The 144,179-nt window shown below is 47.1% G+C and overlaps 1 protein-coding gene across 12 annotated transcripts; it reads left to right on the top strand.

Annotated features, from left to right (window-relative positions):
- Positions 1–62,508: 62,508 nt before the first annotated feature.
- FRMD6 (FERM domain containing 6) lies at positions 62,509–137,728 on the top strand. Of its 12 annotated transcripts, none has more exons than XM_037901322.2 (17): positions 62,510–62,660; positions 63,099–63,157; positions 65,808–65,895; positions 94,493–94,601; positions 96,004–96,253; positions 98,075–98,165; positions 103,598–103,677; positions 105,830–105,906; positions 108,607–108,793; positions 117,860–118,015; positions 121,071–121,136; positions 122,064–122,132; positions 125,061–125,235; positions 128,130–128,465; positions 129,510–129,641; positions 132,688–132,779; positions 133,905–137,728. In XM_037901322.2, exons 5-17 carry the CDS (start codon positions 96,155–96,157, stop codon positions 134,175–134,177), a joined length of 1,833 nt encoding a protein of 610 aa, XP_037757250.1. In that variant the 5' UTR covers positions 62,510–62,660; positions 63,099–63,157; positions 65,808–65,895; positions 94,493–94,601; positions 96,004–96,154; the 3' UTR covers positions 134,178–137,728. The 12 variants fall into 12 exon arrangements, with proteins under 12 accessions (XP_043405775.1, XP_037757250.1, XP_037757246.1 ...); XM_037901318.2 differs by having other exon boundaries at positions 63,099–63,229; XM_037901325.2 differs by lacking the exon at positions 65,808–65,895.
- Positions 137,729–144,179: the final 6,451 nt, after the last annotated feature.

Here is a 144,179-nt window from a genome sequence, read left to right as displayed (position 1 = left end):
AATTTAACTTATTTTATACTAAAGTCATTTCAAAACAGAAATCTGAAACTTTTCATTTCAAAGGCGTCAAAATGGAATTTTGAAAAGGATTTTTTCAAGTCAGGAAATTCAACAAAACCAACCTTTTCCCATGAACAATTTCAATAAATCTGCATTTAATGGCAACCAAATTTATATTCTCATCGAAAACAGATATCAAATTAGATTGACAGGCTCTATTTTCCATAAATGCAGGGTGATTTGCATTAATTACATTACCTTCCTTTAATTCTTTATTAATCTTCCCATTCACCTCTGGCCACACTAACCTGTGAGTTTGTATGTGTGTGTGTGGGGGGGGGGGAAGGGTGAGAAAACCTGGATTTGTGCTGGAAATGGCTCTAGTTGATGATCACTTTAGATAAGCTGTTGCCAGCGGGGGAGTGGGGTGGGAGGAAGTTTTGTTTCATGGTCTCTGTGTGTATATAATGTCTTCTGCAGTTTCCACGATATGCTATGCATCCGATGAAGTGAGCTGTAGCTCACGAAAGCTCATGCTCAAATAAACTGGTTAGTCTCTAAGGTGCCACAAGTACTCCTTTTCTTTTTACTAACCTGTGCTTTCCCAAAGCCATGTCTGAGTGTATGTTGTGGGCATGGAAGGATACCATCTCCACTGGCCATGTCTCCTTTGCTTTTTGACCATGACCACTCTCTTGGAGCTAGGTGTGGGTTGAGCGATGGTGCTGGGCACTGTGTGTGTGAAGTAGGACTAGCATGACAGCTCTTGTATTTCCATGTCAATTGTGCATTTCTCTGCTACATTGTACAATGTGCTAGTGAGGCCATAAGAATGATTCATTCTGCTCATAACCCAGTATCCACCACACATGGCAGGTATTTTGAATGAATTTCTGTAGGAAAAGAGAGACGAAATTATTGTATGATCTCTACATGTATTACACTGGATTTGAGGGTGAGGTTGTGCTACATTCATAACTATAGAGTCCTGACTTTGACTCTTACAAATTAGAGATATGAATTACCAATCTTAAAGCTGGCTACAAAATACACCGAAACAGAATAGCATCTGATAAGAGCCTAGGCTATTCAGTAGCAATTGAAAGAAAAACTGTCAGATTAAACTGATACCCAGTTTCATTTACAATCAGTTTCACTTTCAGGGTCTTAGCACTGCTATTTTTGGGTTGCAGACACTGCCGGGAAACTCTTTTCACTGGAATTGTTTTACAAGTAGCAAACATTTCGAGTGTTCTTAAATTCTCTAAGAGCTTATTCTTGTAAAACCTACATTTAGGACCAAATATGAGTTGGTAGTGTTCCTTTAACAGGATATATAATATCTAATTCAGAATTCTCCAGCTCATCTCAAGAGAAAAGTCCAAATTCCATTGGCATTTGCTGGATAAATTCTAGTTCCTTAAAGGGGCATGGTTAACTTAAACAGACAAAAGTGTGATTTAAAAAATCTACTATTGTTACAAGTGACACCCACTCACTATAACTAAGAGATCAAGGGGAAGTGTTTCCTTTTTTCTGAATAAAGGGGTTTCTTATCCTTCGCAAATGATCTTTTTGTGCATGTGGCCACAATCCCTGTTGGTTCTGGTTCACAGTTTACCCATGTATCATCCATTAGGCCCCAATCCTGCAAATTGTTCTGTGGCCACACCATGAAGTTCGTCACTCCCCCCAGGAAACTGTAAAAAGATCACAGAGATGCATTCAGGGGAACTAGAACAGGTGTTATAGCTCAGACTATGAACTCATGTTTATTAAAATTGACTAGCTCTCAAGTTTATTTATCTGGATTTATACAGCTGATGGTGTCCTTTTTAATACTAAAATAGCCTGGTCATTAAGGCCCTACTTGAATTGTGGGATGATTGTCAAATAATGGTGGCTAAACTGCAAACACAAAATGGAAAATTTTGGAAAAGTAATAATGGACATTGATTAATTGTGGTAATTTGGAAAAGCCAGAAAAGACCTATTTGTTTAAGAAAAATTTGATGGAACAATGTAAACAGTCAAATATTACGTTGTGCCTGCTAATATTTTTTTTTGATAACCAGACATTTTGATGCAATTATATTACAGTCATTAATGTGTGGGGTTGACAGCAGGCCCCTGGCCGCCGGCTGCCCCGGGCTGACAGTGGAACCCCCGCCATGTGCAGGGCTGACAGTGGGAACCCCCGCCACCCCAGGATCACAGCAGGAGCCACACGGCTGACAAAATTGCAGCAGAAGCCTAATATTGTGGGAGCCACAATATTGCCAATGAAATAGGGCCTTACTTATCATGCAGTCATCGGAATCAGCAACATTGGTGAGCAAAATTGGCTCCTATAAACTAAATATAAAGGGTGAGTGAAAGAGGTCAGCAGTAAGGATTGGCTCTTTGGTGTAAATGGGTGTAGCTCTCTTGAAAAGCGTCTCGGATTTACACCACTGAAGATCTGAGCCTAAGAATTAAAATAAGTAACACAAAGGGCAGCATGCAGTTTTCAGACAATCTCCTGCTTTGGAGTTTTCACCGCATGTTTGCAGTAGCAGCTGCATGGTTAATGAGGTCACAACCGGGGCACATCAGACAGAAATATCAGCAATAACAGCACTCCAGCTTGCAATCAGGGTGAGGAGACCAAAGTCAGGATGGGCTTTGAAGCTGAAGTGCAGGGGCCATGTCACAATGCCTCTCATGAACGTGACTTTAAATAGAAAATAAAATAATTGGCTGTTTTCCGCTATTCACCTCGGAGCCAGTAGCAAGAGGCCACGCTAGAGCGATCAAAGACTCCGAGGGAGACTTGAGGAGAGACCAAACACAGCACGTTGTCTGGGGCTGAACAAACTTGTGGAACGCAGCCGGTGGGAGCTGGCTGTCACTTGGCTTTATTTCCTTACTCCAGCAAATAAGGTCTGCCTTCAGAGTGATGAAAATGTCTCACTATTTACACCTTAGCAACTGGCCTATCCATGACTGTGTTAGAGAAACATCTCAGATATAACACTGGGACTCTGCTCTCTCTTTCAGTCCCCGCTGTCTCTCCTGTGCTTTCCCCCTCTGTTTCCTTTGAACAGTCAGTTTGCATGATACTGGCTAACTTCCCGCTGCTGCTGCCCGGGTGTGCTAGGGCGGAGTGAAGGATGCAGGGAAGACTTATCCAGACCTTGTTGAGCTTGGATAATAGACGATATTTTACTAACAAAAAAATACCGCCTGAGTTACTCAACCTCAGAGAAGAATAAGTGTGTGAAGGGGGTCCTAAAAGCAGCTCTATGATGCTCTGAGGGTGAGGAAGGATGGAAGCAGCTGGCTTTCTTTACCTTGGTGCAGTGAACTGGAAAGTAGGACATGAGTCAACAGAAGATCTCTCTGAGGAGCAGGCTCAGAATGCAGGAAGGAGACACAGGTTGGGGTTTTCAAAGCTGCCTATGACAGTCAGGTGTCCAACTCCAAGGAACGTCAGTGGGAGATGCGTTCCTCTCTCCCTCAGGCCTCTTAACGAATCTCAGCCTTCATGGAATGAGGGCACAGCCCTGCAACTTACCTGAAAATCCGAGGGGTGGGGAGAGCGTGCATGGCTTGCAGTGGCCTAGAAGTTTGTGGAATACTTTGGATGAGACCTTTACCTCAGACCAGAGTAGCAGCCGTGTTAGTCTGTATTTGCAAAAAGAAAAGGAGGACTTGTGGCACCTTAGAGACTAACAAATTTATTTGAGCAGAAGCTTTCGTGAGCTACAGCATGCATCCGATGAAGTGAGCTGTACCTCACAAAAGCTTATGCTCAAATAAATTTGTTGGTATCTAAGGTGCCACAAGTCCTCCTTTTCTTTTTACCTCAGACCAGTGCCCAAAGGCAGTTCTCTAGGAGACACAGCGTAGATGATTTGGACCAATAGCAGGAGGAGAAGGTTCTAATCCAGTTCGCTTCACACAAGTTTAAATCTAATGGTGACTCGGGAAAAGTGAGGAACAGAGGAGATACTGGCATAGCATCTGACCGACTCTGCTCATCATGGCAGACAAGGTGGGGGTGAGGTAATATATTGGATTGGACTGAGAAGGACAAGCTTTCGAGCCACACAAGAGCTCAGTGTGGCTCGAAAGCTTTTCCCTCTCACCAGCAGGAGTTGGTCCAATACAAGATATTACCTCATCCCCCTGGTCTCTCTAATATCCAGGGACCGTTACAGCTACAACCACTCTGCTCATCATGGCAGATACATTCTGATTTGGGGTTTCTCACAGTTACTTGCCTGTAGAATTCCTCCTCCTGAGCCGGGGAGAGAACATGCTGACCCAGGGTATGGCCACAGTGTGTCCGCTTTAGATAGACACCACAAATTCCAGTACCAAGCTATTAGAGTTGCTGAAGGCTTCATACCTCTGTCTGCCTTCAGGGCTGTGATGTTGTCTTTGTACCAGAGAAGATTGTGCAAGAATCCTGGGATTTGCAGATCTTCAAAAGGAATGTACACTGCTCACCTGTGCTTCCCCTGAGCAACCTGCCCTACCATTGCAAAATTCCAAATCTCACTTTGAAGGGCTGCTATTTTTCCGACTGCGGCTAGGCCTAAAGCAGCAACATTGTTTAATGTGTAACGGTGTCCAGGTATGTATTCTCCCTGTGCACATGTAGGGAAGCCTTGATCTCTAGCATGAGATTTTGATATGTTCAGCTGCGTCAAGCTTTGGCTAACGACTAAAAGATGTGCTGGATTGCCTGTGTTCATGCCACGTATGGTATATCGATCAGTGTGCAAAAAATAGGGGGAAAGTCATGTCGCTTGATCATTTTAGGACTATACAAAGTCTCTAGTACCCATATATGACAAGGTACCCAAGTCTTCGAAACATCCGCACATGAGAAATAGGAAGGCATATTTGATCATCTCATGTATTCCGGTGTTCCAGGGTATGCTTAGTTTCGGTATCCTGTGATCTAAGTAATATGGAGGAATTGCAAAGTTTTCAAAAACAACAAAGGGTCCAATCCTCCACTGACCTCAACGGTGTAGGATCAGGCCCTATGTGACTTCGGAGTGTAAGTCTTATTGAAAGTCAGTGGGACGTAGGAGGCTATGGCCCAGATTTTTAAAAGTAGGTGGGTACTGCTCCTCTCAGCATTGTAAGGCCTAAGGCCCAGATCCTCAAAAGTACTTAGGTGCCTAACTCCAATTGGAAGCCAGGGGAGTTAGGCACCTACATAATTTTGAGGATCTGGGTCTTTGGCACTTTTAAAAATAGTACCCAAAAGAATTCATGACTTTCTCAAACTCAGTCATTCCATGTTACACCTACTACTCAGGCTCTTAGAAAGGAATTTTACAAAGCAGAATTATATATATTTAACCCTCCCCCACCCCAAGCAGAGACTAGCCACCCTAATCAATGTAAATAATCAAACAGAATTTTTCAGTCATGTCTTAGTTCTAGAATATGGCTGATTGCACGTCACTGGCCCATGTACTGAAATAAAAACCACTCCAAAGTTACTGTAACTGGCCCAATTCATGCTGAGAAATACAGATAACTTGTTATTAAAAGGGCAGCCTCCCTGCACCCCCGCTGTGCCTTGGTAATTCAGTACATTCTGCATGGCGTTTTTTTCCAGTGTGCCTCAACCGAGAAATGGGTTAGCCACATTTAGGGGTGAAAGGGTCTGATGGAATGAAGGTCACCCTGGTGCACCCCCTTTCCATCAGGTCTGGTGCTGCAGGTGAGCCCGTGCCTCACTTCCCTTCACCCAAGTTATGAACAAGTCCAGACTGACCTTCCATAAACCCACGCTCAGTCAGGTACATCTAGGGCCATTCATCATTTCAGGCTTAGTCCCGCTGGCTCCTTCAGGAGACCTTCTTGTCCTGCACCTGAAAACAGTCTCTAGTCTGGGCAGCCTTCCCCATTCCTTTTAGGGGTTATCCCTTTTCAACCCCTCCTTAAGCCAGAATCCCCAGCCCTCCTCTGCGAACTGGGGCTGTATTCATTAGTGACACTGTCTCTTTACCCAGGAGCTGAGTTCTGGGTTAGCCAGCTCTGGGCCCTTTAGCCAGCTCTGGGGCTTCTCCCCTAGCTGGCTCCTTTTCCTTAATTACCCTTTAGGCTGCTCGGCAGCCCACCCTTTCCCTCCTAGTGTCTGTCCTGCTATAACAGAGGAGGCAGCCTTTATGCTGGTCCCCAATTGATTGGGGGAGTGGGGAGCCTTGCCCCATCCTCTCTTCAAGGCTCCTGGCCCTTAAAGATATAGCAACAGGGTTATTCTCCCACACACCACTCATTCCTGGGACAGCTTCCTCTCTGTCCATATCTCCCTTTGGTCCTTCTATATAGAGATATTGGACCTTTCAAACTCTTAAAGGGCCATCCACATTTCGGGGTGGGCTGACCGCTAGGTCCCATTACCCTTAAGGGGCAGACGAGCCTGTAGGCATTTCGTTCTCCTGACCCAGTCAGCCTCAGGACCCCGTCAGTTGCTGCACGGTACCAATCAGCGCAGACTTTGGCGGTGGTTTCTCTGTGGTGTGGACCGCTGTGGCCTGATCCCAAGAACTCATTTCCTGTGGGCAGCCCAGAGCCATCAGATGATCATGGCCCAGTCACGTGACTTGCTCATTTAACGAGGAAAGGGTGAACGGGTCGCTTCCGCTGTACAGCAGCACACGGCTTTTGGGAAGCCCTGCGTGTGCCGCATTTCAATAGCTGGGTTGAGCGAGGCAGAAGCAGCTCAAATGACTGGTATAAATTCGGTATAAGCGAAGTTCACCCCCGCGCAGAGGTGGGTTTTCTGTGTGCTGCTGCATGGGACTTGTGGTGGTTCTCGTGCACACAACTGGGATGGCTGGTAGGTAGGGGCCAACTCCTCAGAAAGAAGCTGCTACTTGAGGAGTATTATCACCTTATGTTGGACTTGCAGCCCAATGCAAATGAGAAGGCCTAATATTTTTATGTAGCAGCTTTATATTCAATAGATTCATAAATAGGAATATTTTAATTTTACAAAGGGTCTGGTCCTGCTCCACCAAAGACAAGTGGAGTTTTGCTATTGACTTGAGTGGCAGATGGATCAGGACTGATATGATGAAGGTGTTTTCAGGTGAAGTCCCGCAGGTTAATTTCTAACACAGAACAGTGAGGCTGGTGGAGTATTTGGTGCTAAGAACTAGAGATGGACATAAATCTGAACAGCTGAACTCAGGCGGAAGTTACTATCTCAATCTGAATGTGATTGCTCGTTCTTTGTGATGCTTAAATTCCCAAGTGATGTGCCTCTCAGAGAGACTGTAGATAGGCAGATAATCAGCTGAATGTCAAGTCAGAAGACAGTTACTCTGGTGCTTTGGGGACATTTGGATCTGAGTCCAAATCAGGATCCTAACTTGGTGATTGTGCACAGCTCAAACCAGAACCAAACTCTGCCTGTGTAACTGGGTTTGTCTCTATTTGAAAAATATGGACTCCCATATGGGAATCAAATTTAGATTAATTCCCAGCCATACTTAGCATCATCGTATACTGGGGCTTTGCTAGGGAAGAGTTTGGATAAAGACCTCCAATAAAATGATTAATGATTCATTAATGATCTGGAGGATGGCGTGGATTGCACCCTCAGCAAGTTTGCAGATGACACTAAACTGGAGGAATGGTAGATACGCGGAGGGTAGGGATAGGATAGAGAGGGACCTAGACAAATTGGAGGACTGGGCCAAAAGAAATCTGATGAGGTTCAACAAGGACAAGTGCAGAGTCCTGCACTTAGGACGGAAGAATCCCATGCACCGCTACAGCCTAGGGACCGAATGGCTCGGCAGCAGTTCTGCAGAAAAGGACCTACGGGTTACAGTGGATGAGAAGCTGGATATGAGTCAACAGTGGGCCCTTGTTGCCAAGAAGGCTAACGGCATTTTGGGATGTATATGTAGGGGCATTGCCATCAGATCGAGGGACGTGATCATTCCTTTCTATTCGACATTGGTGAGGCCTCATCTGGAGTACTGTGTCCAGTTTGGGCCCCACACTACAAGAAGGATGTGGAAAAATTGGAAAGGGTTCAGCGGAGGGCAACGAAAATGATTAGGGGCCTGGAGCACATGACTTATGAGGAAAGGCTGAGGGAACTGGGATTGTTTAGTCTGCAGAAGAGAAGAATGAGGTTGATAGCTGCTTTCAACTACCTGAAAGGGGGTTCCAAAGAGGATGGAGCTCGGCTGTTCTCAGTGGTAGCAGAACAAGGAGTAATGGTCTCAAGTTGCAGTGGGGGAGGTCTAGGTTGGATGTTAGGAAAAAAAAATTCACTAGGAGGGTGGCGAAGCACTGGAATGCGTTACCTAGGGAGGTGGTGGAATCTCCTTCCTTAGAGGTTTTCAAGGTCAGGCTTGACAAAGCCTTGGCTGGGATGATTTAGTTGGGGATTGGTCCTGCTCTGAGCAGGGGGTTGGACTAGATGACCTCCTGAGGTCCCTTCCAACCCTGAGATTCTATGATTCTAGAAGAACAGTACTTTGATGCTCCTGCTCTCCAGCGGTGAACTGGCTTGTTACACAATGGAGAAAAGCCAGCCAAAAGACCGGGGACAGTTTCATTTACCCACTTTGTTATTTTAGTGAGTTGCTGTCGAGATTTATGGAATGAGGCCTCAAACCAGTCTCCATATATTTGGTTCCAGTCACATGACCTGGGTCAGCATTCTCAAGGCTCATGCCAGGAGTCAATAGCCACTGACTCCATGTGCTACTGTTACGCACACAATTAACAGTGGGTGCAAACTATATAGACATCAAAGTACCTGAGTGTTGGACACGGAAATGTGCAATGGGTGGTGGCTGTGTCCACAATTAACTGCAGGGTGCGCCATTTTGTGCATGGACAAAGGGGAACCACTAGGGGTGGTGTGAAAAGGCCACAATGTTTGCAGAGGAGGGTGCTGAAGTTCATGGATCTGCTTCAACTTATGCCAGGTACAGCAGGCCTTAGTGATCACTCTGCTGGCCAGGGAGCAGCAGAGTGCATCTTGCTCTGACTCCGCTCCTTCCGGCCCCATCACGCTCTCTCGCCCCACCCGAGCTGGACTTGACATGCCCTCTGCACTGGGAAAGGGGCCAGGCCAGAATTCTCACAAACTAGGGGAATCCCCCATTGTCGCTTTAGAACCGATTCAAGGTGGCTTTGTGCTGCTCCACCAGAGTAGAGCAACCTTGGCAGGGCCCAGTGTTTGGTCAGTGCCATACAATGTACATATTCTGTAAGGCTTATGAAAACAAGTCCCTAGTACGTTCATACTGCTTCCAACGCAGTTGGACCTATGGCTTGGCATTTCAGGGCACCATTCTGACGGAAATCGATAGGCAGCAGGTTTAAAACAAACATAAGGCAGTACTTCTTCACATAATGCACCATCCACCTGTGGAACTCGTTGACGGGGGATACTGTGAAGGCCAAAACTGAAAGCGGGTTCAAAAAAGAATTATTAGATACATTCATGGAAGATAGAACCCTTAACGGCTATTAGCAAGATGGTCAGGGATGCCACCCTATGCTCTGGGTGTCCCAAAACCTCCAACTGCCGGAAGCTGGGACTGGACGACAGGGGATGGATCACGCAATAATTGCCCTGTTCTGTTCATTCCCTTTGAAGCGGCTGGTACCTGCCACTGTTGGAAGACAGGATACTGGGCTAGATGGATCATTGGTCTGACCCGGTATGGCCGCTCTTATGTTTTTAACAAGTGCTTTTTGCTGGTAGGACAGGAACTTCTCACTGGGGCTTGGTCATGCATGATGGCCGGACACTAGGGAGGTCATCCTGTCGTTGCTCAGGGGTAGAAGGTAATGACATCATCGACTTGGCTCCCCCTCTGCCTCATTTTCTCCAGGGGATGGGTCTAAAGCTCTCATAGCTGGGGCAGAAACTACTGAGCCCTGTGTTTCTAAAAATACCCCCTGGACTGTTCTGTGGTGCAGATCACTGAGAAGCAAGATTATACAGGCCGTGCAGGTTAAAATGAGCTGCTGGCTGTATGCCCTGTCCCCCACGCCCTGCGTATCACAGCAGGGCTGGTTATGCCAGAGTAGTTAATGTTGTATCAATGTCTCCACGTTAATCCCCGACATTGAAGAGTTTATAACTTGGCCATAAAAAATTCACTCTGGGCTATGCTTTTTATACATCTCTAATTCAAAAAAATGGCTTTTTTTAATACCCAAAGCTCTCAAACTACAGTGTATCAGCCCAGAATGGGGATCTAGTGCCTTTGGAGAACTCATTTAGAAAAGCAGCTTCTGTAGATCCATAATAGTAACTTCTTCTGCATAAAATTCATAAGGACTTTCAGTCCGGGGATGAGAGCACGTGAGTCATCGTCATCGACCCAGCAGTGGCTCTTCATCTGCACTGCGCCAATAATCTTCTTACTCTATTCAAATACTAATTGATATGCTAAGCTGCTAAACGCTCCTTGAAATTATTGTGAGCCGTGGTATCAAGAAGAACCCAGCCATCCCTATGGCCCCACACTGCACTCACTATGTGAAATTCAGGACCCACTCTTTAGTCATAGAAACACATAGTTTCACTAGACTAACACACATCAGTCCTTTGGAGACTAAATTGTTGTGTGCCGCAAGCAGAGAACCGGAGGGACCGAGGCGCCCCAGTCCCCGAGGTCTCGCCAATGGCAGGGAATGAGACTGTTTTGTTGTACTACTGGGAAACTGGGGAACCAAATGCTTAGACGCAATAGCAAAAACTAAGAACATTTGCCAAGCAGGGGCATCTAAAGGCTATGGATGCTGATACAAAGGGTGGGTGACAGAAGTGGGGGTGAGCTGGTAAGAGCCCAGGAAGCTGGTGTTTTCTCTCTGCATGGCTCCTGGAAAAGGTTTCCTAAAGAGGAGAATATTTACTGCTGGGGCTCCAGTAAGTACAGATGGTCTTGTAGTGGGATGAACATGTAGGTGGCATCAAGCCATGTAGGTTCTGTCACTGATGTGCTGTGCGACTTTGTCAAATCACAGAACCTTCCCGTCCTTCACTTATATTCTGTATGGAAAACAAGGATAATAGGTCAGATTTTGGCCCTGTTCTGATAAGTTGGGTATTCCTCCGGTCTGGCATAGAGCTAGTTAGTGCTGGCTCCAGTTCACTCCTCCGGGCAGCTCCTGGGTTGAGGGGCGTGTCCAAAATCCGGCTGTGCGCCAACAATCCCTGTCTGGTGTCGCAGACTTTTGCGGGCCATTTCTAGCTGAACAAGTCAGAGCAACCATCAGATGTCTCTACTTTGTGCCAAGGGATGAACTGGCTTCAGAGTCAGGGTGGTGGAAAGCCACGCTCGTCTCCCACTGCACGCCCCAGTAACTGCACCAGACCTAGAGATCTGGAGATAATGCTACTTTGTAAAGCAAAAGTCTATAGATGAAAACTTCTGTGTAAGCACAAAGTACTATTATTAATTACCCCGGGGGGTAATGCAACCTCCCTGTAATCACTGGGGACCTAAAGAAGAAAGCCAGTGATCCAGAAATGTATGTTTAGCAATCTGCACGTAAGGTATAAATCAGGGGAACAGTGGTTTATGGAAATGAATCCAATCTCCTGCCAAATGTGGTAACAGCAGAGAACAAAACAAGGTCATTAGAACCACTGACAACAGCCCCTGGTGTCTTTGTCATCCATTATAGCTCCTAGCATTTGCTGGGTTTGTTTATGCTACTGTCCCTTCTCATATCAAGGGGTGAAATTAATCAAAAGTCCCTCCTAGCAGCCTAAGCTCAAATGATTTAAGGTGAGTTCTGTTTAATAGATCTTGATTTGGCCCAACATCCTAGAACTGTAGTGAACAAACAGCGCATGGAAAAAAACGTGTACTATAGACAAAGCCCCCCCGCTGTGAATCACACCTGCCAGGAGCAAGGTGTCAGACAAATTACAAAGGGCCCGAAAAGCAGAGCTGGTGCCTGAGCTGGCAAAGAGACTGCATCAGTGTACTGAAATGATTTCGGCCTAAGGCTCAGCCTAGTAGATGAGCTACAGACAAAGGGCGTGGGGCTGGAAAGCCGGGCTGCTCCCAAACTGCATGCGTGTGAACATGCCAAAGTCTCCTGGTGGGACTGAGGGGATTAAACAGACACAGTGAAACACTGAGGCTGGGACTTTCAAAGGAGCCAAGGGAAGTTAGCCACCAAATCCCACTGCATTTCAATGGGAGCTGGGCACCTAACTTCCTTTGATAATCCTGGATCCTTTGAAATCAATGAGAGACCTCTCATTAACTTCAGTGGGCACAGGACCTAGTCCTAAAACATGACAATCCTGAATTAGCATCATCATAACCTCTTCTAAGGCAACATTCCTAAGTCTGGACTGGTGGTGGAGAAACTCCTAGAGACATTTCTAACTTCATCAGGTTCAGTTCTTGGATCCCAATAAGACAGGACCCACACATGTCACTGGTTTTTAAGCAGAACTCTCTGTGGATTTCAGTAAGAGGTTCTTCTTGAAAACGAATGGCCCAGAAATTGCCAGGTGGTTCTCTCTGCATTCCTTTTAGTTTTCAGAGTAGCAGCCATGTTAGTCTGTATCCGCAAAAAGAACAGGAGAACTTGTGGCACCTTAGAGACTAACCAATTTATTTGAGCATAAGCTTTCGTGAGCTACAGCCCACTTCATGGGATGCATGTAGTGTATCCAAAAAGCAAAGAGTTTCCGGTGACCTGCCACTGGCTTTTTCCATGAGCCCCCGTTTGCCCTTCACCATCTGCAGTCAGCACAGACAGGCATCAACAACATTTCCCATTATAGATGAGCAAGAAATGAAAGATTAAAGGATGCCTGACTCAGGAGATGTTTGTCTTCCCTTCAAAGGCTGCTGGATCCAAACACAAGGACATACCTTGTGGAAAACATGATGTATGGAAAACATCACATTAAATAACCCGCTCCATGAAGGGTTGTATCTGTGACATGAGGAAATGTAAGCACCGCGTCCAAGAGGAGGATTGTGGCCCTCCCTAGGGTTTAATCACAGGAGAGCAAAGTGCTTCTCAGAGTTGGCTTAGAATGATTATCCATGTTTTAGAGAAGGGAAAACCGAGGCACAAAGCCATTAAGAGCGTTGGCCAAGCCAGGAGCAGGGGTCACGAGAAGAACCTAGGTCTTCTGATGCCCAGTCCCCTGCTCTAAGAGCACTTCATTATAGGGCAGCTGAGGTTTTTCCCCCATGACCCCCTGCTAGTGTGTTATATGCCCCTTCCCCCGGTCCCGTGCCCAGTCTGCTGAGGTTGTGAGTCTGTTACAGCCCTCGCTGCAGATGCTGGGTCTTTAGCTCAGGCCCTAGAGCCATGCTTTCAGCTCTGGAGGTCCCCAGGGGGCTGGCCAAGATGGCAGTCATCATGCTAACAGGACCCAGATGACAGTGGCTGATTACGGCGGTAGTGTAAATAGGGAGGGACTCCGCTGCAGGGAACGGGGCAGCCCGGGAAGCGAGAGGAGCAGAAAAGCCACGTGGTCTGGATGCGCTCCCCCTTGCTGCATGCTGGCATTTGCAGGCCTTTCAGGGAGGCGTGAAGGATGTTCATGGAACCGGCTCTCAACGGCCCTTCCATCGCTCACCCCAGCAGCTTGTCGAAATTGGCCCTGACCATCCCAGTGCAGTGAAATGCGCCCTCAGCCCCAGGTAGGAGCAAAGTGCCCTGTGGTGGGTAGCCAGCGGCGGCAGCTGGGAAGGGATGAAAGGGATGGGTTGTCCACTGCTATCAAGCTGGGTTAGGAAGGCTGGTCGAAGGAGGGCTGGTTTTCACTCTACTTTAAAACAAATCCCCCCCCCACCTCCCCCCGCGGCATGTTTCCACTCCCAGCTGTTTGGTGCAGCTCCCTGGATCTCTGCCAAGCTCTCCTTGCTCGCCCCCAGCCTCTCTTTTATCCTGTTTTCTGTCTGGATGAAGCTGCTCACACCACCTCCTCCCCAAGAAGCAGGACACACGCTCGGTGTTGCTGAGCTGAACTTCAAGCTGCCCTGAAGCTGCTTCTCTGTCCCGGCCCGACGGGGGAAATTCTTTCCTGGCTGCTGACGTCTGAAGCCTTGGAGAGAGCCAGAGAGCTCGCACTTCAGATCGTTTGGAAGAGCTTCTTATCTGCGTGCAGTGAAGTCCGCAGGGCGGGAAGAGTCCGTACATCCACGAAGCACAGTGCCCTGCCACCGACGCATTCTGGGGTCCTGGGAAAGTCAGCTAAGCCCAATGTTTTCAGCAGTGCCCCCCCGTTGAGTGTGCCCTCAGCGATCAGGATGACAGACCTCACTGCTTCCCTTTCCGAGTGCGAGGTGCACTTCTTCCATTAACTTTGCTGATTAACGAGCGGAGGACAGCATGGCTAGACGCAGCCACTGAGGAGATAACTCCAGGGCCAGGACTAGGGGAATGTGCAGAGCACTTCCGCCCTATGCGGCATAGCAAACAGTACCACGAAGCCCCTCCCCTCCTCCCCCCCACTACACACACACCCCATGTGCAAATGGCTCGTACCATCCTGATGTGCTAACACTTCCCAGCCCCTCTGAGTTCCCTTTGCGCTCCAGGGAGTGCGCCGGGCCCAGGCCCTGGAGAATCAAGCTGCTGGTGTTTATCCCACAGTGACAAGGCACGTTTTAATCTGTTGTTTCAACCACACGGTTCAAATCCTTCTCTTACTGCATCAGTGCAACGCCACGGAGGTGAGCTCGGCCCTGTCTGACCACACAACGCACAGTTAATTCATTCAGAGGGGAACATTGTGATCGTCTGGTCTGATCCGCTCTGTTGCAGCTGGACTTGCTAGCCCTTGTGCTCCAAATGCAGTTCACCAACAGGGAGCTGGAGCACAGGCTCACGCCTTTCTTTCGGCAAATGGCTTTGTTCTGCGATCGGATTGTAAAAACGGAAGAAGGCCTGTGTCTCTATTTCTCGCCTTCCTGAAATCAGAGGGAATGGATTCAGAGGAGGAAAAAAGCCTGGAGACCTGTCTGCATGAGACTGACCTGACAACACATCTCAGCCCTAATGAGAATGCAAAAATGCAGCCTGAATTCTCTTCCCGCCCCCCCCCTCCCCCCCCCAGCCTGCATGAAGGGCTGCAGTAAGGCACCTCTCCTAGTGACTTTAGGAATGTGAGACTCCTGCAGATGTTTGGAGCAAGGAGCCAGCTGCCTCCCACATTCCATACATTGGCTCCTCGCTGGGAACATCTGGGCTACCTTTGACTCTTCACACCTCTCCTGCCCCCTCCCCACAAATCATCTTCGCTCTTTGATTTCAGTATCTTTCCGAACACACTCGAAGCCGATGCGTCACTATCACAGGGTGTGCGTTAATTCATCACGCTGGCTTTAGTTCCCCACATTCCCCTTGGATGACCTGCAGTCACCTGCACCTTTCATGTAAAGAGACCTGGGTTTGAGAGCTTGGGGACTGACTCCCTTTGGTTTACAGTTAGTGCATTCTCAACCTCCCTGAATAAAACCTTCCAGTGGATGTCGGGTTGTTCTCTTTCTCAGCCTCTGGGCCAGATCCAGCCCTGCTGTGATAAATGCAACTCCTTTTAAATCAACGGTCTCACACCTGCATTTACCAGGGCAGAACTTGATCCAACACTTGTATCTCTGAAGGGTGGGATTTTCCAAAGTGCTTAAGGAATTGAAGAGCACAAGTCCCATTGGATGTGCTCCTAAATCCCCTAGGTGCTTGAAAAAGTATCACCCAAAATTAATAGCCTTCTTTAGATCAATGGGAGGATTTTTTTCAGATACTGTTTCAAGGTCTCGGTACTTTGGAGGATCAGTCCTTGATCTCCCTTGTTTAGTTGTGGGTACCATGCATTCAGGTTATCTGGTCCCTAGCTGTGCTCACATGGCTCTAGGGAAGCTAAAAATGTGTGTGCTGATGCATGCATAGAGTTAAGGCTTGGAGTTCACCAGATAATAACCCGCTGGCCCCATTCTCCCATAGGCAGGCTGGGGAAAGTCTGTGCAGTTCAGGTCTAGGGGGGCCCTGTGCCTCTCTCCTGCAGAAGTGACAGGGGTCTATTCCCTCGGGCAAGGGGTCTTGTCAGAGATAAGTGGGCTTCACTCGAACACTTGGCCTGCTGGCTCCACTCAGCCCCTGGAAAGCCTGTCTCCTGCAGGAGCAATGCGGCCAGTGCCCTCTCAGACCAGGCTTCCCCAGGAACCTCCTAAGGGCAGGCAAGAAAGCCCCATCAGTCACTACAGCCTGCCCTGTCTTCAGTAATTCACAAGCTTTACTCCTTGGGTTTAGCAGAGGAACAATTAAGCAGAGACAAGCTGTCTCCATGCCTTGCCCCTGGCTATATCCCCTCCTCCCTGGCCATGCCTCTGGCACACCTCCCGTGCAGGGGATGCCTCTGGATGAGGTGGCTCTCTGCCATGCGAGGAAGCCCCTGAACCCAGCAATGTCCCCTTCCCCCATAGCCAGATCTGCTGGTTTAACCACTCCTTCACACTGCTGGGTACCGTCCACGCGCAAGAGGGTGATGCACAATCAGCCACTGTCGTCGTCCACATGCACAGTTAGTTTGTTAAATGTAGGTAGAATTTATACAGGCTCGACGCAAGAAGCCACTTCAGGCTGGCCCGCATCCAGCCTGCCGAACTCACCCGATCTCTCCCAATGAAAACCTACCCTGAGGGACCTACCTATCTTTGTTAGAGACTTGAACCGTGTATCAATTCAAGAAGGATGAAGATAAATGGGATAGGGTTCAGAGAAGAGCCATGAGAATGAGTGAAGGATTAGAAAGCCTGCCTTATAGTGATAGACTCAGGGAGTTTGATCTATTAGCTTAACAAAGAGAAGTTCAGGGCTGACTTGATCACAGTCTGTATCTACCTACAGGGGGAACAAATATTTAATAATGGGCTCTTCAAACTAGCAGAGGAAGGTCTAACACCATCCGGTGGCTGGAAGCTGAAGCTAGAAAAATTCAGACTGTAAATAAGGCATACTTTTTTAACAGTGGGAGTAATTAACTGTTAACACAATTTACCAAGGATCCTGGTGGAGTCTGCATCAATGACAATTTTAAAATCAAGATTGGGTGTTTTTCTAAGAGCTCTGATCAAGGAGTTATTTGGCAGGTCTCTGGCCTGTGTCATACAGGAGGTCAGACCGGCTGATCACAATGGGCCTGTCTGGCCTTAGGATCAGTGAATCAACCACTCAGCAGCTCTACTAGACTTTAGGGCCCAGAACCTCAAACCTATTTAGGTCCTAACGTCCGCTGATTTCAGTGGACGTTAGGAGCTTAAATACCTTTAGGATCTAGGCCATATAAGGTCCCAGGTTCCATTAGTTAGCCTGAGAGCATTGCCTGCTCCATCCGTCGTTCAGGGCGCTTTCACTAGAAGCAGGGACCCTTACAATGGTTTGTCTGTAAACATGGATGACGATGCTTTGGCAGCAAAAGGAGGATTATCGTTGTCTGCTTTACGAGATCTTAGTTCCCTAGAAATACCCAGCGCAGTGGCAATGTCCTTTAAGGAAGGGTTGTACCTAGGGAGTGCAAGAACAATGAGACCCCTCTAGGAGAAAGGAGGGAAGCTTTGTTTAATGATGAATTTAAGAAATAAGGCAAACTGGTTCCAGAAAACATGTACAACATCCTCCTTATTCAGCTGCTGGGTCTCCCGGCTGACCTTTAATCTAACCTGGATGATCGTTACTGCAAGATTTTTCTGAGTGTAACAGAAGATATGTCTCTTTGGATGCAGATTAAAGCTGCGTATTTTGTGGAGGGAGTCAATTTCAGTGCCTCCCAGTTATGCAAACAGATCAGTATCGTAAAGATCCACTCATGATGCGGCATGGTAAAAATCAAAGGGCACAGGCAGAAGGCAGGGTTTCAATATGCAGCATTAAATGGCCTCTGTAAATTCGGCCACCACACCTTGGGCTCTGATTTTGGTAGAGTGAGATTGAGACTGGCTCACACTTGGATGTAGGGTTGCCAAATGTCTAATCGCACAAACCCAGACACCCTTGCCCTGTCCCCTGCCCTGCTCCTTCCCTGAGGCCCCTCCCCTTCCCCAAGACCCCGCCCTGCTCACTCCATCCCCCCTCCCTCTGTTGCTTGCTCTCCCCCACCCTCACTCACTTTTACTGGGCTGGGGCAGAGGGTTGGGGTGCGGGCACTGGGCTGGGGCCGAGGGGTATAGAGTGTGGGAGTGGGCTCCGAGCTGAGCCTGGGGCAGGGGGTGCAGGGTGTAGGAGGGGGTGCAGGGTGCAATCTTTGGGAGGGAGTCTGGGTGCTGGAGGGGGCTCCGGGCTGGGGCAGAGGCAGGGGGTTGGGGTGCGGGAGTGGGTATGGGGAGCAGGCTTCAGCCAGGAGGCGCTTACCTTGGGCAGCGTCCGGTCAGCGGCGCAGCAGGGCTAAGGCAGACTCCCTGCCTGCCCTGGCCCAGCGCTGCTCCCAGAAGCTGCCGGCACATCCCTGCGGCCCCTGTGGGGGGCAGGGGGCAGACCACACTCTGCCAGCCCCCTGCCTCCTCCCCCCAGGGCCTCAGGGATGTGCCAGCCGCAGCGCAGGGCCAGGGCAGGCAGGGAGCCTGCCTTAGCCCCATGGGGCTTTTAGAGCCTAAAATCTCCCAGTTTGGCTTCAGTAGCCTCCAGGAGATATGGCCTGATTCTGGGAGACTCCCGGAGAAACCGGGAGGGTTGGCAACCCTACTTGGATGGGAGATCTCCAAAGAAAGTCGCAAGCTCCGCATGGTAGTGATTCACTTGGTGTCATTCTGAGTAAGAACTGAAGCAATGCGTAGCATTAGGGCCCTTAGGAGATATCTGTCCAGGTACCTAAATTGTCCCCCTTGCAAACGTCAATTGATGTATCCTCACCAGACCCTCCATGAGTCCAGGAAGGTCCTGAGGCACAGAGATCTTAAGTAACTTGCCTAAGGTCAGACAGGAAACACGTAGCAGAGCTGGGAATTGAACCAGGGTCTCTTGAGTCCTGGTCCAGTGCATTTAATCACATGGATTTCTAGGAGAAACTCTCTGAGAGGGACAGGATGCTCCAATGGTTAGGCCAGTAGTTCAGAGACCGGGGTTCAATGCCTTGTGCTGGCACAGACTTCCTGTGGGACCTTGGGCAAGTCACTTCGGACCAGCTTTTTAATGGTATTTAGGTGCCCCACTCCCACTGAAATCACTGACTAAAGTATCTTTAAAAATCTGGCCCTTAACCTCTCTGTGCAACAGCTCCCTTGCTGTCCTGGGGGGATAATAGCACGGCCCTGCCTCACAAGGATGTTGTGGGGATAGATACAGTGCTGATGCGGCCCTGAAAGTATCTAAGATAAGCCATAGAGTTTTCTTTGGCTTGGCCTGCTCCTCTGTGTTTCCCCATGGGACAGGTTGATTTGGTCCAAGACTATTAAAAATCCTGTAACGCTTTTCAACAGAGATGTGGTAAGTGCATTCTGCTGCCCTAAATACTCCCTGTGTTTTCAGTGAGACATGTTCTTCTAGATCGCCTGTGCTAAGCTGCAGTTCTGTCAGTTGCCGTATTCCACTCCAGAGGTGGCTGCATTACACTAGCAGTTGAAGTCATGCTTGTACATCTTACATGCAGTATGTGAAACTTTAGAGATACTGTGGGAGGAAAGGTGCAATCTCACTATAAGATATGATTATTGGTTATGATATTACTAATAATAAATCACACCAGCCTGGGTTAGACCTGAGGGCTCTTTCAGCCAGCACAAGTACAGTGTAGGCATTTCTTCACGAGAAGGTACAAATTGTATTCTCCTGGATTTTTAGTTTGCCTTTTTTTTTTTTTTTTTAAAGTAAGGCCTCTGAAGAAATCTGGCTCTAGGGAAGTGCTGTGTAAACAAGAGCCAATGCAGAGCTGGAGCCACTGATGTGGAAAACAAGAAACACCTGGAATTTCTCCTTGCATCTCTGGCCACATTCACAGACTTGAGGCTCTTTGTTCTCTCAATGATTATTTTTTTGCAGACTCATTGGAAACGAATGCCCAGAGCTGCTAGCGAGGGATTGTGGTTGGAATTAGACCCAGGGGACCGGGTTGGGGGAGGCTCGAAAGCAGGCTGGTTCTAAAGGTTTTCACTTCTAATCAGTCAGGCTTCGCTTTAGCCACCACAATCAGTCCCTACATCCATTCTGGATCTGACAAGAGATGAAAGTTGTGCTTTACTAAACTCTTTAAAATTTAGTAAATGGACATATCGATAAGCTATTCCTCCCTCCAGTTTTGTCTGGTTTGATGGAGACGTTTGATTTTCATCACCTTCTACTAAACACACATCATGTTCCACTTTGCATTGTCCACAAAAGTCACTAAAGCAGAAATAGGCATGGTGAGATATAGAGATTTCCACTCTTGCTGGCCTCTGGTAGGACACTCAGTTGAGGGCTTGGATTGTGGTTCCTTGCCTCTCTTAACTGTGAGGACATCAAGCCTGATTGTGGCATTGTTATTTTTCCAGCCATGTTGTCATGGAGTGAGGAGGGACCTGGCTATAAGTCTCATTCTCTCTTGCTGTATCTGATGTCTAGCCACAAGCTCTCACTTCGAGCAGGGCAGATGTCGCTCTGCATGGAGAATATTACAATCACACTAGGGGAAAGGCAGGCCTGAAACGAATGCCTTTCTAACCCGCAGAAGGGAAAAAGAAAGGGAATCTAAAATGCCCCTTATGGATAAGCCCGACAGAAGGATGAAAGCCATGAGGTGCTCTAAAAATTACGCTTAAATGCCATGGAATTTCACAGAAAATGAGATTCTTTACAATAGAGATTCTATTGAATTTTTAAACCAACAGTGCAGGTTAGAGACTCCACCTTACTCTTAACAAAGCAAATGTGCGTGCATACACACACATGTGCTTAGTGTTCAAACTCCCTCTCCCACTGCCCTGCAGTTTGCCTTTTTTCATTAACTTGAATCACACTCAAACATAAAATATAGTATCCATTTTTTCTGGAGCTTTGCTTGTTCCTAGACTTCCTGTAGAACCTCCTTTCCCCGCTCCTAGTTTTCTCAGCCTTAGAGAGAGGCTCGGCCAACTCCCAACCCCACTCTACCCCTGATTTATAGATGTAGGTTGGACCTAGTAGGGCTCACCTGGTCTGATGAGTCAGCAGAAGTAGCTCTGCATCTCTCTGCAGAAGACTGGAATGCTGTCACACCAGCTGAATAGCAAAAGTCAGCTCTGTTGTGGAATTCTAAAGGTTGGTTTTAATATGCCATCATTCTGTATTGATTTCCATAGGACTTTTCCATATGGAGCTCACCTAATGACCTACAAATCAAACTAGCCCAACTAACGGACCCAGATTCAAGGTTGCAGGTATTTTTTTTTATTGATTTTATTCTTCTCCACGTTTCCTTACCTAGAATTTGTCTACCGAATGATGGCAAGAATTGCTTTTGTGTATCCGGGGTTTTAGATAACATCTGGCCCTCTGGAAGAAATCGTTTTCACTGTGGAAATCCTAAAGGCCTTTTGCTTTAAATTCCTTTCTAAGTGTGATGGCAATAGACCAGACATTGCCTAGTGACTCCGTAAGAAGGCTCAGCTGCCCAAGCCATGTAGCAGGAATACGAGGCCCAGACAGTAAAATTCTGAGGATGATGCCGTTCTGTGTGGTCTGCTCACGTTGCACCCCAATTTGGCATGTGACAATGTGGCTGGAATCACTTGCTCCAGCCTTTTCAAGACATAATTAACTCAATCCCTCATGGAGTGCATTTCTGTGAACATCAGATTAACTTCCGATCTAGACAGATGCCTTCCCGTGATTTCCTGGTATGCTCATCTGTCCTCTCAGATAGCAAATACCTGATGCATTGATTAGTAATGCAGGATTGAACTCTGCAAAAGCAATAGGAAAGCTAATTGTATGTAATATATTAAATGTGCATACGCTGTCAGAGCTGGGCTCCCTAAATTACTACCCAGGTTTCATGTACAGAATGAAGAAGAAAATGAATATTGCTTAGTTAGCTCAGCTCACGCTGTATAACCCCATTATAATCCCAATATATCACCAGCGTGGTTGGTTTGTAAAGCAAAATCCGAGACACCGCAGCAGAACTGTTCAGAAATATACCTTTATAAAGGTGGGCACCGAAAACAATCAAGACCTGAAAGGCTTAAGGGGCTGCATTCAATTCGTTGTACGAGAAGGATGACATGCTTCCCCAGAAAGGAAGTCGCGTGAGCTTAGTGTAGAACTTTTGACTTCTTTTTGATCAATAAAAGAATGAACAATTCTTATTTTAAGCTGGCCCCTTTCAAGTCAATGGGCGTTTTGGCGTTGACTTCAGTGGGTCCAGGATTTTCCCCCAGGTGCCAAGCTACCAATGGCAAGGCTTACTTGGGGATTGGACATTACTCCAAGGCCTGAACTTGCTTCCACTAAAGTCCATGGTAAAACTCCCCTTGACTTCAGTTGTTCTCAAATCACAGTTGTGGGCCACACTCCCACACCCTTACTCATGTCTGAGTGGCATGGTCACCTGCAAATGGTCCCGTTGACTTCAGTGGGACCACATGTGCAGTAAAGGGTCTATCCCAAGTGAGCAAGGGTATCGAAATACAGCCTCATGTGAGGTTGTCAGCTCCTTGGGTTAGCTTCATCCAGTTGTTGGGATAGTTGTCTTCTCATCAGAAAGTATATGTGTGGTATGTGAGTGGAGGGATGGGGGTGAAGATAGATGTGATGTCTATAGCAAATCTTCAGTGTAATCTTGACGAACCTGCTCAGATGTGCCATATTCACTCGATCTGTGCTATGCTGCTTTCATGGAAGTGAAAGTTTAGAAGAAACAACTCACCCCAAATAACAGGGGTAAGGTGGGGCCCTGGTCTCCCTCATTTTGTGGTGGAATGATCAGCTTTGCCAACCACACACAGGTCTTTGACACCAGCTGAGAATCTGGCTCACAGTCAGCCTAGCTCGATTAGAACCAACGTCAACTTATCCCAGTTGAGAAACCAGCCCGGAATTTTTATTCTATTTCGTACTTGCGTGAATTGACCTGCATAACAAACCATGCTATCTATGTCACAAATAAGACAAAAGTGTATGTACAGTAGGCTGTTGTCTGAATAGCCTGGAAAATGATTGATTGTTTCTAAGCTACCTCTTCAACCTCTGTGAGAGGCAGGCTTGCTCCTTCACTCCCTGAGCCAGTGGAGAAGACAGCATATTCCATCCATGGGGGATGGAGGGAATAGAGGTTTTTAAGGCCTGGCTTGACAAAGCCCTGGCTGGGATGATTGAGTTGGTGTTGGTCCTGCTTTGAGCAGGGGGTTGGACTAGATGACATCTTGAGGTCTCTTCCAACCCTAATCTTCTATGATTCTATAATCAGAGTGCCTTACATTGATCTTGACTGAGCCCCATCTCGCTGAATGCTTGGGACGATGTGGGGACCGTGTCCAGCCCTTGCTGGCTGGAGGTAGCTCTTAGCATGATGAAGTCTGAGGACGGCGTGGGAAAGTGGGTGAAATGGTGGGAGTCGCATCCCAGTGGCAGATCAGCGAGGTGCTGTACAGCGCAAGAAGCCAGTTGAATGGAGATTAGTTTGTAAAATGTAATTGAGAAACTTGGAACGTGCCTCACAAATGATCAATCGAAAGGGCTTCCTGGCCTCACTCAGTGCCAGGCTCACGTGAGAGCAGAGTGAAGGAAAACAGGGTTCTCCGTTGTTTGACCTCTAGCCATGTGGCAGCATTCTTCGGACTGAGATGGGTGGTGCCGTGTGAACAGAGAGTAACGTAACGTCCTGTAGGGTGTCTTTAACACATTCCCAACTGTCCACTCTGGGTGGACTCTTTTTTTTCTTCTTTTACTGCTAAAGTGCTGATTACTCTTTGGTGGTGAAAATTGTACAGGTTTACCTGCATGGGGGTGGGGAATCTCACCTTTCATTGCTTAAATTGGTATTTAACAAACTCAGCACGTACTTCGGAGTGACGAACTTTCAGTGTTTATTACCTGGAGGCCTTGTCAGTGTTAATTAGACGCTTGTTTGTCTGAAAACTCAGTGCTTTCATTAGGTCCTACCAACTCCACGTATTTCTCTTGCAAAGGCTGGTGCAAGCCATAGGGAGGGCACAGCCTGTGTGGCTGCACTAAATGCACGAGGGGAGGTTTACAGAAGAGCCTAAGGGAGTTGGGAGACCAATCCCACTCAAAGGCAGCACCTTCCCGCTAATGGTTTGCTCGTAATGGGACTGCTGCATTAGACACTTTTGAAAGGCCAGCCCCCAGGTGCGGTCCATATGACATTTAAAAGTCCTGCTTTCCCCAGACAACGTAGGGCCTGAAAGTCAGTGGGTCTCTTTCTACTGACTTGCTTGGGGATGGGGGTAGCTTTGTCGCGTTTGCATCAACCAGAACTTCCTCTTGAAACAAGTCTCCCCTTTACAACTCTGCTTCTTTTCCCCCTTCAGAAGCTACCCACTTAGCATCCTGCCTCTTCCACATGGCTGGAATTTGTGACACATTTAGACCAGTGCTGAGAAATGCAGTCAAGTTGGGAAAGAATCTTGCACGCGCCGTTGTATCTCTGGGAACAGAGAGTCACTTAAGTGCAGAATCAACAGAGACTTCTTTCTCCTGACTACATTCTGATCCATGCAAACATTCCTTCTCACAATGAAATCCCTCTCTGTCATTAGGAGATGAAGGGGGGGCTATTTCATATACTCACCCTTCTGCGGTCTTTTTTACACTCCCCTCCTTTCAGTACCGATGTCTGTCTCTTTTTCTCTCTCCCTTTCTGCATGTGTGATTACATGTATTACGGACAAAAAAACCTAAGTTAAAAGAACGTTAAGGCTGCAAAGTCAAGCACACAGAAATTAGAAAAGGCCAGAATTCACGTTGCTGGGCAGGGATATTTGCTGACAGCAGAGGGGTGAGGAGACTCAGGAATCTTGGGTTCCATTCCAGGTTTGTGCAGGGGGTGTGCTCTAGTGGTCACAGACTCTTCTGCCCCTATTCCCCCCCAAGCCCGACCCCTTTTGCCCTGTCCCCATCAGCCTATCCCTGTGCCAGTCCAGTCTTCCCCAGTTCTTGGCTCCATGCCCATCCAATTGCAACATCCCCCGTCCCACCCCTTCCCACCCAGGTGCCCGTCCCAGTCTTCCCTTCCATCCGCAGACCCCTTGTACCAATCCACCCCCTCTATTCCACCCCTTTCCAGTTCTTGTCCCTTGTTATTTCCGTCAGCCAGCTTCCTCCTCCCCCGCGCTGCCTGGACCCCAGCAGGGGAGCACCGGCGGCACCAGGGAGACAATCTACCAGCTCACAATTCCTGTGTCCAGCACAACAGCGCCCTGCAGCCGTTTGGAGGAGCAATTGCGGAGAAAGTCCCTGCTCAGCCCTGGGGCGGAGCATGCTCAGTACAGACAAAATCTTCAAGAATTTAGCTGCCAAACCCCAGCAAGTCTCTACTAAGTGTGGGCAAGCTGAATTTTTCAAAGGCTTACGAGTTGGCCACATTTGGGCGGTTTTTCACCGGGACGGCATAAGGCACATCCCTGATACCAAGGTGACCTTCCTGCCATGTTTCAAGGCCTTATTTCAAGGCACTAGAGCCTCGCCAAAAAAGGCTGTAAGAATTTTTTCAAGATGGGCAAAAGCAACATATCTTTTCCTAATCTTGCTCTTGAAAATGACTGACAATTTTTGCTGGAACTTTTCAAAAAAGGTCAGCCTGAGGCACACACCTGGCATGGAAAATTTCAGTCTCAACAGCTAAAATTTGGCTAACTTATAAGCAACTGAAAACAGGGTCTTATAATGGGAAGTGTCAGGCAATCTTAACTGTAGACCTTGTACCAGCTCCACCTGTAATATGTCTGCACACATAGATAAAGGATACTGCTGTAATTCTATACTGATATCTCTAGCTCATATTAGAGATATAAAATTAGAATCAGAGCTGTCTATTTTATGCCACTGTGTAAGCTGGTGTCAGTGCTTCTATTCTAAACCTTTGTTTTCCAGAGCTTTATATCTGGATCATAAAAATTGAGGAGAGAAACAAAGCACATAAAAGAAGTTAGCAGCTGCAGCTGCTTTTGCTTTGTTGTGCTTGTATAGCTCATAAACAACTTTGTTTTCCAAAGTGAAAATATTCAGGCCAGCAGCACATAACACAGACTCTTCCCTTTTGCCTTCGGGTGTTTGCTTTAGAACACAGTAGCTGGTGTCTTTCCAATAATAACAGCTCATCAAGATTTTTAGGATGCAAACTCAGTGTGACTGTGCAACAGCGATATTGACATCACAGCAACTCTGTGCCTTCTGCAAACCTGGGCTCTGATCCTGCAAGCTCAGCCATGCAGGCAGCCCCCTGCAACCATGAAGAGCCAGGGGCAGGGCAAGACCTTGGGCAAGACATCGTGCCATGATAGACTGTAGTGGATCCCAAGCTGCCATTCTGCTCTGGTTAGCGTATTGCACCCATCCCCGTGAAGTCCCAATGACTTCCAGAAGGACACTGAGTGACATGAGTAGCAACTACCCTGAACTTCTTTCTGTCCTTCCCTTCCTCGCTCCCTCCCTCCTTTCTTCCTGGAAAAATGGCATGTGGATTTTTTAAAAATACATCTTTAAATGTGTATTTTGGTGTGCTGTGCCCTGGGCTTACATTAGTGAAGGCAGGCGGGAAAAAATGCACGTGGCACTTGGAGTGGAAGGGGGTGAGGTTTGTGGCAGTCCCTGTGGGAATTTGTTCTACAGTCTGGAAGAAGCCCCCCCAAAACACTCCTCTCCCCCACAGACAAGTTTTGCCCTTGCAGCAGAAAGCTCCATTATGCCTGAGGAGTGGAGTTATTGACCACGACCTTCATCCTGGTGCTTTAGGTGATCTTTACCCCAGGCCCAGATCATTAAATGCCGTGGTGGGAAAGACCAAGGAAGAAACCCTGCTGTCATTGAAATCAGCGGCAATCAATCCTCCCCCGGACTGCAGCAGGGCCCAGATTTCACACCCGACTTCTTGTGTCTGATGTGATATTCGCTGGGAAGCCAGGGTAGAGAGCAGGTCGCATGTGCTCGCAGCAGCCCGTGTTGCTGAGGAGACGTGCTGCAATGTTCTGTGCTGATTGCAGTTGCCTCAGGGCTGACGGTTTCATGTCCAGGCAAATTGCATTGCTGGGGTGGAGAGTACCCCATGCAAATAGGAGCAGTTTAAAAACAAAATAGTATTTCCTTCTCTCTCTCTCTCTGCCCCTCCTACGAGGTGAGTAACCTTGCCATTCCACACCCCTTCTCTTCCTGGGTTTCCTACAGACTCTGCAATGAGGCATCCCACAGCCTAACCAGAGAACCGATGGTCAGTTTTCCATACTGCGCCCAGGAACTGAGCTCCTGGCTGAATGTTCTCTGCAGGCCCAAACTTTTGAGGGGAACGTACATTTTACATGGGGCCGAGTGTGCCGAGCGCGGGAGCAAGCCCTGCAAGCCGTGAGCGCTCTCCCTGCAGTACATACATCATCTGTAAGAAAGCAGAACCGAGCTTCACAGCTGAACCTTTTCTCTCAGCTCCTCCCCAGACCCAGCCATGTTTAAACCCTAATGAAGAAACGGTGTGGGGGATCCAGTTCTGCTGGGATCTGGGAGTCTCTTGCGTGAGGGAGATCTTGGTACAGGCCTTTTTTATTCCTTTGTTAAGGGGCTGGGTTTATTTCCCCAGCAGCACAGCCCTCTGCTAGAAAAGGGTCACGCATGGCGCTGCGGGGTTGTTCTTGCAGTTCATAGAGCTTGGATGTAATCAGCGGTCGTGGTCACCAGTGTGGTTAGATGTTCAGCTGTGTGTGTGTGTTCTCCCCGTGTGCTGCCCCAGCTCTGTGCAGACAGCCAGCACAGCAGACCTGGAGCGAACCGCCCAATGACCACAAGATCCGTTAAGGTAAGAAGGCGCCAGGCCAGGTTTATTGTCGACAAAGCATGGTAATAGCATCTGTCAGACTCTATGAGGATACTAAGACATGTATGCCTGTGACAATGGATGCAGCTCAGTGAATGGCGGGACTTTCCGTTCCCCTCTCAGCTGGACAAAGACACTCCCGTTGAGATACCTCTTTATACCCCATTACAAACAAGTTAGTACTGCCTCTGATATAGTCATTGCCCCCTGACATGGCTAGTTATCACCTTGTCCATGTTGGTTCAGTCAAAACATCTCTATTACATACTATCATCCTTATCTTTTAGGAGGGGTCAGTGTGTTCCTGCTATCCTTGGGGAATGTTTTTGTACCATCCTTGATATCGGGGTGTTCTGGTACCATTTGATACCGGGATGTGTTTGCGTGAGCACTCTGTGCCTAGCACTTCTTAGGCATGAGCATGTCTGCAGTATCAGCCCTGTTCTTGCCAAATTCCATAAGCAGGTCCTGCCTCATTCCAGGCCTCTGATACAAGGGCTTATGTCTCAGGCTCTCTTCCTGCTGCAGCTGTCCCTGACACTGGTCATTTCCTTTGGATTCAGCTGGGTCATGCCCCTGTGAATCACAACAAGCCATAGGTCCTGGACAGTATTCACCCCCTGTGGCTTGCTGATCCACAACAGGATTCTCCTCCCATTCCTCTGTCCTTAAATACTGCACAAGACAGACACCCCTGCTGTGGCTGGTGATGTGCTTCCAACAGCAATTGCTCCGGTCTGCCTGGAGTTACACTGGGGTAACTGCTACACCCCTGTGACTGGGCCAGCACTGAGCCCCTGCGGTTTAAACAGACCCATTTGGGATCATGCCTGTATGTACTGGAGATCCCGTTCTTGTTGCACTCCCTGGGTGTGACCCAACTCCATTGATTTCTACTTAGATGATTAGCCGTTTGAGGTAGGGACTGTGTGTAGACACACACGTACGGCGCCCAGCACAATGGAGCGTCTAGGTGGCACCAATACATCCTGCTGACAATGGTGATTTCACTGGGGTGCTTTGGGCCCCTCACACATAGCCCTAACCCATCCCTCTGCTTCTGATTGCTCTTTGCGCCCTGCCCCACATCTCTGCTCCAGCAACGCCCCCGTTAGATGACAAACTCTCTGCCGATGACGTTGTAAACTCAACTTTAGTTTGCAGGCTCCTTGGGGGCAGGGACCTCGTGTAACTAGCACAAAAACCTCCTTCCTTAGAGGTTTTTAAGGCCCAGCTTGACAAAGCCCTGGCTGGGATGGTTTAGTTGGGGTTGGTCCTGCTTTGAACAGGGGATTGGACTAGATGACCTCCTGAGGTCCCTTCCAACCCTGAGATTCTGTGAAAGTCCTGTGCACTCCTGACAGCGTGGTGTATGGTAAAGCAGTAGTAATGCCCTAGATCCTGCTTTCTTCCTGCCTCCCAGTTTTGTCTGCCTGACTTCGGGGGCCCTCTGAAGTGAATTTTCCCATTGATTTAAGTGGGAGCATGACTCAGGCGTCTGCTTCCCCCTCCAACCCTGCAACTCACCCACACACGCCAGTCTAACTAGCTAGCCTTGGGGAAGGTGAGTCAACCTATCGCTCCAACTCCCTCCTGCTTCACTTTAATTAGACAAGCGTGTGATGAACAGCCCTCCAGCTCCCAGAGCGGTTCCAACCCGCAGGCCCTGGGAAGAGTCATGAAGCTCCCTTTGCATTTGGAACCTCGCTGGGCTTCCTGATTCTTCCGTGCTGCTGTCACTTCTTGTGGGAACGATTCACAGCTGGTCCCTCCTGCTTTTCCCCAGCGGGGTGACCCAGCCCCATTCATGGGAGTGTTGCCGTCAGTGGGAGCACGCCTGGAGCTTAAGCTAGCTGTTGGGGAGGTGATCCTGCAAGCTTTTCCACGTGGCCGTGATGCTCTTAGCATTAAACCTTGACCAGAGCCCTTTCAAAACGCCAGCTGGGGGAGACCCAGTGATAGCAGGAGGGGAGCTCACTCTCTCTCTCTTGCAGTCCTCCTTCCCGTGTCTGGCCTTTGCCCTCTCCCCTCTGGCAGCAGGGCAGAGGCGTCTCACAGAGGCTGATGAGGTAGCTGCAGACACAGAGCGTCCGGGACGCATGCTGACAGATGCAGGGGGAAGTCGGCATGGCAGGGACAGAGTGGCAGGGGTCTCTTTGTTACATTTTTCCACAGGGCTTACTTGTAACATCCCTGCGTCAGCCGTCAGCGCCTGGCCTGATTTACCATCACTTCTCTGCAAGCCTGCGGATCTGTCCCCTTGCCGGGCCGTGCACAAGTCACACAAACGACATGTCGGCTGAAGCCCTTTCAGGGCGAGAGCCGACCGGCTGGCTGGGGCCTTTTGGTTACACCCCAAATTCTGGCCCCAGCACACAGTCCAAGCAGCCAGGTGGCATTACTCTGGGGACTGAGGGCTAGAAACCACTGCTCCCAGGCTGCGGCTGCTGCAGCCTCTGGGCTGGAAGAGCCTCCACATGGCTTCCCCTCTTCCCCTCTCAGAGCAATGACCAGGGGATCAGCCAGATCCCCATTGCACGGGTCTGCAGGGAGCTCTCGCTGGGTACAAACCCCAAAGCCTGTTTTCCCCTGCTTTTTGCACAGTGGAACTGCCCTGGCACAGTGTGTGTGTGTGTGTGGATGGATACAGATAGTAGAGTATGCATCTCTGTGTGTGTGTGTGTGTGTGTAGATAGGGTGGGGTGCGGTCATGCAGGGAATACAAAATCCTCCTCTACATGTTTTATTTATAGTGTGCATTTCTTGTGCCATATTCGGTTACATTTCTTTCTACCACCCGGCTCTACTCTGACATTGTGCCATGTGACACTTGCATTTAAAAGAAGACAGGCTGATTTCACCTTGGATATACCCATCTGCTACGCTGCTGCATTCTGCCTGCCAGGAACCTGGTGGCTCAAAGGAAACTGAACGCAAGGAACATGGATAGTACAAGCTGAGATCGCTGGGATTTGCTGAGTATCCCAGCAAAGTCTTTTTGAATAGTTCAGTAGAGATGAAGTATTAAGAGGAGGACCATTGTTTCCTAAAGCCACACGTGCAGATCCAGTTATAGCTTTGGGGCCAAATGCAGTATGGTCCTTGGGACAGAGACTGGGTTTCTCACTGCAAGTTTGTACAGCTCCTGGCACAAAAGGGGTGTGATCCCCGATTGAGCCCCTACATGCTCCTGGAACGCAGTTCTTATTATTTTCAAGGGGTATGTGCCTGACAAAGATGTGCATCTGATGGTTTCTCAATTCCTTTTATGCCTGAATGTGTGAAGAGTAGCAGGAAACTCAAGCTCGTCCTAGGATTTTCAAATGGCGTCTCTCCTAGCCAAGTCTGCTCAGGATAATTGGCTCCATCACATGACCCACAGTCACAGCTGCACAGTGTAGGGGCTGGAGAATGCCCCTGCACCCTGGAGCAGACCCCATTTGCCAGGACAGGCAGTGCGGTCTAGTGGAGCAGGCCTGAGAGTGGGAGCGAGGAAACCTGGGTTCTAGTCCTAGCACTGCCCGGCTGGGTGATCGTGGGCACGGCCCTTCCGAGTCTCAGGTACTCGTGTGGCCTCCATCGCTGTGGTAGCTGAGCCCCCGTGGGGCTATGTGGGAATCTGGCACCTACCGTGCATCTCACATGGCGGGGAGTGGGCCTGGAACCCACAGCAGCCCCTCTCCCTGCTGGGGGTGGAAGAAGCCTTGAGCCAGCAGGGAATGGGGGTAAGGAGCTGGGGGAGGGGCTCAGGCACAGCAGGTACCTGAGGCCTGCTCTGGCTCCTCGGCCCTCCTGCTGCTGGGGCACAGGACTCACGAGGAGAGGCTGAGGGAACTGGGATTGTTTCATGTGCCAGAAGAGAAGAGTGAGGGGGGATTTGATAGCAGCCTTCAACTACCTGAAGGGGGGTTCCAAAGAGGATGGAGCTCAGCGGTTCTCAGTGGTAGCAGATGACAGAACGAGGAGTAATGGTCTCAAGTTGCAGTGGGGGAGATTTAGGTTGGATATTAGGAAAAACTTTTTCACTAGGAGGGGGCTGAAGCACTGGAATGGGTTCCCTAGGGAGGTGGTGGAATCTCCTTCCTTAGAGGTTTTTAAGGCTGGGCTTGACAAAGCCCTGGCTGGGATGATTTAGTTGGGGTTGGTCCTGCTTTGAGCAGGGGGTTGGACTAGATACCTCCTGAGGTCCCTTCCAACCCTAATCTTCTAGGATTCTATGATTGTAAACCCAGACCTGTGGGACCTGTGCGTGTCAACTCAGTGATTCGAAACCTGCTCTTGAGCACACACACCTAGGCTTACAATTGCTGTACCTGGTCTAACTGCCATGCTAACACGTCCACACTGCACTACACAGACCATCTGACTCAGATGTGCAGCTTGAGCTGCGTCCACACTGCAAAATGACAGGGCTTGGGCCCGAGCCTCATCTCTGACCCACCTCCCAGCAGGGTCCCAGGGCCCAGATCCTGAGTGCTTGCAGACCCGAATCAGGCAGATCTGTGTGTGGACAGACGGGGTCTTGGGTTCCAACCTGAGTCAGAGCCTGGGCTTAGTGTGCAGCATAGACATACCCGCAATGACAATTACAGACGAGGCAAAGCTAGTCAAAGGCAGGTTGTCTTAATGTGTCAATTGTGGCAAGTTTTGACAAGATCAGATCCATAAATTGGTCATTGCAATAAGCAGTCATAACATAACTCTCCTTAGTTCATCGGGCACTAGATTTCATTGTGTTAAGGATTTGAGCCCCACTCAGTTAACAGCACTCGGAGCTGTCCATGTTTCCTTTCCATTGCAGTGACAGTTCTATGTAAGACTGCTTGTCTTTTCAAAATGCTTCCCACAGTGGCTCGCTCGGGATCTAGATTTGGATGTGAAATCTAAGTTAGCTTCAATCTGTCGTTCACTCCCCCCTGAGTACTGGAGCCCTGTCTCACAGCAGGCATGCGTTTAAAAGCCTACTGCATTAGCAAGGAATTCTACTTGCTTCTCTAACCCGGTGACAGAGTGCTCACAGCACCACCCTGATCGGGGACATGGCTGCAGGCTCAGCTGGAAGCCGTTCACCACTTCCCAGTGAGGGAGTCGAGCACCTGGTTAAGAATTGCCAGGCTAAGGTTATAACTGGGAGGAACAGGAAGGCTTCCCTGCTTTGCAGTGCCTCCTTGAGACGGAGCCACTCCACGTGTGAGGAAAGGGCTGTGTCTAAATGCCGATACGCTGCTCCTGGAGTAACATAATCAGCAAACCAAGAATGAAAACAGGGACTGGGAAAGAGGATTTGCCCCCACCCAGTGTTTTCTTCCTTGCCACAGAGGAGTGTTTGCACCATCGTTTTGGTCCCATGCAGGGTACATGGTAAAACTGGGGGAAGGAGGGTACAGCCCGAGGAAAAACCCAAAATAAGGTAGGAATTGAATGAGGGAATATATTTTTTCTGCCAGATTAAAAATCCTGGAGCCTTGCGCTAGCTCTGCTGGCACTAGAAAGCCTGAGCGTATTGCTCTCATGAGCCCTGTACTGTGTGTGTAGCTCTAGGTTAGAAGCAGCTCTGAATTATTTAATGACTTGACGCAAAGCCCATTGACAGCTGGATCCTTAGAGCCACCTTTTCAACCTGCTTCAAACCAGCCTCTAAATTCGCATGTGCAGAATAATTGGCATGGCCAACTGTTTGCATGTGCAGTTACCCAAATTGCATGCACAAACAGATCTTTGCATGTGCAAATCAAGTAGTTGGCAATCAGGCTCCTTGATTAGTGCAAACAAATGTTTGGTTTTTCAGTGTAAATGCAGATTTTCCAATCAGAGGCTGAGGTTATTCCAGGTGATATGTGGCTTTTACTCATTTTGTGCATAAAATAGCGCTAGTAGATTTGTTTAATCTGCGGGGGCTGCGGCGGGGGGAGGATTTGAGTCAGAATAAAGTTGCCACTGTCCAGGTTTTCCCCGGTTCGTCCCTCTTTTGAGTGGCTGTCGTGGGAAGTCTGTAAGGATGCTCTGTACACCCCAGTTTTATGGGCTCAGGATCATGCTTGACGTCCTGGCTTTCTGTACCTGAGATGTGGCAACCCTAAATTACAAACAGCTTTCTAACAAAAGACACAGATGGAGGAGACACTTAACTTGCTGGCGACTAAAAGTTTTGAATTAAAATTAAATCTCCCCCCAGATTAGAAATGGAGCCGGCAAACACAGAAACTCGGATTCCAGCTATATTATTAAGCAAACCAATCTCTAACAGACCACAGTTGAGCAAGACTTCAAATGCATTGAATTACTCACATAATTTAGATTTATTAGAATAGTTCCTGTGTGTCTAAAATTAAACATCAGAAAATAGGTTCTTAGTAATTAGTTAACCACACATAGAACAGTGAAACCACTATTTGCCTAGGCACTGACTCCGTGGGTGTTCCTGGGCTCACGCACCCGCTGAAAAAGCTAGGGAAAGCTCAGCACCCACGAGCCACAGTCATAGGCAGCATGTGACTCTTGCATTTGGGGAGGCTGGGCAGGCGCGCCGGAAGCTCCCTAGAAGCTCCCTAGAAGCCCTGTGACCCCCGCCCCTGCTCCGGCCCAAGGCCCCGCCTCTGCTCTGTCTTTTCCCGCCACTGCTCCGCCTCTTCCCCCAAGGTCCCCCACGCCCACTAAGATACCAATTATAGACCCACAGTCAATCACTGGAGTATAAAAGACGTGTATAAATATGCTGAAAATAGCCTCCCCCCAAAACTGGCAGAGCCCCCCTTCCCCAAACACACCTCTTCATAAGCACCCACCAGCAAAAACAAAAGTCAGCACCTGTGGGTAGTTGCCTTAGAAAAACCTAAGATAGATGGGAAGGTACAATGGGAAGATACAGACACACGCAATACAAATCATCTTATGCGACTGAATCTAACAAGTAAAAATTAGCTCCCCGGACTTTAGTGGAGTTTTGCCGCTAGCTCCAGTGGGCCCAGGACTTGATCCTTAGTGTTTAACTTCAATACATCAATCAGCTAACGTTTAATTAAAATTGTCTAATTAGGGTGGAAATTCAGCCAGGGCCGAGGGCTTCTACACGGGCTATGCACCACTCAAGCCTCACATGCAGGGCCCAGGAGGTGCATGGGAGCTCTGCCCGGGAGTGATTCTTTTTTCACTCCAAGGCCCGATCCTACAACTGGATCCATGCAGGCAGCCCTCTGGGCAGGCGTGGTGTCCCAGTGCCTTCAGTGCGTGAGCCGGGCCGATGGGCCTGATCCAAAGCCCACTGTAGCCAGTAGAAAGACTGAAAGGGCTTTGGGAATAGGCCGTGATGCCTCTCATGCAGCGCTCTGGGTATGCACCGGTGCTTTGCAGAGCTGAATATTACTGTATGACGACTGTGTATGCAAACATGGCCAGTGTGTTTCACAGCGCGAGGGCTCGGTCTGCTGGATTGCCTCTAATTGCACTTCTTGGCTGTTAATTAAATAGAACTGGATTCTTAAAATCTGTTTACTAAGGTCTAATATTTATTGACTCATCTAGAGATGGATCCTTGTACATAGCCATTCATATCCCAGCTAGTATATTCTAATAAGCAATTTGCATCTGATTTAACATTCGAACAGCTGCTTCGTTAAATCTAAATGCGATCCTTAGCAGAGCCCCTTCCTGTAAAGCCAGGGTGAAGTGCCGCACAGGCATGCTCGTTGCCAACAGTGGCAGTAGATGCCATGGGGAAAACTGCAGCTCTGGCAGCTTGCTCCCACGCAGAGCCTAGGACACAGCACTCACAAGCTTAATCTGCTCCAAGGCCACCTACTAGTTGTGGGATTCCTTGCGCTTCGGGCCAAGCTTCCTTCAGTCTGGGCTCTGACCTAGCATCTGAAGTCAATAGGATGCTTTCTGCTGACCCCAATGAGCTTTGGATTAGGCCTTTGGGGCATGCTGAGAGCGGTTTGCATGAGGCTTTTATGCTGGGGGATACGTCATAAATAGCATGCACATCAGTGCCCAAAGCAGGCCTGCTCAGTGCAGTCATCCCACCCTTCTTTCAGCCAGCGTGAGGGGCACTGCAGGTTTCTAAGCCCATCGCGGGGCCCTGCTTCAGAAAGCTGGAAGAAAAGAGAAAACAACGTGCCTGGAAAGGGAAGAATCCCCCTTGCACTCCTGTGAAAGCTACTTAGGTCTCAGCACGTTGAATTGTAGGACTGGAAGGGACCTTGAGAGGTCACCTAGTCCAGTCCCCTGCAGTCACGGCAGGACTAAGTATTAACTAGACCATCCCTGACAAGTGTTTGTCTAACCTGCTCTTAAAAATCCCCAGTGATGGAGATTCCACAACCTCCCTGGGCAACTTATCCCAGTGCTTAACCACTCTGATAGTTAGGAAATTTTTCCTAATGTCCAACCTAAACCGCCCATGCTGCAATTTGAGCCCATTGCTTCTTGTCCTATCCTAAGAGGTTAAGGAGAACAATTTTTCTCCCTCCTCCTTGTAACAACCTTTTGGGGAAGTAAGAGGATGTTGCACACCCAGTATTGCTCTCTGGAGAAGATGGGTGCCCCCCCACCCCTTCTTTTCCTACTTGCTAGCCAGAGCAAGGGGGGGCACCAGTGTTGTATTCAACTCCTAGTATAGACCGTCAGCAACTCACTACCCCTCCCTCCCCCCCGCCCCCGAGCAGGGAAGGAATGGGTGAAGGATTGTGCCAGAGAGGGGTTTCTCAGGGTCGCAGCACCTCCCAGTGTCACATCCGGGACATGGGTGATCTGGCCTAGTGGGTTCTAGTCTTCCAGATCCTTACACTGGGCCTGAGGGTACAGCTGATGCACTGCCCCTTGCTGTGAATTGCCTTGGCCATCCATCCCTTTCCTCTCATTCCTGTTGAGTAACATTCTAATTCTGTGATGTATTTATGTTGTTTTATGGGAGCTCAAATGGGGGACATAAATTCTCACGTGCTGCTTCCAACCGGCGGAGATTTACTGCCTGTGCCTGACCCCGTAAGATTGATGTTCTGCACAACGAGGATCCAGAGAAACGTCTCTCTTGATGGGAGTGTGTAAGAATGTAATTGGGCCTCATTAAACCCGCCTTCACTTGGGCATCTGTTTGTGTATGTGCAGCAGTGCCAGGTTTGAAACCAGCGTTAGTACCGCCAGGGGACAGAGAACAGAGCAATTCGCCCTTTTTAGATGGAGTATAGGAATTGAAACCTTGCTTTTCCCAGCTTTACACTAGCTTGAAAGTAGCACCAAGAACAGTTTACACAATCGCTTCCTTGAGTCGTGCTTCTATGCACAGGGAGAAATTCAGATCTTGGTGACATTAATGTAACTCCACTGACTTCAGTGGTGTGACTCTGGATTTCCAGCCAGTGTCAATGAGGTTAAAGTCTGCATTCTCCACCTGACTGCTCGGGGAGACAGGTAGGAAGCTGCTGCAGATTTTTATTGTTTCTGGAAGCTGCTGTATATTTTTAGTGTGTCTGGAAGTTCTGCGCAATCCATTGACCATAACTCTAGTACAGTGGATCCACATTCCGATGATAGCATTTACTGTTGTTCATGGACACTTGCTTGAGGGTAGAAAGAGGATTACGGTTCAGACTGATCAAGTGTCCATAGGTGATGAGTGGGTGACACTAGTGAAATGCTCTATGCTATTTCTTTCATCATCTTTTCTCAGGAAAGAAATACCACAAACGCTACAGTAAAGGCAATATAGTAAACATCCAGGGCCAAGTCCTCGACTGATGGAAGTGGATGTGGCTCCATCAATAGGGCTACACCAGCAGATGATCTGGTCCCAATTTCTGATGGCATCTGCCATGAGCTGGATTTTTCATGATCATTGACCAGCTAAATGTAGAAAACTCAAAAGAGTCAGGTTTCACTGACTTCCTTTAGTGGTAGTGTTCAAATCAGGCACTATCCTGCCTTCACTTCTTCTTATTATTGGTATTGCCCTAAAGCCCCAGTCATGGCTCATGGCCCATTGTGCAAGGTGCCGTACAAATACAAAGCAGAGAGACAGTCCCTGCCCAGAAGGTCTAAGCATTGTGTAATGATTGTTTCAAAGAAAGTTTAAGTCTCTTACAAATAGTCTCATAATCTGCACATTGACTGAAACAGCCTGGTTTTAGCAGTGATTGGGGATTGGTCGGCTCCCAAAGGTTCCCTTGTTCATTTATCCAGAGAGATAGATGACAAAAGATTGTCCTACCCACCTGTGACAAAGTAGAGACTTTGTTGGCTAAGAGTTAAGAGCCTTGGAACATCTTACCTTCTTTCTTCTTACGATAGTATGTAATGTACCTAGCGGCATCCCCTCTATCAGATGGTAACCTCATTGTGGCAGGGGCCCTTCTCTCCAGCAGCACTATATAAATATTATTTCTTCTGGAGTATTCCTCCCAAATGAACATAGAGTCTTAAATATTGGGGCTTCCTTGATCTTCAGGCTTCACTGGTCCATGAAGTATGCCTAATATAGACAAGGGCATCAATATATATGTACCATATATCAGCTGAGCTACATAGAAAATAATAACGCTTAAGGAGCAGATCCAAAGCCCATTGAAGACAATGGGAGTGTTTCCATTGACTTCAGTGACTCATAGACTCTAAGGTCAGAAGGGACCATCCCTGACCTCCTGCACATTGCAGGCTACAGATCCTCACACACCCACTCCTGTAATAGACCCCTAACCTCTGGCTGAGGTACTGAAGTCCTCAAATCATGATTTAAAGGCCTCAAGTTACAGAGAATCCACCATTTGTACTAGATTAAACCTGCAAATGACCCATGCCCCATGGGCTTTGATCTCACTGTACAGGCCTGATGTCACTGTACAGCACTTTTTGGTCAAAATCTGTTCCTGATGAGTGACTTTTCTATCGTGCACTGTCTCATTCCTGTCAGTTCAGAAGGGGAATGTGTGGGGCCAGGTAGTGTGAAGAAAAGGTCCTTGCTAATCACTAACACCCACTTCTGCAGGAGCACACTTGTCAGTTGTTGAGCCTGAGGGAACATCCAGAGAAGTAGCCTGTGTCAGGCATAGGGGGATCTATGTTCTTTCTCCCAGGACATGGAGAAAATTGTGCCTATTGTCAGGCAGTAAAGGCTTGATCCTGCCACATTGGAGACAATGGGAATTTGATCAGGATTCCCTAAATACCAGCACTGAAGAGGTTAAACTCTGGTGTACATGTGCTGGTGTAAATCAATGGCACCCCAGTGAGTGAGGGTCTGGCTGTGAATAGAGCCCCACTGGAACATCATATAAAAAAGTAGAGCGGTGAGCCAGCTGTGCTGTAGTTCAGGTTAGTGATCTCAAAGGACTGCCCAGAATCCTGGCAAACCCATGTGACATCTGCTGCTTGCTTGGCCTTGTTTAGATTGACAATGTTCGTATTGCTGTATCAATGACCCACTAGTGAACTGGTTGATACTTACACAATGAGTCATTGTTCTGGCGCAATTCCCCGCTCTCCAAACACATTTTTTCACCTACCTTTGGAATGTGGGACGACTGACCTTGCGAATCAAAACTCAAGCAGGAAAAGCGGGGCCGTCAGTGGCTTTACTGCGGAGAGGACAAACAGTGGGGGAGCATTTTTCCAGGCACTGTGTGACCAAATGATGATTTTAAAGTGGAAGGCCAGGGGCAGTTTAAGACAGTTGCTCATGGGCCTGCTGAAAAAGTTGCACGCGCACACACGCACACGCACACACACAGAGACAGAGCTTGTGTTTATATACAGTAGGCTAAATTCTGTCCTCATTTACACCCATGTAACTGACAGCAGCGTGTGTACACATTTAATTGCGGACACAAATTCCTAGCTCACTGAAAACTATGAAGATTAAAGGATGCTGTGTGTCCACAATTTGCTGTAACACTAAATCAACAAAGGATGTTGACATTGCTGCTATTCCTTACAGTCTTCAGCTGTGTACATAACGGCATTGAGCTGCTCACAAAAGGCATTACGTACTTACGGGTGCTTAGACTGATCAGCGAAACGAATCGCATCTGAAAGATGCTGTCTTGCCCTGGATTTCTGTTTGCGGAGTACAGTGACAGAGAATTATTAGAGGTGTTAACAAAACAAACTAGCTCTTACTCTTCATTATTGCGAAGCTGGTACAATAAGGACAGCCACTACTCTGCAGAAATAAATAACACTGCAGGATGCAACAAACAGTTTCCCAAGCCCCAGATCATTTTAATCATCCTTGCTCCCACTGAGCTATAGAAAACGGGCCTGGACTCATCCAGAAATCGCAGATTGGGCAGGTAAATAGAGAGATACAATGTGCAACTTTTTGGTTCCACTTTATAATTGAATCTGGCCATGGAATTAAAAACGCTGTGCACCCCAGAGGATTGTACTCAGTGCCTCAGGATAAAGAGACAGGGGAGAAAGGATACAAAGCAGGATGTAGCGTTCTAGGAGGACTTTTATTCAAGTTGTAATTCTACAAAATCAATCTAGTTTTGGGTTTTTTTGGAGTCAGTGGATATTAGCTACTAGCTTGAAGAAGTGTGAAGCAGGCACAGCCCTGGTGATGGATACAAGAGGGAACAAATTCACTTATAAGGAGCAAACACTTTGGGACTGAAGAGAAAGAAACAGAGGATGGACGGTCTCCTGATTAATGCATGGAACAGAAGTTAGGGGTCTATTACAGGAGTGTTAGGTGAGGTTCTGTAGTCTGTGATGTGCAGGAGGACAGACTAGATCAGAGGTTCTCAAACTGTGGGTTGGGACCCCAAAGTGGGCTGCGACCTCGTTTTAATGAGGTCGCCAGGGCTGGCTTAGTCTTGCTGGGGCCCAGGGCTGAAGCCAAAGCCCTGGGCAGCGAGGCTCAGGTTGGGCTTCGTCTTTGGTCCCCCCACCTGAGGCAGCAGGGCTCAGGCAGGCTCAGGCTTTGGTCCCCCCTCCTGGGGCCATGTAGTAATTTTTATTGTCAGAGGGGGTTCACGGTGCAAATGAAGTTTGAGAACTCCTGGACTAGATGATCATGATGGTCCTTAATGACCTTAAAGTCTCTGAGTTCACACCCTAGTTCTGCCACTCTCTTCCTGTGTGACCTTGGGCAAATCTTTTAACCTCTCTGTGCTTAGTTCCCCATCTGTAAATTGGGGATAATACTTTCTTGCTGCCTTTGGCTGTTTTGTCTATTTAGATTGTAAGATCTCTAGGACAGGGCCTGCCTCTCACTAAGTGTATGAACAGCAGCTGGCACAGTGGGGCCCTGATCAAGGTGGAGTCCTCTAGATTCCACTGTAACGCAGATGATGATGATGATAGTGAATAAATAGATCAAGTGTAGGTATTGTCTTTGTGTGCAACAAACTGCTCTGATCACATGGAATAAGATCATAGAAATACAGGGCTGGAAGGAAACTCGAGAGGTTATCGAGTCTAGCCCTCTGCGCTGAGGCAGGAACGGAAAGGTGTGAAAGAATCCCATGTACCCATGAACTCGAAGCATCATGCTCATGAATAAAATGTGGCCCACTACCTGTCACAGCTGGGTCATGGGCAGCCAGATGCCACAGTCATGAGACAGGAGTCCAGAGTTAGCTAGGTCGGAATACCAGGCGGTCAGAACCACAAGTCAGGACACAGAGTCAGGCCAGATCAGGATACCAGGGGGTCAGAGGCAGGAGACAAAATGGAGGTGGGAAATCCAGCCGGGGTAGCAGGAAGCACAAGGCACGCAGTCCAGAGCAGGGCACAGCCTAGTTGGTCAGACAGCTTCATGTTCCTGCTGCCGGCTTAAGTAGGGCCAGCGGGCCAATCAGCCGCTCTGGGACTCTGCCAATCAGACCTAAGGGGCGGAGCCTCACACTGGGGCTGGGCTTTGTGGGTCCCAGGTCAGCTGTTGCCAGTAGGCTGCCAGGTGTAGGGTTGGAGCACGTCTGCTCCCATGAACCTCGCAGGGTCGTGACAGAGTTGCTCGTTAATGTGAATTTCGATTGATGAGGCAGCACCATTGCCAAGACAGACCAGCTCACCGCAAGGAGAGTATTTGCACAAGCTTAAAAGTAAATACAGACTGAGGAGCATTCGATGGAGCTGGCATGACGGAGCGGAGAATGCTGGGTCACAAACAACCAATGTCAGATTCCCAAAGTCGACCAGATTCCAGGCAGGTGGAACTTACGTGGCCCAATACCTCAGAGCAACTGACAACGCTTAGGGACGTTCTGCCTCAGTAAATGCATCTTCTAGGATTAGCACTGGTTTAATTCCTCTTGGTGTGGGACAGCTCTAAGCATGGTCTCTGACCTATTGCCGTGGTGACGCCAACCAGAGAGGAAGTAGAGGCCTCATCTTCTAGGGCAGCAGAAGCTTTGGAATCAAGACTAGCAGAATCAGCAGACTGTTCTCTAAAGTGACTCTCTGGCCATGTGTTGTTAAACCACCCAGCCCATGGTAGTGGAGTGTGACTTTGTCCTAACTAACCTGTACCATGGCAAAGGGTGTTATTTCTGCACTCATGGATAGTAGGTAAAAGATGATGGTACCGTCTCATGTCACTTGTGAGTAGGGTGACCTGACAGCAAATGTGAAAAATCGGGACAGGGGGTGAGGGGTAATAGGAGCCTATATAAGAAGAAGACCCCAAAATTGGGACTGTCCATATAAAATCAGGACATCTGGTCGCCCTACTTGCTTTTCATGGTCAAAAACTATTTTTTTCTGATGCATTTCTTTGAAAAACACTCTGAAACAATGCTTCTGAACATTAGGGCCATGCATGAACACTCCACCTGCCCAGCTGAATCTAATACATGCTGTTGACCCCTGGGCCAAGCAGTTAGCCAATATCTGAGGCCTTAATGTATTTCTGTTAGGAGGAGAAACTGACTATACGAATCAAGTATTTCTTTGGTATAAGCCTGTTTTCTTTACAAAGAACCTATGCAAAATCCTGCTTCCCTGAACGCTGGAGGAACCCATAAAAATTCCAAACCTGCCTTTCCAGCCAGCTCTCTGCCCAAAAGAAACACTCTCTTCGCTCCCTCCCAAGGTCACATTTACCCGGCTTCTCTCATTGGCTGCTCGCTTTCTGGTTCCTTTCACACACCGTCCAACAGAGAACTGCGACCAAATCAGTGCTCTAAGCCTGCATGTGCAATCCGTCTCCAGGGAAACCTCGGAGGCCTCATAGCTCACCTACTACTCAGGCTTTGCCTTAGTGGTTGGGGCCTTGGGCAGTGGCTTTGGTTGTTTTAGCTATTATTAAACCACAGGGCATTTAATTTGCTCACTCATTTAGCCTAAATGAAAAGATGGTTAGCACACCCATCGGCTTCAGTGAGGTCTGTGACGGCCCATAAATCAGTTGAAATGAGAGGTGGCATTGCCTAATGGATGGAGCACTGAACTAGAACTCAGGAGGTCTGGCCTGCTCGGTGACCTTGGGCAAGTCACCTCTTTGCCTCAGTTTCCCCATCTGTACACATAAGGTTGATACTGACCTTTTGTGAGTGGGCTTTGAGACCTGCTGATGAAAAATGCCATGTAAGATCTCGGAATAATTATTTTATTTATTTTAAGTCACTTAAAAATGGCACTTAGAGTCCTAAATCATTTAGACCCAGATCCTCAAAGACCGTTAGATGCCTAACCCTGGGCCTTAGGCACTTCTGAAAATTGTATCCTTCCTATAGCTATTGATGGATAGATTAGAAAACATAGTAAGATTGCCCAAGCATTTTATCTATTTATTCTTGAAAAATCTATATTATAGGTAAGAAGGCAAGTTTTGCAACCAATTAAAGTGTCACTATAAGAAATACTTCCCCCCTACCCCTGCCCCCAAGTAAATATTACTGCATAGAGTAATGGGATTATTAGTACTCGAAGGCAGCAGTTTAGAAACCCCCTTAAACAGTAAAAACACAGTAGTAAGATCCTGGACTGGATGACAAAAGGCCCAGTCAGCATAAATTTCAGCTTCTCCATGTTGCTAACATTTTCAAGATCTCATAATTGGTGAGTTAGTCATGCTTGTGGTTTGAACCAAGGGCTCAGATGAGATGAAGTGAGATGGCAGCCAAGTTTAAAACATGCTGGAGACGTCATAAAACAGAAATTGGTGGCATTTCTGTATGGATCTGAAGTAAAACAACAAGACAGTGTGAAAAAGGACTAGGTTTCCGGGTAGAATCTGTTAGTAACATTTTGGGGTATGTCCCATTTTAGCACGGGCGTTTTGGTTATTTTAAAACTATATGGCAAGATTCTAATCTGGGTTACACGACTGTAAAACTGAATCACTCCAACTGGAGAAAGTCTATACTGACTTCAATAGTTACACCCATGTAAATCTGAGACCAAAATCTGACCTCAAGTGCCAGATTCCTTCCACCTGTACCTCCAATGAAGTCAATGCATTTACACCAGGGATGAACCAAACTTTGTGTTCATTTAATTCTGACTGTAGTTACAGCAGTGGAACTGATGTGGTTGAGGGTAGACATTTATCCCATTTGGGCAAACAAGGAGTCATTTGTTAATTTACGGTGAAGATTTGTCTTTAAATAGAATATTGTGTACCCGGATCAGAGTAGCAATCAGACACACTGCTTTTTAACTCTTTGATTCCTTGACGTTAACTTGATACTTCATGTGCCCTCTGTGGGGCGGGGGGGAGAGAGAGAGAGACCCCCACCCCGATGAAGAGTTTCTTTTGGAACTATGTAATTGCCAATGACAGAGGTAGAAACATGTAATTGATCCAGTGATGTGAACCAAAGTGAAGGCTCTGATCCTGCAGTCAGATCTGCTCATGCGGACAGACAGACCCTTCTGCTTATGCAAAATCCCACTGAAGTCACTGGAGCTCCGGGCGATTGACAGTCCTGCCCCCACATCCAATTGCAGGATTGGGGCCTACACGTGTTAGGTGTATCCAGATCTCGCCTCCCCCTGGACCCTCTGTTGTCAATGATGATGTCACTACAGTCATGCATATCAAGGAATGTCTAACGACTGAGACAGACAAACCACTCAGTACTAGGTCTGGTTGCCAACAATGCATTGCTCTCTCTGAAACAGCACCCAAATGGCTCATGACCACTGGTTTTATGTCCTGCCGCTTAGCTACTCCCTGTTGAAAATAGGTGTCTTTACAAAGCCCTGCACAAAGGAATAAACAGCTGTTGCTAAGAATAAAAATATTGACTCTCGTACTTTATATGATTGTCTTAAAACGCTGTGCTTACAGCAAAATCCTTGTGTATAAAGATCTGACAAAAGAGGATACCCTAGATCAATTTTATAAAGTAAGTGGGGCAATGGATCAGTAATTCCTGGGGGATAAATGCCTCCCCTGGCCCAGTTACTTGACTATACTGGTTCTACTCCCCGTTAACACAGCTCTTCTACCACTTCAGCACCAGAGGACGGAGTAAATCTGGTTGCATAAGCAAAGTCGAGCACTTTCTGTGCAAGACTCCTGATCGGTCCGAAGATGACCCGAATAAAATAGAATCTTTAGCCATCCCCAGAATCAAGCCCTCCACTGAACTGCATCAGGTAAAGCACTGGAAATGGCCTTCTGCCACAGCTTTAGACCTGAGATGGTGGTATTAGTATTTGGATTGCATTCGCTTTGAGAGGCTCCAGCCCTGGTGTACACCGCCTCCTCCTCCCCCGCCAAAAGATGTCTTCAGATCCCATGAGCTGCTACAGCAAATGCCACGCCCCCCCACCCTCCGCCCCGCTTTTGGCCAAAAGACTTCCAAGAATGGAACTAGACGACAAGAGCCATAAAGAGGGGTGGTTCTGAACGTTGTAATCAGACTCAAAATGCCTACTTTTTATTTCTCTTCTTCTGCCAACGGCACAGCGTGTAATGTAGCATGTTATAGGAGGCCAACAGCCAAAGGGAAACAGCTAGCTCAGGCAAGTGTCATCATGACATTGCAAAAATACATCCCCGGAATGGCCTCATGGCAGCCATCTTTCCTTGCCCTCTGTTCTAAACCTCCTGGCTGTCATGGCCAATAAAGACTTCCTTAACTATCTCATACTTGGGCAGGCAGAAATGGAATGGACACATAGGAGCCTGCAGGGTCGTCACATGGCAAACACCTTGACTTTCTGGCCTCCTAAATGACTGCCGGATAATTGATGCATTTTCAAACAAATCATTTGGTTTCCAGAAGGCTAACTTTTCTAAATACCTTCCATAGCCCTAAGACTTGAATTGGCTGAGCCATGTCAGACTCTGGCCTTCAGCCAGAAGAAATGTTGCCCGTCTCAACTGCAGAACTAAGACACCTTGTCCCTCCTCAGCTTGTCACACTTTTAGGCTCAGCAGGATGATAAAAATTCATTTTGAGCCCAAAGTAGAGCCATGGGAACTTGGGGGAACTTGCCTGGAAAGCAAGCTTGCTGTTTTGTTGTTGTTTTTTTCATCAAATAACTTGCCACCAAAGCCTGCAAGAACATGGAGAGCTTAAAGTCAACAGAGAAAAGTGTTATATTCTTAACATGTCTTATAGCCATTCCAGGAGAGGTTGTTGCTGCAGTGTTCTCATGCAATAGGATGTGGGGTCAAGGACCAAATAACTGACTGGTAGAGCTGGTTGAAAAATGCTAGTTGTAGGGGGTGGGGGGAGGGGGTTGTTTCTTTTTTGTCAGGAAGTTTACAAAAGATCTTTTTCTTCAAAATATCCTTTCAAAAATGTTTAGTTTTTTGAGAGAAAAACTAAAGAGAAAACTGGGGGCAAATCTTTTTCTTTTCAAAAACCAAAAACCAATGGGGGTGGGGTTATTTTTTTTTGGAGGGGGGGGTTCAGTACAAATGTTCAGTTTTAGAAAACCAAATGCCAACACTATTTTATCAGAAACCAAAACAAAACCAAAAAAAAAAATCCATTTTCGAACTACTGAAAACGGGTCAGCCTTTGCTTTTTGAAAATCACATATTTTTTTGGGTGCTTTTTTTAAATAGAAAAATCAGTCCATTGTGAAGGGAACAGAAGTCCGTGCATTGCCGTGAAATGTCATGCTTTCAAGAGCTGCATGAAAAGTTCTGGTCTACGGGTATTCACTCTATTACTCAAGGGGTTAACCTACGAAGGGAAGCGAGGGCAAGCCAAGTAACCCTTTAAATCTCTGGGTTGCCTTTTTCCCCCCATTGGTTTGATGCTAATTGAATTGGTCCCTGCCGGTTGCCCCCTTCTCAGGCAATGCTAGGCCTGTTAAGCAGGACGGAAGGATTCTGTGGGGACTCATGTTCAGACATTCTTTTTTTCCACTGTGTTCTAGCTTCTCCGGGTGAACTGTCATTTCTCACAGTCCATCATTGTCTGTCAGGACCCACATCAGCATGGAGAGAAACAACAGCTCCTCCTGATCCCCTGTAAGACGGGGAAACGTCCTAACACTGAGCCAGTCTTTCATGCAGATCATTTAGCTGACGATTTTTGCTTCTCTTCCTGCTCCCAGCAGATCCCAGAGAAGACTGCTATTTTGGTTACTTTCCTGAGCCCAGGTCAGAGCCAAAAAGTAAACAACCAGCATAAATATAGGGCCCAGGTCATTAGCGTGCATAAATCAATGTAGATCCATTGATTTCATTCCTTCAGTGGAACTGTGTCGACTGAGGCCAGCTAAGGCTCTGGCCCTAGATTTTAGGTCAGAAAATGTATTATTTAAAAATCCAGGGCCAGAGTCTCGTCCGGTGTAAACGATGTAGCTCCATTGAAATCTATGCTAACTTATCCCAGCTGAGAATCTGGCCCATGATACTTAGCCCAATAATGCCCTTTTCAAGTGCTTCCATTGTGCTTTGAGTTCTCTGAGCTCACTCTCTCTTTCCTCCACACTTCTGTTCCCCCCACTGGTGTCCAATACAAGTCACCACAATAATTCTCTTCAGAGCAGGGACTGTCTCTTTTATTCTGTGATTGTACCGCGCCTGGCACAACAGGGTCTTGACCCAGGCTCTTAATGCTACAAATATATCATACTAATCTATGAAAATATTAGGTTTCAGAGTAGCAGCTGTGTTAATCTGTATTCGCAAAAAGAAAAAGAGGACTTGTGGCACCTTAGAGACTAACCAATGCATTTGAGCATAAGCTTTCGTGAGCTACAGCTCACTTCATCAGATGCATTCCACTGAATGCATCCGATGAAGTGAGCTGTAGCTCACGAAAGCTTATGCTCAAATAAATTGGTTAGTCTCTAAGGTGCCACAAGTCCTCCTTTTCTTTTTATGAAAATATTATTGTTCCTTGATCTCTCCTCCCCCACCATCCTCTGTCCCCTGGAGCCTGAGCTAACGTGCACCAAACAAAATCCTCTTTCGAATGTACTCATTTCACTGTGAACGTTCCACGGGCTTTCAGTGGCTCCACTGAATCCCACAAGCAGAGCCGCAGGGAACGCTCCGCCTGGCCAGAAGTTGATTGACAGGCCGTCAGGTGTATTCTCTCTCTGTAGTGAGTTGGCATCTGTACAGAGCTTTGAACGGGTGAACTGCTGTGTAAATGCTAAGAACAATGATGATCGAGAGCCTAGCAGGTGGGTAGCATTGGCCTTGAAACCTGGTGCCCTGGCTAGCGGCTCCCGGAGTGTACCTCAGTTCTCACACTACAACAGGAACAGAGAGCAGCACAATGTGATGGCTCCAAAGCACTGAAAGTTTTATGGGGGGTGTAATTATAAGATATATAAATAAAACAAAACTCAGCAATGGCTACTGGGCATCTATGTTTGTGCGCAACCAGCATCTGGGAACCACACTGGGAACATACGGGTTGTTGTCACTCTCCATTGTCTGCTCCACATAAAGGTTTATGTGTCTGCTACTGCTCCCATGTAAGAGACTTAGGTGCCTAAATACCTCTGGGGATCTTAGCCTTGCTCTTTAGCTGAAATGCCGGAGCCTCATGCTTTTAACTCTGGAGGTCCTGGGTTCAAACCCTGGGGTCAGTCCAAGCGGGGTCAGCTACCTCTGCACAAGACATTGCCATCTTTGGTCCTATAATAAACTCTGTATTGTCAACGGGAAGGCCGGGCATTGGTGGCAGAGCTATGCTCCACCTGCTGGCCTTCCTTTAACCCCTGGGTATTGGAGTGTCTTATCCTCACCCTCCCTTTTGCTCTGCCATGCTGGCTGGGGCAGGCTGGATGGCCTGGTACTGAAGGTGCAGGGAAGGGAGATAGCAGTTAAAAGATCTGTGAATTCAAACTGAACTGCATGGGGCAAGCCTCTGTCTTGGCCGTTTCTAAGGGCTGGCACGATGGATGGACTCTTACACAGCAGTGTCTGGCAAAAGGCAAGTGCTCCACTAAAGGAACCAACCACTGCCATCTGCCAAAAAACAGGACCGGCACAAAACCCTGCTCATAAAATCGCCATATGCTCTATTTGTTGGAATGAAATATTTTCATGGAGCCGTCTTCCCCTACTGCCAGGCAGGTGGGGCTGTCACCCGTCTCTTCACTCACAATACATTCTCACTTACTTTACCATGACAGCACCGTTATCTTGGAGAGCTGGACGGGCAGCCTCCTCTGAGCTGGGGATATCGTCACGCTGGACACTCTGAGGACATGAACACTTGCACTCAGACCTAACACAAGACATCACCTCAAGTTATTCCCAATCTGGGAAGAGATGCCTGAATGTGCAGTTCTCAGGTGGCACCATGCAGGGCTTCCACCACACCTTTTAATTGGTCTATTGCTTTACTGTCTCTTTTTAACCCCAGCTGACTGTGTTCCCCCTCATTCCTAGTTTACTTCTTCTGGATCAAACAGAGTTATGCAGGAAATCACCCTGTACGCTTGATCCTGTCAAGGGAACTCAACAGCCAGTTTATAATCAGAACAGGAAAGGAATGGAAAGAAGTGAGCGGCGTGATCTTACTTTTCAGTTTAATAGGCTGTCTATCGTAGATCTACAAGGCGATGACTTGACTTCCACTCTTGTACGGATCCGAATGCTGGGCACTGAGGGAGAGACAGGAACAGATATTGAATGCAGTTGAAATGAAAATGTTAAGAAGAATGCTTGGCGTTATGAGGATAGCCCATGTTCGGAAGGAACACATTTAGGGAAGCTGCGAAGGTGGTACCAATTATAGAAAAGTTACGGGAGTCCAGGCTTAGATAGCTTGGCCATATGACCAGCCGACTGGAAGAGTATATAGGAAATATTGAAGCAGAAGGGAAGAGTTGGAAGACTCAAAAGTAGATGGATGTCAAACAAAAGGATTTGATTAGCTGTGGAGTTTCCAAGGAACTGCTTCAAGACAGACTGGAATGGAGAAGGACTTGAAGAGCCGACCCCGTATAGTAGATGGGACTAAGGCTAGAAGAAGAAAGGGAGATGCTGTCAGGCTGAGGCTATTGAGAGAGCAGAGTTTGAACCACCAGTAAGGCTGTTGGGTATGATCCTTTGTTACTCACCATCCAACAAGGCAAAGTAAACTGATGGGGAAAGCATGCTGCAGGCTTGTGGACCAGCCAGACTCCTATCCCCATCTTGAAGCATGAGGAACACGGGAGTTTCCAGACTGGATCAGAGGGTGACGAGAGGAGAGAGACTGTGTTTGGGGGGCAGGGGGGTTTCTGATGAGGTATTTTTGTACTGTATTGTGTTTTTTATCCCCAACTGGGTTGGGGGTCGCTGAAAAAGGAGAATGAGAGAACACAAAAAGAGAGAGAGAACAGGGATCGTCTTGGGGAAATTTCTGGGCGCCACGTTTCAGGAAAGATGTGGACAAATTGGAGAAAGTCCAAAGAAGAGCAACAAAAATGATTAAAGGTCTAGAAAACATGACCTAGGAGGGAAGATTGAAAAAATTGGGGTTTTTAAGCTGGAGAAGATAAGACTGAGAGGGGACATGATAAGTTTTCAAGTACATAAAAGGTTTGTTACAAGGAGGAGGGAGAAAAAATTTTCTCGTTAACCTCTGAGGATAGGAAAAGAAGCAATGGGCTTAAATTGCAGCAAGGTGGTTTAGGTTGGACATTAGGAAAAAACTTTATAACTGTCAGGGTGGTTAAGCACTGGAATAAATTGCCCAGGGAGGTTGTGGAATTTCCATCATTAGAGAGTTTTAAGAGGAGGTTAGACAAACACCTGTTCGGGATGGTCTAGATAATACTTAGTACTGCCATGAGCATAGGGGATGGGACTAGATGACCTCTCAAGGTCCCTTCCAGTCCTACGATTCTATGAAAGGTCTGATATCCTGTCTGACAAATGCTAACGCCAGCTGCCTCAGAGGATGGTGCAAGAAACTCCCTAGTGGGCGATTATGGAATAACCTGCCCATGTGGGTAGTTTCTTTTTAACTCCTATCAGTCAGTTACTGGTTTTTTCCATGAATGAAAGCACCAAGGTTTAAATTACCTATATCCCTGTTTCCTTTGAGTCTTTGCCTAAGAGCTCTGTGTAACTCGAAAGCTTGTCTCTTTCAACAACAGAAGTTGGTCCAACAGAAGATATTACCTCCCCTATCTTGTTTCCCTTTGCCTATTTGTTATTTGGTATGTGTGATTGTTCACCTAAGTCATATGCAAGGTCATACATCTAGGAACAAAGAATGTAGGTCATACTTACAGGATGGGGGTTTGTATCCTGGAAAGCAGTGACTCTGAAATGAACGTAGGGGTTGTGGTGGAAACTAAATGAACATAATCTGCCAGTACGATGCTATGGCAAAAAGGGCTAATGCAATCCTTGGGTGCATGAGCAGGAAAATATCGAACAGGAGTAGGGAGGTGGTATTATCTCTCTATATAGCACGGGTGAGTCCATAACTGGGTACTGTGTCCAGTTCTAGTGTCCACGCTTCAAAATGGATGTTGAAAAAATCAGAAAGGGTTCAAAAAAAGGGCAGTGAGAATGATTTGAGGTCTGGAAAACCTTTTTTACGTTAAAAATTTAAAGGAGCTCAATCTATTTAGCTTAATGAACAAAAGATTGAGAAACGCAGCTGGATCATGATCTAGAAGCACCTCCATAGGCAGAAGATTTTTGCTACTGGAGGGCTCTTTAATCTAGCAGACAAAAGCATAACAAGATCCAATGGCTGGAAGTTGAAGTCAGCAAAGTTCAAATTGGAAATAAGGTGCACGTCGTTAACTCTGCAGGCAATCAAATATTGGAACAAATTATCCAGGGACATGGTAAATTCTGCATCACATGGTGTGTTTAAATCAAGTCTGGATGTCTTTCTAAAAGAATGTTGTCATTCAACCAGAAACTATTGGGTTGGGTGCAGGAATTCTCGGGTGAAACCTCTGGCCTGTGTTGCACAGGAGATCAGACTAGATCACACTGAACCCTTCTGGCCTTGGAATCCCTGATGATCTACTAGGTGGTTTGCAAATGACCCAGAGGGGGAAATGTTTGCATAAAGGGCTCAGTAGACAATTTCAAATAATGATCAGAGATGTAAAAATTCAAGGGCTAGCTGATGTAGGTCAGTGTAGCTCTGACTTCAATAAGCTATGCCAATTTACACCAGCTGAGGATCTGGCCCAAAATGTTCATCAATGATTAACCAGTGGAAAAAAGGCTAAAATCATTGACTGAAATACTTGCCATTAATAGTGTGTCCTGGATGAGTAGGGCTGGATGAGTAGTGAGTGGCGAATGGTAGCACTGTGACTTTCAACTTATTTCAGCAGCATTCACTATCCAAATATGTTTAGTGCATTTCACCATGCAGCAGACAAAGACATCATTCTCTCCTTTATATTAGCAAGTATTCCAGGTCGCAATTACACAGCCACAGGCATAAAATTGATCTGACCTTTCTGCAAAGTAAGATAACTCTGAAATGTACAGGCATCAGATCTACCAGCTCTTGAAGATATTCACCAAGTCCTGTTGCTATTTACACTACCGAGTCTATCTTTGGAGTGAGGTGTAAAAACAATCATCCTATCTTCTTGGCTGTGTCCGCCCTCAAATATTGCACTTGTTTTCATGACGGTATTCACTAGTTCACTCATTTAACACACAACAGGAGGGCTAGTTCATGTTTGTTCCTAGCACAAACACCATCAGATCATGTGAATTTCAAATGCAATCCTGAACCCATTCCTCGGCTGGTGTCAACTGGTGTAGCTTCAGTGAAGTCAGGAGAGCTGAGCTCTGCCAGTTGACACCAGCTAAGGATCTGGCCTTGTATATATTTCAGTGCAAATCAAGAGTTCCTACTGCTCATTCTTGTGCTCAGGCCCCTAACCAACAGTCCCTTAAATATCTGCACATCAGAAGGCATAAAGGGCCAACATTTCCTTCGTTACACCAGTGCAACCTCACTGTCTTCACTGGGATTGGACTGGTGTGCATGACATGAGAATTTGACTCTCAGCTTTGAAATGGTTCTAAGTCCTAGGCAGCTGTAAATGATGGGCAGAACACACCATATCAACAGTAGCTGTTCAGTATTTTCATCTCGATTAAGGAGCTACAGACAAGATGTAAATTCCAATATACCAAGAGAAGTTGAGAATGGATCCTTAAATCTTTCTCAGTCTTTCAGACATTTCTTGTGAACTGAGGTTGGATCTTATTTCTTATCCTCTCATTCCAGTCTAACCTCGCTCTCCTCAGAAACTGTTTGGCTCAGCCCAGATCTTGTTGATTCATTTTGCTAACCCCTGTGTGTGTTAGATATTGGCTTCCCCAGCTAAGACAGGGCATTATTATGGTTCTGCAGTGTCTGGGGAACGCATCTCAGATGGGAGTGGACTATTGGAGCCAAACCAGAACCCGAATTCTCATTCGGCAAGAAGTTTACATTTACAACAGCAACGTAGACTTGTGTGCTCGTGCTGTGTGTTACATGGAGCACGCTAGGCCTCACTAAGGGGAATCCAGGCTCACTTTGCCAGCAGGCAGAGGGAAGGACAGTCCAGGATCCTGGAACTGTGTGTGGTTCTGCATTTCTGACATTCCTGCCTGAGTCTCTGATGGCTGCCTGCCACTGGCCTGGCAACGACAGCTGACACATCCAGCTATCATTGATCATCGCCGGGTGAAGTTAACAATTTAGCTTGAAGTCAACAACTCCAGCAATTTCAAACAAAGCCTAAAGGTTGAATCAGTTTAGGTGACAGTGGATCAGTTTCCCCTGTAACCTGAACCGACTTCTCTTTCAAGGCAGAACTTTGTTTTCAGCTCCTGCGCACAGTTGGGAAGTTTTTTCAACTCAGTGGAAGAAGCAGAATTGCAGCTGGAATGCTAGGCGGTAGGTACAGTGGGTTGGTTAAGTCCCATGTCTTCCATCTCAGGAGATCTGGGTCCAAATCTGATTAAGATCACAAGCCAAATGCATTTGGTGAGCTCAAACTGGTCATGCGTGGACATTTTTACTAACATCAAAAGACTACCCCATAATTTGCTGCAACTGACGGTCTGTCTGAGAGGCCTGGCTCAGCTAGAGATCACAACTTTTAATATTATTATTGTATTACCGTAGCCCTGGAGTCCAGGAGCCTGATGTGCTAGGTGCTGCACAAACACACACAAAAAGATGGTTGCAGCCTCCAGGACCTTACAATCTAACTCTAAGACAAGAGTCAACAGCCAGATCCAGGCAGACAGAGGGAGCACAAGGAAACAATGAGACAGCGTTGGTCAGCGTGATTGGCAGTGCTCTCCGCACATCAGTAACCTAATCCCTGTTAGCTTCATTGTAGGCATCACAGCAAAGGAGAGTTTTGAAGGTGGCTAATGAGGTAGCTCTGCAAATGTTTACGGGGAACTTCTCCCAAGCGTGCGGGACAGCATGGGAGCAAGCCCGAAGTTGCTCCTTTGAAAGTGTAACAAGAGGCTGATGGAAGCTGGCATTGTGGGCCGACTGGAGACAAGCACTGACAGACTGAAAGTGAACGTGAGATGATGGGCCGGGTGGGTATAGGCCGTGAAGGGCCTTGAAAGTGAAGACAAGCTGCTTTTGTTTGATGCACGAGAGAAGAGGGATGCGGCAGAGGAATTCAAAGAGGGGGAGACATGGCCAAAGCAACAGGCCAGGAAAATGATCTTTGCAGTAACACTCTGAAAGGAAATGAGTGAGGCCAGGGTGCATTTGTCAAGGCCAGAAAAAAGGATGTTGCAGTAATTGAGACGCGAGATCATGAGAGCTGGGACAAGAGTTTTAGCACTGTGGATGGGTAGGAAAGGCTTAGAGATCTTAAGCAGAAGATAAGAAAAAACTAAGGCTTTATTGAATAAGAAAATTGCACTGGTTTGATGTAAATTGGGTTTTAAACGGATTTAGTTAAACCGGCGCAAACCTGCATGTAAACAGTTTTATTTCAGTTTAGCTTAAATTGATTCCTAATTGACTTACATTAAATCGAAATAGGCCTGGTTAAGGCCAGAATAAGCGTGTCCACACAGGGGTTTGCAACAGTATATCAAAATCAGTTTAAAAACACATCTATAATTAAAATGGTGCAAAACTGTCACATGTGGACGAGCCTTAAGTTTCATTGGGCAGCTGTTTGAGCAAACTCACCCAGCTCCTCCCCATATTCACTAGAGTTTAACCTTTGCAATCATCCACCTCATTTTTTAATGAACGTTACGATTCACTCCATACTCCACTTCCCTGTGGAAGACAGTTTTTATCTCCCTAGGGCCACCCCTGTGATTGATTGCGGATGGAAGCTGTGGACTCTCCACAGCTTGCAAGATTGGACCCTTGAGGATGGAAGTCAGATTTCCAGCATGCAGTCAGTTTCTGCTAATGGACTGAACCAAAGTAGTAGGAACCAACAGCAAGAGAGATTCACTGACCCAGGCTTTTACACAGATGCAAAACTCAAAGACAGAAAACAACCTCTCTGTTGGATTTACCAGTAACTCTTTGGATCGCCATAGGTCAAAGTTGCAGACTAACATGACAGCAAACCAAAATGTAACATGGCTTGATAACTTTACAAGAGAAAATTCGAGTTGGTGGCATGGGGGATACAATCCTCAGGAATAAACCACTTACAGCCTAGCACAAATAGCTGATGCAGCCCCTAAAATGTCAATATAATTTAAGACTGTTTCCATAAATCTAAAATGTATGTTGCAAAGGTTTATGATTTGAGTCCCCCTCATACGTGCTTGTGTCTTTCTTTAAGCTGTATGGCATATAGCCGGAGCTTACTACCGGTTATTTTCAGCTCAGCCAGGTAATGAGGGAGGCTGGTGCTGATTCCGTGGCAAAATGAAGACCAATTCCACTAATGGATGGAATTTAGAATAACACAGCACTGCAGAAATAATGTGAGAGGCTAGCAGGGAAAGTCTACCAGGGAAAGGGCACAGATAGGTATTTTATATTCAGTGTCCTGTGTGGTTTGGTAACACATTTTGTTCCTTGAATGGCAAAATGAGTCTCTTATTTAATTTGAAAACTGCTGATACTACAAAATGTTAATAAAAATAATAATACCATGCACTTATAGAAAGGTTTTCGTGAGTAATCTTAAAGCACTTTACAAAAGAGGGCAGTGTCCTCATCCCTATTTTATAGATGGGAAATTGAGGCACCGACAAAGTGACTTGTCCAAGATCATTCATGAGGCTAGTGGCAGAGCCAGGAATAAAACCCAGGTCTCCTGAATCCCACTCTAGTGCCCTCTCCTCTAGGCAACACTGCCTCCTTTCTTTCTGCAATGAACCTGTGCAAGCCCAATGCTGAACTCCTTTCTCAGGGAAAACTCCTACTGAAGTCAACAGGAATTTTATCTGATGGAGGAAAGTGTGGTGTGTGTGTGTGTGTGTGTGTTCATGCATGAATATGCATTCATGCCCATCTATCGTGCATGTTGTTAAGTAAGACAAAGACTTAATTATGTCTTTAGAATGACGGAGGCTATTTCTAGAACCAAAATATAATGAGACTGTCCTGCTGAGAGCAGCAAAAGCCCAAGCTTTATGGTTAGCAAATGGCTTCTGCTGTGACTCACTGAGAGTGCAACTTTTACTTATTCTAAACATGATCATAAAAGATTAAGGACAGAACCAGCCTCTCCCAAAATGTCAGGCTGTAACGATCTCAAGAAATAGCTTCAAGATTTTAATTATTGGAGCACTAAAGTGATCTCTTCATTTGCTCTAGCAGGTTGTGAATATTGGTTGTAAAAAGGGCACTCTGTGGTGTTACTCATGACAACAATCGAGAGGCTTCAGCGTTTCTCCAACACAGTCACACTTTTATTACTATATTTTCCCCTGGGACATAAAGGTTTTAACTGTATGTGATGCTGCCTTCCATTATCCATACCCTCAGTGAGATGTGTGCTCAAAGGAAGCCATGGGTGTGGCCTGCCCTCATGTGCTGGCATTGACCCTAATGGAAGCAGCTAACGGGAGTCCAACGGCCAAATTTATCCCTGTGTTCAACGCATTTGAAATGTTGATGCCATTTCTCAGCTTGTATGGAGATGCAGCAAGAACTTTCCCAGATCCTCTGGGAAAAAAAATGTTCCAAGTCTTCATTAGCGTTTACGGCAAACAATATATGGTGGTGACTCTGTAGAGAGCAGCTCTTTTTAATTAAGGTCTAAGTCATGCTTTAGCAAGACCCTGGCTGGGATGATTTAGTTGGTGTTGGTCCTGCTTTGAGCAGGGGGTTGGACTAGATGACCTCCTGAAGTCCCTTCCAGCCCTGATATTCTATGATGCTATGAAAACATTGATACAGAAAAAAAACAACTCCTTCCCCCCTTCAAGATTAACAGAACTCCTTTTTTATTACATGGTCCATGCAAGGATTTCTCAGTAAGGTTTAATGTAACTGTAAACAAAAGCATTTGGCCCTGCAGCCAAGCCAGATAATGCTAAAGACATGTTAGCCTTGCTACTGATCTCACACACCCCCCCCACCCCCAGCATGAAGAGGGGGGCGTTTCTTCACAAAAGACAATGGAGTTATGCAGCTGTGAGCAGAGAATCAGACCCCTCGTTATTTTGTCAGCCCTTATTCACACAAGCAGTCCCATTACTACTTACTCATCGTGAATAAGGCTTGCGGAATAAAAAGTGGTTGATTCCTCCATAAACAAGTTCATGGAGATATTTTATAACACGTACCAGTGGTTCTGGAAGTTTATAAAGACGACACATTATTAAAATGGTTCTTACTTACCCAGAAGTGCATAAACCCAGGTACATTAGACGTATATTATGTAAAACATGCACATCCCCAGTATAGGCAATGACACTGAACATGGGAGGGTTCCTTCTCGATCAAGACAATGCAGGGAGCTTTATTGCTGCCGCTCTTGCTGTCCCGGTCCTAAATTCATATTCCTGCTGGCATTGCTCTACCCGTGGGGAAGTGCTTTCCAGAGTTGGGGCCTATAGGCTCTTGTGGGAAGAGGACTTCAGCCTCGAGTGATGTCAACCTAGCACCTTTCACAAGGACAAACTTCATATCCGTGTGTACAATGGAGATGACACTGAATTCCTTTGCAAAGGGCTTTGAGATCTACCAATGACAAGCACTAGGTATTATTACTAGGCAAAACATGAAGCTGGAAAAGGAGATGTAAGAAACTTAAGAACCTCCTGATGAGGGCTTTATGAATTTTAAGATATTAGATGGAAGAGCATTAAAGTTTATATTTTTATATCTGTTTGCCAGAAGCTGGGAATGGGTGACAGGGGATGGATCACTTGAAGATTACTTGTTCTGTTCATTCCCTCTGGGGCACCTGGCACTGGCCACTGTTGGAAGACAGGATATTGGGCTAGATGGACCTTTGGTCTGACCCAGCAGGGCCATTCTTATGTATATTCAGTATAGTTTTGGGTGAGTGGCAGCCTTAATTATCACTAAACAAAGCTTTTGTTTGTGTTAAAACATACTATATTGGTGAAGCCCTCAGTCCAGCATCTCTCTACACACTGTAGGCCTGTATTATTGTCAGATGTGTTGATATATTGTGTGCAGTAGTTTAGACTCTATTATATTATATCATAGCAGTAAGTTATTTAAGGCTATCTTTTAATTATAGGTATGCACTTAGCACCACAGGACCTCAATCCCTGATTGAGAGTTCTAGGTGCAGATGCAAATATTAAATAATAATATAAAGAGAAAGCTCACATGTTATTAAAAAAACAACCCTCTGGATTTAATTAGTGTGGTATAATACACATGGTTATATCATGAAAAAACATCTTAACTAATTATGTAAATTTTTTTGCAATGGCCTAGAATTATAAAGTATATTAACAAGGGATTGTGCTCTATCCCATCACAAACCTAAAATGCATAGAATTAAAGATGTTTAAAAATAATCTCTGTACTAAATGGCTCAATTAACTTTGGTTTGCCAATTTTTTCAAATATTCTTTAATGGGCTTGGTGCTCATGGGCAGATGAATTCATTTTTTACTCTGGGTCATTGCTTACATTTTTCAACTGGTTAAACAAAACCATAGGAAAATCTGCTTGAGATAAGCCAGGTTTCTTCATTGCACAGTTGTGTAGTTATTCTTGTCATCAACAATGCTACCACTGAAATGCTGTTGCAGAAGCAACTTGACTGGCAATGACACAGGATTGTAGAAAGCAGCTGCTAGGCCCTGCAGACTCAATTCTGTTAACGTAAATATATCCTAGTTCAAAATATTTATATGCATTTTAAGTGAATGAGATATTCAGCCACAGTAATGGCTCCCTTTCTGAAATTTGCAGAGAAAAGCCATTGTTAAGACTCTGTTACATCTTGTCCAAATATAATTTAATTTATTGCAGTTGCATTTTCCGTCTATGCTTCCATGTCCTGTTTTTAATAGTATTAATTCCAGAATTCTTAATGGATCTATTGTTTGTCTTAAAAAAAAAAAAAAAAGATAGAGAGGATACCAGCTAAAGTTTGTTTGTTTTTCTCTCTGCATAAAGAAACAGATTGTCAACTGGTGTAAACTGGCATGGCACAATTGGCCTCCACGGGTATACTGGTTTATACCAGTGGAGAATCTGGCTCAAAAACTTTCACTTAACCATTTAGCATATATGTAAATGAAATGTGCATGTTAACTGTATTGCTATATGTACTGTACATCCTGTTATAAGCACAGATAAGAAAACCCAGTAAATTATCCAGGCTTTCTAATTATACTTCATTTGCTTTATCTAATCATCTCAATGTCTTTGTAGCAAGGTTTCATACCCCAAGAAAATGCAATATTCATAATGCGTAAAATGTGCAAGCTCAAAGGCTGTAAATGATGTGGGAAAGGCAGGCTAAGAAACTGTGCTTATGTTCCAAGATATTAAGCAAAACTAATTTATCTTTCCATATGAGATACACAATTACTATTTGGCATCAAATGTGTCTTAAGAGATAGCAATATAGAGATGATCATGAACCAGTCCTAAGAGGAACATAAAACATATTGAATATGCCTTTTCCAGATGTCTGACCTGCAACAACTTTGTTCATTTCAGCACAGGTGCTAAAATGTTTGGTGACTTGAGCTAAAATTGATGATCATTCTCAATAGAACTCGAAGAAAGCAATGGTATTGGTTCTTACCAGATCAGTCCACTCATATGGTAGAATAAAGTAGAACATATTTTTCCTGGTACTGTGCTCATTCAAAAACCAGTCGAAGAACACTTCAATCTCTCTGGTCACTCGATTACAGACCTAAAAGTTGCAATTCTTCAACAAAAAAACTTCAAAAACAGACTCCAACGAGAGACTGCTGAATTGGAATTAATTTGCATACTGGACACCATTACGTTAGGCTTAAATAAAGACTGGGAGTGGATGTGTCATTACACAAAGAAAAACTACTTCCCCACTTTTATTTCCTCCCCCTACTATTCCTCACATGTTCTTGTCAACTGCTGGAAATGGCCCACCTTGATTATCACTACAAAAGGTTTTTTGTTTTTTTTTTCTCTCCTGTTGGTAATAGCTCACCTTACCTGATCACTCTCCTTACAGTGTGTATGGTAACACCCATTGTTTCATGTTCTCTGTGTATATAAAATCTCCCCACTGTATTTTCCACTGCATGCATCCGATGAAGTGAGCTGTAGCTCATGAAATCTTATGCTCAAATAAATTTGTTAGTCTCTAAGGTGCCACAAGTACTCCTTTTCTTTGTGCTCATTTGTTTGACTAATCCAAAATCTTTCAGGGATATCTTTGCCTACACAATTAAATGTCCACTTTTTGTAATGATTCCCTTTTGAAATCCAATGCAACAAAGGCATTTCTCTTGCAGATAACAATATAACTTAAATTCAGTTAACTAACCTTGTCTGAGTACCCCTGAAAAGCAATGGGATTATGGGTATAATAAGGCTCTGATACAAGCAAATGCTTACATTCATCCCTGTTCAGCAAAGCACTTAAGTATGTGCTGAAATCCCACTGGTGCCGGTTTAAATGTTTTGCCCAATACTAACACTGAGTCATGCCCTAAGGCAGTGTTTCCCAAACTTGGGACGCTGCTTGTTCAGGAAAAGCCGGGCCAGTTTGTTTACCTGCCGCGTCCGCAGGTTCAGCCGATCGCGGCTCCCACTGGCCGTGGTTCGCCGCTCCAGGCCGATGGGGGCTGCGGGAAGCGGCAGCCAGTACGTCCCTCGGCCCGCGCCACTTCCCACAGACCCCATTGGCCGGGCACAGCGAACCACGGCCAGGGGGAGCCACGATCGGCCGAATCTGCGGACGCGGCAGGTAAACAAACCGGCCCGGCCCCGCCAGGGGCTTTCCCGGAACAAGCGGCATTCCAAGTGTGGGAAACACTGCCCTAAGGTACTACACAATATGAGCAAAGGTGGCACAATTGGGCTTATGACATGACTGTTTTAATGATGAGCTAGTGGGGTCTTTGATGTCTATTGGGGGGAAGCTCACCTACAGAGGTCCAGGAACATAGGGCCGGGGTGCTGCGAGCCATTGAACCAAACTGTAAACCCTGTATATAATGGAATCTTCTTCAAGCCAGGGGGGTGCAGCTGCACCCCTCGTTCCAGCCCCTGTGGGCATGTACGTGCAGAATATAATCGGGCAACACAAACCGTGGCTGGGCAGAAAAACTACTCCGTGGTTTGAGCCGTTCTCAGTGGAACTGGTCTGCCGTTTGGTTTACAACCCACTGCCTGTTTGCTCTTCAAAACTCTTCAGTTTGGTTTACAACCCAACGACTATCGGCTCGTCAAAACTTGGCTTTGTTGGGCTGGGCGACCCGCTCCAGAATAACAGGGCTTGAACCCCCGTCACAGCAGGACTCAGGCTCTGACCCCCCCCGTAGTGTCCTGGATCGCGGCTCCTGGGGGCTTGCTGACCCAGCCAGCCTGAGGCTCAATCCGGAGTCACTCCCGCGGCTCAGTGTAGACATGCCCTCAGAGGGTGCGGGGGGGGCGGCTCTCAGGGCTGTACCAAGGGCTGCCCCGCGGAGGGGTCCGAGCCACAGCGCCGGGGGGGGGGGGAGGAAGAGGAGGAGGGGGCGGCCCTGGGGCCGGCCTGCGCCGCGTCGGCGGGGGGCGCTGCGCCGCGCCGCGCTGCCGGAGCGCCCGGGCCCTGCCCCCCGCCCGCCTCTCTCCTCCCCCGCAGCCCGGGGCTTGGTACGTTCCCGGCTGGCGGCGCCGGCGGCCGCGTTCCGGAGCTGGCCGCGCTCTGGGGCCGGCGGGAGGAAGCGGGGAGCCGGAGCGCGGCAGCCCGGGGGACGCTCGCCCAGGTACCGCAGCGGCTCGGGCCCGGCGAGGCGAGGGGACCGGCCTGGGAAGGGAGGCGCGTCGGGGGGCTGGGGGGGCGGCCCGGAGGACCTCCGCTCCCTCGCCCCGCTGGGCCGGCGCCCCCTTCCCTTCCCTTCGGGGGGCGCTTGTCACGCCGCCTGGCTGGGGCGGGGGGGCTGCGGGGCGGGTCCCCGGGGGTCCCGTTGCGGGCGGGGGCGCTGCGGGGCTCGGGGTGTCCGAGGACTGCGGCGGGACACGGCTGTGGGAACGGGAGGCGAGCTTCGGGCACGGCGTGCCCGGGTAATGCCCGCCCTGGAGCGGCCAGGCAGGGCTCTGCCCAGCCCCTCTGCTGTCCAGGGGTCCCGCTTGTCCTAGCCTTGGGTTATAAAGATAAAGCCCCTTCGAGGCGTTGATTAGCTTTTTGTCTTGTGTTTACACAGTGAGGTCCTGGTCCATGCCCGGGGCTTCCAGGAGTTGCGCGAAAACTAATAATAAGAAGGTACTCACTTTTCTTGGCACTTTGCATGACATGTGCGGGGAGTGCGAGCCTGGAGGAAACTCTTCAGGGCAGGTGTGTAGACAGTGACTTAAACCTAGAGGGCGCTGCTAAAATGCAAATAATTAGGAGCCATCGTTTCCAAAAGTGGCTAGTGATTTGGGGTGCCTCTGTGTTTGGGTGAGACCTTAAAGGGACCTGCTTTGCAGAAGGTGGGTGTTTCAGAAAATCAGACCTTTATAGGGATCTTAAGTTGCGAACCCATTGACCCTAATAAGAATTGAAGGCACAAACTGGTGAAAATGTGTCAAAACAAGGAGATTTTTAAAGCCCACGTGAAGGCTGGCAGTTTTAGACGGATCACCTGTTAAGGTGGTGATCATAGAAACCTTGACATTTTTGCTAAAACCAATGTCTTGGTGAGGGATTTAATATGACACAAATGTAACAGCAGAAATAGCTTTCTTTGAAAATAAAAATCAACCCAGTTAGTAGATTCCATTATTTCTAGCAGGGTAACATTCAAAGCACTTTTTGTTTGTTTGTCCTATACAAGTTTGAGTTTAAATATTAGGGTTTTTATTCTTTTCAATGCAGTGATTTGAAAAGCTGAGATGATGTAATAAAATCTCCATGGATTGTCTTTCCTGTTCGTTTCCTTTGGGAAATATAGACATTTTCAGTGTTTTGGTTTCATATGCATCTATTTTAATGTTGCTGTTTATTGCATGAACTACTCTTTATTGCCACAGGGCGCAATTTTAGGGATTAGTAAGTGGTGTTGGAGAAACTGCAAGTTGCTTCATTTTCCAAGAATGTTAGTCATTTCCTTTTAGTGATTTCTGGGAGTTGAAATTTAACAGCATCGGTCCTTCTAGAGGAAGACTTTTCCATACTGAACTGTCATTTCGGCTCTCTGCATTTCCTAGCCTAACTCACAGGAGCAGTTCTTACTCCTGCACTAGTATGCCTATTGACATCAATATAGCCACTCATTAATATGAGTAGGATTTACTCAAAATCAGATTTAGCGTTCGCCTGCTCCCATTTTAATCAGTAGTTCTGCTAACCGTTTTGTGGGGGTAGGAATGGGATCCTAAAGCTAATTATGAGGGTTAATTTGATGATTTCATAACACATTATTAGGATTTTGTAGGAAAACACCTTATAAGTAAACTGATAAGACAGTTCTGTTAAAATGTGTGGCTGATAAAAGAAATAAAACAGATGAATTCTCTCTGGATTATGAAAGTCTGGTAGATAAAACTGCTTAACCTTTTAATGACGCACTTTGTTGGTGAGAAAGTGGAAATTTAGGTCCCAGTCCTGCAAATATACTTAACTTTCTTCATGAGAGTAGTCCAATAGGGAGCAAGTTACCATCTAAACTGGGACATATTACCCCAAGATTTCCTAGTGTGACTAGTGATTTTTGAGTGCCTCAGTTTGGGGGTAACGTTTGGGGCTAGTCACATGAGTAAAGTTATATGTGAACCTGAGTCTTGTGGAATCAGGGCCTTAAATATTTACTCTTGTACTGAGTACTGAAAATTAAGTAATACATTTTTAGAAAGTAAAATGAAATATTTTAAAATCTATATTTAAACTCTTTTTGGAGTAATATATCAGCAAGAAAGACGTCTACAGCAGAGCGCTATTATCTAGTTATTTTATCTGCATGCTATCTTGTCCAGGCAGCCAAATACCTAGAGTTTGAGTTAGTGTTTTAATTGACTTGCAAGAGTAGATAAAAATCTGACCAGTGGGTGACTACAGCAATCAGCACATCTGTCATTTCTCATGGAAGCACTACTGAAGCAGACAGGAAGGCCTGGTCTTTGCCTAAAAATTAGACTGACCTAGCTACATTGCTCAGGGTTGTGAAAAATTTTTTGCTGTGTGCGACATAGTTAGGTCGACGTAACCTCCACTGTTGATGCAGCTTGGTCGATGGAAGAATTCTTCTATAGACCTAGCTACCACTTCTTGAGGGGTGGATTTACTACAGTGACGGAGAAACCCCAGTAACTGTGCTGCTGTAGTGTAGACATGCCCAAAGTGTGTGTTAGCAACATTGTTGCAAGGGGGAAAAGTTGAGTGTGCAAGTTTAGAGTTGCTGTAGGGCAAAGGTTACGCATGGTGGGGGGCAGTATGCAGGGTCACATGCCCCCCCCCCCCCAGTTTTGCTGCTTGGCTTGTACTGAGCATGTCCACATGGCTTGAGCATGCTCAGTAACACAGCTGAAGCCAGGGCTGCCCTCGCTCTGCCTCCTCCCTTCCCCACCCCCAACTGTCGGCAGGTATGGGTCATCTCTGCTGTAAGACTTAGCAGCTCTTCTAAAAAAAAATATATTGTACACAAAAAAACTATGTTAAAAGAACACTATTAAGGTTGCTAAGTCAAGCATTCAGAAGTTAGGAAAAAACAGAATTCCGGTTGCCTGTGCAACCTTAATTTGCCTCCTTGTGCATGAGTATTATGATACAGTCTTTAATTACATGCCTCGCCCAGAGCTGCAGTTTCAGGGAAAGTATTGCTGAGCTGTAGGCTGGAGCGCGCTCAGTGTGAACAGAAACTTTGGTGTCTTTCAGCTGCTAAAATCTAAGTTTCTACTGAGCATGTGCAAACTGAGATTTTTTTTTTTCCCCCCAGAGGCTTATAACTTGGCCGAATTTGGGCAGTTCTTTATGGGGACAGCAAAAGGCACATCGCTTGCACAAAGGCCACCCCTCTGCCAAATGTAAGTTTTTGCTCCAAAGCCTGGGGGAGCTAGAGCTTTTCAGAAAAAAAGTCTGCAGAATTTTGTAACATGGGCAAAACAATGTATTTTTCCCTAGTCTCATTCTCAGAAATGACAGAACCATTTTGGCTTTAATTTACAATACCCCCCCCCCCCGCCCCCCCCCCCAAAATTGTCTGAGGCAAACACCCAGTATGAAAAATTTCAGTCCAAACGGTTAAAGTTTGGCAACTTTGTCAGCAACTGAAAACAGGATCTTATAATGAGAAGTGTCAGGCAACTTTAGTGAGAAGTGGTGTTACTTGCTCCACCTATTTAGTCAGTGTGAAGAACTTGGCTAGTGCAGCAAAAACATTTGAATATGTTTTTGTCTTGTTGGGACAGGAGTCAGCTTTTTTGTATAAGGCTGATGTATTTTACTTTCATAAGAATATTTTCACGCCAATCCAAACCCTTTTTCCTGATAAGAAAAATTACAAAATTGTGTGGATTGAACTGCCAGACCTTTTCTATTCCTACGCTGATTTAACACTGCTTTATAAAATCTCTGACCCTCCTAAATGGAGGATAAGTTTGTGGATTAGTTTGGCCTTTTTGGACAAAATGCTTGAAACTGAGGCTATTTCCTTTAACTCAGCTACTTTTGATGGTGAGTTCAGATTTGGACACGTACTTTGTTTCTAATCTCACTTCGTAAGGGAGTTCTTGGTCATATTAATTTTTAACTCTTAGTTTATTCAAACTAAGAATTCCACAACAAGTCTTGCATCTTGGCAGGGGGTTAGACTAGATGACCCTTGTGGTCCCTTCTAACCCTGTGGTTCAGAGATTCTATGAAATTTTCTTTTAAATCAAAATCTGTAAGCAATTATTCCTTTACATGAAAGTCAGTGCTCTGAACAGATTAATTCAGACCAGATGTAAAAATATATGTGAATTTCAAATTAAGATGATCTCAACTTCTTCCTCCCTGTTTTTTATATGCTGTGGACCCCAGATGGAATATACAAATTATGGCTGTTAAAATATCTGCCTGGTTGTTAATCTAGCTTTATGCGCTTTCTGGTTTATAATGTTTCTTTTAAACAATCAGCATTTCCCTCTTTCTTCTGAGGAAGTGAAGTTTATTAACATTGTCAATTGAAACAAAGCACATTGCTGCTCTGGTTTGGTAGAGGTTATTTCCATCTGAAATGTAAGCAGCCAGTAATGTAATTTGTAGTGTGTGCTCATTGTAAGGATGCTAAATTTATACAGGATTATTTAAGAAAAACAATACCGAGTCACTTGTAGAAAAACCCCTCAATACCATTCTGTTTTTGGCCATTTGGTTGCTCATTTATGGAATACCATTGAAGATCATTTCAGGGATTAAAAAGTTATTCCTTATGGTTTAATCTTTCTCCCATTTGAAGTTAGGGCGAAGCTGCCATGGACTTCAGTGAGAACAAGATTGGGCCTCAGTCTTGAAGGATCAGATTCTGTTCATTTCAGCATGAATGGAGTTTGTTTAGTAGAGTCTGTCAAAAACCTATTAAAGTCTTTCTGGGACCCCAAAGTGGGTTGTAACCCCATTTTAATGGGGGTCGCCAGGGCTGGCTTAGACTTGCAGCAGCTCGGGGCCAAAGCCCCCGGGATTCAGCGCGGGTGGTGGGGCTCAGGTTACAGGCCCCCTGGTTGGGGCTGAAGCCTTTGGCTTTGATTTGACCTCTTCCTGGGGCCATGAGGCTCAAGGTTTTGCTTTGCCCGCCCCCCCTCCCCCCCGACACACCCAGGGCTTCGGTCCCCCCTCCGGGGGTCGGGTAGGAATTTTTTGTTGTCAGAAGGAGGTCGCGGTGCAATGAAGTTTGAGAACCCCTGTTTCAGCAGATTTTGGATCAGGCCCATCATGTGCCTTCCAAGAAGCTTTTGGTTATCTTGCAGTGTTGATACCGATTGGACCATGTTGTAGGCAGATACTATCTTTCTCTGTTGCAAAGTACTAAACTGTTCTGGCTCTAGTTCTGTAATGTTGGATGGGGAAAAAGGAGATGTAGCTAATAAACAGCTGAAGAAACTGCAGCTGATATTCATCCTGGGGAAGCCTAAACAAGGGAAAGGGCAACGGTTGTCAATGGAGTTAAGAAGGAATATGAAGAGTAGTAGGAGCAATACACAGAAGGCTTTCAACAATGTAAACATTCTAGCAGGAAAGAGCATTGGAGGAAAAAATATAAACAAATTAAAAGTACTTTCATTGGACCAAAAAGGAAACATTGGTTCTTGGATTAAGGAGTTCAAGGCAGGATTCTTATCTATAATCCCAGTAAACAGAAGGTGAAGAAAAGAATGGTGCATTTTAAAAAGTGATGGGGAACTAGAATTCTTAGTTGGAAAGAGTTTACGAGAGACCTACTGGTATAGGGAAACATTTCCTTTGTGAAATTTCTGGAGGAGAGTAATAACCCCAGTAGAAGTTCCAGTCAACTCCATTAGTCTTTCTGTGGGTGCTCAAATACTGCAATGATGTAAATATTTAAGTAGGGGACCAGGAGCCTGGACACAAGTAGATGAATCAATCTGCTGCTCTGTTGCAAAACCAAGCGGACCAAATGGAACTAGAGGAAAATTTTCAAATAGAATTTCTAAGGAAATGTAAAATGTTATATTTTTTTTCTTGACTGACACCAGTGGCAACAGTTACGTTAGCAACCAGGGACAAAATGTTTTTAATTCCGGTCAGCACATTACCTTATGGTTTACTCTTGCCACCACTATGCTTGTCTGTATATCACCTATGTGGGTGTGCAGTGCTTAATGTGTGCCAAGGCTGGGCTCCGGCACCCCTAGGCTTGGCAGTTCGTGGCCCTGGCACCTCTGGGCTTGCTGCATACATTATGCTTGAGGCCCAGCACCTGTTTCATTACAAATTACGCACTGGGTGTGTGTGTAAAGGAGCAGTCACGCAGTGTACGTTACTGATGAGGAAAAGGATCTATATCCAGATCCTCCAACATATTTAGGTTTCTAACTTGTATTGATTTCAGTGGAAGTTAGGAGTTAAAATATCTTTGAGGTTCTGGGCTTGAGAGTATGTTGTGGAAAAATCCTTGAATCCGTCAGCTCACTGTTTGAGTCCAGTGGAAAATAAACAAGGTACAGGAATGTGTCACAGACAGAGAGAATCATTTCTTTGGATTTATATTCTGTTGTTGTGCTAGGCACAGAGGAGATATTGTCTAGAATTCTTCGTTGCGTTTTGGACACCTTTCCATTGGAAAGATATTGCCATGGAAGGAGTGCAGCATAAACAACTAAGATGGTTGCTGATTTTAAAGACAATTCTCAGTATAATGTGGGATCATAACTGGCTTCTGAATATTTCCACTTATCATTTGTGTTGCGTATTACAGTTGTGGATAAACAAATGGATTCTGCCTCCTCCTGCAGCCAAATCATAATGCCTGAACGTATGACATCCCAGACATTCCCGTGGCTGTGATTTCATAAAACACTGGTTATTACTTAACTGTAGAAAGAGAAGCCGTGGAGGGAGAAGTCTCTTCCTCAAATGCATGCTTTCGCATATTACTTGCAGAGTTCTTTTAAAGAACCCAATTCTGCGCCCTCACACTAAGTAGCTGTCACTCAAGTGGGTCATCACAGTATCTTCATTGGAACTGCTCCCATGAGTAAGGGATGTCCAATGGGGCTCATGGGAAATATCCTTTTGTATACATGTTCTCTCTTTCCTGTTAGACTTGTTGTGAAAAGCTCTGTGTAAGAGGCGACGTACATAGTTATGAGAGAGGCTAAAAGCTTGAATTTATTCGTCGTCCTTATTCTGGACCAGATTGGGACAAAGGGCATCACTGCAGTGATCTGAGTGGGCTTGCTTGTGGTGTTAAGGCCAGATTTTTAAAGGTATTTAAATGCCTCACTTCCATGGAAGTCAATGAGTTAGGTGCCTAAATACATTTAAAAATCTGCCCAACAGTACTGTTAATTATGAGCTAGAGTCTCCATGTCTGGCCTCAGATGTGTTAGTCCCCACTCTTCACACAGGAAGACCCAAGCTGGAATGAGGTGCCCAGTTCCCCTTGATGTCTGTTGGAACCGGGCATCTCGCTGCCTGAGGCACTTTCCTAAATCCCACCCACAGTCCCGTGCCCTGCGGAGCACCTGCTCTGAAAAAGGAAAAGAGAAAACTTGGAAGTGACCGATGAAATCTTGTGAAGGGCTTTAATAAAGCCGGTTGAGCCCAACTGGCTTCAAGACTGAGCTTGATAATTTATGGAGCAGATGGTATGATGGGACGGCCTACAATGGCATGTAGCTGATCTGTGACTGCTAGCAGCAAATATCTCCAGTGGCTGGTGATTGGACATTAGATGAGGAGGGTTTGAGTTACTACAGAGAGTTCTTTCCCAGGTGTCTGGCTGAGGGGTCTTGCCCACAGGCTCAGGGTCTAACTGATCGCCATATTTGGGGTTGGGAAGTAATTTTCCCCTGGGTCAGATTGGCAGAGACCCTGGGGGTTTTTCGCCTTCCCTTGCAGCCTAGGGCACTGGTCACTTGCAGGTTTAAACTAGTGTAAATGGTGGAGTCTCTGTAACTCAGAGTCTTTAAACCATGATTTGACGACTTCAATAGCTCAGCCAGAAGTTAGGGGTTTATAACAAGAGTGCGTGGGTGAGGTTCTGTGGCCTGAAAAGTGCAGGAGGTCAAACTAGATGATCATGATGGTCCCTTCTGACCTTAAAGTCTAGGCATCTATAAATAGGAAATCAAGAGGGAACAGGATATTTTGACTAGATAAGTTAGAGGGAGAGAATGCTGAAGGATTGTCCATGTGGCTAAAATAAACAAACGGGACAGACTTACTTAGCTGAGTGCCGCCTTCTTGTCCAGCAGTTCTTTGTCTGTTCCCCCTTAACAATGTCATCAGTACAGATTGGAACTTCTGGATACAAACACAGTGTAAATTGTGCCAGCTGGCCTGGTACATGATACCCCTGCCTATTAACTACAATACTAATTGATCCAGTTAGCTCTTCTGATTCTTCTCTAATACCCAGCAGCCTCTGTTTTAAACATAATTATGTCTCCCCTCCTAAGCTCCTGCCTTGTAGGATAATTGTTTCCATCCAGATACAACAAGCCATCCTTAAATTGCACTATAATTGTGCTCAACTTACCCATTCTATTGATTAATATTACATGGGTCATTTCAAAACAGGAAGAGTTACAGCCTTCAGAGTCTCCTCGCTAATTACAGTCCTGGGGTGAATGTACCACACTGCCTGTGGAAAAATATTCATTGACAATGTAGTGCCATTTTTGTGCTATGCCAGGGTGAGCTCAGCTTTGCTGGGATTTATTATACATCAGAGGGAAAGATATTGTATGTTGCAGCAGCGTTGGGTCAAAATAGTAAGATTTTGTTCCTGATATTTTACTATTGAAGAATATTAAAGACTGATAAACATAGCTCTGCCTTGGTGTCGCTATTTAATCATTTGTATGGGATGAGGAATGCTCCATGTCTTACTACTAACCGTTTCGCTAGTTACGGCTATAAAGCAAAACAACACATAGGAACTTCTGTAAGGATACGCTGGAGGGAAACAGGAGCCAAAAAAGAGTGGCGGACTTACTGTGGTGTAGGAAGACAATTGATCATAGGTCCTGAACTTGCTTCCCATTTGATCTTGGTGCTGGTTTGTTACTTCTGTATAAAGAGAGGGGGGTGGGATTCTGGCCCTAGGTCCTTATTCCCCACTCTGGAGGTATATTGGGGTTGTAAAGGCACTGCAACTTGCTGGGGAGTAATTCTCCTGGTACCAGAGCAGTGCAGGACTACATGGCCCTCGACCCTTGCAGAGCCTGGTGATGGGGCAGTGTCTGGGGCTGGCGAGGTGTTTCTACAGCACTGACTGTTACGAAGATTCTGGGTTGCTCCAGGCTGCGGGGCAGTCCATCAGCAGCGTGGGTAGCATCTGTGCCAGAAACCGCATCAGCCCCCAGCTGACCGAGAATATGGGGGATGCAGAAATGGCTGGTAGCCATCTTTGCCCCCGACCCTCCCCCAAGTCGTTCCTTGTGTGTCGTGCCCCCTGGGAAGCACAGCACGGACTCTGACCCTGTTCTATGCTTGGGGCATGATCCTGCGACGTGCTGAGCGCTCTAAGCTCCCGTTGAGTTGAGGGCAGTCAGCACCATGCACGATCGAGCCCACAGTGAAAATGTAACCACGTAGGCTGGCAGGATTGGGCCCTTCCTCACTCTGGCGTTGCCCTTGGTTCCTATGACAGTGCTACCGGAGCAAGAACTGCTTACGCGAGTAAGAGTTGGTGGAACAGGCCCAGAATTAGTCTGTGTTTTGCCTGGGGTTGGTCCCTCTTCTGGAGATGGTGGTTGGGTTGTCGCTGTCATCAAGGCAAATCCCCCAGTCTGTCTGCGCTAACTGCCTCCCCTCCCTTTAAAGCTGTTCAGACACATCCGTGCCGTTGTGTTCAGCTGCAGCTCTTTGTACGGTTTAAAAATTGTACTTGAAGGTTGAAGCACTTGGGAAAGATTTGGGGGAAAACAAATGGACAGAGCGCAGGTTTATCTCGGTGGTGTTCACCGTGGAAGATGGACACATTAATACCTCCGTATTAGTCTGCGGCTTCACCATGAGCCTTGAGTGTAGGGGCAGGATTTAGGGTATGTCCGCACTGCAATTAGACACCAGGGCCAGCTGACTCGGCTGACGGGGCTCAAGACATTCAGGTTTGGGCTGCAGCCAGAGCCCTGGGACCCTCTGCCTCGCAGGGTCCTGGAGCAGGGGCTCCAGCCTAAGCCCAAACATCTACACTGCGATTAAACAGCCCCTACGCCTGAGCCCACGTCAGCTGCTATGGGCCAGCCGCGTGTGTTTAATTGCAGTGTAGACGTACCCTTATAGGTTCTGCCCTAGAAACAGACCGGAGAGTGAATTGTGACTCAGTCACACCCTGGTCCCTGGTTCCCCTGCCCCCCAACTCCTCTGGAACAAGGTACCTGCCTCAGCCCTCTACCTGGCACGATTACGTCTCCTGTATGGACTCGTGTGTTGTGAGGCAGGGCAGAGACAAGGCCCTACCCACTCCTTGTTACTTGGTATGATTTAAAACAAAAAAAACACAAACAACATTTCAATTATGTGTGGCTAAAGCAGCAGGCCCCGTGTATTTCCATTGCTTTTTGCAGTGTTGCCTTTATTCAGCAGCGTATACATCTAGTGGAATGTCATGTTTTCAGATATTTTCTGGGTTGGTAGCAATCAGAAATGGTTTTGGTTCTCGTCTTTTTGTAGGAAATCACACTTTGCCTCAAAGATTCAGAAGCAAATACAAACCGGTTTCCTGATATTAGCATGACGTGGTGTTGGGTTGAAACAAAGAAGATTTAGCAATTCTGGGTCCCATTAAACAAGCTATTGTTTTTCTCCTTGGGGGTAACAACTTAGTGCAGACAAAATGCCTTACTGGTGCAGTTGTCAGTGGGCGTTTTATGTGCACAAAGCAACCAGAATTTGGACCTGAATAGTTGAGCCTTCAGAAATGCGTTTCCTCAGGAAACTGGCGGCAGATGAAGGTGTATCTTTACAAATGAACACGAAAGGCCAGCTCCTCAGCTGGTGTAGATTTTGCATAGTTACAGTGGAGCTATGCAGATATATACTTTGCGAATTGATACCAGATGAGGCTCTGGACCTTGAAAACTGCCAAGCGTTCTGCATCCAAACCAGCACAGATATGACTGATACTGTGTTGTGCAGCAGGAACTGTTCTCCATTTTCAAGATATCAGTTTGTTTTGTTTCTGTGTTTGAACAGAGCAAATGACACATGATTTCAGCCAAATCTCCTTTGCAAGTAGCATCGCTGACAGTCTGTCCCGTGCAGTGCAGCTCAGCCGGGGCTCTGTACATTCCGGTGAGAAGGGCTTTTAAGGGGTGGCAAGGGGTAATCCATCTGCAGAGGTGTCTGAAACCCTGGGTGCTGCAGGAGTGACAGCAGAGCAGCTCCACAGTGATCAGTAGAGTGTGAAACTTAGCAGGAGTTGTGAGGAGAAATAGACACCAAGGCGTTCAGATATGGTGGTTATGGGGGCCAGGTCACTGGATTTACACCAGAGCTGAGAGGAGAATTTGGGCTGATACTGGGGAATTTACTCAGTTTTCAGTAAAAAGAAAAGGGGTACTTGTGGCACCTTAGAGACTAACAAATTTATTTGAGCATAAGCTTTCGTGAGCTACAGCTCACTTCATCGGATGCATCCGATGAAGTGAGCTGTAGCTCACGAAAGCTTATGCTCAAATAAATTGGTTAGTCTCTAAGGTGCCACAAGTACCCCTTTTCTTTTTGCGAATACAGACTAACACGGCTGCTACTCTGAAACCTGCTCAGTTTTCAGTGTTTGTCTGGATGTTTGGGTTTTTTTAAATCTTTCGAAGCTCATTCCTGATTCTCGATTGCCTTGCATCTTAATCCTGATTCAGCTCCTGTTGGTGGCCATGCAGGGCCTTGATGTCAGTGGGAACTGGATCGGGGCCTTTGTGCCCTCGTTTTTATTTGTGCAAATCAGGCGGAAAGCTTGGCTGTGCGGTGGAGTAAATGAGTGCCCAAAGTGCAGGGCAAAGGAGAATCGGGCCCCATGTGACTTCTGCCTTCCCTCTCCAATAGCTCCCCACCCTGGCAATAACTAGTGTCCCCAAGCGCTGTTTGCTGAACATCTAAGCTGGGGTACACCTCCCTGGAGTAACAGGATTGGCTTTACTGGAGTTACACTCGGAATGACTTGTCCAGTGCTTTTATTTTGTGCTGCAGCGTACGGCCTTCATATATTTACATTGGGTAACTTCTATCATGAGAAGCAGGGCTTCCCTACAGGCTTTGCCCCAAAATGTAAGGGTTCAGCAGCCCAGGGTAGATCAGAAGCACCTGCAGAAACACTTATTTAAATCCTAGGAATGCCACCCCTTTGATCCTAAATCAACAGTCCTAATTTAGCTTGGGCAGAAACCGACTTTGGCACAAGAATTCTGGCCTATAACGAGATTGATCAGTTAAGGTGAGCTATTATCAGCAGGAGAAAAAAACCCTTTTGTAGGATGGCCCATTTCCAACAGTTGATAAGAAGGTGTGAGTAACGGTTGGGGGAAAAAATAAGCATGGGGAAATAGGTTTACTTTGTGTAATGACCCATCCACTCCCAGTCTTTATTCAAGCCTAATTTAATGGTGTCCAGTTTGCAAATTCATTCCAATTCAGCAGGCTCTCGTTAGAGTCTGTTTTTGAAGTTTTTGTTGTTGTTGAATTGCCACTTTTAGGTCTGTAATCGAGTGACCAGAGAGATTGAAGTGTTCTCCGACTGGTTTATGAATGTTATAATTCTTGACGTCTCATTTGTGTCCATTTATTCTTTTACGTAGAGACTGTCCAGTTTGACCAATGTACATGGCAGAGGGGCATTGCTGGCACATGATGGCATATATCACATTGGTGGATGTGCAGGTGAACGAGCCTCTGATAGTGTGGCTGATGTGATTAGGCCCTATGATGGTGTCCCCTGAATAGATATGTGGGCACAGTTGGCAACGGGCTTTGTTGCAAGGATAGGTTCCTGGGTTAGTGGTTCTGTTGTGTGGTGTGTGGTTGCTGGTGAGTATTTGCTTCAGGTTGGGGGGCTGTCTGTAAGCAAGGACTGGCCTGTCTCCCAAGGTCTGCCACGCTATCAGACTTACATTTTTGAGCATTTAACTTTCTTAAGATCTGTCCTTTTGAAGGGTCAAACAGTAGTCTGCCTTCATCCTTCCCAGAGCAGTCCACAGTTTGGTTTGACTTTTCCTTTTCAGCTCACTGTGTAAGCGCACCCACTACCTTTCCATCCTCACTGTGCTGAGGTACATGCTCTGGCAGCGTTCCCCTTGGCTTCAGAATGAGACATAAGCATGACAGTGCTGAAGGATGTCCTGGGATCAGATCCTGTGGCTGGGTTTCAGAAAGGGTCTGGAGAACTGTGACCGTTGCTAATGTCTGTGGATAAGGGTACCCTAGTCATATGGTCAGTTGCAGAGCGATTGGGCCAGGTTCTGAAATCGGCCTCAGTGCTGTAGATCTGGAGTAACTCTCTTGTCTTTATTAAAGCCACGAAAGTTTATACCAGTGTTAGATGCTCAGGATCTGATAGTCATCTGCTATGCTCAGGAACAAATTGTTCCCCCATATACAGCGGCACATAATTGGCTATCGTGTGTTCATTTTTCCTTCCTCCAGAGCATCAGTTATCGCCACTGCCAGAGGTGGGGTATGGAAACTGATGGTCCAATCATCTAATTCAATATGGCAAATCCTCTATTTCTCTCTTTCTGCTTTGGTTTTCCAACATCCAATCTCTGGCTTTTTGTGGCAGATGAAGTAATCTGATATTTATAATGAAGAGCTCTTGTTCCAATGAAGGTCTTTTTCATCTGCTTGCATACAGTACATGGAAACTTTTTAATGCATGCAGAATTGGAGACAATTTTAATTATGTGGCAACCGCAAACATGAATTGAATTAATCCAGCTTTTGGTTAGCAGAAGTTGTATTAAGTGAGGGGTTTAAAACTTGTAACAGTAGCTTGCTGCAAACCTACACTGACATGATGTATCATGAAGAAGACATTTTTAAAATTTAAAAATAAAAAATTCCTCCAGAGTGAAGTGAAGCATGGTAAATTCATCTTTCCACTCTCCCTCAGTTGGACATTTCATCCTTGCTTTGCTTTACTTTCCTTGTACAAATCTTTATTGTATAACCCCTCAATTCATCCATTCCTTTTTATCCTATTAGTAGCTCTTAAGAATTAAGGGCTCAGCCAGGAGTCGGTGACTAGTGAGTTCGTTTAATGCTTTAAGGTGGCTGTGTGAAAAACATTTGGCAACATTTGTGTTGTAAAAATATGCAAGGACTTATTCAGAACTCTATTTCTCGTATCCATCAATGATGATCCCTTTGCTATTTAAATACAGTAGGTGGAAAATCTGTTGTAACACTCTGAAGAGGAATAAATGTGTCACACAATGAGAACAATACACTGCGGGGAATCGGAGCAGTGCAGACTAGCTCCAGGGTTTATCTGCGGATCGCTCTGAACTGATGTTCTCTGTTCTCCCTTCATCGTGCGTTTTATTAGTGACCATAGAAGGTGGTCACAAATAGCATTCTCATGACAATGCCAACTCGGTGTGTTCTGGCAGGGGGTGTGATTGGGGTGAAGGAAGAAATCTGTGCTCTAATGAGGAAAAATGATGCTACAGTGTGAGAAATAACCAGCCTTCTACGGCCACAGGAAACACGTGAGCAGAGCAGAGGCCCTGGTTGGGTGCTCCAAGGTGAACCTCATGGAGTTTCCATCAAGGGGTCTGCTCAGGAAGTTGGGGACCACAGAGGAGCTGGGGGCATGGACCTCCAACCTGCAGTGGCTAAGGATCTGCAGAAAGCTCTGCTCTCAACCCACAGATCCCAGAGCTTTTGCAGGGGGGGCACTGTTCCCCTGTGGTGAGCTGTGATCTACCTCCACTTCAGTAGCACTGCTCAAGCGACCGTCACCTTGCCCCCTGTGCAGATGCGGAGCACAGCCCATTGAGGGGACCGAGTGGCAGATAACACTGCTTGGAACACCAACAGTTCCCGCGTGGTGTCTGGAGCGGGAGGCCTGACCCTCTGGAGTGGGAGCTGAAGGATTTCCATGAGCTCGGAGATGAGGGAAAACATGGCCTGGAGCTAAACTGCCCCCACACTGCCCCCCCATTCATCCACCGCTGTGTGGGAGCATTAGAATCATAGAATCATATGATTAGCTCCTTACAGACGGATTTTTTTTCCAGAGAGCTCAGCACCCCCCCACCCCACCCCGATCCAATTAAAGTCAGCAGAAGCTGAGCGTGTTCGGCTTGTCTAGAAATCAGGCCCTGCGTTTTTAATGCCTCCTCTGATCAAATAATGGATGGAATTCGTCCAGGGCAGTTGAGTGGGTCAGGACCCTTCTTAGAGGTAACAGATGCAGATATTTTAGGGACGGGATAACCAAAGTTAAATGTGCAGATTCCATTCTTAACTACCAGATAATAGGAATTTCACAGTCGAATCGCTCACTAGTAAACAGCACGGCATATGTGCCAAAGGGAGCTCTGTGGAAGGCCCATGCATGAAGGAATCAAAGATTACATTGTAGAAATAAGAAGCAGATGCTTGAAAAGAATTTTCCAGAGTCCAGCATTCCCCCCCACCCCACCCCCCGCTGGATACAGGCTGCTAGAAATGCATCATGTTTGAAAGGAATTTTTGTGCCTGGTTGCTACATCTGACATGGCTTCATATCACAGGTGGTTGTCAAAAAAAGCAAGTGGATCTTGGAATTTAAAATTCATGAATTCTATAAGTGTGCACAGCCTGGTTGTATGGTGCCTTTCAAAGACACTTAGCCTAAAAGTTGAGCTTTACTGGACCAAACCCAAGTGCCTGCATCTCTTTCAACATGGAAACCAATTTTTCAGGTATCTGAGATTAGTCATTTTGTTGATTATTTGTATTACCGTAGTACCTCTGAGCCCCAGTCAAGGACCGAGGCCCCACCGCGCTAGGCGCGTACAAGCACAGAACAAAAAGACAGTCCCTGCCCCCAGGAGCTGATAATGCAAGTGTAAGAAAAGGTGGATGCAGACAGACTGGCAGAATATAAGGAGGCAGTGAGACAATTTGGGTCAAGAGGCTCGGCACTGGTCTCGGACGAATCACGTTTTTTGTAAGCACCACAGCAAAGGAGAGTTCCAAGGAGGGATTTGAAGGAGGACAGTTAGTTTGGGGGGTGTTTATGGGGAGCTCCTGCCAGACATGTGGGGCAGCATGGGAGAAAATACGAAGGAGATTGTTTGACGATGTAGCAAGTAGGCATTGGAGGTTGGTGACCTGGGTGGAAGGTACACGGGAGTCGACACCGCAATAGTGAATGAGAGATGACAGGTCGGCTGGCCGTTTGCTCCCGAAAGTTTCAAATTCACTGGGAGTTCTTGGTGTGTGGGGAACTATTGTTATTGTTTGAAAAGGAGCCCTGCCTATGGGTCCCACTCACAGATCAGGGCCCCTTTGCACTGGGCCCTGTACAAGCAAACAGCAGGAGAGTTCCTGTCCAAAGGAACTCACAGACTAGCTTTATGACAAGGCGCCAAGTGGATGTTGCAGACAAATGGAGTGAGGGAAGAAAAATGGGTACAGGATTGGTCCCTAAAATTTAACTTCTGATAAGCAAGAGATGACTTTATGGCCAGTGTCCTTTATGGCCAGCTTACTAAGGATACTGGCCATGAATAGGTCTTCGCTATTGGACCATTTAATTGATCCTTCCGGACTAATGAGCATTTTTAGTTCAGAGGAATTGTGGTTGTGCACCCAAGCTACGCTATAGAGATCTTTCAGAAGTCAGGCCTCCCTCTCAAGTAAAAATCAAGTGATCTGGTTATTCTGACATGCTCATCTCCTACCCTTCAGAGCACCTTCTGGCATTTTTGACAGTAGCATTTGCTGGACCAGGAACTGCTGGGTGGATGTGAGTTGACAGGTAACAGCCACGGGTTGCATCTCTGAATGTTGAATGGTCTTCCTGCCCTGGGAACGGTGTGAACTTTCCTTTATAAAAGGATACTCTTCATGCTTTCATTTTGTTTTTCTAAGGGTCTACGTCTACACGACAGCGGCCCAGCCGTGACCGTGTCGCTGTGCTCCTATAGCGTAGATGCTTTCTACGTCAACAGAAGGGGTTTTCCTGTCTTGGGCGTTAAGCCATCTCCCCAAAAGGTGGGAGCTAGGTCAAAGGAAGAATTCTTCTGTCGATCCAGCAATGTCTAGTCTAGGGCTTAGGTGGAACTAACCACGGTACTCAGGGTGTGACGTTTTTCACAGCCCTGAGCCATGTAGCTAGATTGATCTAACTTCTAAATGTAGGCCAGGCCTTATTCTGCGAATGTTGTTATGAAATCCAAGGGAAATGGGGGAGCTGGCCCCAGAGCATTGCTACTGGCTGCTGATTTTTGGCAAGGAGGAAGGCTTGGGTTCAGGAATGGACTGCAACTTCCATTTACAGAGATGGCAAAGACTAGTCATTAAACGTAGGAGATGTGCTTTTGCCTTCTTGGGTCGGATGGGTGGCTGCCCATTCAGCCACTGCCCAGCACCGTTTGCTGTTTGACACGTTGACTTACCGCTGGCGCAATTTGCGGTGATCATAGCAAGCGGGAGGAAAAAGGAAGGACTCTGGAGGAGAGCAGGGGTCTGTACTGAGCAAACCGGCCCCTGGACAGCCCCAGGAAAGAACAGGGTCTGCTGGGTGATTAGAAGTGTATAGGAAGGGAAGGAAAATACGACACCATCAGCAAAACACCTTGCTTTGCATCTGACATTCCTTCTCTCACTGAAAGTTTGTACCCCGACACCATCAAGTGCGATGAAGTAAGAACCAGACCTGTTTAGAACGAGTTCCACTCACCCCACCATCACACTTTGCTTTCTCCACCTGCTGCCCCTTCTCTGGATTTCTCAGGGCTCCGGGAAAGGAGAGCCTCTACTCTTCACCCAAAAACTGTCATTGTTTGTATCTGTGTTTCCATCCAGCATTTATTCCTAGTTTATTATCTCGATTGCATTTTGTTATAGCTGTGTAGCAAATACAATGCTCCCTTGTTCTGATACAACTAGGATCCTTCGCCATGGCTTGGCAGCCTCTCTCCTGCACGCATTCTCTCTGGCGCCATTTCTTATTCCTCTTTATTATTGGTATTGCAGTAGCACCTAGAGAGCCCCCAGGTCTCTGTGTTAGCAGCGTGTGACCAGTGCCAGCGGGCATTGCATACAGACAGGGCAGCTGGGCTTTTCTGGGGCTCTCCTCAAATAACGCTTCCTATTTTGCTGCTGTTACTCATCGGTTAAGAACAGGGCTGATGTGGGATTAAAGCAGCCAACTCCCGTCCTGGAACTCGGGACGCCAGTGGAGACCCAACTTGTGCTATGTATGGAGATGCTTAATATTGCAAAGCAACTAATCCTTCTGCATGCTTACAGTAAGCAGTAATGATGGCTAATGTTACTGGGTCCGTCTAGCTTCACAGACCAGATCCAGTGTTCTTAAAGTTACTCCGTTACTGATAAAGTTACCAATGGTGTTTGGATGATCTTTTCTGTAGGTACAGGGCTAAATCCTGCTTGCCTTACTCATAGTGGGTCAGTTTATGAAGCTGTTACTCATAACTATTTATTGTTGTTTTATCATATGTGCAGGAGTCTGTCTTGGTCCGGGACCCCACTGTGCTAGGTGTTGCACAAACACAGAACAGAAGGACCATCCCTGTCCCATAAGCTCACAGTCTAAGACTAGAGACAACGGATGGATGCAAACAGATGGGGAGTGTCTCCTTGTTTCCGGGTAGTGTTGGTCAGCATGACAGGTAGTGGGCTCAGCATAGCAGCAGGCTCACCCACGTGGGTAGTTCCTTACTCTAAGCAGCCTCATTGCTCTCCCGACAGAAGGTCCTTTTCCTGAAACAATCTTGACATGAAGAAGGGTTCCCCAATTCGGCTCAGCAGGGCTACTTATCTGAATATGATTTGTGGGCCTTAGGCTGTAATGTGGTCTCTCCCTCTGGGGTTTAGAGCTATGCAATGCAAAAAAACAAATCTCCTTTTTCAATTGGTTAGTAGCATCGGCCCTAGTGAGAAGAAGAATCAACTCCAATAACTGTAGGGCAAAAAATAGTACCAGAAATTGTAGCTGACTAAGAGTCACGGTACCACAAACCCGATGACACCCAAATCAGACCAATCTTGCTGTCCGCACTTCTGTGGCCTGCAGAGAAAGCTAGCTCCATCCAGTACAGTAATATCTCACAGATGGTAGTGGGGTGGAGGCGCCCATGTTTGCTAGGATACTGTATGTGAAAAGACGGTGGGCCAGGAGTTTCAAAGGGAACTAATGATTTTGGATTTCTCAGTTCTGGGGGCCCGACTTGAGTCCCATGTACAGGCCAGATTTCAAAGCAAGCACTGAGCTCCTGGCGGGTAATCAGGTTTTCTTCGGGTGTCTCAGTTTGGGCCTCTAGAAATTGAGGCACCCAGAATTGCTAGTCCCTTTTGAAAATATTAACTGGTGGTCTTGAGCATGGTGAGTGGTGTTCACACAGACCTCAGTAGTCCAGGCTCAGCTACTCCTGATAAATCGCTTCTGATCAATTCACACTGTACATAGCATGCATGAGATACCTTATTTGCTTTAAATAATGTTGTGTGATGCTCCTGAATCATTCGCTGTGAAGTGTACAGGAGAGAGGGCATGGCGGGAAGGGAACTGACCTAAACTCAACTCCTTGCATAAAGACTTTTCACACTGCAGCTGAGCACTGTGGGGAGTCCCGGCTGCCAAATGGAGACCAAAAGGGACTGGAATCGTGACTTGTTTTTAGGCAACAGAGAAGCTGGGTGGTGGTCGACAGCTTGTTGCTCTGCCACAGACTGGGCTGTGTTAGTGTTGCCCGCCCTTTCCCCAAGTTAAAAAAAGAAAAGGAGTACTTGTGGCACCTTGGAGACTAACAGATTTATTTGAGCATAAGCTTTCGTGAGCTACAGCTCACTTCGTTGAATGCATGCAAGTTAGTTTCTTCGCTCAGTATCCTAAGGCCATTGGCTTGTTTTGCAGGGAGTGCCTTAAACGGCTGTCTCTGAACCACATGGTGGGAGATGTTTGCTTCTGCATCAGGCTGCACTGACTGTCTGAACAAAGCAATGCGTGCAGGCTCTGCGGCTCTCGCTGTTTTCAGCTTGTGTATCTTGTCTCGTCTTTTAATTTCTAATTTAAATGATGAGACCAGTCTCAAGTCTAAGCAGGAAATGTGATATTAACTTGATGCTCTGTGGAATTGGAGCTGTATTCTCGCCTGACTCCGAGAACAGTTTTGAGTTTAACCTTTTAAGTGCCAGCAGCTAAATTCACCACACTCATTGGGTGCTCCCCTCAGTATCAGCAAGTGCTTATCAGCAAGGAATCCTAGTTTCTGTTCCCACAGGCTGAGGAGATTGCGACAGGTGTGTCTGACTCCTCTTTGTGTGGTTCCCTGACCTAAGGTTTAGATTTAGATTTTATTCCTGTCTGTGTCCATTGGTATTCCTTTACTTTTAGGGGTTGGTTTTATTTCCTGCTGCTTTAAAGAGACCTTTTTTGTATCTGAACAAACTGGAAACAAGGAACCAGTTACAGAAAAAGCAATTTTCTAAGTCTGCCCTCTTCAGTATTCCCTTTGCTGTTGTCTCTGAAGCCTGTATTTTAATAAGGACCCAAATCCCTCACTGTTCCGCTTGTCTTTGCTTGATTCTTTAGCAAAGTGACTATCAGCCCAGCCTCTTACTTATTTAAGTTAATGTGATGCCACAATTTAGCACTTGTGAATTTTATTGTAGGATCACCTAGGAAGAGCAGGTGATCTGAAGAACTGAAATATTATTATCTGAGCTAAAAGCCAACCAGGTTAAAGTCTCACTATGCAAACATATTGAGTAAAATTTCCAGCCGTGCCCAAGGGACTTAGTATCCTAAGACACATCATAAAATGTTACCCAAGTCTCATTTTCGACAGTGATTTAGACATTTAGAAACCCAACTCCCACTGACTTTCAATGAGAGAGTGACTTAGGTACTAAGGATTCTAAGTCACTTTTGAAACGGGACCCCTAATGAACTTAGATACTTTGAAAAATGTTACCCCTAGTAAATGAAAGTTCCCTTCTCCAAAGAGCTTTTGATTGAAAGTCTTCACTAAATTGCTAACATTGCAAGAAGTATTATGAAAAACAAATTGAAAGCTGAAAGTTTGTATTTTAAATCTAATATGTACAAAGATCTTTCCTCTAACAGGAAGCCTTTGTTTTAAGGGACACGATCAGAAAGTTGTATAATAGCTCTTCAGAATGCCCTCTGGACCAGATTCTCATTTATGCTCAGGCCCTTTTACACTGCAAAGCCAAGAGCATAAGTGAAAATTTGCTGTCTGCTTACAAAACCTCCTTGGAAGCCTAAATCACTTTTCTCCCTTGTGGTTGTGATTATGATGAGTATTAGTTTAAATTTATGGCTGAGATTTTGCAAGCTGAATTTCATCCTACACGCTCTACTTTGCCAAACCAAACTGATCCATCTGAAATTTCACATGCCGGATTTTAGCCCAGGATAGAATATTTTTGGAAAGTTTGGGACAAACCTGACCAGGTATTGAGAAGATTTGGGGGGCTGAAAAATGAGATGGGTTTCACTTTTGGAAACCATTCCCATGGTTTCTGTTGGCTCACTTCATCCAAATGGCTTGGCCTAGAAACTCCAGGCTCGTGTAATTTTGTTGATCCCGGTGAGAAATAGTGCCTTTGGCTCATTTTGTGTGGAACAATTTAGATATTAACTGCGTTTTTGGTGTTGCCAACCCAAATGTTGAAAAATCATGATTCGGGCCCCCAAAATCATGAGGTTGTCTTAAATCATGAGATTTTAAAAATAACAACTGTTAGGGTTTTTTGTTTGCATCTGAGTTGTTAGGGTGTGCTTGGATTAGATCGTGACACTTTTCCCTTCAATATAAAGGCTAGAAATTCACTTTGATTTTAAATGAAAGCTGAGATTCTCACGGAATCACTTTACGTCAGGAAATGGGGCTTTAAGAAAACACCAAATTAATAGTGAGAACTGGCAACCCTGAGGGTTTCATGTTCCTAGTAAAGTCTGCGTGGCCCAGGCATGGTGAAAAAACCTATTGCTCAGGCCAGTGCACTGTTTATAAAAACCTGTACCAGTCAGATGTGCCCATATAATGCTTCTGCAGCGCTTCTAAGATAAGAAGGAAGGAATTGGGAGCGACTGAGAGTGAGGTGGCTCCAATGGAAATTTGAAACCTTGCAGAGTGTGTCTTGCAATGTGAAGCACGGCAGGGCTCAGACTAAGGGGTTCTGCAGGAGTGGAGTGCCACCATAATTAGGAACTGCACTGTCTGGACTAACGAGGGAGAAAGTTGGGAACTGAAAGTTGGCTGAGATCCAGAGAGACCGAAAGGGAGCTACGCTCCCGCGGATAAGAGCTTCTGAACAGCACAAGAGCAGAGCTCCATCTTGGTCACTCGTGCACTGGAGCAGCTGGGTATAATCAGAATCAGGTCGTCTACTTGTAGTGGGAAAAATGATCGTTTGCTGCTTTGGACTCCCGTAGATTTGCAGACAGCCCAGCCGTGGGAGAGGGAGCTGTGTTCTCTTCCACCTTATCACATTATCAACCAAAGGATCTTCAGGTCCAGTCAGTCATACCTGTGTAACCTCCAGCCAGAGGGGGTTACAAAACTGCCACTAGCGGGTAATGGGAAGGCCAGGGGTTGCACGGGTATTGCTGAGGAGAGGCCCTCTGTTCCAACTGGTGTGAGACCCAAGGAGCTTTGTTTGATGCTCCGGGCCCAGGCTGTGGTACTGGCGTAACCCAGGGGCGAGTATGTTTTCCTGGCCCCCCTCCGCACCAATTGACAGAAGATAGGAGTCTGTTCCGGCTCCCAGCTATGGAGCCTTGGTTCTTTAGGTCAGCAGTTCTCAACCAAGGATTTCAGGGGGGGCCTCAGGACCCCGCGACTGAAACCCTGAGCACTGGTTTGTGTGTTCCCCCCCCCCCCCCCCCCCGCCACTGCAGTGCCAGAGCAGAGCAGTCCCAGGGGCAGCTCCATACCCGCCCCCCCATTCCCCACTCCTGAGACCCCATCCCCTGGCCAGGTCTCAGAGGCGGGAAGCCGGAGGCGGGCAGCTGCTGCTCTTGCTGGTGTCATGGAGCAGGCAGCCACGGCATTCCCCCGTCTGCTGCTGGTGCCCGGGGTTGCGGCTGCTCCTCCGCTCATGCAGCTGGTAAGAGCCGCCCAGACAGGGGGACCCCGCTCTGTGGCCAGCAGAGCCCTTGGGGAGCAGTGACCACAGAGGAGCCCTCCTGGCACACAGCCCCTAGCTACCCCCCTGCCCGCACACAGACCCTAGCTAACCCCTGCCTGCACCCTGAGCTGCCTGCATCCAGCCCCTAGTTACCCCGCCTTCACCCTGAGCTACGCCCCTGCCCCCACACAGCTCCTAACTGTCCCCTGCCTGCACCCTGAGTTACCCCCCCACTCACACATAGCCCCTAGGTACCCCATCCCTGCACCCTGTGCTCCCCCCTGCCTGCACACAGCCCCTAGCTAACCCCTGCCTGCACCCTGAGCTGCCGGCATCCAGCCCCTAGTTACCCCCCCCTGCACCCTGAGCTACCCCCCTGCCCACACACAGCCCCTAGGTACCCCATCCCTGCACCCTGTGCTCCCCCTGCCTGCACACAGCCCCTAGCTAACCCCTGCCTGCACCCTGAGCTTCCTGCATCCAGCCCCTAGTTACCCCTCCTTCACCCTGAGCTACCCCCCTGCCCACACACAGCCCCTAGCTACCCCCTGCCTGCACCCTGAGTTACCCCCCCACCCACACATAGCCCCTAGGTACCCCATCCCTGCACCCTGTGCTCCCCCCTGCCTGCACACAGCCCCTAGCTAACCCCTGCTTGCACCCTGAGCTGCCTGCATCCAGCCCCGAGCTACCCCCCTGCACCCTGAGCTACCCCCCTGCCTGCACCCTGAGTTACCCTCCCCACACCCACACATAGCCCCTAGTTACTCCCTGCCTGCACCCTGAGCTACCCTCCCTCCACCTGCACATAGCCCCTAGGTGCCCCATCCCTGAACCCTGAGCTCCCCCCCACCTGCACACAGCCCCTAGTTACCCCCTCTCTTTACCCTGAGCTACCCTTATGCCCGCACTCAGCCCCTAGCTACCCCTGAGCTACCCCCGCCTGCATACAGCTCCTGGCTACCCCTTCTCTGCACCCTGAGCTACCCCTTCTGCCTGCACACAGCCCCTAACTATCCCCCCGCCCGTACATAGCCCCTAGTTACCCTCCCTGCACCCTGAGCTACCCCCCCGCCTGCAAACAGCCCCTAGCTACCCCCCTGCTCGCACTCAGCCCCTAGTTACCCCTGAGCTACCCCCCCGCCCGCACACAGCCCCTAACTACCCCTCCCGCACCCTGAGCTACCCCCCCGCCTGCAAACAGCCCCCAGCTACTCCTCTGCCCACACCCTGAGCTACCCCCCTGCTCGCACTCAGCCCCTAGCTACTCCCTGCCTGCATCCTGAGTGGTTTTCAGACTTTTTGACCTGAACCCCTACCCCACATAGCCCAGACAGGTGGGTGGCCTGCTGAGGTGGGTCGGGGTGGAGGTGGTGCTGCCTTCCTCCACCCTGCTGTTCAGAGCTGGCCTGAGCCCTGCCGGCCCCTGCCCCCACCCAAAATAGAAGTCAAACTACGCCTATGCCTGAGTCTCTCCCCCCTCCCCCACTGGGCCCTGGAGTTTTTATAGCATGTTGAGGGGGGTCTCAGAAAGAACAAGGCTGAGAACCTCTGCTATAGGTCATGCTGGAGCAACTCACGCTTTTAGGTCTGGAGGGCCCCAGTTCGATCCCTGGTGTTTCAGCTCAGAGGGTGGCCCTCACGTTAGCACTCACTAAAATCCCTGGACATATTTAGACTTGTAAACTGAGCATACTTGCTGCAGAGTCATTGAGAGACTGTTTGCAAAATGCTGTCAAATGCTGTCCAGAGTAAACAAGCTGAAAAAACAAAGCTCTCTTCCTCTAATCTCGCTTCATAATAATAATTTGAGGTATTACTTCTCGAATGGACCAATCGGAATTCAGGCAGAAGTGATTTCCCTCCCTAGATTGATGGTGTCCTTTTTAATGAAGTCTTTTGCCTTTGAATAATTTGCATTGAATTAGCTCCATGTGTCCTCCAGCATCCCCAGTGCTCTCCTGACTGTGTATATAGGAATCCCAGAGTCACCATTCTGCACCAGTGACGTTACCTGCTGGAAGGAAGCTTTTTAGGAAGGAAAAAAAAGATATCTTGGATTGAAATTACAGGGGGACAGGGAGAATAGTAGAGGGTCATAGAATCATAGAATCATAGAATCATAGAATATCAGGGTTGGAAGGGACCCCAGAAGGTCATCTAGTCCAACCCCCTGCTCAAAGCAGGACCAAGTCCCAGTTAAATCATCCCAGCCAGGGCTATGTCAAGCCTGACCTTAAAAACCTGTAAGGAAGGAGATTCTACCACCTCCCTAGGTAACGCATTCCAGTGTTTCACCACCCTCTTAGTGAAAAAGTTTTTCCTAATATCCAATCTAAACCTCCCCCATTGCAACTTGAGACCATTACTCCTCGTTCTGTCATCTGCTACCATTGAGAACAGTCTAGAGCCATCCTCTTTGGAACCCCCTTTCAGGTAGTTGAAAGCAGCTATCAAATCCCCCCTCATTCTTCTCTTCTGCAGACTAAACAATCCCAGCTCCCTCAGCCTCTCCTCATAAGTCATGTGCTCTAGACCCCTAATCATTTTTGTTGCCCTTCGCTGGACTCTTTCCAATTTATCCACATCCTTCTTGTAGTGTGGGGCCCAAAACTGGACACAGTACTCCAGATGAGGCCTCACCAGTGTCGAATAGAGGGGAACGATCACGTCCCTCGATCTGCTCGCTATGCCCCTACTTATACATCCCAAAATGCCATTGGCCTTCTTGGCAACAAGGGCACACTGCTGACTCATATCCAGCTTCTCGTCCACTGTCACCCCTAGGTCCTTTTCCGCAGAACTGCTGCCTAGCCATTCGGTCCCTAGTCTGTAGCGGTGCATTGGGTTCTTCCGTCCTAAGTGCAGGACCCTGCACTTATCCTTATTGAACCTCATCAGATTTCTTTTGGCCCAATCCTCCAATTTGTCTAGGTCCTTCTGTATCCTATCCCTCCCCTCCAGCGTATCTACCACTCCTCCCAATTTAGTATCATCCGCAAATTTGCTGAGAGTGCAATCCACACCATCCTCCAGATCATTTATGAAGATATTGAACAAAACCGGCCCCAGGACCGACCCCTGGGGCACTCCACTTGACACCGGCTGCCAACTAGACATGGAGCCATTGATCACTACCCGTTGAGCCCGACAATCTAGCCAGCTTTCTACCCACCTTATAGTGCATTCATCCAGCCCATACTTCCTTAACTTGCTGACAAGAATGCTGTGGGAGACCGTGTCAAAAGCTTTGCTAAAGTCAAGAAACAATACATCCACTGCTTTCCCTTCATCCACAGAACCAGTAATCTCATCATAAAAGGCGATTAGATTAGTCAGGCATGACCTTCCCTTGGTGAATCCATGCTGACTGTTCCTGATCACTTTCCTCTCCTCTAAGTGCTTCAGGATTGATTCTTTGAGGACCTGCTCCATGATTTTTCCAGGGACTGAGGTGAGGCTGACTGGCCTGTAGTTCCCAGGATCCTCCTTCTTCCCTTTTTTAAAGATGGGCACTACATTAGCCTTTTTCCAGTCATCCGGGACTTCCCCCGTTCGCCACGAGTTTTCAAAGATAATGGCCAAGGGCTCTGCAATCACAGCCGCCAATTCCTTCAGCACTCTCGGATGCAATTCGTCCGGCCCCATGGACTTGTGCACGTCCAGTTTTTCTAAATAGTCGCTAACCACCTCTATCTCTACAGAGGGCTGGCCATCTCTTCCCCATTTTGTGATGCCCAGATGTCATCTACTTCGTTGTATGAGTAGGCCAAGCTGTACACCCAGCCAGGCCCACGCCACACTATGGCCACCCTTCCCCCCCGACTCTGGGCAGAATCCTGTTGATTTTGGTGAAAACTAGAAGAGCCTGATTTCCATTCTGCTCCATCCCACCAGCCTCTGTGAGGTCGCTGTCCCCCCACCCTCCTATCCTGAGTTTCCAAATAATGAGTTTGGAGGAAATCGGAGTTCTCCAGTTTGAGGTGTCAGGGCTGTGGGTTCGTGGCAAGTGCTATTTTGTTTTCCCCTGTAATTTTTAATGAGCCTTGAAATTAACGTGGCTGTTCTATTTAGACCCTGGTTTGTCATAGTCGGGACTGATTCTGTCAGTTCAATTCAGGGAATTTCATTAGCATCCCCCTTGAGCCACATTACCTAGTGTCATGTAATTGTATACGTCCAAATCCTGAGACCAGTGTCTGCCCCATGTGGACAGGCTAATACCTGAGCAGATACAAGAGGGAGAGAGGGAGGAAGACTCCTTCCCCATGTAGGCAATATAGAGGCTCCACAGCCAGGCCACAGAGCCTGCTCCAACCCCTCTCCCGATCATAGGAAGATCATCAAAATATGCAGCCTTGCCTGTGTGTCCACCCACCCGTCATGGTGTGGTGCAGGAAGCCCATGCAGGGTGAGGCTCTGCTTAGGAGTGTGTCCCCCACTATACAATCCCTAGCTCCATTTGTGCCCAGCAGAATCAGACCAGTTCTCCAGGGGGACTCTGCGGCCATGGAGCACGGGAGCTGACTTGCCCTTACTGAAAGATGTCTGCATCAGGCCTACGTTCAACAGCTCAGAGCTGAGTTTAACATGGGGCCCTTCACTCTGAGTTTCATAACTGTGTTACTGCAGCGGTAAGGCTAGGGTGTAGCGTAAGGCACTTTCAGAATAGGCAAATGAAACTGGCACGGAGACCAGTGCTCTCTTTCGGTCGGAGGCAAATATCCGCTGAAGGAAGGGGGCAGCCTCCTCAGTGCGAGCGTAAATCAACAGGTTATAAAAAGGAAGTAGTAGTAGTTTCTATGCGAGACATTTGCATGTTTCATTGTGTAGGTTATCTGGGCATTCATAAATCATCACGGTGACTTAAAACTACTTGTTCAGAGCTCACCCTTTAAAAGAAAATGCTTTTGATAACCGGATATCATTACCACTGTGTTGCCTAGTTATTCTTTATAAATACCATCAAAACTGCTCTTTTTCTTATCAAAGGGAAAACTGGAAAGATTAAGGGCAGCTGCTGTAAATGAGTCTCCTTCTATTCAACTGAAACCTCCGTCAGCTGGAGGACCCCTTCATTTCTGTGCCTAGTGTATGCTGAGCACGTACTCTGAAGAGTATTTCATAAGACATCTTGCCTTGAGCTGACTTTTTTTCTCTCTCTCTCTCTCCTTTTTGAGGGCCACTGAAATACTCAGTGAAGAGCTTTCTGCAAAGGAGAGAGAATGCCGCTTTCTCTGCTATCCTATTTAAAACTTCTTTGCATATCCTATTGTAACAAGTGGCGCCATTGTCTCCATCAGGGTATCAAAGTCCATGACAGGAGCTGGCTCCTACAGCTTGATGAGAAAAGAGCCATTAGGAAGCAAGCAGCTCCCAGCCAAGATCCATACATTTTCAGTAACTGCCAAAGACCATGCAAATCTTGGATTGGACTATTCAGTCACATGAGACATTGCAAACCATCTACATCATAGGCTGCAGAAAGGAGGCCAACAATTATTTTGCATATCCTTGTTCAGACGCCCAAAAAGCGCAGGGGAGTGTCTGAGTAGAGGAAATGGTGATAAACATGCATTTGAGGCCAGGTTCTTTTGAACTATTCCATGACCATTACAAGAGTTTGGTTAGTTTAGGGCCTATCAGTGGTAAATCTCCCCAAGTCTGTTTTTTGTATTACGGTAGCATCCAGAGACCACAAGTATGATCAGGGCCTTATTGTGCTAGGCGCTGTACAAATACCTCCTAAGTGACGACAGTCCCTACCCTGAAGAGCTCTGTCTAATTAGACAAAACAGAGGGCAGGAGTGGAGACGGAGGCACAGGGAGGTGCGGTGCCTTGTTTGAGGGTGTACAGCAAGCCCATGGCAGAGCCAGTGCAAGATTAATCGGGTTTAAGCCCAGAAGGGACCATTATGATCATTTAATCTGACCTCTTGCATAACACAGGCCAGGGAATTTCATGCAGTGATTAGCCCAGCACCTTATAGTGGAACTAGAATGGATCTTTTGCAAATCTTGACTGAAAGACTCCAAGTGATGGAGAATTTACCCCACCCCTTAGCAATCTGTTCCAGGGGTTAATTACCCTCACTGTTAAAGCCATTTTAATTCCAGGTTGAACTTTGCTCTCAGTCTGAACTCAGGTATCCTGAGTCCCAGTCGAGTACCCTATCCATTGGACAGTGCTGCCTTGGATGGTATGTATCAGATGTACAGTCATGGCACATAGTGAGAGTGCAGTATAAGAACTTTGATACACTAGACTAGAAGAGAAGGGACCAAACTGTGTCCTTCATTCTAAATGTAGCATTCAGAACATCAAACAAACAAGTAAATAAATGAGAAGGAATAACCTATTCGATATAGGATCCATGGGGAACAACAACGGAGACATACTGGTGTCTTACTCTGCAACACAGCTTATAAGTGTCCTGATTTGAAAACAAGTGAAGTCAGAATCAAAGGACACAAGGATCTTTTCCTGGAAAAGGCCAGAAGCAATAGTAAATTTGCCCTTCATAAAGTCTCGTCTGGGTAGCTGGAAAGATAGCGCTGCCCTTGTCTGCTAGCCAGTCAGCCTGGAGGATTGTTGCTGTAAGACCTCCCTGCTGGGGGAGAGATGGGTTAGCGTCACTATGTGCTCTCCCTGTCACCAGATAGAAGTAGAGGAATTTGAATGTATTCCAGCATTTGAGGTGCTTGGAATCTGAGCATAGTCATGTTCTGGGCAGCCTTGGACTGACCCATCCGCTTTATTACAAGATCAAAACGGAGCTGTAGGAGATGGTGAATTTTACACTTTAGACCATTGCAAATTATATCAGTAAAGCAACTGCAGTAATATCTCCCATCTGACTGGAGCCTTTCAGCTGTTGAATTACAAAATTGTATGTAGTGATGATTCATGTCTCAGAGCCTTTCCCATTTCTCCTTCTTCAATCTGCTAAGAAAATTGTGGCTTCCTCCTAGTGGTGAGACTTTAGGTGCTTCTAATTTAACGCATAGAAAGTGGGTCAGCAGAAACATTCCTTCTGTTCTCTAGGTGTGTTAATGACCAGTAGATAATTCCTGAAAAGAGAGACTGCAGTTTAATTCGGAATATGGAGCCAGATCCACAGCTGGTTAACGTCAGTGGATCTGTGCTGATGCATGTCAGCTGAGGATATTTGATGTATATTTTAAGAGGAAATTTTCCTGAGGTTAAGACCATTTAAGGAGTCGAATTTCAATAAGACATTAATAACTTCTAACATCCCTCCTATAGAACAGTTTTGATGGGGAGGAGGGGGATACTGAAATGGGAAGTACTTACACTAACTGTATAGGAATGAAAAAATCGCCTCTCTAAAACCCGAAAGGAAAGAATTATGAGCTTCCAATTTATAGTCTTGTAAAAACAGTAGCGCGTTTTGATTTTTTTCATTTGTTAAATCCTGAAATAATCAGGGTCAGAATATAAGTGATCATGGAAGAAACAAATGGATTAAATACAGCAGAGCTGGGGGTGTGTTGCTGAGCAGTTATAAAGGTACCACCCATTCTTTCTGCTAGCGGCAACAAATTAAATCCAAGTGCACTCCTGTTTCTTTCCAAAAAGAACTGTTTTGTTCTTGCCATATATACATTTTCCCCTTCTTAATATGCCAGTAAAGCCCTTTAGAGGCTTGTCTGAAACCAAGCCAGAAGAATAAAACTGCCATTTCAAGGCTTTTCAGGGTCAGTTGGAATTTTTGGCCACTGTAATTAATGTCTCTGAGCTTTCGGTCCTAGGAGGTTTCGTGGTTCTGTGTAACTCTGATACGTACTAGATTGGCCTCAGACCTGGTTTTGTTCATATGGGTAAAATGGTATGTCATGTCCTCTTTGCAACACCGCCTGTATGGGTGGGAACTCAGAGCGGTATTCAAGTAACATAATGGATGGGTTTTTTAAGTGAGTAAGTCTCTCTGATTCTGCAAGATATTTAAGCACATGAATACCCCAAGTCAGTGGGACTGGCAGCCTGTTTTAACGTTATCCATGTGCTTAAGTTCCTTGCTGAATTGGGGCCTTAATATAGTTGGGAGCAAAGACCCAGTCCAAATAGTTTCCGTGAGTGACTGTTTTAACAGGGTGCCTTGCAGAGCACTTAAGTCTTCTAGCTTTAGCATGGAACAGATTGGGTGGTAAAAGTCTGCCCAAGGTAAATCTGATTTAATAGTACGTTTTACCTTGCATTGAAACCTCACCAACTTGTCAGGCTTTAACATACCACTCCTAGGAGTGCAGACTCTGTATGCAGACAGTGCAGGGGGAAGGGGGTGTCTGTATATTGGGAAATATACAGAGCAGGAATTAACGCCTTGATCTTGTAACCCATTTACACGTTGAACTCAATGAGATGGCTCATGTATGGCCAGCTAGTTGTGTGTGTGCGCGCAGAATCCGAGCCCACGTGGCCAAAGACCAGCCCAGCACAAAAATGCCTGTGTTCAACTTTATTGGGAGGATCACGGACAGAATGTATGTTTCCCAAAAAAAAAAAAAAAAAAAAAAGGAAAGTTGAGACCTGGGCGCCGTGGTACTTTTGTTTCCCCTTTTCAAAATCACTACATTGGGTGAGATGACTATCATTTTTCAAAGGTCTGAAAGCTCCTATCTGTGCTAATGATGTCGGACTGAGAGAACTCCTCCTAGATGGTGTCACTTGATGGCCATTTCAGTAGCCGTGTAATTTTTCATGAAACAACAGGTCTGTAGAAGTGGGGCAGTGAAATTTCAGCATCATTTGCTGCTGTCTGCAATACCTCTTATAAAACTGCTATTCCTTGGTAATTCTGTCTGCTGCTGTACCTTAAAACTGGGCAGGGATGTTTTAAATGAGAAATAATAAATCCCACGTTAATCCTCCGAGAGGCAGATGGTCAAAACGTACCTTGAGGATGCATTGGTAGCATTAGAGAGCTAGTACAGAGGCTACCACATAAGACACTGAATAACAATGAATTGCATTTCATCAAAGCAAGCTAACTAAATACAAATACTTCTGTATTGAGAGTTGCAGCTGTTAATTCCACATCACTTTGTAAATGCCTAACGGTGTTAGGAAATTAATGTAAATCCAGCTGGCTTTTTGTTGCTAGGTGTAAGTGATGGGTTCCCAACCTGAGGGGCAGGTGCCCAAGAGAGAAAGGCAGGACTAGATTAACCCCGGCAAACATGCACTTCTGGCCCCTCTACAGGCCAGCTAAAGTAGATGCTCCCACAGTAGGGATGCATTTATACTAACCCTGCCCTGGCCAGCATAGCTGCACTTACGATTTCGTAACCCAAGTACATCCAGCTTGTGCTGCATGGATGTTGCTTAGTTAACCTTCCCTTTCCAGATCAGTCAGTGACAGGCTTCAGTGGCACGGATGTTGCCTGTTAACCCCCTTAGGTCCGTCCCCCAGGGTTCCCCGCTGCACAGATGCTGCCCTGTTAACCCCTTGGGTCCATCCCTCTAGGATGTGGGCACTCACTGCAGCTCCCCGTACTTGTAGCAGGTCTTGAGGCTGTTGCTGAGCAAGTCCTGCGGGCAGAGTAGAGGGGATGTGGGCTGCTGGAAGCAAGGCAAAGCTAGGCAGGCTCCTGGTGCGGGGAGCCCCAGTGCAGGAGCTGGCCCCGTAGAAGCAGCAAGGAGAAGCAGCGTGGGCCACCCCACTGCCCGCTCAGGCTGGGCCTCATGACGGGGGGCGGCTAGGCCAGGTTTGAGTGGTGCTGTGACCCATTGCGCCAGGTCGCGATGCCACTCACTCAGATTTGGTGCGTCCCCCTGCCCCATTGTGACAGAGGGGCAGCCAGGCCGAATTTGAATGAGTGGCATTGTGACCTGGGTCACAGGGTCGCAGCACTGCTTGGGTTGGGCCCCTGACAAATTGGGGCCCTAGGTACATGCCACATGTGTCTATGTGTTAATCTGGCCCTGGAGCGGGGAACCCTTTTCTGTTGTAACATACGGTCTCAGGATGGGAGAGGCTGAGAGCCACTGAGGGAAACGATTCCACTGAAATGCGTCCCAGGGCCTAAAGCTCTGTAGCCCTTCCACTGTTCAAAGAAGGCTGCTGAGATCCCTTCCCTGTTGATATGACACTCACGTGTTCTCTCCTTCCCAGCTATGGCACCCCCAGAGAGAGAGGCCAGAATGTCCCTCCTGTGATGGGTTTGTGATGAGGAGAAGCTGTTGGCTGCTGAGTGCTCTGAACCTGAGGTTTCTACCAGGACTCGGAGCGCCGCATTGAACCACTAGAGAGAGCCCAGAACACAATGAACAAACTGAACTTCCATAATAACAGAATCATGCAAGACCGCCGCAGCGTTTGTATTTTCCTTCCCAACGACGATTCTCTCAACATCATTATAAATGTAGGTAAACGCCTTAACCCAGGTATGTCCTGTGCATTCATCTAGCATTGGGTCTCCTAGGATGCTGTACCCACAGCCTGCATTGTCCTGATTGCCCCTGTTTTACTGACGGAGTCGCTTTATCACACACTGACACCTGTGACACAGGTGATCTCCAGGCTGCCACTTGACTGACAGATGAGCAGAGTTATCTGCCCAGGGCAACTCTCCTTGCAACACAGTGTTCAAAATTAGTTTAAAGCAGGCTTTTTTTAAGAAGTCCACTTGACACGCAGTTGCCTTTCTTCTCTATGCCCGGTTACATCAAACAGCATGGAAAAGTGGCAACTGGAGGGTATGTACAAAAGCTCACTCTTTTGGTAACCTCTCCGTTTTATATAAAATATATTTGATTTAGGACACAGAAAATATATGTGTGTGTATATATCTAACAAATGTGTTTCTAAAAGAGGTCGGTCTTCTGCTGTTTTAAGTGTATTACTCCTTTTACAGTTACTCACATTTGAAGGCACATCAGGATTTTATTCTCTCTGTCTCATCAGGGCTTGATGCTCTGAGAATTCATTCTTCGTGCACTGCTCTAGCTAAATCCAAGTGACATTATTTTAGATGTGATCCATTCCTTTATGTATCATTAGAACCGGGTCCAGTTAAGCCCCTGACATGCATGCCCAACCCCCATTGGTTTTGGAAGGGTGAACATAGAGGCAGAATGGAGCCTTTTGACAATAATATGGGTTTCTTAGCTTTTTCAAAGGGCTGGGCTGAAATTTATTCTAGAGAAAGAAACCAAAAATTGTTCCACTCTACAGGTTAATGAGATTCTGAACTAGGAGTTGTGCGTCTGATTCCCTGTCCCCTGCACTACGTGTAGGTGTTCACAGTAGTGCCAGGTGGGAGTAGAAATGCTACAGAATCAGGTTGGTAGTGTTTTACATCCATATTGCACTTCCTTTGCCTGGGTGTAAATTACTGCGCACAGTGCAGGACAATGGAGAACCGGGCCCTTTAGGAGAACTCCAACGGGAAGAAAACCTGTACTGCAAATTAACAGGAGCAGCAACATGGGGGACACTTTTAGTTTGCTTTATTCTTAAACTCTTGTGAGTCCTCGATGTTGTAATTTGTGGGTTTTTGAACCACAGATCTCTACTGGCTGGAATTGGAATTGGAATTGTTGGTCTGTGTCATAACTAAGCCCTAATACTGATACCACTAAAGAAGATCCTCTTTTAGCACAAGTGGTAGGTTTTGGCCTTTGGACTATGCAGAACTAAGGTCCTGGGACTTTGGTGGTTCCTAGGCCTAACACCAGCCCTCTGCACAAGGTTGATTTTCATCCTTGGAGAAGACCAGAGTTTAGTCCTTCCTGTGCAGTGCTGAATGGCCACCACCTACAGTATAGTGACAACCTTGAGGTCCTAAGTGACTGTGGATCTGTGGCACTGTAGCCAAGGCCTGTCGGTGTGAAAGGCCTTGCCTGTAGCAAGCATTTTATTTTGTTAGAGGCAAATATTTTGTTAGACTGATATCAAAAGTAGTGACCATCTTGGCCTACCTTTAGGTAGTTAAATGTCTGTCTCATGCAGTGGGTAATGGGATCAGCTGGAATTTGGAGTATGCATGGTATAGAATACATAATTTATGTGCCTAATGTTTTACATTTCTTGGTACACACTCAAAGCTCCCATTGACCTTCAGTGGAAGCCGGGAATGTACAGCGGCTTCAGGATGGGGCTTGATTTAAAGATCATAAAACACCTGAAGAACATATTGGCAGATTCTCGTTAATATTTTCAATCCTGTGTTTTTCTGCTGCAGGTTAAAATATTATGTCGTGAGTTACTTGTCCAGGTGTGCGACCTTCTGAGGTTAAGGGATTGTCATCTCTTTGGACTCAGCGTCATACAAAGTAAGTCTCAGTCTGAACTTGTATACTTCAAACAATGCTATGTCACATACAGATGTGCAACAGAAGTATGCTGGTTGCCAGAATAGGAATAAACCTGCCACGTCATGAGTGAAATGTTGATAAACAACTTGAGCATTATTATAACAAGGGATGATAAATATAAAGTATTGTCCATTGTAGCACTGTCCCTCTTCACCCGGAAATCCCCATTCGTTGTGTGCCCTGATTGGTGACAGGATAAGGCTCTGGTTTGGAGCTGGCTCACATCTAAGTTCTATTTTCTTGCAGTTTTCTATATATTTTGTATGTTCAAACAAACTGTCATGTGCTCTCTGATATTGTCTAGCCTCCAGGGAACCCACTCAGTCCTCACTAAAGTCAGTGAGAGCTGGATCAAGCCCCGGGTGAGCGCTGCTGCTGTTAGAGGCACTCCCACGTACTTTTTATAGTTCCTGAAGTGGTGTTAAATCACTGCTTCAAAAAACAAATAATTCTTCCTTACATCTTGAGTCAAAATGTGTTTTGGTTTCCTTCAAAGTCCCCCGGAGATTTTATGCTTGATTGTTTACTTCCTTATCTGTTCACCAAGCAGCATTTCTTGGTGGGGTGTTTGCTAGGTAACTCCCAGAGGCCGGACTAACTGCATGAGGCCAAAATGTCAGAGGAGTTTCAGTATGTGCGGAGTGCCGTGCTGCATTGAGACCCCAGTTCAGCACATACCCAGGTTGTTCAATAAAGCACCTGAGTATGTGGTTAGTTCTCATTGAGGTCAATGGGATTTTATCACACGTGTAAGTGCTTGGCTGAATCAGGGTCTGAAGGTACTTCTGGGCTGCATCGTAAACCCAGGTCTGTGGGACCCTGGCTCATGGATTCATCTTGAGCTGCATCCACGCTGCAGAATGACAGGGCTTGGACCTGACCCTCAGCAGGACTCAGGCTCTGACCCACCCGCCTCGCAGTGTCCTAGGACCGGAGACCTGAGTGCTTGCTGAGCCGAGTCAGACTGATTTGTGGATGGAAGGGGGACTCGGGCTCAGAATGCAGTGTAGGTGTACATAGAGTGCCCTGCTCTCTTCTGAAGTTACTCAGGAACAGAAATGTAGGGGCTGGGGTTTATTTAAGAAGTGTTTACTATCTGTAGCAGGTTGCATACTCACTGCCGCAGCACCTCCTGCTGTTCGTCCGGGAATTAGCTCAACTCCAGCTCCAGAGCGCCCCCTGTTGGCCGGTGTCTCGCCTGCCACAGGCCCCATGTCCCTCCCGGACCCTGGTGCCCCTTACCTTGGGGTGCTGCCCCACAGCAGTCCCCACACTCTGGGTCTCCCCTTCCAGGGGAACCCCCACCGCCTGTGTCCACCTTGCCTCAGTGGCTACTGCCAGTCGTCATCTAGCCCCCTTTCTCTCTGGCAGACTGCAGTCTGTAAACCACTCTTCATTGGCAAGGGGGTTGGACCAGCTGCCTCTGCCTATCCCCGGGCTGCACCTTTGCAGCCCCAGTACCTCTCTAGGCCTTTGGGGAGGTGCTAGGCTGGAGCTCGCCAGCTCCTCTTGCCCTTCCCCAGCACAGTTCTGCTTCCGGTACCCTGCTCCAAGGCAGCAAGGCCCTTCCCACTCCAAGGCTGAAGTGAGACTCCTGACCCGGCTCCTCTCTCAGCCCTTTTATCTGGGCCAGCTGTGGCCTGATTGGGCTGGTCACAGCTGTGGTCAGCTACTTCCTCAGCTGCTCTCACTCTTTATCTCAGCCGCAGCCCTCTCCAGGGCTGCTTTTAACCCCTGTTCTGCGGGAATGGGGCAGCCACCCCACTACACTATCCAATGAAGACCTTGATAATGCAAATCAAATTGGGGGACTGGGTCTACAGGGTTGCATGAGTTCTAAAGGCTTTGATAATTCACTTGGAACTCCAGCCCAGATCCTCAAGGGTGTTTAGGCTCCTAACTTCTAGTGATTTCAAAATACCCTTGAGGATCTGGGCCTTGCTGCCTTGCCCAGGAAAAATCCCAGCTCCTGGTAGCGGCTCCAATCTTTGAGATCCATTTGGCAATGGCAGGAGTTGAGGGGGCCTATGAAAGCAACACTTCACCTGCATGATATTCAGGTGAGGTCTAGTATAGAATTGCCCCATGTTGTATCCAAACACTTTTTTTGAGTTTGGATATTGTCGTGTCTAATCTTCAGAAAGTCCACAGATGTTTTATTACTGGTGGTATGAGATTTCCAGTATATGTCACTCATAATTAAGTCCCCATGATTATTCAGCTTTTTTCCTATACTTTATAGATAGGTACATAAGGAGAAGGTCATCCTATTCCTTGGTGTGATTTGGTGGTCTTTAATAGATACCAATTAATATCCCATCCTGTGCTTTATCTGTTAGGACACTGACCCATAAGCATTCAGGATAATTTTCTTCTAAGTTATCAGTGACTCAGAAATAGATAATGTCCTTTGGTTCCTTGATTAATTTTGTTCTCATCTTGATTTTGTGCTGAGTGCTCATATCTTCCCTCTTTTTACCCTCCCCTTTTATTATTAGTTTAACATCCTCCTGACTACTCAAGCCAGCCGGTCCCTGAGGAGATTGGCCCATCTTCTATGGGGATGGGGGAGCGTCGAGTTAAGATGACTTCCACTTCAGCAGAAGGGGAACCAATGTTCCGCTTAACCAAAACTCTACACTACTTACCTAACCAATGGTTCGCTTGCCAGATCTTCTGGCTTCCTTTGCTCGTGGGACAGGCAGAATCTCAGAGACGATCACTTGGGCATGCTTCCGAGTTCCCTGAAGTGATCGACTATCTGAGATATATCCCGCAACGTGGTATGATTAGTGCCTATATGAACAATCACCAGTGGATCCTTGCCTGACCGCTTCAGAAGCCTATCCAGTCTTAGAGTAAGATCTCATGTCTTAGCTCTGGGAAAGAGCACACCACCCTGTTGTCCACCTGTCTCTTGACGAATGTTCTTTAGATTCTTCTGAGTACTGAACTCCCAACAAGGATTGTCTGTCTCCCTTGGATAGTTGGAGATCTTTGTGGGCAAGCTCAATATTCTTACAGGTTGGGCCAAGCTGCCAGCCCCAGGTGTGCCCTGTACATCCCTCCTTTCCCTTGGACCAGCTGGATCTTGAGAGCTTTCTTCCACAGATTTCACGTTGAGGACCTGGTATCGATTGGAAACTTCTAGCTCTGTGTAGTTCCTCCTGGTCCTCTTCTCTCTGGAAGCCACAGGCTGCCCTTCCTCGTCTATCTCCAGCCACTTCAGATTCTGCCATGACCTCTTGTTTCTGGTGGTTGCAAACTCCCAGGTCACCTCTCTGACGTCCTCCCTCTCCAACTCCTTGGTGGCCGGCTCCTTTCCTCTTTGAACCTGGGGTACTGGTGTTTCCTGAGCTGGGCTGTCTAGGAACTCCTCCTTGTCTCTACTGGCTCCTCCAATCCAAGAATCCTTTTCTCCAGCACAGCTACTAACTTGTACTTCAGGCACAGATAGTCCCTTCTGGCTTCAGGCAGGAAAGAAAACGTAGGACATCCATTGCAGGTCACCACCATTGTTCCATGGCTGGCCATCTTGAAATAGCAAATACAGCTGAACCTGGAAAAAGAGCCTTTCACACTCCCTCCAAAACTCTCCTGTTAGCTGCCTCTGTTTGCGGCTCTTGAGTTCGCCTAGCAAGTGACTTTCCTGTAACACATCTCCCTGCTTAGCTCAGCTCAGCTCTGCCCCTCATTGTCAGGGAGCGATTAACCACTGTGGGTATGTCTATAGTATACTGCAGTTAGACACCTGTGGTTGGCTCGTGCCAGCTGGCCCCGGGCTAAGGGGCTGTTGAATTGTGTTATAGACGTTCCGGGCTCTGGGACCCTCCCACCTCCCACGGTCCCAGAGCCTATGCTGCAATTCAAGCCCAGAGGTATACACTCCAGATAAACAGCCCCTTTGCTCAAGCCCCGCAAGCCTGAGTCAGCTAGTGCAGGCCAGCTGCAGGTTTTTACTTGCAGTGTGGACATACCCTCAGAGACCCCAAACAGTGGGGCTGAACAAAGCACCAAGGATGTTACTGTCCCTTTTAATAAGAGTAAGCACAATAAATATTTCTTATAGTGCTGTAATTCTATAGAAAGCAAGAACATGCTGCCACACTGCATAGTCACTGGCTTCTACCTGTGAGGGCTGGCTCTTGCAAGGAATCCAGAAAGATGCTTCTAGGACCTCTAGGGCAGGGCTTGGCAACCTATGGCACACGAGCCAATTTTTAATGGCGCTCTGCTGTCTGCCGAGGACAGCAGCGTGCAATTAAAAATCCGGCCCCGCCCGGCCCACTCTTCTCCGCCCCCGCCCACTGCTCTCTCCTTGCAGGGCAGGCAAGCTTCCCCCTCCCCCTGCCTCTTCCCCCCAGCATGCAGGGTTCCTGCCCCTCCTTCTCTCCCTCCCTGCGGCTGATCCCAGCCCTCTGCCCTGACACCTGCACCTCCCTCACTCCCAGCCCCGTGCCCTGACTCCTACACCCTCCTCGCACCCCCCCCCGCACTGACTCCTGCACCCCCCACACATACCCAGCCCCCCCACACCCCATGACCTGACTCTTGCACCCCCACATTCACATCCTCACCCCCACCCTGAGCACCAAACAGGCGCTCCTGCACACACACACACCCACATTCCCACCTGCACCCCTCGCACCAAATGGGAGCTGCCCAGGTAAGCGCTCCACACCCAAACCTCCTACCCCAACCCTGAGCCCCCTCCCTCATTCTAGCTCCTGGCCAGACCCTGCAGCCCAATCCCCACCCTGCTCCTTCACCCCCAGCCCTGTGCTCAGTGCACCCCCACCCTCAGCTCAGTGCAGAGAGAGGAAGAGAATGGGCCAGAACGAGGGAGAAGGTAGGTACCCACTCTATGTGGGCAGGGCCGGGACCCCAGACCAGCAGCGGGCTGAGCGGGCCGGCGGCGTAAGATCAGCATTTTAATTTAATTTTAAATGAAGCTTCTTAAACATTTTGAAAACCTTGTTTACATACAACAATAGTTTAGTTATATAATATAGAGACTTATAGAGAGAGACCTTCTAAAAAAACATTAAAATGTATTACTGGCACGCGAAACCTTAAATTAAAGTGAATAAATGAAGACTTGGCACACCGCTTCTGAAAGGTTGCCGACCCCTGCTCTAGGGTATGAGAAAGGTAAGGATCAAGAATACTCACCAATGCCATGAATGAAGATCTGATACTTTGCCACAGGAAATATGTGGATTTGTTGTTTACGCTGGAGAGTGTTTAAATAATGCTGCATTTTCTTCTTTTGAAATGTATTTGGGAGCTTGCATAACTGTGGGTGTGAAATTTTTATAGTACATTTTTTAAAAGAAATCTTGGGGAACCATTTGCTTTCTCCTTTCTTATCTCCACTCTTTCTAATGCAGACAATGAACACGTGTATATGGAATTATCACAGAAACTCTACAAATACTGCCCAAAGGAATGGAAGAAAGAAGCTAGCAAGGTATGACCGTAAGAGTTGGGTTGAGAGGGGCCAGTTATTTCCTCTCTATAGATCCCATGTTTCACCTAGCTGGCGCTGTTATACCTTAGGGGAAGGTTTGAAGGGTGCATAATTTATAAGACGAAGAAGAAAACTTGAAGCATGCAAAATTAATTAAAAACAAATCAACTGTTACTGATGAGAGTGGCATAGGGCTGCTCAAAAAGACTTCTTCATGCGTGGCCTGTCTACCTGCAAAACAAGAGGGGAAGTTCTCAACTGTTAAGTGATTTATAAATGAAAAGCTTGAGAAAATAAAGATTACCTAGATGGCAATTGAATACTGCTGGATTGCAGGATGTCTGGGAGGCTAAATTAGGGAACATTTGGGAACTACTTAGGATCCCAGAGCATTAACCCTCATGATAACTGGCAGATCTGTCAAAGCTAGTCAACACATATACCAAGCTCTGGGGTAGGAGACGTCAGATAAGAATGGTTAGGGGATGGTTTCTTGTAGTGAGAGACAAGAGGTCACTGAAAGGAAAGCAATGGGGGTGAGTGTGAGTTGAATCTCTGCAGAAAAGTTCCAACCTAGACATATTCTACGGCATCTCTTGTAGGTTGTTGTCAGGATTCCCTCCCCACTCTGAACTCTAGGGTACAGACGTGGGAACCCTCATGAAAGACCCCCTACGCTTATTTCTACTAGCTTAGGTTAAAAACTCCCCAAGGCACAAATTCTCCCTTGTACCTTGGATTAGGTAACGCTGCCACCACCAAGTGATCTAGACAAACTCAGGGAAAGGACCACTTGGAGTTCCTACTCCCCCTTATATCGCCCCAAGCCCGCACACCCCCTTTCCTGGGGAGGCTTGAGAATAAACAAGATGAGCACAGACCAACCTTGGGTTTTTTTAGGACACTTAAAAAAAAACCAAACCCCAATCAGATTCTAAAAGAAACAGAACTTTATTATAAAGAAAAAAGGTGAAAGAAGCACCTCTGTAAAATTAGAATGGAAGATAATCTTACAGGGCAATCAGATTCAAAAACACAGAGGATTTCCCTCTGGGCCAAACTTTAAAGTTACAAAAAGAAAACCAGGAATACACCTTCCTCTCAACACAGAGAAAAATCACAAGCCAAAACAAAAATAAGCTGATGTGTTCCCTTGCTAGTATTTACTAATTCTAATGGAGATGGATTGCTTGCTTCCTTGATCTGTGTCTGGCAAGCACACAGAACAGACAGACCAAAACCTTCCCCCCCCCCCCCCCGCCCCCTTTTGAAAGTAGCTTGTCCCCTTGTTGGTCCTTTTGGTCAGGTGCCAGCCAGGTTACCTGAGCTGCTTAACTCTTTACAGTTAAAAGGATTGTGTGCCTCTGCCCAGGAGGGATTTTATAGTGCTGTATACAGGAAGGTTGTTACCCTTCCCTTATATTTATGACAGTTGTAGAGAACAGGAAAAAATGCATTAAAATAACAAACTCCAAACACAACAATGGCGTCTGTCCCCCCTGCCCCCCTTCCCCTTATAGCTGCTGGAAACATCTTTTTTTTAAAATTCACAGAATTTTTGAAAATTTCATAATTGGAATCTTGCCATTTTTTCAGAACAACATGAATTATTTCTCTTAATTTTTTGCAGAATTTTTCTCAGAATTCCCCCTTGCCCCATTTTTGAAATCCGGTAACTGTTGAACTCAAAACCTTTTCCGTTTTGAAACGGAATCTGAAGCTCTCTCATTTTGAGATATATCCTACCCTGCGGCTAACCTGACCATATGAAATTGGCAACTCAGGAAAAAGATGCATGAAAAATGAAGGGATAAAATAGATCGAACAGCAGCCAACAGGCTAAATATTTTTTCCCTTGGAAGTTTTCCCAAAAAATGGAAACTTTTGAAAACTTCAAAACATTTTTATAAAAAATGTCCAATTTAGAAAAACAGCCAGACTTTGATCTACATTGTTCCGCTAGCTCCACCTTCTCTGGTTCCCTGGATGTGGTGGTCATGATAAATTTTGCACTGAGAAAACAGAATATAGAGCATCAAAGATTGCATTATCTTTCTGATTTCACAGAAAACTTTGCAAAAAAATTATGTTCTCAATGGTTTCTTTATCTCCTCTGTGGAAGGAACTCTGAATAATTTTCTCTCTATTGCAGGGCATTGACCAGTTTGGTCCCCCCATGATTATCCACTTTCGAGTGCAATATTATGTGGAAAATGGCAGACTGATCAGGTGAGGGGAAAATATTACAAAGAATGCGTTTTTGCACCAAAAAATGCTTTATTGTTAATGGAAAAAAATAGAAAATATCTTGGGTTATTCCTACTTGGTTAGAGTTCATTGCATGTATTGTAACTTTGTCATAGACCCTCAGTAACAGCGGATTGCTAGGGAAAAAAATTATTTGTAACTGGCCTTTACGTGATCAATTTCATATTTCTATCCTTATAAAGATTAACATTAGCAGAGTGCTCCTGTATGGCTGGTCTGAGCAGGGAGAAATTGTTTTGTTTTTTACTTTAGCAAGATACAATGAGTCTTTTGTGATATAGTTTGGACAGGTTGGTTTACAACATATTGTGTTTTTCCACTGTAAAGCAAAAAGCAGGCAGCATTCAGCTTTTGTTCAATTAACAATATATGCCATAGAGCTGAACTTTCCAAAACGAAGGGTGACGTGGCTCATCCCAAAGTTGCATGGAGTCGTGCACCCATGATTGGCCCTGCATTTTCCTCTAGCCGTGTGTGCACAAGCTAGTATCGCCGCAGGTATCCGTTTGCTTGTTGGAAGGCCTCGTCTATCCTATTAGCCAATGCGTGCCTGCAATTGGGTGTGCATATTTGTGTGTGCAAGTTCTGCACAACCCCTGCCTCTTGAGAATTTGGGGTTCTATCCCTGTAAGTCCTTGGTCACTGGGACTACTGAGATGTGTAAATAAGCCCATTGGGAAGGTCTGGGTCTATGCGAGATCAGAATGTGGCCCAAGGATGTCAGGAAAATAGGTCAATAGATACGTGCAGTAGCTAAAACTGCAATATGTTCCTCCTATGAAGCTCGTCACTGCTTAGAAATATGGTAGAGTCTCCAGCACAGCTCAGAGCTGAGCAGTTTTCAAACATTTTATTTGCCATCCATAAGAGGTACTGGCTCGAGCTTCAGTCCTGGAGGTACAATAAAGGTAGAGAACGACTGCGTTTGTGTTTCGGGTTTGCAGACTACTGGGAATAACCATTTTAATTAAAGGGAGAAATTGTTCACTAAAGAAAACAGAGAGCAATGACTAAGAGCCTGACTCAGTTATGTATTGTTTACATGAACTTTCCACTGTATTGCTCCAGATGGGCAACCCCCTGTCCTTTGCCCAGGCATCGCGCACACACACACAGATGTGTGCACAACAGAGAACCCTGACCTAGGAATTCTTTCATGGTGACTTCCTCTGCTAGGGCGGGACTGCGTGGTGGTCATGTAGTTTCTCTAGGGTAGGGTTACCGTACGTCCGAGTTTGCCTCTTGTTTGCCCCTCTGTCCGGGCGGATTTTTCAAATAGGAGGCAACGTCCAGCTTTTTTTGTGGCACAGACATTGCAGATCCAGAAAGAGCCCCGACTGGTTTGCTTCCCGATAGGTCCCTCCCATGCGTCCGCATCTGATTGGTCCTTTGCAGCGACTGGATCCTGCCCATCCAGGCCCCGGCTCCCGGCTCTGGGGATGGGGAGAGCCCAACAGGGAGATACTGACTGACGGCTGTCGCTGTGTACTGGGTCTGCGCCAGCCGCCATGGCAGGGAGCGACGCTGCCCCCTGCGTCAGGAGTGAGGTCCCATGTCTGAGCTCCTTAATAATGTGCGGGTGAAATGTCACTGAACAATTAAGGGTAAAATGTAGAGCCATTAAAAGATGTTAGCTCGGTCAGAAGCAGCCTTCAGACCCGAAGCAGCCCCAGTCTCGGTGCATGGCAGCGCATCCTCCACACAAGCCTGCCTCGTTGCTGCTCCTTGGCCCTGCCCCTCCTCCCCTGACAGCACAGCTCCCTCCTTGCAAGGAGAGGTAGAAACTAGAGACCGAGCTAACATTGCCACAAGCACCTGACTGCACCAGACACCCCTTTCCCTCTCCTCTTGTACCTGCCCAGCATGCACAGATTAAGGGCACCTGTGCCCTCCTGATCCCCACTGTCCTGTGCTCAGGTAAGATCTGCCTATACTCAGCCAACCCAGAGATAACCAGGGGGACAGGAGGAAGGCGGGTGCTGTGTGAGACCCAGTGGAGCAGTGGATGAGAGGGGTCTGGGGGGCAGCTAACTTCTGAGTAAGTTGGGGAGGGACATGGGAATCAGGCAGGATCCCTCTGGCTGCCCTCTAGCTATAGCTTCAGTTCCTTCCCTCCTTCCCCAAGCTGTCCCCACCACATCAGCGCCCATAAGCGGCCGTCCTGCCCCCCGCCCCCATTCCTCCCTGCAATCCCCTGCCTCCTTTCTCAGCATCTTTGCTCTGCACCCCCGAATCAGCTGTGAGTTCTGCTCCCGGTCGCAGCTCCCTCCCTGCACTGGTGGGCCCCACCTCCCCGTTGCCCTCTCCTCAGATGCCCTCCCTTGAGTTTCCTTCACGCCAGCACCTTGTGCTAGCTGCCTCGCGGGGGTCTGAGTCACAGACAGAGCCTCTGATGTGTATGGAAGGCTGGAAACTCTGCCCCGCCCTCTTGTGGGGAGCTCTGAGAGGGGGCCAGCAAAGAACATAGCCCGGAGGTACATTTGGCCCCTGTGTGGCTTCCCAGCGCTCCCAGACACCCACCGCCCCAGCGTTTGGAAATGACTTTGTTTTGCAGGAGGAAAGGTGCTGCTGAGCAGTGTGGTCTGCGTCACGGGCCCATAGTCCGCAGGGCAGGTTCATTCTGTCGTGCATGCGCTCACGGTTCTGCTCTTCTCTCCCCAGTGACCGAACAGCCAGGTACTATTATTACTGGCACCTGAGAAAACAACTGCTGCATTCCCAGTGTGTGCTGCGCGAGGAGGCCTACTTCCTGCTGGCAGCCTTCGCGCTGCAGGCCGACCTTGGGAACTTCAAAAGGAACAAGCACTATGGGAAATACTTCGAGCCGGAGGCTTACTTCCCTGCATGGGTAGGTGCCGTCTCATTGTTCCCCGGGCAGAGAGCTTCCATGTGCACGACCGCCCTCTTTCCCCGCTCGTGTCCAAAGGCGGAGGGAGTATGAAGTGAATCGGAACGAGAAGTATCCTGAATGGGAGCTTGGTAGGCGAGAGGGAACCCAAGTGGCGGTAGCTGCCAGTAGCATTGTTCTGATCCATTCCACGTGGCAGGATCCTGCGTCAGGGCAGGGGTGGAAGGTGGGTATGTTCGGGCATAGTGGAAAATGCGTGCCGGGCAAACAAATGGGCTCGTGATCGGGTCTGAATGCAGATGCTGTGCTTGGACATCAGGGTTGTGGTGTTTCTCCTTCATCATAATGCTCGCTGTTTGTTGCCCCAAGAGGCCTATGGGGGATTATGTGCCGGGGTGGCCTGTGGTAGCAGGGGGCTTGATGACCGAGAAGATCCCTGGCTGGCCTATGTTCCTCTTACATTCAGTGCTCTCAGGTTTCCGGAGAGAGGGAAGGGCTCGCAGCAGCGAGACTGGAAAGGCCTGTGGACTAAGCCATGGGCTGGTGGGAACTCCGCAGCATGGAGCTGGCCCAGGTAGTCCAAAGCAAGGGCCTGTTTCCCCCTGAGCAGCAATGGATGCACTGGAGTAGTGTGAATGGATAGTAATAGTGAGTGCTATGGCTGCAGGGATGGCGAAGCCAGGCTGTACATTCGGCGTGAGCGCTTGGGCACGGCGCATACTCGGTCCTCTGTGCCCGCACACTAGGGTGACCAGACAGCAAGTGTGAAAAATGGAGACGGGGGTGGGGGGTAATAGAAGCCTGTATAAGAAAAAGACTCAAATATCGGGACTGTCGCTATAAAATCGGGACATCTGGTCACCCTACTGCACACACCCCATTGCCCTGCGGGGTCAGCTGGGCTCCTGCTGAGCTGGCGAGTTCTTGCTCCACCACCCAGCCATTGCTGGGATGCCAGAGCTCCAGATCTGAGTCCCTGCTTCTCCTGCTCTTGGCACGGCTGCTCGTGTGGCCCTCCGGAGGTGGAGGGAGCAGCCCAGTGTGCTGAGCGGGGCCGTTTGGCCCCAGCTCGTTGGGGGCCCTGGCTCTCTGATGGGTGGGCGGTTTGTGTGGTTCTTGGGCTTTCCAGAGAGAGCGAGTCTTCCCCTCGTGCACTCTGCCCATCGCTGCCCCTGCGGCTCCTCACAGCTCCTGGTCGCGCTCCTGCCTGCACGGAGCAGCCACTATCAGCAGTGTGAGTGGGGTGAGGAGGCTGGGCCGGGAGACAAAACGCAGGAGGCCTTGCAGCTGCGGGGCTGCATATGAGCAGCTTCACCTCTCCTTCCCGCTCCTGGCTGCGCAGAGAGCGGGGAGGAAGGGGTGACACATACTGACTGCGTCCCCATGTCTGCAAATGCTTGGGAAGGCTATCCTCCTCCCCTTCTCCAAAGAGAAAATTCAGGTCCCTGGGAGGTTTTGGGGTGTGTGTGTGTGAGAGAGATTGAGAGGGAGGGAGATGCTGGGGTTGCTTCATTCAGAATTATTGCTGTCCGGTGACCGCTGTGGAACTTACAGATCCAGCTTGAAGGACGATGTCCCGCTGGTTACATGAGAGAGACATTCACGCTACTTGCCCGACACAGGAAAGTTGTGTGCCATGACAATCCACCAGTGAGTTGCCCACCAAAAGAAGGGCACTGAAGGTGTTAGGCAGCGCATGTACCCACCGCACCTCTGAAGCACGCTGCATGGAACGCTTGCTTCGGTAAAGCTAGTTCCCTGTCTTCACATGGGCGTGGCAGGTGCTGTTAAGACCATACTCTGACAGTAGGTGCAAGTGGTCCATTTCCTGCTGTGTTGTTTGATCGCGTGGAGCCTGGGACTGTATTGTGGCTAGCTGATAGTTGGTGGTGTCGTTACTGGGCGAGAGCCATGCTCGACACACTTCAGAGGAGGCTGCAGCCCTGCCTTGGAGAAGTTTTCAGTCTCTGACCTGTGCGACCGTGGAAGCTCTGTCCAGAGCAGAGAGTCCCCAGTGGTACTGCAGGACCAGCATAATCTATAGATGAGATCACACCATCCAACTGGAAATCCACACCTGAATTTTTGTTTTTAATGGGTTTAAAATTCCACATAAAGAAGCCTACAGGAATGTGTCTCACTCAAGCCTGCCCACCTCCTGGCCCAGCCATCTTCTTTGGCAGCCCCCTTCCTGCACGACCATGGAACAGGCAGTGCAAATCTTCTTCTGCTTTCTCTACATCGCTCCCCGCAGCTGAAGCCAGCCGGCGGGCAAGTAACCAAATGCCAAGACGGGTCCAGTCTTTCTCCTGCACCAGAAAACAGGTGTGAAGTTAAAGGGACACAGTCTACGTGCGACTCGCGTTTCAGTCCTAGAATGTTGTCGTACCGTCACCTGCTGCAGTTACCAGAGTGCGGTCGCTGAGAGACGCTGGTGGGGAAAAGTCATTGCTCTCCATTTCAGTAAAAGACTTAAGGGTGGCAATTCTGCAACAAGAAAAGGAGGACTTGTGGCACCTTAGAGACTAACCAATTTATTTGAGCATAAGCTTTCGTGAGCTACAGCTCACAAACCAGGTTTGTGTGTATAAAATCTTCTGTATTTTCCACAGCATGCATCCGATGAAGTGAGCTGTAGCTCACGAAAGCTTATGCTCAAATAAATTTGTTAGTCTCTAAGGTGCCACAAGTCCTCCTTTTCTTTTAGCCTCTTACAGTTCATATGGTAAATTCGACTTTCTCTGTGTGTGTGTGTGTGTGTGTGTGTGTATATCTTCTTACTATATGTTCCATTCAATGCATCCGATGAAGTGGGCTGTAGCCCACGAAAGCTTATGCTCAAATAAATTTGTTAGTGTCTAAGGTGCCACAAGTACTCCTGGGTTTGTTGGGGGTTTTTTTGTTGAGGATACAGACTAACACGGCTGCTACTCTGAAACCTGAAATTTAGTCAGTTGGATTTTTCATGGCACGTCATGTATAGTCAGTTTCCCTGTTCCAGAAAAGCCCTTAACTTTTAAGTATGCAAGTAGTCCACTGGGACTACTCAGGTGCTTAAGTTAAGCATGGGCTTAACTGCATTACTGGACTGGGCCCTTAGTCAGTTTCCCCTTTGCTGAAAAGCCTAATAAACATCAGCAGGGGAACAGCAATGCCTTCATAAAACCCTGCTGGGTGATTTTTAAATGCCAGATGATACTGTTTAAAGGGGGCTCTACCAGAAACAGGTTTTGTTTTTTTTTAAATTAAGGCAGATTGTTATAAATATGTCAGGCTAATGTGGCCTTTTTAGCAGTTCTCTGGGACTCCTCATAGCTCTTCAGCTGCATCCAGTCTGCATCTATCATGCACTCCAGTCTTGCAAACCGTTATGCACATAGGTAACTTTACCCCGTGCGTGTTTGCAGGAACGGGGCCTTACTTTCATTAGTGCATGGACGGTTATTTCTCTTTGCCTGTGTGTTAACGTTACAACTTGCAGTCACTGATGTGTTTTGCTGGCAGGTTGTGAGATTTCTCTGTATGTTAAAACTCCAGATGACACCCCCCGAGTGAAAACATGAGTGCACTCGCAAGATAGACTGATTACACGCTTACAGCAGGGTTGAGCCAGTGTTTCCATTTCAAACCTCCCTTTTCAGGAGTTTACATCTCACCTGGTATGAAAGTGCATCAGGATGGAACAGTGTATACAAGCCTTCAGCCCAGCTGGGAGTTCTTTAAACTTTAAATCCTTTACAGAACGGTCAACAATCCGCAGATAAATGAGCTCCTTTCTCACTGTCTCAGCTCGCTTGAAAGTGAACAGAAATGATATGTAACCTTCTATAACACCTGACAAGTGTAAACGGTCACACTGCAGCCATTAACTAATCTCTCATGTGCCACAATAGTAACAATCCCATTTTACACATAAGGAAACTGAGGCAGGAGAGTAGAGTGACTCACCCAAGGCCATACAGTGACTAAGGCAGAGCTCAAGGCTGCCTCTCCCTGGGCTGCTTCCTACCATCCACCTCCCACCCAAAGGCTTGAAATCTGAGGGAAGGTAATAAAGGAAAAGCAAATAACAGCAGCTGCAGCCCCACAAGGCTGAGCAGGCAGGCTCTTCCACCCAGCGAATGGTTTCTGCAGAGCCCTCCCTCAGGAGCTCTCAGGGTGGGTCTCTGCCCTGCTCTCTCTGGCCCCTTCTGAGTTATCTGGTTCCCTTTTAAGCTCCGCCTCCAACTGGAGCCAGCCATGGAGGGGTAGAGGGGTGGAGTTGTCTGGGTCCAGAACTGTTCCTTAACCCCTTCAGTTCTGGTGTGGGGTTTATACACCCCGTCACGGTGCCCCACACTGCACCACTGCTGTACGTCTGTCCTGAACAGAGGCAAGTAGAGCTCTTCACAACGGCTTGTTCATGAAAATGGAAATTTCCATGGGAAATACCCCATGTCGATGCCTTTTGGTGAGGGCAGGGGGGAGGTTCATCGAGAAATGAAAATTTTCAGCAACTATCTCGAATCCTTCTCGGAGCTCTTCCCTGTACCCCTTCAACACGTCAGCGTCCTTTCTGAAGTGTGGCCACCGCAACTGGACGCAGTGTCGCAGTAGCGGCCTCGCTGGTGCCATTTGCAGTGTTAACACCTGCCTGCTTCTACTCAATATGCCCCTGCCTATACTTCCGAGGTTTGCTTTTGCTCTCCAGCCATCGAATCACCCTGGGAAAATCCTCTTCGGTCGCTGTCCACCCTGACCCCAAAGTCCTTTTCTGAATCAGTGCTTTCCAGTAAACAGACTTTAAAAAGAATCAATTGCTCTGAACAGCTAGAACAGAGGAGAGAAGCTGTGAATACATATTGGTTTTAAAGAGGAGCAATTAAAGAGACTGAACTTTAATATAACATTGTGTATTTGGTAGATGTGAATCAACAGAACAGTGACTCGTCCGTGTCAATGGTTTTGCAGTAGCCGTTGAATGTTCAACATGAAAAGGTTAATAAAGATGTAGCCACTGTTGTCCCTGTTGATTGCTGCCCTTATTCTCTTTAACAGAGCTCGCTGGTGTCGGACAACTCCCCGTTTAGCTGAAGAGTAATCGCCTCATTTTCTTAGCCCAGAGTCGCTGCATGTCCCACACAGAATCTAAAAAAAATCACTTCGGAAAGTTGTTTTAGTACAGTGGGGTGTACTTAATGGGCAGAATTGAGCCAACTGGTCTCATAACCAGCTGCTGAAAGGCTTGACGATTACCTTAAAGCGTTGCCAAGGAGCCTAAGGGAGTTAAGCACTCAGTTCACATTGAGTTTTAATGGGATTTGGGTGTTTGACTTTGAAATGGCTAGCTGAAAATGGAAGTAAAAATCTGCTTTTGGGGAGTCAGTCCTATTTCTTGAGCACTAGAATAATCCTGCTGCAACTTTGTGGGTTCCCAAGAGCTTTGTTAAAGGAAAGCACCCGTGCTCGTAGGTGTTTTCTGTCCTTTCTCTTTGTTAAGACGGGGCAATAAACTGTTTGGAAAATGGTCAAGAATAACTGTCTATAGTGGATCACTATATTTCTCTTTGTGAACACTAAGACCTTATCTGCTCAAGGAAAGGTTTGCCAGTACAGCTGTTGGGGTAAATCCTCCGTGTGGAGATGCAGCTTATAAAAGTTCTTTTGCTGGTATAACTATACCCCTTCCCCAAACTACATTGCATCATCAGAAGGACTTTGCTGCATTGACACTGGGGCTTTTTCTGGCGGTTAGGAGCATAGGGTTTTTTTCATACTTAACCAACATAGTTATGCTGGTAAAATGAGATCCACACATGCTTATCTCTGACCATGGATTTCAGACTGAGCTACATCAAAGTGAAGTGCTCAGCTGGTTCTATTTAGATTCTGCTAAATACCTAAGTAGGCTTTCTGTGAGACTGGCCTGCTTCCCTGCCTCAGATGCCAGGGCTCAAGAACGGCCCTTTGCACTGTGATATTTATTCACATTTTACCGCCTGAAAATTGCTTAAATGAAGTGCTTTCCAGGAGCCACACGTTAAGCCACATCTTGCTGCCAGTGAAATAATTGGCTGCTTTCTCGGAGGTGGAGTCTATGGAGAGTGGCCGCATCTCTGCGTACAAATTCTGAATGATTGTTAATGTAAAGATCTCTGTGCAAACTTTCATATCCAGAAAACCTTGTGTACACTGTGAACAATTCATGGAAGAGTCAAACTTAATAAGAATAGAAAATAAAAACACATACCTCCCCACTCCCGTGTTTTAGCCTCTTTTTGGCAGAGGATGTTGTGAAGGACAAGATTAGAACAGGGGTCAAAAAAGAACTAGATAGCCTTTGATGGACCTATCCTCCATGAACCTATTAGTCAGGATGGGCAGGGATGGTGTCCCTAGCCTGTACGCCAGAAGCTGGGGATGGATGACTTGGTGATTACCTGTTCTGTTCATTCCCTCTGGGACACCTGGCAGGAAGACAGGATATTGGGCTAGATGGACCTTTGGTTTGACCCATATGGCCGTTCTTATGTTCTAACTGTGCTATACCCATGTCTTAGTCCAGTGTCTGAAATTTCAGAGGATAAAACCCACTACTCAGCATGAATATAGTCCATAGCCACGTATAATGGCAAATAAATATATAAATAAATACAAATAAATAAATACATATATTTTATATATATAAAATGAAAACTAGCATTAATATAATGTGATCTTCTAGATTTCAGTCTGTAGGGGTGATACATTGTTGGAAAACGGTACCATTTTATTATGTTGGTAGGTCAAATTCTGCCTTGAACTTACCTCTGTGAAACTCCCATTGACTAGTGGGACTGTATGGGTGAACTAAACGGGATTGCTTCCAAGGGCGTTGGTGCAAATTGCCACAGGCATGTCACTGGAGTGGAAGGTCTCTGTCTCTCTCAGGCTTGGTCTGCGCTATGAAGTTCTGCTAGCAGAGCTATAGCTGTTTAGGAGTGTGGAAAAATTCACACACACCCCACACAACAGAGCTGTTGGCACACCCAGGCAGGAAGAAGAGTGCTTTCGCCGCATAGCTAACGTCGGGTGGGGCATTGGTGTTGGGACTGCATCGACAGAAGCATCTGCAGTAAGGGGCTATGCCAGCCTATCACGCACACCGTGGAGCACAACACGCAAGCAGTGCCATGACGCAGCGTGGTGGCCTTCTGCAGCTGAAAAGCAGGTGCACTCCCGGCCTCGAACGTCACCGTCCCTTATTGCTGGTTTTCGGGGACCTAACTTCTTGGCTACAGCAAACATGAATGGAGAAGAGAGCCCGTGCTCGGCATTTCATGCTGTTGGATCCGTTTTTGACGATTCCAGGATCATCTGTCAGATGGTTTGTTGAGGCCCAGCATCCTGCAGCAGAAGTACCAGTGTTCTTCCAGTAATACCCCCGCTATATCTGGCAGCCAGAAGGAATGAAGCAAATGGCAATCCTGCAGGGCAGCGATGTTGTACCTGGTGGTTGGACTGTGCGTCTGGGAGTGGGGAGTGTTGTATTCCCAGCACTGCCTCTTCACCCCTCCAGTCCTGCTTCCACACCTGCAAAATGGGGGTGATCGGTAGCCGCCTGCACCATGGCTGTGATTGTTCAGGGCCGTGGAAGTGCCAAGTGTTTATAATTGAGTAGAAGCCCAAGGTACATGGCTGGCTTGGTTAAACACTGCGTTCTGCGTGGTTTGGAAGGGAGCTCAGCGCCTTTCCACAGCCAGGGTCTGGGCTTTGTGAATGTGCTTTTGCGATCGGGAGGAATTTCAGCCCTGTGTAGGAACAGATCCACTGAGTAATAATAGCCCCCAGCACTTACCATATATAGACCTCTCCATTGGCTAAGCGCTGTGCAAGCCCTGACTAATGAATCCTTGCGACATCCCCCTGTGCTGAGCTCCTGGGAAAACCTGGCCCCAGTTGTGGGAGCTGAACTTTTTGGAAAAGCTGTGGCCTGACCCAAAGCCTGCTGGAGTCGGGGGAGGGGGTGTCTCTCCATCGACTTCGGTGTGCTCTGCACTGGGCCCTGGGTGCTGCCTTGCTCTCCCCTCACCCCAGAGCTTTTAGAAACCTCCCCCGGCAGGTGGTCCCTCTACCCTTGGCAGGAGAGAGGTTTAAGGACACCTGGCACAGGAGAGGGGGAGAGCAGGTCGTCCTTTATAGTGCTAAAGGCCAGGAGAGCCCATTAGATGGGATAGTCTGACCTCGGGGCACAGGCCATGCAGGGGCCTGCAGCAGCCTCTCTCCGACTGAAGATGGGTGGAGGGCGAGGTGCAGACAGCGGTGGGGAAAGGCTGGTGGTTTCCTTCCTATATCTCCGGGGCACTTGGTGCTGCCTCCCCCCTTTCCCTGGCTGTCCTGGAGTGCTGTCCCCTTAGGGATAACAGTCCTACTGGCGTGTTATCCCTAAGGCGGGGGCTGGGTCTGTTTGCTACCATCCAGCCCTGGGCATCTGGAGGTGAAATAAAGCATGCTGAGCCAGGAACTTGCTCTGCAGCACCCCGGGGTGGAGGCTGTTACGCCCCAGTCTGTCTTTAAAACTCTGGACAGTGGATCTGCTTTAATACTTCGCTGTTGCCCCGATTTTGCTTTTTCGGTGCTAAGTAACAGCTCCTTAGCTGTGCGGCGCTAGCAGGAGGAGCTCAGTGGCTTCCCAGTGTTGCCGGTTCAGCCGCAGAACATGGTGACAGCCGGTAGCCGGAAGGATGGCCCAGTAGTTAGGGCAGTAGCCTGTGGCTTAGGAGATTGGGGTTCAGTTCCCTCCTCTGGCACAGACTTCCTGTGTGAGCCTGGGCAAGTCACTTGTTCTCTCTGCTACTGTTCCCCATGGGGATATTAGCCCTGCCCTGCCTCATAGGGGAATGGTGAGATGCTCAGTTATTGTGCAAATGTCTAAGAGCAATAGACTAACAGGTGGTACAATAGATCATAACCCCACATGGAAACCTAACTTTAAAAAAAAAATGGTTACTGGTTTCCTGCCTCTCAGAAGCAGCAGGCCAGTTGGAGGCTGCTGCTTTCATCCCAAGAGCAGGCACTGACCGGTGTCTCTTGATTTTCTTCTAACAGGTGCTGACAAAGAGAGGGAAAGACTACATCTTAAAGCACATTCCAAACATGCACAAAGATCAGTTTGCACTCACGGCCTCCGAAGCACATCTTAAATATATTAAGGAGGCCGTCCGGCTGGATGATGTCGCTGTTCATTACTACAGATTGTACAAGGTAAGAGAGGGTGGCAAATCTGCAGGGCAAACGTTATGTTTTTCATTTGGGGTGCTTTTTATTAAAAAGGACAGCTGCTGAATAATTTCTAGCATGCTTTGGGAAGTGCTGCATTTGAGATGTCACTTGATTATTATCATGGATCAGTCTTAGAGGCAGATCAGTGATGCATTTACCTTCAAGAGGCCGGATATTGCTGCTTTTTATAGTGCTTTTATTTTTAAAAGTTAAGAGGAGACCAGATGAAAAGCAGGCATAATATACCGATGGGATGGGTGAGCTGGATGCTGCGTTGCATTCAAGATTTCTGGGGTAATTTCTCATCCTCCCATGACAAATTTACATTTCTTTCCTCCTGGGAATGAAGCAATTTGTTTGATACGGCCTGATGTTTCACAAGACGTTTTGTAATAGTCCTCACATTAAAGAGAAGAAGTTTGTCTGCTGGAGAGCCGAGTAACAGCAAACTACAAATACAGATATGATGAATTCCAGCAATAGAATGAATTATTAAAGAGGATTCGAATGCTGAATACTATGGAGATGGCATCCGGCTGGAAACAGCTGCGAGATTTATTTTTCCATGTTGTCTGTGCTTGAAATGACCTACTTTTGCTTACCCTCTTTTTCGCTCAATGGGTGAAATAGGAAAGCAGCGTGTATTTTTCCTCCATGTCTCTTCCTTTTCCCCCCGGCGCATTAATAAACACCACCCAGTTGCGCTTCAACAGAGGCCGGCATTAGCTCTGACAGAACCATTCCTAATACTGCTGTGTTAATACACAAGCCATGATTCTCTTCTTGCTTATGCAGCCGTAAATCAGGAGTAACTCCATGAAATGCAGTTACAATGATCTAAAGCCAAGTTAAATGATTGTTCACCTAGGCCCCGATTCAACAGAGCACCGACGTGTGCCTAGGCACATACTTAACTTTAAGCAAGTGCTCTGCCAAAATCAGGGGGTCACTTCACTGAAGTCACTGGACCTGAACTGTTCAATTGAGTTGTTAAGCCTTTTTATTGCACTGTTATTCCAAATCCCCACCTGGGCCTGATTCTGCTCCCCTTGAAGTCCATGGCAAAAGCCCCGTTGACTCCCTTGGAGTGTCAAGCCCCTTTTGTAAATCGGCGACATTCCACTGCCTTCAGCAGAGCCATGCCTACTTCCACCGGCTGCACAGCTGGCCTGTTGCTGGGATAAAAGGATTTCTCCAATGATGGGTTCTTGGGGGCAGTTCTCCTCTCGTCAGCATTCTCTTGCCTGTAAGAGGATTCAGTACGTGTAAATCATTGGAGCATTTGAAATAATGGCCCAGATTATGCATTGTTACATGCCTGGTTTTGGCTTTGCCATGTGAACGTTGGGGGTTGTGGGAGGGGGGGAAACCCTTCCCAAATACCCATCTCTTTAATGAATCTCAAATCCTCTGTTCAGAATGGTAGGGATGGCTCCGCTGTCAGAGCGCTCTGTGTTTGGGGCAAACTCACATCTGGAGCCTCTTACTTTCGCACTCAGGCACATGGGCGTGATGATTACCTGATTTTTGCCTTAGGGCTGGATCATGACCACCCTGCCATTCCCATTCCTTCTCCGCTAAGATAGTGACTTCTGGCTACTCACCTGGTACCCCCTGTTGGGTACAAGTAAGCTGAGAGGGGGCCCCCCATCCCCTTCCATCCATACTCACTGACCAGAATAGCTGGCCAGGTGAATGGGGGTTGGGAGGGGTAACTTGATCCTCCCACCACAGCAAAGGGAAGCCATGGAGGATCCCAGTATCTCGGTCTGCTCCTGGGGCGCTACAGCGATGCACCAGCCCTTACACAGGGCACATTGTAGAGTCATGATCCAGCCCTTGATGCCTGTAACAGTAACTATTCTCAAGCCACGGTCTTTGTGAAACCCTTACGGATGATGCCCGATAATGACATCACACACCTTCCAACACGGGTGTTTGCCTGGATGGATAATGCCTCATGTGTCTTGAATGTCCAGGGTTAACATGCATCAGAGGCTTTTCTAGCCCTGCCTCTGCATGCTCTCCTTCCCTCTTAAGTTTTTGTCTAAACATCAGAAAATGGGTCGTCTTTAAAAATAAAGACAATTGAGCTTCTCTTTTAAAACGTCTTCTGCAGAAACCTAAAGGTTTTTACGGCCCCTCTTCCAGGACTGTCTTTAATTTCTGTCACTTTTCTGTGAGTCCTATTTTTGGGGGTCTGAGTTAAGAAGTTTGCTTAGATTTATTTACATAAAGTGCTTCAAATAAACCCAGCAATTGATGTGCATTTTTAATGACATAACATCTAGTATAGAACATTTGAGACTGTGTTTGTTACTGCACAGCAGATGGAAGCGATTAGAGAAGATACCTACACAGTAGGAGTAGATTTATATACTGTAGATCTTTCAAACACATCCAGTTTTTGGAACAGATGCAGTAGGCTTAAGTGATACAGGAAGTTGTGCGATCTTTGTCTCCAGGTTTCAAAATCTTTCCTGGTAGCAAATGGGAATGCAAAAGTGTTGGCTCAGAAATGCAGAGGAGTTGGGCTTAATATACTGCTATAGAAATCGAAACTAGAAAATGTTTGGGTGGCTTTGACAGGGAGTGTAATGGAATTCTTAATGGGGGTTCTCATGCCTGTATCTGAGAATCGCAGCGCTGTCAAAACTGTGTGTGTATCACCAATTCTAGACCATGTTGTTTATATATAAAATCTCTCTCTCTTTGTCACATTTGTTTGATAGTGCTGTGCTTTTATTTATATCTGTATGGGCCTGATTGTTCAGACATGCCAAGCACCTGCAACTCCATTTGCAGTCGGGAGGAGCAGCGGGTGCCCAGTACCCCCAGTAACTCTCACCCAAATCCTTTTTACGTATTGTATCCAAGAAGCATGAGCCATCCACATGCAATTATTAAACAGCATAATGCTACAGTTATTTCCCACAAAACGACAGCCTCGGCTATTGCCTTTCTTCTCTTCAGGGATCTACTGTATGATTATTTTATATTGAAAATTATTTACTAAAAGCACTGTGGATTTTTTTAGGACAAAAGGGAAATCGAAGCCTCGTTAACCCTTGGGTTGACAACACGGGGCATACAGATCTTTCAGGTACGTAGCTAAATGTATCCCTCAGCCAATTTTTGCTCTCATTTATGCCCTTATATCTTGAGCAGTTCTCACTGAAATCAGGCTGTCTGAAATGAAAATAGTGATACATTTTCCTCTCATGATGACCTCAGGTTTCATGGTCAAGAATTAATGGCTTTTGCTTCACCAGTGGAAGTTGGCCATTTTGACTCCTGTTTATTTTTTAATCATTTCTTTTAAAATCAGAAGTTTCTCAAATACTTTTGAAATTCAACAATCACTGTTTGGGTCAATCATCTAGTAAAAATTAACTGTTAGACACTAACTGTGCTAGAAATGTGCTAAACTGCTAGCCAGTGCCCCAAGGATTGAACTGAGGAATCTCCAGAGCCAACAGCATGAACTAAAGAGTCACAGCTCCCTAGCTGAGATCTGTAACACGGAGGGGGACCTGCAAGACACGCACACGCCAGTAGGTATCATCAACAATTTACAGTGTATTACAGCACTCGGATTTGCACAGACAAACGTCTTCCTGAGCAAATTGCTAAAGGGTGCAAATATTATTAATTGCTTTGACTCTGCAAGATGTCAGCTACAGAAAAGTCATTCAGCAGAATCCTCTTCTCTGAGCTGCACTTTGGATCTGTGTTGGATATTCTGCACGCATTCCAGAGTCTGAGTTTTCATTGATGTCATTGGGATTGGCAGGCAATGAATGAATGCAGAGTAACCTATGTGCATCACAGATAATTTTAGCCTTTGGATGGCTTCATGAAACTTAAGCCATGTCTATACTAGAGACCTTACAGGACAGTGCTTCAAAATTTGAACGTGCTGGGTGAAAGATGTTATCAGCTGTGTTCAGCTTGTTCATAAGTCAGTAAAAGTAATGAATCTGTCTCAGGATTCTTAAACCCCATTCTCTGTGTGCAATTTGTTTCTCAGAATTTAAATGAAGAAAGACAGTTGCTTTATGACTTCCCCTGGACAAACGTGGGAAAACTTGTATTTGTGGTGAGTACAGAACAATCAGGGGTTCGTAACATATGATCTTTCTTTTTTAACAGTGATGTTTCTTTCTATCTTTCATCAGCTTCCCTTTGACCTGCAAACTGCCTATAAGAACATTAGAATGGCCATAGTGGGTCAGATCGATAGTCCACCTGGCCCAGTATGTGTCTTCCGACAGCGGCCAATGCCTGATGCTTCAGAGGCAATGCACATAACAGGGGTATTTATCGAATGATCCATCTTCTGTCATCCACTCCCAGCTTCTGGCAGTCAAAGGTTTAGGACACTCAGAGCATGGAGTTGTGTCCCTGATCATCTTGGCTGATAGCCATTGATGGACCTGTCCCCCATGAACTTATCTAATTCTTTTTTGAGCCCGGTTATACTTTTGGCCTTCACAACATCCCCTGGCAATGAGTTCCACAGATTGGCTGTGCGTTATGTGAAAAAATACTTCCTTTTGTTTGTTTTAAACCTGCTGCCTATAAATTTCATTGGGTGACCCCTGGTTCTTGTGGTATGTGAAGGGGTAAATAGCACTCCCCTCGTCATTTTCTCCACGCCATACATGATTGTATAGATCTCTGCCATATCCACCTTTCGTCGTCTCTTTTCCAAGCTGACCAGTCCCAGTCTTTCTAATCTCTCCTCATAGGGAAGCTGTTCTGTACCCCCTAATCATTTTTGCTTCCGTTTTCTGTACCGTTTCCCATTCAAATGTATCTTTTTTTGAAATGGGGCAACCAGAATTGCACACTGTATTCAAAGTGTGGGCGTACTGTCGACTTATATAGTGTCATTATGACAGTTTGTCTCATTATCCATCCCTTTCCTAATGATTCCTAGCATTCTGTTCACTTTTTTGACTGCTGCTGCAGATTGAGCAGATGTTTTCACTGAACTGTCTGCAATGACTCCAAGATCTTCTGTGAGTGGCAACAGCTCGTTTAGATGCCATCGTTTTATATGTCTAGTTGGAATTATGTTTTCCAATGTGCATTGCTTTGCATTTATCAACGTTGAATTTCATCTGCCATTTTAGTGCCCAGTCACCCAGTTTTATGAGATCCCTTTGTAACTCCTCACAGTCAGCTTTGTACTTAACTGTATATCTGTGACTGTCATATAGCGAGATTCTGATCTCGGTTACATACATGTAACAACACTGAAGACAACCCCTTTCAAAAACCTGAAAACAGTGGAATTACTCCCTGTAATACACCAGTGTATCAGAACCTCGTACAGAAAAAGGCAAATGTTACAGTGCTCTTAGGACAGGGAAGTGAGACTACAAGCTGGGTTGTTATCTGGTGGGTTGTAACAATAGTTTCAATAGAAGGAGCTGGCTGAGCTGGGTGGGAGTCCTGAATATTTTAGACTTAAGATTTTGTGTTCACAATGGCCAAAATGTTCAGAGGCCGGGTGCTCAGCATTGCTGAAAAACAGGCTCTTTAAGGTGTCACAGATTTGGCACCTAAACACTGAGAAACTCCAAATCTCTAGCTACTTTTGACATTTTTGCCCAGATACATTTTTGAGGATACTGCTTCATGGAAACACAATAGCCTGCAAAGTCCTTCATACCTTTTATTAAGCTCTAAGATCATAGATACACTCTGCACCTGATTGGGAAAAGTCTGTTCTGGGTTTTTTAGCCCACCCCCCACTCTGCACTCTAGACCTAGCAACAGCAAGAAGCTAAATCTCAAGTGTGAACTCATTTTGAATTGGAGAGCAATAACGAAATGTTGCTTTGAGGAAAATCAATATGAATAGTCCTGGTTTGATTCTTTTTCCCTATAATGGTACAGGTATGAAAGCAGTTTTAGAAACTCTGCTTTCCTGAAAATTTGCTAGAATCTCTTCCAATCCATCAAGTTGCCTGGTTGCTGGGTATTTAAATGTGAGCATCATAAAGTCAATACAATGTACAGTCAACCTGTGGAACTCATTGTCAGGAGATGTTGTGAAGGCCAAAACTGTAACAGGGTTCCAAAAAGAACTAGATACTTTCCCGGAGGATAGGTCCATCAATGGCTATTAGCCAAGATGGGCAGGGATACAACCCCATGCTCTGAGTGTCCCTAGCCCCTGTTTGCCAGAAGTTGGGAGTGGGTGATGGGATGGATCACTTGACTGCCCGTTCTGTTATTCTCTGTGAAGCACCTGGCATTGACCACTGTCGGAAGACAGGATCCTGGGCTAGATGGACCATTGGCCTGACCCAGCATGGCTGTTCTTATGGTCTTAAAGGGGGAAATAATTCATCCAGAGTAACTCATCTGTTATTTCCTTTAGATCATTACAGCTGAAGCACCAAATAGAATGTACAGGTTGGGAACTTGTTAAACCAGGGCCCACTCTTATTGGAATCATGGCAAAGCTTGCCGTCACACCAAAGAGAGCAGAGTTGGTGGTAGAAAGATTCATAGATGTTAAGCCCGGAAGAGACCATTATAATCCTCTTGTCTAACCTCCTGCCTGACACAGGAGCATTAAGCATCGTCTGTGTATTAAATTGTGTAAATGCATCTGTTTGTTCTCCTGCTGAAGTGTCTCGTGCACTTACTACTTTCCCCCCTGTGAAACTGAATAATTAACTGAAGCCAAACCTCTTGCCCGGTCTTGCCGTGGGAACCTGCCAGCCCTGACACTGGGCATGGATTTTGGCAGTATTGTGTAATGCAGAGCAAACCGTGTTTGTTTCCTATGTTTGTCTCACTGCAAGACAATGTGCCCTGGGGTAACTGATTGTTTTGCTAGTAACTTCAAGGAGTCTTCTTAAATAGAGCAAACTCCCACCATTCCCTCGAAGCTCCCTTTACCTTTCACAAGAGAACAGAGTAATCGGTCTCTGTATTCCAGGCTGGACGCCTCCCTTTACAAACCTTTGCAGTGCAGATACTGATATTTCCTCCTTGCTCCGCACAGGGTAAGAAATTTGAGATTTTGCCGGATGGTTTGCCATCAGCCCGGAAACTCATCTACTATACGGGCTGTCCCATGCGCTCCAGGCACCTCCTGCAGCTTCTCAGCAATAGCCATCGCCTCTACATGAATCTGCAGCCGATCCTGCGGCACGTCCGGAAACTTGAGGAGAATGAAGGTACTCGGCTGTTTTTTAATCAGGCTAGACTGTGTTTTACTGCTCCCCCCCCTTCCTCCCCCGCAGCCTATAACAGTCTGACTCCAAACAGTGGAGCTGCAACCTCTCGTCTGGCTTGAGCTGCTGTCTAGAGCTGGGTGGAGAAAGGCTATTCCAGGTCATGGAGGGAAACCAAGAATTTCAAAATTCTCCATGAAAGTGGATGGAGTCCCTCCCCCCAGCCCCAGGACAGTCCACCTGGTGGGCAGGCCCAGAGCCCGGAGACCACCCAGCCCCGGAGACCACCCAGACCCGGGGCAGGCCCAGAGGTGACCCAGAGCCGCAGACCCTGGAATCCCTGGGGTTCCCAGCCCTGCGGCATTCCAGCTGGCAGGGTTTCAGTGGGTTCTTGGGAGAAATTGGACCACATGTGAGAAACATTCTCATTTCCCTGAACTGGCAAATTCCAATGAGAACAGTGTTTCCTCGGACCCTTTCTGACCAGCTCTCCTGCTGCCCGCGGTTGCAGTTTCATCCCCTGTGGCCTCTAGCAAGGATTCGTGTCAGAGCCTTGGAGCCGAGCTGTTTCCGGCCGAGGACGCTGCTGCGGGGGACTGGAGGGAGTCTCTCTGTGCACCCTCCTCCCGGGCCTGTTCGTTCTGTCCCGCCGTTCGCACCCAGACAGGCTGTGGCCTGTTGCTGCTGGCGGTGGTGCAGCTTGTTTCCAGCCTTCTCAGGCCCCTCTCGTCTCTCCAGACCCTGTAGCGCGTAGACCCTGGGCTGACAGGACTGAGGCCTCCCCCCGAAGAGCCAATGCGTTTTTCAGACAGGAACGTTTTAAAAAAACCCTCGAAATAAACCAATTCCTCGTGGCAAGCGTTGGAGGTGACTGCGTAAAACCGACGAGAAAGAGACACACACCCCCCCGCCCCCCGACAGGACTGAATTGGCACGGTGGCGGTGGCACTGCCATCCGTGCCAGGCCCCAGCGTCTGCTCCTCCAGCACCCATGCTCCTCGGCACGCTCTAGGCGTGAGCAGGCCCCGCTTGCCTTGCTCCTGTGGTTTCCCGCTCTGGCTCACGCGCCGTACAGTTTGTGTGCGCAGGTTTCTGAACGAGTTCCCACCCGCGCTCGGAGGAGGGATTTGGACTGTGGGCTGCTGGGACGGGCAGCTCCCCACCTCCTGGTGCTCTTGAAATCAGGGAAAGTTTCAGCCCCGGCTGTTACTATCAAAGGGGCAAACCCCTCCCTGTGGCCGTGTGAGGGCCAAAAGCAGGCAGAAATGCCATCTCCCCATGGTGCCACAGGGCTAGGAAGTGCAGAGGGAATCCGGAGCCACATCACACCAAGGAGTCAAGCCCCACAACGGAAAGCAGACACCATGGTGATGGGCACGGTCTAGGAGAGCGTGGAGGCAGAGCCTGCGAGTAGGCTGGGAGAGTGCAGGTGTCATAGCCAGTGTGGGTCATGTGAGTCCCCAAGCCGTGGGTTATGATGGGGGATCAGCGCTACTGCCCCTCTATACCCCGTGGGGGTGACGCTGGCCGGCTTGCACAGCAGATAGACAGATTGGGGCTGGCGATTCAGCCCCGCCCCCTGCACCGTTGCGTGCCCAGAGCCGTTTCCCTGGACTCCATGCTGTTTGCCAGCACTTGGACCAAATGGCAGAGAGCTGTGTGTAGACATGCATGAGCCTTTGCTGTACAGCAGATGGCATTGGCAGGGCGCAGTCAAGTTTGCAGTTCCAGCATGAGAAGGGCAACTGATCCCCTTGTGTCACGGCCCGAGTTCCCCAGTGCACTCGGCCTCTGGCCAGCCGCGCCGCTTTTTCCAGCGAAAGGCAGCCGGGCAAGGAGCCGGGCTTTGCCCTGAAACTCAGCCTGCCTTCAGTTTCCCCAATCCTGAAGTCACGTCCGCGCGAATGGTTTGAATTTACCCTGGCACACTGTGGTGCCACTAAAAATCCCTTCCACCTCCACCCGAGGGGCTGTCTGGGGACCCGTGTTGTGCAGCGTGTTCCCAGTCAGAGCCTGGCCGGACGCAGCCTGCAGCTCGCTTAGATCAAGAATGTGTTCCCTGCGGGAAATCTGCATGCCGTTGTTTGTGTGGGCTGAGCGTCAGCAGACCAGGCTGGGCGATAACCACGCCGGAGGCAGATGCTGGCCTACTGATAAGGCCCCTGGCCATCGGAGGAGTCAGGAGGAGGCCCTGTGCTGTGATAAACACAACCATAATTAGATAGCTGCACTGCATCAATAAGGCCTGACTGGGCCTTAATGCACTGCAGGGTGGGATTGTGCATCAGGGTCCCGGGATTACAGGGGAGGGTGCACCCTGCATGGTCCTGTGTAGCTGGTATTTCACAGGCTGGGGGTGGGGCTGGTTCTGGCTCCGTCTCCCTCTCCTGGCCCCCTTTTTGGGGATGATCAGCCCCAGGGGTGCTGGGAGGGAGCAGTGTCAGTGCTCCCTTGCACTGCCTGACCCAAGGCAGTCTATAACTACCAGGGAGGGCTCAGGCCCTGCCGGGGTTGGGGCTGTGCACCCCCTTGTGGGGGGAGGGAGAGAAAGGGGTGTCCGAATTACAACCTGGGGAGGGAGTGCCCCTGCCATCATGCCTGCGGGGCAGCCGGTCCCCACTTGTGTGCTCAGCCAGTTGCTCTGAGGGCCATGGTCCTGTCTTCTGGGATGCTGGGGAGCCTGTCCCCGCACCACTGACAGCTCAGGGGCTGCAGGGTTGCCTAGCAGCTGCCCAAAGGCAGGAGACACACGGGGTGGGGAGGAGAGGGAACAAGCAGCTTCTTGTCCCCAGGCCCAATCTGGCCCAGAGTCGGTACGCATCCCGGGTGCATTGGCACCCCTCGCAGCCCGCCAGGCTCCCATGGGGGAGTGACCATGCTGCTGGCTTGCCTTGCAGAGAAGAAGCAGTACCGGGAGTCTTACATCAGCGACACCGTGGACCTGGACATGGACCAGCTGGAGAAACGCTCCCGAGCCAGCGGGAGCAGCGCGGGCAGCGCCAAGCACAAGCGCCTCTCGCGGCACTCCACGACCAGCCATAGCAGCTCCCACACCTCCGGCATCGAGGCGGACACCAAGCCCAGGGAGATGGGGCCGGAGGACAGCTTCTTGGGCACCGCTGTGCACCGCAAACTGAAAACCTGCAGCTCCATGACCAGCCACGGCAGCTCCCACACCTCCGGGGTGGAGAGCGGTGGGAAGGACCGGCTGGAGGAGGACTCTCAGGATGATGGTAAGCCGAGCGGATGGCTTCCGTTCCACGTGCACTCTCTGCAGTCTGTCTCGCGGGCTGCTGAGTTGCAATAGATCTGGCACCAAACCGTCGGGGTTATTGCGTTCCACCCGTGCACAGCTGAGCTTCTGAAATAGGCTCTGCGTAGGAAAGAATAGATTTCTAGGTTAGACGGATATGTCAGTGCTCCTGGCAGTGAAAACGCTTTCAGTGTTGTTCCTGCTCCAAGCAGCTCGTCCTCATCAGTCTAGTACCCCAGGCTGAAATCGCTCGGGAGGATGCTGGAGACACCGGGGGAAAGAATCAGGGCTGTGCCATGAGAATCCTGAGCCTCGCTGTTGCATCGCAGCATCCAGTCAGAAGCAGTCATGGTGCTGAATATTGCTGGTAGGATGGAGTGCTGGCCAAAGACAGCCAGGAGGCAAATGATTTCCCCCGCGTGTCACCCCAGACATCGCTTTCCAGCATCACAATGTGGGTGATTGGGCCCCTGGGAGTCTGTCCGCACTGGAGCTTAGAGGTGGGTAGACAGACACGCTAGAGGGGAGCAAACTAGTGCACTAAAAACAGCAGTGTGGACATTGTGGCACAGGCAGTTGCCCGGGCTAGCCACCAGAGCTTGAATCCAGGCCGTTGGGCAAGCTTGGACTTGTGACCGCCCATACCACAACGGTCACGCTGCTATTTTTAGCGCGCTAGCTTGAGCTGAGCTAGTGTGGGTCTGTCTACCTGGGCTAGGAACAACACCTGCCGGTTGCTGTGTGGATGTACCCTCAGCTCATTAGTGCAGCACCTAGCAACCATGTGGCTTAGACCTGTAGGTGCGACCGTAACACACATAACAGATGATCATTTTCTCAAGCATTTCTGCAGTCGTGACTGGCATTCAGTGCTGCTTTTTAGGACTCAAGAATTATCTTTATGCGGCAGCTGCTGGCCAGTAGGGACAAACCATTGTATAGCGCCGAGAGCCTCTGGATTTTTTTTCTGGCACTCTTTCCATGTTAGAAAATAATTCAATCTTTGCTTCCTCTTCGGCTTCAGAAATAGAAATGCTGGTGGATGACCCCCGGGAGCTGGAGCAGACAAATGAGTCGCCCCTCGAGGTTAGCCCAGACATGTGTATCTACATCACTGAGGATATGCTGACATCACGGAAGTTTAACGGACACTCGGGTAAAATGCCACGGGGAAATGCCTGACCTTGCTTTCTATGATGGTGGGGGAAATCACTAAGAGCACATAGGCGGAAGTGCTGGGGATGAGAAGCAATACGAAAAAGGGTCATCTTGACAAATGCCACAACAGAGCTGAAGTCAGATTTTTCAGGAGGTCAGATCCCCATGAATTTACCTTCAGGTGTGAGATAAAAGCACAAAGTGGGACAGTCTACTAGATTGCTTTTGGGGGAGGGGGTCAATAGCAGGATTTCCAGCTCCCTTCATCTCCTTTTCTTTGTGTGGCAGCATTGGGTTCGATGGTGCAAATGCCAGTTTTAATTTTGAGTCAAGTGAAACTTGCCTAAGGCAACCACTCACGGGACCAGCAACGAGGAGTTTGCACAGTAGCAATGGGTCAAACTAAAGATCAGATGAATGTGTACTGGAAACCATGGTGATGCTTTAAGATAAGGGATTGCCAGGAGTGGGAGGATCTTAAAAGCACATTTCACTTCGGTAGCTTGTAATAAACGTATCTTTTTATCAGTACATCTAGGATGAAATTCACCTCTTTGCAGGGGGCTGCAGAAAGTCTACATACCATATCACTTCAGTCCCACCTAATCCCTCCAAATAAAGCTTTATGCACACAGGTGAATTTCATATAGAGTAAAAATAGACATACTGAGCCAGATTCAGTCCTAGTGTAAGTATCTCTCACTCCTTTGGAGCTATTGGAAGTTTAGCCCACTTACACGATGCAGAATTCGGCCCAACAGACCGTCCCAATTGTTTTTCTTGAGTCCAAGAGTTGAGGAACAAAACATGTCATATCCTCAGAACCTGAGGTGTGCGTTTGCCCAGCTCTGTTTCGTGCACAGCTGCCCAATTGCATGTGTAATTTCAGTAATCACATGCAGATCCTGTCTATATGAGCATGCACTTTACCATGGTGCAGACGCAAATAGTGGTGCAGATGCACATGTCCGGAGTTATGGAAAATCTGACCCATTTACTTATGTAAAGTGGGTTCTTAGGTGATGTAATCAGTTGAGCCAAAGGCTATTTGTTTGGAGGATTTTACTTTTCTATGAGCCATTCCCATTTTGAAGGACACCATCGACTTGAAATCTAGACCTTTTCAGAAATAAGTTGGAAGAAGATGCAGGCTCTGCACCTGCCCTGGAAGGCCTCTGGCAATCGCTGTCATTCTGCAATCCCATTTTCCTTTTATTAAGTGGGGTTTTCACTCCTTTGTTGCTGGGTGACAGGCCCACAATTGAATGGAGATTTACTGGCTGTCCGGGGGAAATGGTGAAACTGACTCTATGCACAAGGCCACTAAAGGCACATACTGGAAAAAATAGAGGAATCAGCTCTTTCTCTAGTCTCTTGTAGCTGTAGCAGCTGTAGGTGTTGCGTGTAACAATCGCAGATGAAACCTTGTCAGACAAAATTGTGATTTGTGTCTAAATATCCTTTTAGTCTCTTAATTTGTGAGAGATTAAAAACAAATTCCGTTGCTTTCAGAATTATTAGCACCAGTTCTAATGATCTTTACACAGTGCCCTTTCTTCTTTCATCTAGATAGAAAGTAAAACCTCTCTTGTAAACGGTGCTGTTAAACTGACCTGCATGGTGGTTTTGCCATTTTGGCCTTCACTCCAAATGAAGATACTTAAACACATTTTGTCTCCATTTTCATAGTTTTCCTTGATCTCGCTTCCCTTTCCCATCTTCACTCAAAGGACAGGAACGCTTCAGCACTTCTCCTCTGTCAGCTTCACCATTCTTTCAGCAGCACGTTGTCAGATGAAGGCCACCCTGCCCTCTAGAGAGACTGTATCAGTGAACTGCCGCTATGCACTGGGACCCTGACCCAGGCATGTCAGGATTTGTACTTCAGATTTTTGCGGCACGCCTAGAAAAGGAGAAATTCCTATTCCTAAGTACTAATCACATTTCAGCTTCTCACTGGGTGCAAGAGGTTATGGGGAGGGTTTATAACTGCTAAAGATTAGGTCGCTGTAATGGTTACAATAACACCTGATGCATTCTTAAGGTGAGAAAACCGTGGACTGAAGTTTGTAGTTCCAGCACTGTAAAGTGAACACCGTTAGCCCATCAGCATACAAACAGATAGGGCCAGATCCTGAGCAGGTGTAAATCAGTGAAGCTCTGATGGAGTCTCCTGGCATTGTCATCCCAGTTTTCTCCCTCAGTCCCAGGCCACCTATAAACCATAGGAGGAATCCTGGCCTCGCTGAAGTCGATGACAAAACTCCTACCAACCTCAGTGGAACCCTTCGCCTTGGGGCTCCGTTGGAGCATCAGTATAGTGCCAGAGATACAGGGGTTCATTCCTGTATTTTCTTACTTCAGGAATAATCAGAAATTGGCTTTGTTTATGTTTTGCATAGGAGTTTATTAAAAGATACAGACTCAGTTTCAATAATCTCAGCTTTCGACTGTGGCTAGAGAAGCAACTCAAGGAGCCAAATTCGGAGGCAGGAAGTATCATGAACTCTTTATAGTTAGTTTCTCTACGTGCTTCTGAAATGCTCTCTGCTCCGCTGATGGGAGTCATATCTGCTGAGGAGCTGGAGAAAGACACAAGTTAAAGTGGGGCGGGAAAACCTCAGCCTCTTGCATCTTTCTTGTGGCCTTTTAATGTGTAACTGACAATTGCTTGGACCTACATACACAGTGACGTCGTGTGCGTAAGCAGAGGAGTCCAAGATTAATGTAAAGGGATCTAACATACTCAGCATCTCTGAATTTGGTCCTGTGTGCCTGAGGAGGCTAAATTGGCGTAACATACATGTTGAAGAGACACCAGTGCAGACTCCCTCTAGATTAATTTATGAATATGGCCCCGAGTAACTAAAGAGGATCTCTTTTGATGTGACAAAATGTTGATACCAAGTACTTCATCTGTGCAATTTTAAATGTGGCTTCCGCAAGGTAACTTAACCAGGCAGCAACGTATCCTGGCAACCCAGAAGGTGACTCTAAATCACTCCAGACTTTAGATCTGTTTCTTTCCTTGTTTCCTAATTCAGGGTTAATCGTAAAGGAAGTGAGCTCATCCACATCCAGCTCTTCAGAAACAGTGGTGAGACTTCGTGGTCAAAGCAGCGACTCGTTGCCTCAGGTGTGCATGCATTGAGACTTCAGACATACGGCTAGATCTAAAGCAAATGACGTGTCTTGATTAGACATGGAAAAACCAATCGGGGGGGGGGAAGCCATCCAGTACCTTGCTCCAAACTCATATGGAATTTCTGAGAGATTAGGTAAATTTTAGCTTTTGGGGGTGAAAAAACATATTTCCTTTTTGCAAACCTGGGCCTTTTGAAAGCAAACAGCAGGGAGGGCCTTTTCCCATTGCATTTCTCACCACGTCAGAAACAGGGAATGCTAGAAACCTTACAAGAACATCAGATCAAATCTCCAGATCCCAGAGACTTTAATAGATTGGAATACACCAGCCCTATATCCCGGTGCTTTATCCAAACCAAACCCACAGCCCTTCTGAGGTAACTCATCACTAATCTTGATCCCGAATGTTGGTGTGTTACAATGCCCAGGAAAGTTTCCTTTGTCCAGAGACATACGGCAGTATGGGCTCCAACAATGTCACTTAACACCCCAGCATCACCCATATCCTGCTTTCACTTTGTCTGCAGAGACGATTCCAAGGACCACAGCGATGTAGCTACCACAGGAATGTCTGCTTGAGCTGGAAATTACACCTTCCGCTCCAGAATAGACGTACACTAACTCACAATGCTGGCTCTGACTTGTTTGCTCTCCTGAATGACTGTACCAGACTAAGTTATCACTGTCTAGAGATGGGTCCAAACCAAGATCCCAGATCTAGGGGTTATTTGAAATCCAACCCCACATCTGGATTTGAATTGGACAGCTGGCCCCTATCTTTATAATGGGTCCAGACACCTAAAGTGAGATCTTGACCCTACTGAAGTCAGTGGGGGTTTTGCCAGTGACTTTATAGTAAGATCAGAATTTGACCCCTGAATTTTGCTGACTTGGCACCTAACTGCTGTTTTTGCCTTTAAAAATCTCCCCCTCAGTCCCTGGTCACACTCACCATATCTCCGTATATGTAACGGGAGAGTTATATTTAGGATGAGCGAAGACCATCAAGTGCATAATGGCGCTGCCTGGCTGCCATACAGGTGCACCAGTGATGTAATTTTTAGATTGACAACTGATGCCTGCTAACGCTCTTCCTGTAATCTTCTCTTCTGTACAGACCGCCTGCAGAAAACCAAAGACTTCCTCCGACCGGCACAGCTTAAGCCTGGATGACATCCGGCTTTACCAAAAAGACTTCTTGCAGCTAGCGGACACTGCTCAGAGCTACACGTTTGGCTGTGGCCACGAACTGGATGAAGACGGTCTCTATTGTAACAGCTGCTTGGCTCAGCAGTGTATCAATATCCAAGACAGTTTCCCAGTCAAAAGAACGAGCAAATACTTCTCTTTGGATCTGACCCATGATGAAGTTCCAGAGTTCGTTGTTTAAGCCCCACAGCTGTATTGTGGCTGGACTGGCTACCTGCACTATTAGAAAGACTTGAAATCTATTGATATTTCCTTGAAATGTGTCTGGTGCCATATGGTTTTTCCTTCTGCCTACACACCTGGCCCTTTGCTACTACAAATCAAGGCTTTAGCTACCACTGCACTTTGAGTAGTACCCAGGCAGTAGGGATAGAGATTGTGTGGCATGACCGAGCCCTGTCTAGGTTAATCAGTCAGAGGGAGAGAGGAATTCTCTTTCTTATTTGGAAGTAGTTGGTGCAAAATACTGATGATCTTATTTCAGTTTGGAGAAGCACGACATCGTTTCTTTATTTAACCTAATCAAAGATAATCCTACGTTCTTATTCCTGCCTCAGGAAGGCTCTTGAGTCTGGTCGGGTTTGTCTTTTTTTGGTTTTGGGGGTTTTTTTGTTTAGGTTTTTTTTTTTTTCTTTTCCTAAAGATGCCATTGCCTCTTGTTGTATAGCCATCGCTTTAGCTTCTGTAGATGCTAAAAAGAAAACGTCACTCCCTTCGTTGTGTTCTGTCAGGCCAAAGAAATGTAAATATCCTAAATGCCAGTATCAAGAAGATGAGATTTAAGCAATAACTAGACAAGAAACGCTATGCATGTTCCTAATACCGTGGAAACCCGTGAGTTCAGTTGCAGTTGACGTATTGTGTGATCCCAGTTCTTCCAAAAATGTCCTTTGGAATCTGGTTCCAAACAGAGCTTTTGTTCAGCATTTTGTAAAGTTTACAAAAATCAGATTGATGTTACATGGGAACTTAGAAAGCTTCTAAACTTCTTCTTTATTTTAAAGAAAAATGAAAAATAACAGATCATATATAATGTAGCAATAATGTTTGCTGACCAAAGTACCTTAAATATATATAATATACATATATAAAATTCTATATATGTTTATATATGTTTGGATCTTTATAGACCCTTTTTATTTTTATTCTAAAATACTTTTTATACCAAGAATATGCTTCCTTCCTTTAATAATACGTATAGACAATCGTTTTTTGTTGTTTTTTCTAACACGAACTGTCTGGAAGGTGAAAAAATACTTTCCTGTTGCAAATAATATGTATGCAACTGCATTGTTAGCATGATTGTTTTCAGTTAACATAGTTTTGTTGTTCTTTTAAATAAGGCTTTCCACGCATCATTAAATACTTTACCATTTAAATAGTTCTGATGAAAGGAGGAAGATGTTCTATCAGAAATGCGACAGGTGCAGCTTTCGAGATGGAGTGTCCTAATGACATTAACATGAACAGGTGTCATGATAATTTTACAATCAGTAAATATGGGGCAAAGCATTACAGCAACTAATATTTACAGCACAATGCCTCTTTTTAAAGGACCTATTTTTAATTAGGATTTAGTATTTTACAGCCATAGTTTACCATATTTTGATTATATCATATTTTTAACTGGAAACTTTTCTTAACAAAATGGTTATTTTATAAATAAGGAGTGTGATATTTTTATAAGAAATGCGGGTGTGTTTTTGGTAACAAAAAGGACTTTAGAGTTTTGGCGCAGGGCACCGTAATCAGTGTTATCGCTATATGGGAGACAGTGTTATAGAGCAAATAACGAACACTGCAAAATTTGCTACAGCATTGCTGCCTGATACATATTTTTTTTTGCTAGAAAATGGGCCAGGGTTTCCATAAACACTGGCTACTTTTCATCACTCTGCTGCCAAGTTTGTGAGGGCTTTACGTTGCCTGAGTGGGGGAGAGCATTCAGGACATACCAGTGAATGTTGCCCATTATGTATAACAACATCAGTGTTTGCATTGTGTGTAAGATATATGTAGCCAATTGCTGCCATGGTACTGTCTAGCCAGTGCAGGGAGAGCGAGCAGTGAAGCATGCAGGCGCATCAATAGGGGGCAGCATTCGGTGGCACCCAGCACCTCACTGCAGGGTGCTGTGCAATAGGATCACCCGCCGTCTGCTGGCCGACGCTTCCTGCAGGTGATAGGAGATGCACCGATTAGCTGCGGCATTAGACTCGCACCGCTATGCTCGAGACCATCCCTGGTGCCGGGCATCTCTCTCGCTAGCAATGGAGAGGTTCTGCATCAGTTGAAAGCGGTTTTCCCTTCCACATCAGCACAAGCCAAAACTAGATCTAACTTGGCCATGTGCAAAGTCTCCCAGCCTTAAAAGTCCACCTCGCTGGCGCTGGAGTTTCTTCCCTCTCTGCTGAGTCACGCTGAGTTCCTGCACCAAAGATGATCCCCTCCTGCAGAGCAAGCAGAATTTTCAGGTTCTAGGGTTGTATCTCTGGGGATGACCACAGATCTATATACATGGATGTGTTTGATATATACGCTATATATACGCACACACAGTGTCTATACAACATATATAATATACACAGCTATATCACAGTGCAGTTATCAAAGTTCAACTGTCGAAAATGGAAAAGAAAAATTATTCTGAATTCACAGGGTCAGATTTTTTTTTCTTGCCAACTGATTGGATAAGCCAAGTTTCTGTGGTCAAAAGGATTGTACGAAATACCTGCTCCTCTGTCCGTTTATTCCCCAGTGGTGGTGTGCAATATGTAAGGTTTCCCTCCTACTCATCTTCACGCGTTCATTGTTGGCAAACCCGTTTTTCTTGAAATGGTATGTGCTGTGTGTTGGTATGACCCTGGCCAAACTGAAAATTGTAAAGCACCCATATCATTGAAGAGACCCCAACATGATATGAGCCCTATTTGTTCTTGTTATTTATTTTGTTAAAATATAGGGGGAAGAATGTAATTAAAGGATTAATTATGCAAATAGTGCTTTATGCCATCGAGAAAGCGGGCTACTCCAGATCCTGCAATCCAGTCTGTACAAGACAGACCTTTTGCAATCATGCAGAGCCCTAAAATTGTTCATGGGTTTCCATGAGGGTCTGCTGATCTGGACCCAATTGTAGGATCGGGGCCTTTTGCTTTATACTCCAACCAAAAAGTCTGAAATCATTCATGTGGTTCCGCAGACATGGTGGTTTTGCTCAAGTTGTGTTCTACTTGGATTCATAAGTAGTTAACTTACATGAATAGACAGCATTGACCCATAACAAGACACGTCATTGCTTTTGTCATAATACTCATAATTTGTTGCAAATTGATCTTTGTAATGTGGGGTGCTGGCAGTTGAAAAGGCAATATCTTGTATTCTACACTTGGTACTAGAAAGCTGTATGATATAAAGTTATTTATTCTGCATCGGTTAGAAATCCCCAAATGGTCAACGTCCGGATTTGGTGTCTGTTGCCTTCTGACATTTACACTGATACGTTTGCAATAATGAGCTATATGCATGCACAAACTAAATAATCCTTTCTGTGAAAGGATCTTCGTGTCACGACCATACGAGAAAGGGAGCGTGCGTGTGGAAACATAGCGGAATTATTTTGTTACATTGAAGTTTGTTATGTGCCTTTCATGGTACAGTTAGAGATTACAATAAAGTTACAGTTGTTTGCATTACTATGAGTCTTGACAATATAAAAAATGTTTTAACTAATTGTTGAAGTTTTGTGAGTTCTTCAATGAGAGTATTGCAGCGAAATTATCCTTCATGCAAGAACGGCTGAGGCCAATACTGGAATCCTGCATTCAGTTCTGGTGCCCACATTTTTAAAAGGATGTTGAAAAATGGAAGAGGATGCAGAGAAGCTCCACAAGAATAGAGTTCTCAAAAAAAAAAAATGCCTTACAGTGAGAGAGAGAGAGAGAGAGAGAGGAGACCTGATTACAAGGTATCAATAAAGTTCTGTAGCTGATGTCATACAGGACATCAGACTAGATGATCCCAATGGTCCCTTCTGACCTTGGAATCCATGAAGATATTGGGCTCTAAAGGGTTCTGTAATCTAGCAGAGAGAGGCAAAGCAAGAACCAACAGCTGAATGGTAAAGCCAGACAAATTCAAAATAGAAATAAGGTCCAGCGTTTTTAACTGTGAGGGTGATTAACCACGGGAACAAGCTACCAAGGGAAGTGGTGGATTCTCCGTTCTGTGGTGTCTTCAAAATTGGATGTCTTCCTGGAAGAGATGCTTTAACCAAACACAAGTTATTGGACTCAATAGAGGGTAATGGTGAAATTCTCTAGTCTGTCATACACGGGGGGTCAAATGAGAGGAGGTCTCTTCTAATCTTAAAATCTGTGAATCATCTACAAAATCCTTTGGTGGTTACATCTGTGTAACGTTGAGCTTCTTAGAGTAGATATTTCCTTTGGCTTACAGATTCCTTCTTCAGTAATTCTGATCATCTGCTCTGACACCTGCGGGAGTGGGTAGGTTCCTTCAGATTGAACATAAATGACATTTCAACCAATCAAACATCTTATGCCAGTGCTGAGAACTCCTGGTGCATGATTTATTGAAGTACTCCCATCGCATCAGATAATGTCGGGGTGGGGTGGGGGGATGGCTTATGGGGTAGCAGGTGTGTTGTCATGTGATGTACCCCATTTGATTGAGGAACAGAGAAATGTCTCCAGAGCAAAGGTCATTTAAGTAGAGGTCACCACAGCGCCAGATGTATGCTGTGTCAGGTCAGCACTTCAGAAGGGGCAGATAGCAATGACTGGGCCTATGGCTATCTGTGGTTCTTGGCCACATTACCACAGTGTCTCAGCACCTCACCATCTGTCATCCTCACAACTCCCCCTCTCCACGCGAGGAGGGCAAAACTATTATCCCCGTTGTCTAGGGAAACAGGCACAGACCAACTAAGGCCCAGATGCTCAAAGATACATGGGTGCCGAAGTCAACAGGATGGGAGTTAGGTGCTGAGAGACCTTTGAGGAGCTGGGCCTAAATCAAATGACTTGCCAGAGGTCATGCAAGATGCCAGCAACAGAACAGGGATTTGAGCCCTCCTGAGGCCCAGGCTAGTGGTCTAACTGCAGCCCGCCCGCTCTGTCTGTATCGCTCTGTTTTAGTGTGTGCGCTCCTTTCTTCCACAGACTGAGAACAATGCTCCATGCCCCTTTGAACAGCCTCCGGCACCCGTGCTGGGTGAGGGTAGGGGTGCCCCGCAGCAGCTGGGACATCACGCTGGATAGGAGAGCAGCGCCCTGTCCAACACGTGTGTGAACGCTCCCTAGGGATTCCACGGAATTCCACCAGCGGGCGTATCCTCCCCCGGGGAAACCTGCAGGAGGAGGGCGGAGGGCTGAGGGCAGCCCCCCCTTTCAGGTCCCCCTCTTCAGGAGGCCAGCATTCCTCCCTCCCTGCAATGACCCACAGCTCTGTCCCCAGACTGCTGATCCTCACAGACTGGCAGGCAGGCAGGCCTGTATGCCTTACCCAGGGTCGTCACATCTCCCCCTCCACCTCTTGACGCAGCCTCAGTGGATCTGATTGCCTCCCTGGCTGTGTCTGGATCCTGCATCCTCTACACAGGGAGGCCTTAGAACTGCATTACTTTTCCTTAGGAAAAGGTAGGTTGCCAGTTGTCTGACCGACCCCTCCCTCCGCCCCACTGCGCCCTGATTGACCTCGGCCTGACTCCTCCGACACAACACTCAGCAAAGGTTGGAACAATGGAGATCTTGTATTAAGAGTCTGTGTAGGACAGAAAAATGAATATGATCCTGTTGTAGGGAATTCCTTGCACTGTTTTTTTTTGTTTTGTTTTTTAACTTCTTCTGCCATGTAAAGAAGATAGTTTGTAAGAAATGATTATGCCGCATCTGGTGATGTCCAATAACTGAAAACTTGGCTCCTACCTGTATATTCACGTGTGTGCACAAAAAAGCAACCTGATTTTCAGAGGTTTTTGTGGGTGCTTGGCACCCCTGAAAATCGACTTCGCTTTCTTAAGGTGCCCAACGGGGATGCCTGATTTTAGGTAGGGAGGTTTGAAAGGTTTTACCTCGATCCTTCTTGATAAATTATTAGGTTTCAATAGACCTTTATTGATTCTGTTGTAATGTTGTTTTTGGTTATCCCTGGAAAAAGTTTAGTTAAACATCTAGCTTGCGTTTATGCAAAGAGCGTTGCACAGATCAGATCCAATCAAACCATCAAATCTCACCATCGTTTTCTGCTGTGCGATGTTACCAGGCTCTAATCCCATTACAAGTCAATGGGGAGGTAACGGGAAATCAGGAAAAGCTCAACACAGTTGTACATTGAAAGCGAGAGAGTGGGAAAGGGGAGTGTCAAAAGGCTGCAGAGTTTGCTCACGAGGCTCCTTTTCGGAGCCACAGCCCGAGCGCTGTGCCCCAATCGGGCAGGCTCCACGTCTGCTCCTCCCAGCCTGTGTCTGCAGAAAGCAGGTGAGTCCTGGGGAAGGGGGAGAGGAGTGGAGTGAGCAGGGGCGGGGCCTCGGGGAAAAGGCGGGGCAGGGCAAGGGTGTTCAGTTTTCAGCAATTGGAAAGTTGACAACCCTAAGAAAAGACCACTGGCCATCTTCTCTGTGGACTCCCTGGCCCATCCCCCATGAGGATCCTAACCACAGAGAGCTGTCCAAAGAGTCACAGTATAGAAGCAGGTGCTAATCCCTTCTAAAAAGAGGGGCAGAGTGGAGGAGGCGTAATCCATAAATCAAGGGTATAGGCTGGCCCTTTGATCCTGCCGCTGCCCAGGGGGCTGGACTTGATGATTTCTCAAGGTCCCTTCCACCCTACAGTTCTGTGATTAACCCACTTACAAATTGCAAGGTCCACAAGCCAGGTTCTCTGAGGCAACAATCCAATTCTGGCCCCTGCGCCTTCCTGAAGCAGGGGGTTTTCATGTGCAATAACCATTTGTGTTTAAAAATAAACCAAAGATCCTAAATAATTAACTCTGTGTGCATGTATGTACCTGACAAGATTTAGGCTTTTATACCCCAATAGAGCTGTGTGAGTAATTATTAATAATGATTTGTGTTCTGTCAAAATTTGGGCATTTAATGTTCGCCTTGTAGAAAAAGGCATGATCATTCCCCTCTATTCAGCATTGGTGAGGCCTCGTCTGGAGTACTGTGTCCAGTTTTGGGCCCCACACTACAAGAAGGATGTGGAAAAATTGGAGAGAGTCCAGCAGAGGACAACAAAAATGATTAGGGGGCTGGAGCACATGACTTATGAGGAGATGCTGAGGGAACTGGGATTGTTTAGTCTGCAGGAGAGAAGAATAAGGGGGATTTGATAGCTACTTTCAACTACCTGAAGGGGGGGTTCCAAAGAGGATGGATCTAGACTGTTCTCAGTGGTAGAAGATGACAGAACAAGGAGTAATGGTCTCAAGTTGCAGTGGGGGAGGTTTAGGTTGGATATTAGGAAAAACTTTTTCACTAGGAGGGTGGTGAAACACTGGAATGCGTTACCTAGGGAAGTGGTGGAATCTCCTTCCTTAGAGGTTTTTAAGGCCCGGCTTGACATAGCCCTGGCTGGGATGATTTAGTTGGGGACTGGTCCTGCTTTGAGAGGGGGTTGGACTAGATGGCCTTCTGAGGTCCCTTCCAACCCTGAGATTCTATGATTTGTATTACTGCAGTGCCCAAGAGCTCTATCTACCAGGGCCCAATGGCAATTCTAGAGTGGGGGGAATTAGTTTTGGGTTGACTCAAGAACAATTTTTTTAAGCTATTTTTGGTGAATCAAAACATCAGCAAGCATTGTTCAGAGTCGTACAAAACACTTTGTGCTTTTTTCCTTTTTAATTTTATTTTAAATGAAATTGGTCATTTAGAAAGGAGCAGGCGTTTCAAATCAGCATCGAAATGTTGCATGTAGAAGACGTTGACTTGAAATGGGTTCACTTTTTGGAAAATTTGTTTTGAGTGGTTGGTTTCGGGGGGGGGGGAGCGGGGGCGTTGGTTTTGTTTTTTTGTTTGCCTTTTTTACTGAATCAAGTTGCTGCAATTGACATGACTTCAGGAAATGTTTGACGATCCAAAGCTGCATTTTTTTCACCGAAAATGTTTTGTTTGAAAAATATCACCGAGCTCTACACCCAAACACAAGCCTCTCCTTTTCCTCCCCCCGGCCTCCAAAAATCCTGGAGTTCTTACTCATCCCAAACTCCCCTGACTTGGAGGGGAGTTGCACGGCCACTTAGAACCTACACACACCGACTAAGAGTGGCAAAAGCAACGAGTGATTTAGGGAGCCTCCATTGTTTTGGGGTCCAGGCTGAGCCCTGACATCAATGGGTGTTTGGTATGAACGAAGACCACGGAGCTAGAGCAAAGACAGCTACGTGGCGTGTCGCTGATTTAGGGGGGCATACTTTTAAAAAGTCATTCCAGCTCCCGGATATCAGCAGTTCCACTGTATTCCCTCTTCTGAGCATAGGAGCTATGGCTGGAAGGAGCAAATCTTCTAATGCCTGAATAATCACACGGGTAAAATCCAGTGTGGTTATTGCTACAGAGGCCGGCACCGACACACAGTCAATAGAGGAGCCTTGGGGATGCAGAGGCAAGCGTATGCAACAGGGACCGCTACTTTTCATGCTGATGGTAACATCCCCTTGGAAATGACAACCAGCTGCTCAGACTGTTCAGCTCAGTCCCTCCGCCTGACGCTTGGATCACCTTGGCGTTGCGTAACCGGGTCCGCCTCCCAGCAGAGCAGTGGGGAGGCGCCAGTACCCAAGTCCAGGCTCTGCGGAGGAGTTCCGCTGTGACTTCGAAGCAGTGCACTGGCCACGAGTGGCAACAGTGACTAGTGATTTTTGTGGCCCGAATGGTCAGACTTCGGGTGCTCAGTATTTTCAGCAGTTCAGGCCTCTCCATGGTCAAAAACTTGGTGTCATACATATAAAGGGAAGGGTAACCACCTTCCTGTATACAGGGCTATAAAATCCCTCCTGGCCAGAGGCAAAACCCTTCCACCTGTAAAGGGTTAAGAAGCTAGGATAACCTCGCTGGCACCTGACCCAAAATGACCAATGAGGAGAAAAGATACTTTCAAAGCTGGACCGGGGGGACGACAAAGGGTCTGTCTCTGTGTGATGCTTTTGCTGGGAACAGATCAGGAATGCAGCCTTACAACTCCTGTTAAGTTAGTAAGTAATCTAGCTAGAAATGGGTTAGATTTCCTTTTGTTTAATGGCTGGTAAAATAAGATGTGCTGGATGGAATGGATATTCCTGTTTTTGTGTCTTTTTGTAACTTAAGGTTTTGCCTAGAGGGATTCTCTGTGTTTTGAATCTGATTACCCTGTAAGGTAGTTACCATCCTGATTTTACAGAAATGATTCTTTTACCTTTTCTTTAATTAAAATTCTTCTTTTAAGAACCTAATTGATTTTTCATTGTTCTTAAGATCCAAGGGTTTGGGTCTGTGTTCACCTGTACAAATTGGGGAGGATTCTTATCAAGCCTTCCCCAGGAAAGGGAGTGTAGGGCTTGGGGGGATATTTTGGGGGAAGACGTCTCCAAGTGGGCTCTTTCCCTGTTCTTTGTATAAGATGCTTGGTGGTTGCAGCATACGGTCCAAGGACAAGGCAAAGTTTGTACCTCGGGGAAGTTTTTAACCTAAACTGGTAAGAATAAGCTTAGGGGGTCTTTCATGCGGGTCCCCGCATCTGTACCCTAGAGTTCAGAGTGGGGAAGGAACCTTGACACTTGGCCACCCTCATTTCTAAAAACCATGTAGGTCAGCTTCAGCACTGGTCACGTGAGCCCTTCCATCACACAGCAGTCAATGGACATAGCACTGGAGAAATGGGGGCAAGCCGAAATGTGAAGCACACTACGTGCCATTGGGTTAGTCGATTGGTCTCCAAGCCCTTCAGCCCCGTGTAAAGCTGCCATGCATGTGATAGTATCAGCGTATGGCAGCTGGGTTAACAGTACGCCTGGCTCCTGAACAAAGCATTTGCTTGCTTAATGAGCCCTTGACTCTGTGTGATATCAATGACTCTGTGCTGTGAACGGCCAGGCCTTAATAGGGCATCTGTGTGAAACGGAAACAAGTGAAGGAATCGTACCATTGAATTTCCTGGCTGATGCACGTGACAGGCCAGCT

Source organism: Chelonia mydas, chromosome 6 (assembly GCF_015237465.2).
Source record: "Chelonia mydas isolate rCheMyd1 chromosome 6, rCheMyd1.pri.v2, whole genome shotgun sequence".
NCBI classification, from domain to species: domain Eukaryota; kingdom Metazoa; phylum Chordata; order Testudines; family Cheloniidae; genus Chelonia; species Chelonia mydas.
Note: the sequence above shows the minus strand (reverse complement) of the source record. Positions and strands in the feature narration are given on the sequence as shown.

What these genes read in the sequence shown, in the direction of transcription:
- FRMD6 (XM_037901324.2), top strand. Translation starts at nt 96,155, where the DNA reads ATGAACAAACTGAACTTCCATAATAACAGAATCATGCAAGACCGCCGC. An exon ending in GAAAATGGCAGACTGATCAG is followed by an intron (nt 105,907 to 108,606) that starts GTGAGGGGAAAA and finishes TTCTCTCCCCAG; the next exon opens with TGACCGAACAGCCAGGTACT. An exon ending in GCAGCGACTCGTTGCCTCAG is followed by an intron (nt 132,780 to 133,904) that starts GTGTGCATGCAT and finishes TCTTCTGTACAG; the next exon opens with ACCGCCTGCAGAAAACCAAA.